Genomic DNA, 144,179 nt, shown 5'->3' on the forward strand with positions numbered 1-144,179 from the left:
AACCTACTGAGCCACCCAGGTGCCCATATGCACTGGATTTAAAGACAATATAAAAAATAGTGCCAAAGACCTTAGTAATAACTTTTGTGTGGATTACATGTTAAAATGATAGTATTATGGATATAATAGATTAAATAAAATATATTTTAAAATGTAATCTACTTATTTTTAATTTTTTTAATAATAGCTACAAGAAAATTTATTTATTTTTAAAGGTTTTATTTATTTATTTGACAGAGAGATAGTGAGCACAAGTAGGGGGAGCTAGCAGGCAGTGGGAGAGGGAGAAGCAGGCTCCCTGGCGAGCGGGGAGCCCGACACAGAAGGCAGACGCTTAGTGACTAAGCCACTCAGGTGCCCCGCTACAAGAAAATTTAAATTATATATGTAACTTGCATTCTATTTCTATTTAATAGCACTTCTGTACATATACAAATACTTTTACATATATATATTCACATGTGTTTTTTAGAAAACATACTCTTTTATAAATTATTTCCTTGACTTAGTGATATTGTACAAACATCTTTTGAGGTCAATAAATACAGATTATATTTAGTCTTTTTTTTTTTGTTTTTTTGTTTTTTTTTTTTAAGATTTTATTTATTTATTTGAGACAGAGAGAATGAGAGAGAGAGAGCACATGAGAGGGGGGAGGGTCAGAGGGAGAAGCAGGCTCCCTGCCGAGCAGGGAGCCCGATGCGGGACTCGATCCAGGGACTCCAGGATCATGACCTGAGCCGAAGGCAGTCGCTTAACCAACTGAGCCACCCAGGCGCCCATATTTAGTCTTTTTGAATGATTGTTTAGTATTTCACTGTGTGGAATACTAGATACATACTTTTTTACTGACCATGTAGATGGTTTATAAATTTTCACTTTTATATACAAGCTAGGAGAAACACATTAAGGGATATTTTTATTTGTGAGGGATGCTTACAAGAGCCAAGTACCTTTTATAAGTTTTTTAAAAGAATTGGAGAAGGCCAGGAGAAATCTTTAGAAGATGATTAAGGCAATGAGAATAATGGAAAGCAAAAGCAATAGTGGATTAATAGTGATCTCTCTAAAAGTCAATTTCGCCATAAAGGGAAAGAATGGGATGCAGAACTGGTCACAATGGGTTCCAGGAGGAGCACAAGTGGTGGCAAGAAGAGTTTTCAATGGCAGAGGGAGCAGTAACAGGGGACAGAGGTGGCAGAAATCAGCAACAGTAGGGTTGTCTGAAGACATTTGGTTTTAGAGCCTACGTGGACTGGTCCCCTGGTCCTGCCCTCCTGAGAAGTGTGTCTTCTCAGCCACATCTATTCTGATGTTTCCCACCTATCTAGGCCAGACCCAGGGGTTCCTGGATGGATGTGGGTGGAATTGTTCTCAGCCCAGTTCAGGTATCTGTGTTCCATCCTATTAGATCTACTTCAGGCACCCAGAGTCTGTAACAATGTTACCTCCAGAGAATTCAGAATGCACTCCACATTAGAGAGATAAACAGAGTAGGACTTTCTTGATTTTCCAAGTATTCTTAGCATACTCTGTGCTTAGTGTTTCTGTATTGTGTGAATTACATACTCCCAGTGTTCCAAGGCCATTGCTTGGTTCTTAGACAGCAAACGATTCAGGTTTAATGCAGAGAAAATTATAGGTGCAGAAGAGGAAATATTTTATGGTATTACATAGAAATAAAATATAAATACTCTATTTCACATTGCTAGAAAAAAGCCTTTTCAAATTTGAACCCATTATGCTACTTATCCTATAAATAAAATCATGTGACTTTCTTAGAAAAGAGCAGTAGAGTCTTTTTCATTCGTTTGTCTCATTAATAAGGGGTTTGCCTCCTATGTCCTACACTGGAATTTTACTACAATTTCCTGCAGTGTAATGTGTAATGAGTGGGGTTTAAGAATTGTTAAGTTTCCAACAGTTAAACCTTTTATATCAATATACTGGAAATTCAGTTAAAAGCCACTCCTCTTTACATCATCTCGGGAGTGTCATAGAAGCACATGGAAGCTCTGTTCTCTCTTTCTGGCTCTGCTAGTTACTGACTATTTCACCCAGGGTAAGTCATTTGATCTCTCTAAAAGTCAATTTCCTCATTTATAAAATGGGACAATAAATCTGCTGCTGCCTACATTGCAGGTTGTCATGAGAATCAAATGAGGTAAAACATATAAATACATTTACAAGCCAAAAGAGATATTATTCCTGGAAGCTTAGAAAAATGTTAATAGTAATATCAAGTTCTCATTTTGTAAATATTTATTAGGAATCTTACGATTGCAAACAATAGAAATCAAGTCAAACTTGCTTAAGGGGGAAGCAAAAGGTAGACAGAGGGTAGTATTATAGGGATACAAAACCATCTCCTGGTATCTGAAACCAGGAGCACATCAAAGTCATCAAGAACTAGAACCAGTTTCCCCTCCTTCTCTCTTCTGTTCTGTTTCTCTGAAGCATTTTTTGAAAAATACCTAAAGATAGGTTTCTTCTTCTCCTTGAATGAAAATGTGGCTACCCACAAAGCCAGAACATATATTTTACAGATCCCGCCACCTAAAGATGTTGACCTCTCATTTCCAACTACAAATTCACAGGGAATCTCATTATGTTTGGCTTACGTGCCCACCCATAGTCCTATATTGTGATGAACAACGAGGACAAGTTAAAATGGCTGGTAAGAACTGCTCTCTATTTTGTTCTCCAATAGAATGGAAAGAGAGACACTTCTTCCCTCCCAAGAAAAGGGATTGTCAAATGTAAAATCCCTAAAGTATCCATTACTATCCTAAATTTTCCAAAGCACTTTTTCATGTGAATGAAATGAAAACAATGTCTTATCTTAACAGATAGAAACAGAATTTCTCTGTGGGATAGAACTATTTTTGTTAAGGGGGAAAATACCTTGGCAAGCTATTTGAAAGAGAAGTGAGATCCTGAGGGTGTGGGTGCTAGCTGAGTCCCAAGAACAAAAGAGTGATGAAGGGTCCTCCTAAGGGGATTGAAGAGGACAAAAGAGGAGGTTGGGGCGGGGGGGGCACAAAGGAACCAAGAGATGCTGGGCAACAAAGCTCCATGGAATAAAGAACTTGTAAAAAATCTCATTGGTTGTGGGATAACCCCAGCACTCCCTCCCTGCCCCCAAAAAAACCTTTAAGAAGAGAAATAACCCATATGTGATTTTTAGGTGTTTCTGAGTAATCTGGATTATATGTCTGCTCTGTGACCATCACATGAATGAGGGGTGTGTGCGTGCATGCATGTGCGTGTGCCTGTGTGTGTAAGTAAATTAAGCATGTCTGGACCAGATCAGTAAGAAACAGAGGAAATGTAGAAAAGCAGAATCAGAGGCACTCAAGGGCAGGGAAACAGCAGCTGACTCAGGGTTATGAATGTATTATTTCCTATGGTCTGCCCAACAACTTGTCAAGTGATTAAAACAGATATGATTACCATGGGACAGATGAGAAAACTGAAGATAATCATTTACCCAATGGCTTACAGCAAATTAGTTTCAGAACAGAACTAAAGCCTAGGTGTCTCCTCACTCCTGGGCTCAGGTTACTGCATTGGATTTACTTTGCTTCCTTCAAATGTTATGACAACACCAGAATGGTGGTAGGATACTTTATTGTCAAGAAAAGAAGACATTTCTTTTAATGAAATGCTTTTCATGCTTTTTAGTGCTTTTAATGAAACCACTAAGATTACCTCTTGTCCATTCATCCATTCATCTAATAGGTGTTTGTTGAATTCCTACTCTGTGACCAGTGCCATGATATGTGATAATTCTTTATTCTGAGTAAAAATAGCTTGACCAAAGTGAATCTTAAAACTGAGAAATAAAATGACCAAATAGTAACAGAGGACCATGCAATTCACAATGTTCTTGATTTTTTTTTTTTTTGGATTCTTTGAAATTGCAGTGTCACACAAAGTCTGATCTGGTTTCAGTAGCAGAACGGAGTAGTTAAAAATCCCAAACTAACCACATCAACACTCATATGCTGCTGCTGGGAATACGATGTTACAGCCACACTTTGGAAAACAGCTTGGCAGTTTCTCAAAAAGTTAACTATATAGTTACCATATGACCCAGCAATCCTACTCCTAGGTATATGCCCAAGAGAAAGAAAAACCAGGTATTTAAACAAATACCTGCACATGAATGCACATTTTGCAATAGTTCCTCAAAGTGGAACTAACCTAAATATCCACCAACAGATGAATGGTAAAATAAAATGTGGCATATCTATAAAATGGGATAATATTATTGAGCAATAAAAGGAAATGAAGTATGGTACAGCATGGATGAGACTTGAAAACATTATGCTACGTGAAAGAGGCCAGATACAAAATACACATTGTATGATTCCATTTACATGAAATGTCTAGAATAGGCAAATCCAGAGAGACAGAATGCAGATTAGTGGTTGCCAAGGGCTGGGGTGAGTAGGGAATTGGGAATGACTGCTAAAGGGTACAGGGTTTCTTTCTGGGAGTGATGAAAATGTCCTGAAATTAGGGGTAATGATGCACAATCCTTGTGAATATGTTAAATCCATGTGAATTCTATACATGGATTATATCTCAATTGCAAAACTAATCACATCATAGTTCTACATGTGTACAAAGTCAGGACAAATAAAATTATCAACACGAACACTGACCACACTGTAGTCACAGTACTTTTGTTACATTTTCTTTTCAGTGTTTTCCTGTGCTATCCAAAACGCCCTTCAGTGAGTCACTTTCTGTTAGAAGTCTCAATAATTTTATGGAAACCAAACTTCTAAAAAGGAGCCAATGCCCTACTTTACCTTTCTCAATATTCTGGCTCTATCTCTGAATAAGCTTTTTGTTGTTGAAAAAGCAGTTGTTAATGGCTCAACACAGAATAGGTCAGTTGTCCATCTCTGCTTTGAGAATTGCTAGAGATTAGGGTAGAGCTTTGAAATTATTTTAAATTTTACTTTCTAGGACCCAGAAATGCTTGAAAGTGCCCTGGCAATATAAACACTCTTACTCATCTAGAAGTTCCGAAAGAGCTGTTTCGAAAAGGAATAGGAACGCTTCATGAATCAAAGCCCCACACTGTCAGTAGCTCTGTGGCCCTGATATCCCAAGTAGAGCTTTGTAAAAGCATTAGGTTGAATAGGGGCTGAAGCTTGAGGACTAGCAGCACCTCCCACTCAACACACATTAAAAATTCATGGGGGGGGGGCCTGCATGCCTCAGTGGGTTAAGCATATGACTCTTGATCTCAGCTCAGCCGACGGGCTTGCATCCCTGGGCTGCAAGGTTGGACACTGCTGTAATTGGGTGTAATTGGGTGCATGGAAAATCTGGAGAGTTTCGTGTCTTAAAGTCCCTCGTGTGATTTCTTCCCCCATTCAGTGACCCTGAACTCTTACAAAGAGCTCATTTCTTAATAACGTAATATTAAGCTTATTTTGTCCCATTTAGTCCCTAATCCATACATAACCTAATAAGGTAGTGATACTTAACAAATGCTTGCAAAACTCCTTACTACCATTATTTGGAGTAATATTGCCATTAACTGTAATTAGGACAAAAAGGCACTCAGTGCTTTCCTGAATCCCTTTGGCCTGGCTCCTACTCCCAGTCCTGGTCAATCCTTCTGTTGCATTTCCTACTGAGTGGAACAAGACACACATGTCAGTTTCACAGCTGAAACAGAGAGCCAGAATGAAAGAAAAAACAGCTGAGCCAGCAGGAAGCATAAACTGAGGGGGAAGTGTCAATAGAGATCTTTTTCAATCCAACATAGTAAATAAACATATCGCCTTTACTAAAGCCAGGTAGCTCTTTCCTTGAGATGCTGGCCTTTGCTTCAAGCTTGGCCCAAGGTTCAGTTGATCCTTTATCAGGACAGCATTTTAGGAATTTTGGCAAAGTCAAACAAATATGGGAGAAAGAAAAAGGTCCCCATTCTTAAGCTTATTCTCAAAAAGAAAAGTGGGAAGCTTGAGACCCATGAAAAGACAAGGCAGATAGGAATCACAAAAATATATTCAAAAATTTAGGATTGGCCATCAAAAAAAAAAAAAGGATTGGCCATCAAAATACACGTGGATACTGCATCACAAATTTGACTGGAACCTAATCTCTCCTCTTTCGATTTTATGCAAATCCCTTGTCTTGGCTCTCAAAGCCCTCAATTGTCTTCTCTACCTTAATGTCTTCTCTTTCCCAGTCTGGTAAAGAGTGAAATACTTAAACTCTTGGATCTGACAAAGCAAAAAGAAAAGTACTGTAACACTGAGCACATGGTGTGCCAGGAATTAGGTTATACGTTATGTTATTTAATCATCCCAGCACTTCTGCTTATGTGTTCAGTTTTGAAGAAAAAGTTGAGGCTTAAAAATGCTAATTTAGAATAAAGTTAAAATAAATTCTGCCCATCTTTGAATGGTCTACTCAATGCTATCTGGCCTACCTTGCAGCCCTCATCTGTCTTGTCTCCTACTCCTCATCTTCAGTTTTATACTTCAAACCGCCCTTTGAGTTCCTTGAGTGGGCCAACCTTAGTTCTACCCTGGGGACTTTGCACTTGCACTTTGCCAGTGAGGGAGATTAGAATCCTCTTCTTAAATCTGGTTCCTTCTTATCTTCCACTTCTTAGCTCAAAGTGTCACCTCCTTGGAATGATCTCTCTAAATAGTTGGCTAAAAGTACCTAATTCTTCTCTCAGAGTAATTTCCTGTTGTGGCCATGGAAGTGTATCATTCAGATAACCCTTTGGGGAATGTAGTTGACTGACTGCCTCCAACTGCCCATCTTTAGATCCACTGCAGTGTTCAGTGTAGGTCTGAGACTTTACCCTTAAGAGGCTGCCCAGAGTGGGTGAGCAAGGTGAGGGTACAAGACCCCAGGCTGTTTCTGCCCAAGGCAGGACTCTTCCAATGAGCAATATTTACTAGGGTGTGAGAGGGTCAAGATTTTCTCCGAGGGAGGGGGCGGAGCAAGATGGCAGAGGAGTAGGAGACCTGGATTTCGTCTGGTCTCAGGAATTCAGCTGGATAGGGATCAAACCATTCTGAATACCTACAAACTCAACAGGAGATCGAAGAAAAGAATAGCAACAACTCTCTGAACAGAAAAGCGACCACTTTCTGGAAGGTAGGACGTGCGGAGAAGTGAATCCGAGGCGATATTCAGGAGGATAGACGGTGGGGGAGGGGCCTCCGTCGGCTGCTTCTGGCAAGTGATAGAGCCGCGGAACACAGAATCTGAAATTTTAGAAGTCCGCTCCACTGAGGGACGTCACTCCGGTGGCTAAGTGGGGGGTGGAACCCTCGTGGGACACTGTGGTCTCAGGACCCTTGGGTCACAGAAAGACCGGGCGTGCCTGAATGTGGCAGAGCTCCCAGGGATCGGAGCGGGGAAGCTGGCTGCAGAGACGGAGCCGAGGCTCGGGCTCTCAGCTCAGGGTTGCCATAAACCGTGATCCGCGGCACAGTCGGGCCACTGCTCCTCCAGCAGGGACCCAACAAGCGGCAGATCCGGGGAGACTCCCCTTCCTCCCCGGGGAGGAGCGGCGCGGGAGCACACTGCAGGGATCTGCTGGGTTTGGAGACTCCACCCGGGGTCGGGTGCCAGAGATAGAAATGCGCGGTCACAGGCTGGGTGAGCACGGAGTGCGGCCGGAGACCAGGGAGACGGGAGTGACTGACTGCTTTTCTCTGGGGGCTCACTGAGGAGCGGGGCCCCGAGTTTTCGTCTCCTCCGGCGCGGAGATTGGGAGGCCACCATTTTCACTCTCATCCTCCAAAGCCGAATGGAAAGCTTGCAGGGAACAAAAGCTCCCAAGAGCAAACCTGAGCAGATTACTTAGCCCGGACTGGGCAAGGGCAGGGCAATTCTGCCTCCAGCAAAAACATTTGGGAGCCACGGCAACAGGCCCCTCCCGCAGAAGACCAGCAAGAACAACCAGCCAAGACCAAGTTTACCGATCAATGAGAATGACAGAACTCCAGCGCTAGGGGAATACTGCACATAGAATTCATGGCTTTTTTACCATGATTCTGTAGTCTTTCAAAGTTAAATTTTTTTAACTGTCTTTTTTTTTTTAATTTTTCTTTTTCCCTTCTTCAACCAACATCTTATCAATCCCTTTTTAAAAAAACTTGTATTTTTCATTTTTAGAGTCATATTCTATCCCTTCATAGTAGTTACCCGTATTTTTGGCATATATATATAAGTTGTTCTCTCTTTAAAATTTTGAGATAGTTTCTTCTAACAGATCAAAATATACCCTAAATCTCTAGTGTATGGTTTTGTTCTACTCTCCTGCCTGATCATATTCTCTCCCCCTTTTTTTTTTAAATCCTCTTCTTTCTTTTTTTCAAACAAATTCTTATCAATTCCTTTTATAAAATTTTTTATAATTTTCATGTTTACAGTCATATTCCATCCCTTCATCATATCAACCCTTATTTTTCTACATATATAAGTTTTTCTTTCTTTAAAATTTTGGGAGGCGCTTTCTTCTAACAGACCAAAATACACCCAAAATCTAGTGTGTGGCACTCATCTATGCACCAGCCTGATCATATTTGATCATATTCTGATTTTTTGTTGTTGTGTTCTTTTTGTTGTTTTTATCTTTTTTTTTATCTTATTTTTTTTTCTTTTTCTTTTTTCTTTCTTTCCCTTTGTTTCCCCCCGGCTTCAGGTCTTTTCTGATTTGTTTAGAGTATATTTTCTGGGGATGTTGTTACTCTGTAGGCATTTTGTTCTCTCATTAATCTATTCTCATCTGGACAAAATGACAAGATGGAAAAAAATCACCTCAACAAAAAGAACAAGAGGTAGTATCGACTGCCAGGGACCTACTCAATACGGACATTAGTACGATGTCAGATCTAGAGTTCAGATTCATGACTTTAAAGATACTAGCTGGGCTTGAAAAAAGCATGGAAGTTACTAGAGAAACCCTTTCTGGAGAAATAAAAGAACTAAAATCTAACCAAGTAGAAATCAAAAAGGCTATTCATGAGGTGCAATCAAAAATGGGGGCGCTAACTGCTAGGATAAATGAGGCAGAAGAGAGAATCAGTGATATAGAAGACCAAATGATGGAAAATAAAGAAGCTGAGAAAAAGATAAACAACTACTGGATCATGAGGGCAGAATTCGAGAGATAAGCGATACCATAAGACGAAACAACATTAAAATAATTGGGATCCCAGAAGAAGAAGAAAGTGAGAAGGGGGCAGAAGATATATTGGAGCAAATTAGAGCAGAGAACTTCCCTAATTGGGGGAAGGAAACAGGCATCAAAATCCAGGAAGCACAGAGAAACCCTCTCAAAATCAATAAAAATAGGTCAACACCCAGACATCTAATAGTAAAACTTACGAGTCTCAGAGACAAAGAGAAAATCCTGAAAGCAGCTCGGGAGAAGAGATATGTAACCTACAAGGGTAAAAACATTAGATTGGCAACAGACCTATCCACAGAGACCTGGCAGGCCAGAAAGGACTGGCAGGATATATTCAGAGCACTAAATGAGAAAAATATGCAGCCAAGAATACTTTATCCAGCTAGGCTGTCATTGAAAATAGAAGGAGAGATAAAAAGCTTCCAGGACAAACAAAAACTAAAGGAATTTGCAAACACGAAACCAGCCCCACAAGAAGTATTGAAAGGGGTCCTCTAAGCAAAGAGAGAGCCTAAAAGCAACAGAGACCAGAAAGGAACACAGACAATATACAGTAACAGTCACCTTACAGGCAATACAATGGCACTAAATTCCTATCTTTCAATAGTTACCCTGAATGTAAATGGGCTAAATGCCCCAATCAAAAGACACAGGCTATCGACTGGATAAAAAAACAAGACCCATCGATATGCTGTCTGCAAGAGACTCATTTTAGAACCAAAGACACCCCCAGATTGAAAGTGAGGGGGTGGAAAACCATTTACCATGCTAATGGACACCAAAAGAAAGCTGGGGTGGCAATCCTTATGTCAGACAAATTAGATTTTCAACCAAAGACTGTAATAAGAGATGAGGAAGGACATTATATCCTACTTAAAGGGTCTATCCAACAAGAAGATCTAACAATTGTAAATATCTATGCCCCTGACATGGGAGCAGCCAATTATATAAGGCAGTTAATAACAAAAGCAAAGAAACACATCGACAACAATACAATAATAGTGGGGACTTTAACATTCCCCTCACTGAAATGGACAGATCATCTAAGCAAAAGATCAACAAGGAAATAAAGACTTTAAATGACACACTGCACCAAATGGACTCACAGACATACTCAGAACATTCCATCCCAAAGCAACGGAATACACATTCTTCTCTAGTGCCCATGGAACATTCTCCAGAATAGATCACATCCTAGGTCATAAATCAGGTCTCAACCGGTACCAAAAGATTGGGATCATTCCCTGCCTATTTTCAGACCACAATGCTTTGAAACTAGAATTCAATCATAATAGGAAAGTTGGAAAGAACTCAAATACATGGAGGCTAAAGAGCATTGTACTAAAGAATGAGTGGGTCAACCAGGAAGTTAAAGAAGAATTAAAAAAATTCATAGAAACCAATGCAAATGAAAACACAACTGTTTAAAATCTTTGGGATGTGGCAAAAGCAGTCCTAAGAGGCAAGTATATAGCAATACAAGTCTTTCTCAAGGAACAAGAAAGGTCTCAAGTACACAACCTAACCCTACACCTAAAGGAGCTGGAGAAAGAACAGCAAACAAAGCCTAAACCCAGCAGGAGAAGAGAAATAATAAAGATCAGAGCAAAAATCAATGAAATAGAAACTAAAAGAACAGTAGAACAGATCAATGAAACTAGGAGCTGGTTCTTTGAAAGAATTAACAAGATTGATAAACCCCTGGCCAGACTTATCAAAAAGAAAAGAGAAATGAACCAAATCAACAAAATCATGACTGAAAGAGGAGCGATCACAACCAACAGCAAAGAAATACAAAAAATTATAAGAACATATTATGAGCAACGCTATGCCAGCAAATTCGATAACCTGGAAGAAATGGATGCATTCCTAGAGATGTATCAACTACCAAAACTGAACTAGGAAGAAATAGAAAACCTGAACAGACGTATAACCACTAAGGAAATTGAAGCAGTCATCAAAAATCTCCCAACAAACAAAAGCCCAGGGCCAGATGGCTTCCCAGGGGAATTCTGCCAAACATTCCAAGAAGAATTAATACCTATTCTTCTGAAACTCTTCCAAAAAATAGAAATGGAAGGAAAACTTCCAAACTTATTTTATGAGGCCACCATTACCTTGATCCCCAAACCAGAGACCCCATCAAAAAGGAGAATTACAGACCAATATCCTTGATGAACATGGATGTAAAAATTGTCACCCAAATACTAGCCAATAGGATCCAACAGTACATTAAAAGGATTATTCACCACGACCAAGTGGGATTTATCCCTGGGCTGCAAGGTTGGTTCAACATCCGCAAATCAATCAACGTGATACAATACATTAACAAAAGAAAGATCAAGAATCCTATGATCCTCTCAATAGATGCAGAAAAAGCATTTGACAAAGTACAGCATCCTTTCTTGATCAAAACTCCTCAGAGTATAGGCATAGAGGGTACATACCTCAATATCATAAAAGCCATCTATGAAAAACCTACAGCAAATATCATTCTCAATGGGGAAGAACTGAGAGCTTTCGCCCTAAGGTCAGGAATGTAGCAGGGATGTCCACTATCACCACTGCTATTCAACATAGTATTGGAAGTCCTAGCCACAGCAATCAGACAACAAAAAGAAATAAAGGCATCCAAATTGGCAAAGAAGAAGTCAAACTCACTGTTTGTAGATGATATGATACTTTATGTGGAAAACCCTAAAGACTCCACCCCAAAACTGCTAGAACTCATACAGGAATTCAGTAAAGTGGCAGATATAAAATCAATGCATAGAAATCAGTGGCATTCCTATACAGCAACAAGACAGAAGAAAGAGAAATTAAGGAGTCATTCCCATTTACAATTGCACCCAAAACCATAAGATACCTAGGAATAAATCTAACCGAAGAGGCAAAGGATCTGTACTCAGAAAACTATAAAATACTCATGAAAGAAATTGAGGAAGACACAAAGAAATGGAAAAATGTTCCATGCTCATGGATTAGAAGAACAAATATTGTGAAGATGTCAATGCTACCTAGAGCAATCTACACATTCAATGCAATCCCCATCAAAATACCATCCACTTTTTTCAAAGAAATGGAACAAATAATCCTAAAATTTGTATGGAAGCAGAAAAGTCCCCGCATAGCCAGAGAAATGTTGAAAAAGAAAAGCAAAGCTGGCAACATCACAATTCCGGACTTCCAGCTCTATTACAAAGCTGTCATCATCAAGACAGTATGGTCCTGGCACAAAACCAGACACATAGATCAATGGAACAGAATAGAGAGCCCAGAAAGGGATCCGCAACTCTATGGTCAACTAATCTTTGACGAAGCAGGAATGAATGTCCAATGGAAAAAAGACAGTCTCTTCAACAATGGTGTTGGGAAAATTGGATAGCCACATGCAGAAGAATGAAACTGGACCATTTCCTTACACCACACACAAAAATAGACTCCAAATGGTTGAAAGACCTCAATGTGAGACAGGAATCTATCAAAATCCTAAAGGAGAACACAGGCAGCAACCTCTTCGACCTCAGCCACAGCAACTTCTTACTAGAAACCTCGCCAAAGGCAAGGGAAGCAAGGGCAAAATGAACTATTGGGACTTCATCAAGATAAAAAGCTTTTGCATAGCAAAAGAAACAGTCAACAAAACCAAAAGACAACCGACAGAATGGGAGAAGATATTTGCAAATGACATATCAGATAAAGGACTAGTATCCAAAATCTATAAAGAACTTCTCAAACTCAACACCCAAAGAACAAAGAATCCAATCAAGAAATGGGCAGAAGACATGAACAGACATTTTTCCAAAGAAGACATCCAAATGGCCAACAGAAACATGAAAAAGTGCTCAGCATCGCTTGGCATCAGGGAAATCCAAATCAAAACCTCAATGAGATATCACCTCACACCAGTCAGAATGGCTAAAATTAAGAAGTCAGGAAACGACAGATGTTGGCGGGGATGCGGAGAAAGGGGAACCCTCCTACTGTTGGTGGGAATGCAAGCTGGTGCAGCCACTCTGGAAAACAGTATGGAGGTTCCTCAAAAAGTTGAAAATAGAGCTCCCATATGATCCAGCAATTGCACTACTGGGTATTTACCCCAAAGATACAAAAGTAGGGATCCGAAGGGGTACGTGCACCCCGATGTTTATAGGAGCAATGTCCACAATAGCCAAACTGTGGTAAGAGCCAAGATGTCCATCGACAGATGAATGGATAAAGAAGAAGTGGTATATATATACAATGGAATATTATGCAGCCCTCAAAAGGAATGAGATCTTGCCATTTGGAACGACGTGAATGGAACTGGAGGGTGTTATGCTGAGCGAAATAAGTCAATCAGAGAAAGACATGTATCATATGACCTCACTGATATGAGGAATTCTTTTTTTTTTTTTTTAAGATTTATTTATTTATTTGAGAGAGCGAGAATGAGAGAGAGTACATGAGAAGGGGGAGGGTCAGAGGGAGAAGCAGGCTCCTCGCTGAGCAGGGAGCCCGATGCGGGACTCGATCCTGGGACTCCAGGATCATGACCTGAGCCGAAGGCAGTTGCTTAACCAACTGAGCCACCCAGGCGCCCTGATATGAGGAATTCTTAATGTCAGGAAACAAACTGAGGGTTGCTGGAGTGGGGGGTGGCGTGGGAGGGATGGAGTGGCTGGGTGATAGACACTGGGGAGGGTATGTGCTATGGTGAGCGCTGTGAATTGTGCAAGACTGTTGAATCACAGATGTGTACCTCTGAAACAAATAATGCAATATATGTTAAGAAAAAAAAAAAGAAGAAGAAGATAGCAGGAGGGGAAGAATGAAGGGGGGGAAATCGGAGGGGGAGATGAACCATGAGAGATGATGGAGTCTAAAAAACAAACTGAGGGATCTAGAGGGGAAGGGGGTGGGAGGATGGGTTAGCCTGGTGATGGGTATTAAAGAGGGCACGTTCTGCATGGAGCACTGGGTGTTATACACAAAAAATGAATCATGGAACACTACATTAAAAACTAATGATGTAATGTATGGTGATTAACATAAGAATAAAACAGAAAAGATTTTCTCGGAGTTGCACCCTAGTCTGAGGCTATTCCTACCCAGTCTTTCTTCTTTCCTTCTCTCCTTCTGCAGCTGTCAGAGCTGCATCCCATTTGAAGGCGCTCTTCTGGTTCCCCTCTCTTCCCCTAATAAACCTCTTTCACACTCATTCTGTTTTGGTATCTCCTTCTCAAAAGACCTGAACTGGTGTGCTGTCTTGTAAAACACTCTGTTTTGTAATCTTCATAGCACTTAGAACTACTTTTGAATGTGTCCGGTTTAATTGATCAGCTTACCTATTTATTTAACATCTCTCTCCAACCACTGCCCCCATTCACACCCTGAGGTAATACATCTTACTCATTTATTCCCAGTGCTAAGAACATTGCCTGGCTCATGACGGGCCTTCAATTAATTTTGTTGAATGAATTAATGAATGGTTTAGAAGACTAGATTTATGCTCTAAATCCAGCTTCTTCCATTTATCCATTTCCAGGGGGTATTTACTGTTCTAGCTGTTGGAGATAAAACAGTAAACAAAAGAAACAAAGTCTCTGCTTTTCTGAATTCATATTCAAGTGAGGGAAGACAGGCAATAAACAATCACAAAAATATGTGGGTTATGTGCTAAGAGTTACAAAGAAGTGGAAGTGCATAGTGAGGGAATGAAGAGTGACAGGTGGATAGTTTAGGGAGTATATTTCCCTGATAAGGTGACATTTGAACAGAGATTTGAATGAAATAAGGGAGTGAGCCAAGCAGATATCTGGCAGAAGAGTGTTTCAGTCAGGGAGAACAGAAGCACAAAGGCGCAATGATGGAGCGTGTTTGGCAAGTTCAAGGAATATCCTGGAGGTAGTGACGCTGAACCACAGAGAGCAAGAAGGAACGTGGCAGGAAATAATATTAGGGGTGAAAGAGGTAAACTTGATAAGTCAGGTGAGTCCTTGTATGTCATCATAAGAACTTTAGATGGGATTTTTCTCTAAGTAAGATGGAAAATGAATGGATGGTTCTGAGTAGAGGAGTGAAGATATCTGACTGACATTTTTAAAGGATGGTTCCAGTTGCTAGCTAGACAATAGTAGGAGACAGTGGTAAAAGCAGAGCAAATAGGAACAGGCTATTGCAATATTCCATAGACAGTTTGAACCAGGGTGTATCAGTGGGCGTTGATATCAGGCCATGTTCTGGCTTTATTTGAAGGCTGAGTTAGCAGGAGTTCCTGACAGACTGGATATATAGGGGGTGGGGGGGGGGGCGGGAGGAATCAATGTTGACTTCCGATTTTTGGCCGGAACAAATGGAAGGGTAGAGTTGCTGACTACTGCGTTTCCTCCAGTCGAGCTCAGCTGTGCAGGTGCAGACACGTACAGGCAAAGACTTTAACCAAGTTGGAGGTTTTCCCTGTTGAATACAATGATGGCGGTGTTTTGAAGGTATGTGGCAAAAGTATGATTATCCTTGTGGAAGATGGGACATAAGTTGCATAATGAGAGAAATTAGCACATGACAGGTCATGAGGGACAGGGGAAAGGACTGTGCTCAGGAAGGACTCGATGGCACTGAAGAATTGGTGGCTAGAAGGTATCACCGGGAGTGAGGTGGAAAATGAGAGGCTGAGGTCCAAAAGTGGGGCAGCTGTGTTCTTTCCTTTGTACCATAAGGACTTCCTTTCTTACCCCTGCATAACACTTGAGAAGACTTATGGCTAAAATGAAACAATAAATCTCAAATCTACTTCTCCATCTACCATCCCATGTGTCTACCACTCTTTGTGATTAAAATTCTTAAACGTTTCCTCATTAAGCTTTGCATTCAGAGCACTTACTTAACCTGGAATTTTACATCGTATGGATTCCATTCGCAACAGTACATCAAAGTACTTTTGTATCTTTGCCAACCACTTCTTGTTGAAATGATAGATTCATAGGAACTCAGAATTATTGGGACCTGGCAGGTGATCTAATTCAATAAAACCACTTTGACAGATTGGGATACTGTAGTTTACAGAGGTGAAGGGACTTTCAAAGACAACGCAGTTGAAAACAGAGCTTTGAACTGCTCTAAGTTTATCTGATTACCTGCCTAAGCTTCTTCTACCATATACTACTGTCAATTCTTTTTCTTTATACTTGTCCCTGGGGATATTTTTTGATGTATTGGAAATCATATATTACCCTTTTCCCCTAAACCTCTCCCTCCTTCACTATGTCCTACTGTATTCTTCAATTTCCCCTGGCCTCATCAACAGTGACTTCAAGACTTACCTGCATTAGCAGGAACTGTAGCCTCCTAAAAGCATTCCCCAAATAATTCTGAGAGTCCACCAAGGTGACCTCATCTTCTCATGTGCTCCCAGACAAGTTTGTTGGTTCAAGTCATTTTTTTAAATATTCTGCATGTTTTTTCTCTTCTTTTCCAGTTCCTTTTGTCATGGCCACTGTCTGTGAAGCTACTGGAGGGAAACGGAGGATTGCCACTGGTGCAATGCCCATCAGGAGAAGGTGAATGTCCATACCCAAAGCCCTGCATCTAGAAATTTTAGTCCATGAGTGCACAGGTGCCTGAGAGGTGGTATGTTCCATTCAGAGATGATAGCTTCTGCCTTATCTCTGCCCCACAATGTAACTTGCACACCCAAAGAGTGCAACTTGTCCTATAAAGTCTCTCAGTAATAATTCAACAGGCTTTTCTTTTTCAACCTTTGCCTAGAATCCCACTTCTCTAATAGAAATGGTTTTGATTTGGGCTTTTCTAGCTCTAGCTAAAGAGAGGTATAGATGCCATGCTAGCCCTTCTGTTTTTCTAATTTTTTTTAGTCTCTCCCCAAACCGAACTCTTTCCTTCTCACTTAGAAAGCAAAAACCTCAATGTAGGCGATGGAAAAGTGTCCACATGCCATGTCTGTTCTCACCTGTGTGAGCCAAAGATACGCCCTGCCCTTCTGATTTCTTTCTCCCTCCCTTTGTGTGTGTGTATATGTCAGGTCGTCCTGACTCTGTCTTCTCTGGTTCCTCCTTATCCCTACACTAATCCATCAACACACCAAGCCAACACATCTTGGATACACTCCCTTTTCCCACTTTTACTTGTTTGTCATATGGCAAGATAAGTAGGGACAAGGTTGGAAGCCAGAAGGAGTTTCTGAATTTTAATCTCAGTTCTGATACTGATCCCATCTGACTTCTGAATGATATAGAATCTCAAGGGTGGAAGGGATCTTTAAGGTTTATCTATTTCTAGATCTTTCCCAAAATGCAATCATCCAGTCTAGATGTTTATATCTTAATCAAGAATGAGCAAGCTTCTAAGGCTGCCTATTCCCTTTGGGGGAATTGTACACCATTTTTCTTCACATCAAAGTAAAATTTGTTTGGTGTACCTTTCTTCCAATACTTCTAAATATATCACCTTAAAGTCCGACAGTTTTGAGTTATGACACAGTTTTGAGATACTTTAAGACCTAGATGCCCTCAGATGAATGTGTCGCAATTGGTCTTAACATGTCCTAACTTTTTTTAGAACTTAATTCTAGTATAGTTAGCATACAGTGTTATATTAGTTTTGGGTGTACAATTAACTCTCTCAACATATGATGCTTATTAGTACTCAGCAGTAAAAAGAAATGAAGTCCGGATCCATGCTACAACATGGATGAAACTTGAAAACCATACGTGAAGTGAAAAGAAGCCAGTCCTAAGAGACCACATGCTATATGGTTTCTTTTATATAAAATGTCCAGAATGGGCCAATCTACAGAGACAGAAAATACATTAGTGGTTGCTTAGGACGTGGGGTCAGGGATTGAAAAATTAGGGATAATGGCTATGGGTGATGGGGTTTCTTTTTGGGGTGGTGAAAATAATCTATAATTGATTGCCATAATGTTTGTACAACTCTGTGAATATGCTAAAAGCCATTGAATTGTGCACTTTCAATGGATAACTTATATGGTGTGTGAATTATATCTCAATATAGTTGTTCAAAAAATATGATGTCCAGAAGGGAAAACAATACTCTGAAGTAGATTGCCTTAACCTCTGTATTTCAGTTTCACTCTATAAAATAGGTGAGTTAATAATATCTGCTCCACCTCCTTGACAAGGTTGTTGAATCACACTTTGCAACATCATAATTATGTAAGTTATTAGTTTGAGTGACTCTCACTGCCTCATATGTGGATTACTAACACAATCCATTTACTGGTAACTCATTTGTTTTGTGGGGTAAGAGACTATTTCTTTACAACACTTATTACCCAACTCAGGAGAATATAAGGAACACTTAGCACCCATTGCATAAAGTCTTACACTTCACCTTAATATTTAAAGCTTTCTCCAACTTTTTCCCACACTTCCTATCATTCTTCATAGCCAAACTACATTCCAATTATAAAACAACTGCTTTCTCCAACACGTATTTTACGTATTAACCCTTTTAGCTGGTTATTCCTCTCAAACAAAATATACTGTGTTACAGACTTTCTTTCCCCCTCACCCCCAAATCCGTATGTTGAAGCCCTAACTCCAATATGATGGTATTTGGAGGTGGGTCTTTGGGAGGTAATTAGGTTTAGATGAGGTTATAAGTCTGGGACTCTATGATGAGAAATTAGTCCTTATAAGAAGAGAAAGAGACAAGAGCTCTACATGCCAGGGCACAGCAAGGAGGAGACCACCTATAAGTCAGGAAGAGAGTCCTCATGGGAGACCTGAATTGCTGGTGCTTTGTTCCTGGACTTCCCAGCCTCCACAACTGTGAGAAATAAATTCCCATGGTTTAAGTCACCCATCTGTCCTAGTTTGTTATGGCAGCCCCAGCTGACCAATATATGCCCCTTGAAATCCTTCACTAATCCTGGTTATGGCTTCCTTCTAAAATTGGGTTTTTTTTTTTTTTTTTTTTTGGTAACTTTCTTCTCTTGGACTCCGCCCCCTTACTGATTACTCCATTACTCTGTATCCTCTAAGAAGGTTAGCTTCATATAAAGCTAATTTTCAGTTCTTATTCACCTATGTACTATATTTTAACTCCTCACCTACTTGACAAGTTTGTCAAATGAGGGAGGTAATGTGGATAGTTTTGTTGTATCTTCTTTTCTCCAAAATATGAATTTTATGGTCACTTCATCCAGTATTAAGTCATGGTTGCTTCCTCTTTTCCTGTGGTTGTTGGCCCTACACTCAATATGGATATTGAGAAAGGCCTCATAGTCAATAATCCAAAATGGCTAATACACAAACACTATGTTGAAAGTTCACGCTGTCAAGTTTAACCTCAGAGTTTCTGATGAGCATCAACATTTAAAGCACCAAGAAATACAAACTGGGTAGAAGGTGATTAAGTATAGTTTAGAGCTTGCTCCTTTTTGTTGTTATGTTACAAAAGGTCATAGGAAAAGTTGAGGCAGTTCTTGAAATTGCATCTCTTAAGCCCAGCAGGTTTGACTATTGCAGGAGGACACGAAAGGGCATGTCCAATAAGAAGGAAACTGCAATCTCTGCTAGCCCACAGGCCTGGCTTCAGTGACCCACTTCTGCCTATAGCATCAGCTCAGCCTTACCTTCATGGAAAACTCAAGCCAGTTTTTTTTTTTTTTTAAAAAACACTTTTTAGAAAGTAAGACTTCCCGGTGGAAACCAAAGAGCAATTTCCTAATTTTTAATACATTAAAGAGGATGTTTTTCTCTTTGCTACCAGCCCGTCTTCTAATCAATCAACATCCTGCAATGTCAGGAAGGGAAAAGTGTAGTGTAACTGACAGAAGAGACCAGACCTTAAACCTGCGCTCATTCATTCCATTCTGGGTGAAATGCCTCCCAGGGCCCTACGAGCTTATCTCCCCGAGACCAGTTGGCACTAGAAGGATGGAACCATAATATGAATAAACTCCAACTCATTTTACGGGCAAGGAGGCTAACTAAGGCCTGTAAAAGGGAATGTCATGCCTAGTGGCTTATGGTTTACTACCGTGGTCATAAACAGGGTTCCAAAATTTGGAAGTTTCTGCACTGCTGCTCTGATATATTCTTTCAGTGAATTTTAGTGTGACTCTAGTTTGAGCCAGCCATCCACCATGTTTAAAGCAATTGAAAAATGCTTTAATTAGATGTCTGTTGGAGAGAGATGGACTAGGATGAAGGTCAGAGGAGTTCGTTTTTGCTTATATTCAGAAGAAATCAGTGTTTCTCAACCTTAGCGCTATTGGCATTTTAGGCAGGGTAATTCTTTGTTGTGCAGGCTGTCTTGTACGTTGTGGGATGTTTAGCATTGTAGGATGTTCTTTGGCCTCTACCCATTAGATTAGAAGCTTACATGCTGCTCCAGAGGAGGTAGGTTTGGGTGCGGAGCAGATTTATTTGTGTAGGTGTGTTTTATTGCTCTTGTCATTATAAAATAGACTGAATATTTGTCTCACATTTTCTCAAGTTATGAGAAAATCTATCAAAATGTTCTCTGCTTGTGAAAAGAAACGTGAGAATGGATAGAAGGAGGGAAAAGGACAGAAAGAAAAACCTGAAGGAAGTTAACCTCCTAGCCTCCTCCCAGACTTTCCTGTTCCCCACTGTCCCCATCTCTGCTTTCGCCATGGCTCCATTCCCTTCCCAGCTCCCTCTATTTCCCACAACCCTGAAGGCCAGCCGACAGAGGTTTACATTTCGAAAACCCTTGCGTGGCTGCCAGAGCTGGGCATGCTCAAACGCCCAGCACTGGCTTTTTTCAGCTTCCAACTTTGGCAGCTCTCCCACCTGCACCCCGAAGGGGCAAGTCCGCACAGATCCCGCGGTGTGAGTAAGCGGGAAGAAATTAACCCACTCCCACGGAGGAGGCGAGGTAGGGGAGCGAGCCGGGCAGTTAGGCGTTCCGGGGGCGCTTCCAAGGGGCGCGCGCGGTGGTGCCGGGCCCTCGGGGGCTGCGCGGCGCCGGGGTCGGTGGCAGCGCGGGCGCACGCGCCCGTCCGAGGCGGTGCTGTCCGAGGGCACGTGCGCGGGAGCGCGCCCGGGGAGGGGTCGTGGAGTGGCGGGCGGGGCGGGCAGGGGCGGGGCCGCGGCGGCGCGCGGACGCCGAGCTCCACCGGGCTTCTTGAGGCTGCGGCGCGGCCACCAGCGGGAGGGCGGCAGCCGGCGTATCCAGAGCCTGAAAACCTGGGACTTCGGGGGCGCTGAGGGACGCAGGAGCGGAACCCGGCCGCGGGGAAGAGCCGCGCGGTGCAGCTCGCTCCTTTGCAGACAGCGCTTTCCTCGCTCCGTTTAGGAAGTGGGTGGGGGTGTTTTGTGGCCAGCGTCGGGAGGTGTTCGAACGCCCGCGCCCGGAAAGAAAGAATTCACCTGTGTTTGAAGGCAGCGCGTCGGACGTGGAGGGAGCGGCGGCGAGCTCTCGCTCCTGGCACAATGGGCTGTACGCTGAGCGCCGAGGATAAGGCGGCGGTGGAACGGAGTAAGATGATCGACCGGAACCTCCGTGAGGATGGCGAGAAAGCGGCGCGCGAGGTCAAGCTGCTGCTGCTCGGTAAGGGCGGCTAGGCGCGTCCCGAGGAGGGGGGGCCCTGGGGTCGGGCAGCGGCTTGCTGGGCGCGGCGCCCCGCGGTGGCCGCTACGGGCCCCTCGCGTTTGGAAACCCAGAGCGGACGTGTCAGAGCCGCCGAGAGCGCGGCTTGTAGCGCCGGGGGATGGTTTCCGGGCGAGAGCGGGGCCGGTGCGGTGCAGAGCCGGGGCGGGTGCTCCTCTCCCTGGTCCCCTGCCTCTCTCCTCCCTGGCCGGTGAGAACTCGCCCGCGGTGGGGGGGGGGGGGGCGCGGGAGCTTCACTTCACTCACAGGCGTTGGTGTGGACCCCGCGAGGAGCCGAGGAGCGGGTCGCGAGTAAGCCCGGTTTCTCTGAAGTTAGCTCAGCCTTCTGAAGATGAAGGGGGCATTCGCGGCAAGGAAAAAAAAACAAAAAAACAAAACCACACCACCCCTCCCCCCTTGAAAACCCTTCGTACGCGGTGTCGTGTCGCGGTGGTGGTTTTCCCCTGTCAAGAGTGCCTCGCTTTGTGAAATTAGTGCACCTTTTGTGAGGTTCCGTGGGATCGAAATGTGTCCTTCCTGTTAACTTCCTGTGGCGACTTAGTAAGTGTAAAAGGAGCACTGATTATATTTACCTTGCCCAAGGAAGTAGGCTCTGCTGGATGCTTGATTTTTATTACTGTGGAGACGTGGAAACCATCAAAGTTGGGTAACGTTTGCTCCAGTAGTAGGTAAGGCAGATACTCGAGGGGAGAAACCTATGTGAAAGGTGCGAAAGAGTCACGCGGAAAACAGAATTCTCTCCCAGCTGCCACGGTTTCTGATGAATGAGATTGGCCAGGTACACGGCAGGCTTTTATTTGTTCTTAGTATTGTTCTTTTGGTGGAACGCTATGTGGAGGTCTTTTCCAGCTTTTTGAAAGGAGAGACCAAAAAAAAAAAAAAAAAAGAGTAAGCCAGGATTCTGACTGAAGGATACGTTAGGAAAATATTTACAGCATAAGATTTGTAGATCTGTGAGTTAGGGTTTTCTTTTGTTTGCCCCCCACCCCCAACATACACACTCCGTAGCTATTTAGGTAGGTGAAAGATTTCTTAGAATCTTCATTTGCACTTCCAGCGATTGCTTTTGTTTTAGAACAGTTATAATAAAAGATCTTGCACAAACCTGTTTTCAGTAAGCTTCTGTTTCATTGGTTTAATGACTGCAGGAAAAATGGTGGGTTTTTTTTCTCCATTACTAGTAGGCTTAGAAGCAGCAAACTTGGCATGACTAAAAGTAATAATGATCTGAGTCATTTTGCTAGCAAACTGTGAAATAACTTTGCATTTTAAAGACCCGGGTGGCTTTCTTCACCCTTGCCCCCAACATAAATCTTTCTCAGTAATACTGTTTACCTAAGTTTTTATGTTAATAATATATTTTGCCTGGGTCAGTGTATTTTTAGTGTATTGAGCATAGAAGAGACACACCTTGATATGGAAACATGTAAATGTTTCTCTTCTGATGTGGATGTGCTTGAGATAAAAATGAAACAAAAGGAAGCTTACAAACTTCTTTTCTTGCAGTTTCTGCACTCCTGCTCTGATATATTCTTTCAGTGAATTTTAGTGTGACTCTAGTTTGAGCCAGCCATCCACCATGTTTAAAGCAATTGAAAAATGCTTTAATTAGATGTCTGTTGGAGAGAGATGGACTAGGATGAGGGTCAGAGGAGTTCGTTTTTGCTTATATTCAGAAGAAATCAGTGTTTCTCAACCTTAGCGCTATTGGCATTTTAGGCAGGGTAATTCTTTGTTGTGCAGGCTGTCTTGTACGTTGTGGGATGTTTAGCATTGTAGGATGTTCTTTGGCCTCTACCCATTAGATGCCAAGAGCAGCCCCCTTAACCTTTGATCCTCGAAAATGTCTCCAGATAGTCCCCAAAATCCCCTGGGGGTAAAAATTAATCTCTGGTGAGAGCCTAGATTAACAAGTAAGTATAGTTGAATGTATAATGTAGAAAAGTAAAAGTTGCACGTCTACAACCAGCTATAGTGAGAGTTATGAGGAAGGTGTAGCAGAGTCATGATTTTCAGAAGAAATTTTGAGATTTTGTTTTTCTATACCACTAATGATAGAAAGATTTCAGAATGATTTTTAAAATTTTTTAGGTAACTGAATTCCTTCAGTTGTCCTTTCTAGCTTTGGTGTTTTGCTTTTCCCCGCATCTCCTCTCTCTGTAGAAATCCCTTTGTAACCCTGTCTTGTTGGCCCAGCTCTCCCTCCTCTTCCTCCTGATCTTACTCCTACACTACCCTTTTGCCCAGGGTCCCAGCACTCTAGTTCCTATAAACAAAATGTTGGCTTATTTCATAAATCTTATTCTTGGAATGTTTCAAAACATTTTTTTTTTCCTAATTTGTCTTTAGCAGTGAAGTTTTGACCTTTGGTTCTTTTTTGGATGTTTGAAGTCGTATGTGTAACTAGCTCAATGAAATCATTCCATATAAAACACAACTGAGGGGCGCCTGGGTGGCTCAGTCGGTTAAGCCATCTGCCTTCGGCTCAGGTCATGATCTCAGGGTCCTGGGATCGAGCCCCGCATCAGGCTCCTTGCTCAGTGGGGAGTCTGCTTCTCCCTCTCGCTTTGCTGTTTCCCCCCACTTGTCTCTCTGGCACGCCATCTCTCTCTCTCTCACTGTCAAATAAATAAATAAAATCTTAAAAAAAAAAACCCACAACTGAATCAACTGGAAATACAAAATGGTTTTCTAGGTAATCTATAACCACTGTCACTTCCATTTATATCAGGTCGTCTTCCTCTTCAGTTATTTTTTTTCATCAAATGAATTTTTTCCATTTAAGGAAAACATCCAAAGTATAGTTAATATATTAAATAGTTTATCGTATTGCATTTTTTTCTTGAGGCGTGTATGTATTGGCTTTTAGACATCTGGGTTGAGAGATTCAGATATGAGATGCACATTATTAGAAAAAAATTTGGTACTGGGTGTCTATTATAATTTAAATTTTTTTAAAAATCAGAGATATTTGACTATCCATATTAGGAACAGTGAGTTAGGCCTTAAAAAAGAGAGGACCTAGTCTAATCATTGACCTAAGGGAAATTAGGTCAGGGTTAGAGTGGTTCAAGTCTTTAGGTTTAATTTCCAGGCATTGGTATGAGAATAAAATCCTAAATAGAAAAACTTATTTTTATAACGAAAGTTTTCTTTCCATTATAAATGGCTAATTGCCTGAGGAGAAAACATTTTTTATTGTCATACCATTGAGGATGTTATGGTTTATCATTTTTTAAGGGCTGTATCATTAGGTTTTGGCTGTTTTTTTCAGTGAGACTATATTATGCATATGGGCGCTTCTTAAATATTGTTATAATTTTCAAAGATGTAAAGGGTTAATTATACAAAAGTAAAACTTTCATCCATTCTTCATTATTCATCTCACTCTGAAGCTGAGTTTTGAATCTCCTTTACTCCACCTCATTATCCTCTCCACTCATCCTCACAGACAAACAAAAATCCACACCCTTTCTCTTTCTGTAGTTTGTTTTAAATATTATAGGTGGAGTGAAAATGAGGTGAGGGATAAGCTCTCTTCTGCTTGGTGAACATTTTTCCATTGCGACCAGCAACCATCTCTTTGAGAAGCTACATCATTAATCTTTTTGTTCCCTTTAAACTTGTCCTGTGACTTCCTTTGTTGGGCAATTCTGGCATTGCAGGACTTTGGATTTTGCCTGGCTTTAGCTATTTCCTTAGCATTGGCTCAGGATCTTAGATGTCAGGAGTCCCATTTCCTTGAATAAATGGACCTGGTATTTCAACATGGGTTCTGTGCTTCTCCGTCACTTACTTACCTGAGGTTAACAGTTACTTTGATAGACACTACAGGTGGTATTAAAGTGTGTTTTGAAAGGGCTGATTTTTCTGTATCTTCTGATTCTCATTCTTAAAATTTGTAGTTTCAAGTTCTCCCATGCCTCTGGCGGCCTAATTCCAGAAGGCTTTCCAGCTTCTGGTCTTTTGCCTCTAGCCTACTCTTCCTATCATGCTAATTCCTTGCTCAGAAACCTTTGTTGACTTCTCCATTGCCTGCGCAATAAAAACTTTCTTCTAGACCTCCCTTCCTCCATCCTTATACTCTTCTCCTCAGGTCACCCTCCTCCTCCAGATAGGGACAGTTGGCATATGGCGAAGCATATTGCACTCTTGTTTCTAGTGTTGTTTAGCTGTGGGCCCTGCCTGTTTCTCTGACTAGTGTGGACACTTTAGGGGCAGAATCATTGTAAGTTGTACTTGTATCCATCCCTAACAACCATTTACTTTGTCATGTGCTTAAGTAGTTCCTAATTAGGTTAATATCTAGTGTAGAATTAGGACTTAACCTAGAATATAAACCATATACTTTGCCATTTTCAGTATTGATGGGAATAATTATCCAGCTAAACAAAGTAAACCAGAAAGGAGTATTAATAGCATGTGATGACCAAAATAAGCACATGGTATCTAAAAGCAAATTGGTTTAAGAATTCTTTTTGATTTTTATGAGAACCTTTCACAGTCCTTTATATTATTTGAGAAGTTAGAGAAAAATGACAGCGGATATTCATTGGAGGAAAGTCTGCTATGTTGCAGTTGTTATGTCATTCCTTACATTTTTTTTCTTTTGTACATCTCATTTTGTAATCTTTATTTTTGGCCTCTTTTAACCATAAATAAAGAGCATGAGTCCTGTTAAAAGAGCATGAGTCCTGTTAAATTTATCAGTGATAGGAAATCTAATGTCTGTGTTATAGGATTTAGTAGATGTTTGGAAATATAATGCTTGTCTTCTAGGATTTAGTGGGAGATGTTATTTAAACCTGAAAATGATTACTATGATTTTTTAAACAAAAAGTGAGCATCCAACCACAATCTTACTGTTTTTCTTACATGTGCCTCAGCCTCGGAAAGTTCAAGCTACCATAGATTCCCATGGGAGGACCTGAATGTATTTGTTGCACTTCTGGGTCACGTATTTTCTGGTCACCTGTTCTGGCCTGCAGCTACCCAATGTGTGACTTCCCACAGTGTGACATTGGGGAAGCTCAGATCCCAGATGGCATTTGAGCTGTATGAACTAAGGTCAGCAGCACCTTAGTTCTGCTTAGCCTTCTGTCATAACTTGTTACATACTAATTAAAAATCTTAGCAGAAATAAGGCAAATATCATTTTAAGGTGGATGTTCATTCCATAAATGTAGTGGCTTTTAAACAATGTAAAATATAATTAACTTTACGTTCCTGGAGGTCGGAAGTCCAAAATGGGGTTCACAAGGCTAGAATCAGGATGTCAGCAGGGCTAATTTTCTTCTAAAGGTCCCAGAGGAGAATCTATTTCTTTGCCTTTTCCAGCCTCTATCTAGAGGCTACCTGCTTTCATTGGCACGTGGGATCTTTCTCCATCTTCAGAACCAGCAGTGGCTGGTAGAGTCTTTCTCTTGTAGCATTGCTCTTGTGCTGGTCCTTTCACTTACAAGGACCCTGTGATTACATTGGACCTGGATAATGCAGGATAACTACCTCACCTCAGGAGACTTGTCTTAATCACATCTACACAGTTCTTTTGTCATGTAGGGTGACATGTTCTCAGGTTCCAGGGATTGGGACGTGGGCATCTTTGGAAGCTATTACTCTGCCTCCCACAGTCTGCCCTCTGGCTGCTAAAGATTTATGTAAAATGCATTTACCGAATTCCAGCATCTCCCAGAGTCTCAGCCCATGAAAGCATCAGCACAGTGTCCAAAATCTCATCCAGATCTCATGATCTAACTCACTTTGGGTGAGATTCTGGATATAATCCATCCTGTGACAAAGTTCCTCTCTACCTGTGAAACTTGAGAACATGTCATCTGCTCGTATAATATAATGGTGGGACAAGCACAGAGTATCCAGTTATAGGTCTTCCTGTTCAGAAAGAAAGTGGAACAAAAAAAAGGAGTCATCCAGTCCCCTGCACTGTCCAAACTACATGAGGTTTCAAGACCTGGGAATAATCCTCTGATCCTGCGCCACCTTCCAGGTGCTGGACTCTGCCCTTCCTTTTTAATGAAAGGTAGCACATGTTTGCCGCTGAGTAATTTTATCACCTGGTTTCTTGCCTGTAGAATTCTTGTGACTTGACAGCATTCTTTCATTTTGGACTCTCTTAATTTATCTTTTTTCCTTTCCTGTTTTACTATAACCAGCAAGCAAGAAAACAGCATGTACCTTCCAGCAGTTTGCTTGGAAATCTTCTCATCTAAATACCCAAGTATATAGCTTCTACGTTTTGTTTTCACATAACCGTAGGACATAATTCACTTAAGCTTTCTGCCAGTAGGTAGCAAGGATCCCCTTTCTGCCAGTTTATAATAACATGTTCCCCCTTTACATCCAAGCCCTCGCCAGCAGCACAGTTAAAATCTGTATGTCTGTCAGCAGCATGTTCATGGCAATGAAAATATTTTCTGATATCTCAGGTTTTCTCTAATATATGTTCATATAGGTGTTAACATCTGTATTTCTGATAGCGCGTTGGGAGCAATCCAGGCTTTTTGTACCTTGTTCCTCAAAATTTCAGCCTCTGCCCATTGCCTAATTCCAAACCCATTTCCACATTTTTAGTGTTTATTTTGTGGCAGAATCATTGATATCTCATGTATAACTTTAGAGCATGCAGAATGATTTTAACTTCATTTTCTTCAGTCCTTTGCAACTTATGTGACTATCATGGTAACAGCAAAATCACCAGTTTCTAGTGCTTCATATTGAACCCATGGTATTTCATTCCAGACATAGTGTTAAAGAGTAAGACTTTTATTTCTGTTTGCGTCTGCTTCAGTGAAGTTCTTCCTGACCACCTAAATTTGTCTTCCTTCCTCTCTCTTCCTAATTATACCATTTTGAAATCATCTTGTGCATTTACTTTTTTATTGTCTGTTGTACTTCTTGTTGGGGTTGGTTTCCTCAGAGCATAAATCCAGTCCGACTTGTTTATCATCTAATGGCACAGAGTAGTCCTTCCGTAAATGTTGATTAAATGATTGACTAGTTAAATAATTGAACATTAATTTTGACTAATAATCTTTTAAAGTGAAAAAGTTGATACATTTTTCTTGTTCCTTGGATAATTTTAATGAGTTTTGGCCCAGTGTATTCTCATTTATTTCTTTTGTATCTTGCTGGTTAGCGTAACTAAAACCTACTACATTATTATTCACACTCTTCTAAAAACTGGAGTTAATTTAGGATACCTAAATCTGTTGCATGATCAGAAAGATATTATGACTCTTGGGAAATTAGGCATAGAGTGAAATGTATTTTTATATTTGCGTATTCTGGACAGTTTTTTTTTTTGTGGACACTTTTTCAACAGGATTGTTGCATTGGTATTTCACATGTTATTTGAGTGCTTTCTTAAAATGCATGCGGTCATATGATGTGGCATCAAATGTATTCTCACAATAATATCTTTCACAGCAGGACAATGAGATTGTAACTTTGGCTTTCTGGAGCCAGTAGGGTGCTCAGAAACTGACCAAAGTCTGTTCTTTATGTCTTGCCTGTCCTTATGTGGCAAGAATTATCATTGGTGGCATTTGCAAAGTGCGTTGTATATTTTTGGTTTTGAGTTATGCCTTAGGTTTACCAAATCCTTATGAGAATTTACGATTTACTTAGGGAAATATATACATAAAAGTAATTCCTCATAATAGCAAATAGGGAAGAAATGGTATAATAATTGATACTAGGGGAGGTGAGCTTTAACATTGGGGGTCTTCATTATTGATCACAGTTGAGGGTGGAGGTCATGTACCTCTCAGAAATTACTGTGGTTATAAATCTGTCCATTTCCATGCATTTCTGAGCTTATTTTTTGATCCTGCCTGGCTGTAAGCTCTGTATTATATAGAAACCTGCAATCTAGAAGAGACTTTGCTATCTATAACTTTGTTTTCTTACAGTCTCCACATAGAAGGAATTTTAGCCCTCCAAAGTTTATTTAGCTTTATCCAGAGACTCTTTACACAGGGAAAGGCGATTGACCTACAACTCTGGCAGTAAAATGTTTTCCTTGAGATCTTGGACAAGTTATCCTAATTCTTTAAGCTTTAATTTTCTTTTCCATAAATTCTGGATAATAAATGTACCTACCTCATAGGGCTGGGGGACAGAGTAAGCTAATACATCCAGAGTACTTAGAATAATACATGGCACAGAAGTTCTTAATAAATATAAGCTGTTATGATAAATACTTCAGAGACTCTTTGGAGTCAGCCCTCCCTCTCTGTCTCTTTCCAGTTTGATCCATTTATGGTCATAGATATTAAATCCTTTTATTGGCTCTTGTTAGCAAAGGGTATATACATAGCAAAGATATCAAGAAGTATAAAATCAGTCTTAATTACTAATTTCTGATCCAACCATGGCTTCCTTGTGGGATTTGGCATTCTGTTAACAGTATCCCCATTGGAAAAAGACCAGGTAAATATCTGTGCTGTTAGGAATTCTAGAGAGAGTAGATTTTAAGTAATTGGAAAACTTTACAAATGATTTAAATGTAATTTTCTCTCCCTTTTATTACTCATTTTTAGAATAAATGTAATAATTTCCTGCAAACTTTCCTTTTATCTTTCTTGAAAATAAAACAAGGCTGTTAGTGTAAGTTATGAAACATTATTTGAGTTGACTCAGATGAATGTGCCATTTCTCTGGGGAATTTATGATTACTTCCTACAAATTTTAAAAACCTTTTATGAAACTTTCTGTACTGATGACTCAGATTCCTAATAAAACTCCAAAATGACCATGAATTTACTTTTAAGAGAGAAGTAGCATCTCTTGAGAAGTGGTAGTAACCTTGATGTAGAAACAATGAAACATTGAATCTGTGATAGTATTTGTCTCTTTTAATAGTATTTCAGAAGAGTCTCTTAAAGATTTAGCCTTGAATTACCTGGACTTTCTTCTGTTTACTTTGCCTTTCTAAGGCACAGTCTAAATTTTTTTCTAGTAATTTACTTATCTAATCTATATTATAATATTTATTGTTTGTTTGGGCACATGTCTTTGACAGCCTTTCATGATATTTAAGAAGCATGGGAACTGTAAGTAAATGGCCCCTAAGATCAATATAATATAATAGGAATTAGAAAAAAACTGCCTTCTTATTGGTAGTTCTGAAGTTAATCTAATTTCAAGAGTTAAATTTATTTCAGTGCAATTTAAAATTGATCTGAGTTTTCACAAACTGAGCAGTCAGTGTAATTGGCAAGCGATGTGCTCTGACTGTAACCAGTCATCAGTCTGATCAGTTAAGTTGCTGGAACTGATGAGCTGGTGCTCATCAAGGCCAGTGCTGTGCACTCCCACTCATCCTCTCTTGCCTCCCAGAACCTTCTGTCCACCCTGGTTCTCTCTGCCATCTTCACACTTCTCTAAAGACTCCTGTGTCCTGGTCCATAAACATTCTCAAGTCATGCCCAGCATTAAAAATAATAAAATCCAAGCAAAACTGTCCATGCTCTCCTTAAATCATTTTAAATCTTTCATTTTCCATCTAACCTTTTCAAAATATGATGCTGCATTCCCATTTTTACATTTTCACTTTCCATTCGCTCTTTAAATTGCTTTTTATTTAAAAAGTTATTTTTCAATTATATAGGAATATTGAGAAATACAACAGGCACTCATGTAATCCATACAAATATATTTTTTTAGAGAGAGATTATTTTATGGTTAGTCTCTGTCCTCTGGATTTTCTTTATAATTAGGTCAGGCTTCTCATTCTAACTTCCTGTCTCTTAACTTTTCTCCAGGTTTTTTCTTTTTTTAGTCTCCTTATCTTTTTATGTTACTTATATATTTTTTAGTTCACCTTATCTATTTAGCAATAAACTAATCTGCCTTTTAACATATTGAGTTTTTAATTTTATTAGTAGTATTTGTATTTCTAGAAACTAACCTTTTGTAAATAGTTTATTCTATTCTTATATTTTCTAGCTTTTTAAAATCACTTTCATCATACCATACTTAATTCATAGTCTCTTGTGAAAAATTTATTATATAAAGTTCTTAGGGTTCACATATTTGTAGGGTCTTGACTGTATTTCACTGTAGGTAGATCGTGTCCTCTAGTAATTTTCTATTGTGAGCACATATTTTTTTTTTTTTAAGATTTTTTATTTTATTTATTTGACAGACAGAGAGGGAACACAAGCAGGGGGAGGAGGAGAGGGAGAAGCAGGGTTCCCGCGGAGCAGCGAGCCAGATGCGGGCGGGGCTCGATCCCAGGACCCGGGGATCATGACCTGAGCTGAAGGCAGATGCCCAACGACTGAGCCACCCAGGCGCCCCTATTTTGAACACATATTAACCAGCACATTGTCTTTGTGAATCCTGTGCACCCCAGGTTGGCTGTAGCTTTCCTCTTAGTCTCGTGGGTTGAGGGTAGAGGGCAGGTTTACTTTACTTACCTTATTAACACAATATTCCAAACGGAAGGCGCCATCTCTCATCCACTTACCCAACCACTTCTTCCTTCTCCCCGTTGCCTCTGTTTTGGTTGGTGGCACCACGATCCTTGATTTCTTATTTGCTTTCACACTCAGTCAAAAGTTCCATCGACTTTGTTTTCTAAAGTTTTTGCTTATTTTCCTTTCTCGCGTTTTATCATCCAGCAGTGCTGAACTTAAGGTTTCCCTTCATTTTTTTTTTTGCCTCTCGCCACCCTTTGCTCGTGTGGTCTCTGCTTAGTATGAGGGGTCTGTGCGTATGCGCGTGCGCGTGTGTGTACGTGTGTGCGCGTGTATGTGCGTGAGCGTGTGTGGTGGGTTGGCTCTCCCAGTACTGTTCTGGACTTCCTCATTAATTCCCATGGTGCCCCTGTGCCTGGCAGCCAGTTTTTTTTCCTTGCCTGCCAGCATGCACTGCTTATTGGTCTGTTGTGGCTCATTTTGTTCACAGCCAGGATGGTTTCTCTTACGGTCTTGTCCCTCCTTTGTATCTCATGGATGCTATGGATCTCCTGATCTGTTTTTCCCCCGGCAGCCTTTTGCTGCAGAACCAGTGCTGGTAGCCAGGCTCTTTCTTGGCTGCGGTGAGTGCTCTGTCGTCTCTGGTCACATCAAGCATGTGGAAGATGATCTGTCCTATACATTTCGCAGTGGTGCTGATATGCCATGGCGAGATGACCTCAGATGTTCCTTCTGCACAGCCACACTTCTCCACCAGGCAGTGTGGATGTGTTGCTGCCTCGGTGGCTTTCTTCTCCCAGGATCTCCCATAGACCCTCTGCCTTGAGCAATCTCTTCATCTTCTCTGAAATACTGGTCACCTCTGAAACCGTGGCTCAGAGAGGCATATCAAGATAGAGGTGACTCCCGGCCTCTCTCATCCCTAGCTCCCTTCTGCCTTTGCTACTAGGCCACTGATGACCCTCTGGCTGCCAGGCTGACGGTCTCTGCCATGCGATGCCTGGAAAGTAAACCACTTGTGCTCATCCATTTTCATCTGATGGCACTAAGGCACCCCATCTGCCTCTTCTCCCATTATGCATGTAAATGCGAAGGAGAAAAAAAAAAACGCATCAGTAATTTTCAAAATATTTCCAGCATTACATCCGCTTTTGTTCTTTATATTCCTGCTCTGAAGTTAGGTCTTTTCATACTTGTCCTTTTTGTATGCTTTTGCTGGTCCAGGTCTGCTCACCTTATTTTCCTAAAGCAGCTCTTCTTAAATTTAAACTTTAATATGCATAGAAATAAGTTGTCATCTTTTAAAATGTAGATTTTCATTCTAAGTCTGGGATGGAGCCTGAGATTCTGCATTTCTCATGGGCTCTCAGGGGCTGCCTTTGCCGCTGATCCCCAGGCCAGTCCATACTTTGGGAAGCAGAATCCTAGAGTAGGTGATCCTCCTGAATCTTTTCCATTTTTCCATCGGATAAGCATTTTTCAAGACTTACCCCATCTTTGCCACATTTGTGAAATCTCCCATAACCTCATCTATAAGGTATTTGAAACAGTGCTTTGCACAAAGTAAGAGCTCACTGTAATTTATACATACACATATGTGTACATGTGCATATGTAAAGCCTACCACGCTTATATAGTTAAGCTCTTAATGTTAACCTGAAATGGTTTTTTAGTAGCGCATTTTGAGAAAAAACTATTTGATACTATCTTGCATGGAAACATGCACTTCCTGGAGATTGATCAAAAACTATAATTAGTCATAATTGAATCTTCTGTGTATTTAGCAAGAATTTTTTTTTTTAAAGATTTTATTTATTTATTTGACAGAGAGAGAGATAGCGAGAGCAGGAACACAAGCAGGGGGAGTGGGAGGGGGAGAAGCAGGCTTCCCGCCGAGCAGGGAGCCCGATGTGGGACTCGATCCCAGGACGCTGGGATCATGACCTGAGCCGAAGGCAGACGCTTAACGACTGAGCCACCCAGGCGCCCTTAGCAAGAATTTTTAAAGTGGATTTCATCTTTTGATGATATGATTATTCAGGTCAGGTTGAATGTGACCTTATAAATGTTTTTATGAACATTTTCATCTGGTAATGTTCATGATGACATTCCTTTCTCAGAAGTAAATAAAGGATGGTTGCAAACTCTGAGAAAGTTTATAGTCATGGGTCTTGAAATAATTGATTGTACTATTTTTATGTAACCTCATCTCTCCTAATCTGGCCTCACATACAACATGATTTCCATTGCCTTTAAAAGGCAATTCTGATCTTAGAAAACTATCCTTTACATTAATATTTACTGGCAAGTACTACAAAATATGAAACATTTTGTGATTAAATATAGCATAAATGATCTATCACTTCTGCTTTCATTTGCTGGTTAGGCTTAGCTTTAAGTTAGTTATGACACCTGGTTCTTATGAAATGTGTAAATTCATTCAATAAATATTTATAGATGCCAACTCTATAGCCTGCATTATCTAGGTATCTGGAAATGGAACAATCTTTGGGAAGCTGATATTAATTAAAATACAGGAAATATTCTTTAAGTGTTTTAGCATGGGATAAAAGCAATATGGTTATTTTGGCTTGTTTACTAATAAGTTTAAGGATAAAGAAAACGGGTTTTGGGTTTCTTCTCTCTTTTGTCTTACTATGCCTATGTAGTAGATCATTTTAACTTTGTTTTGGATGATTGCATTTTATACATCAGGTTGAATTTTATTGCTTTTTGCCAAAAGCTATTCAAAAGCTTTCAGATCAAGGAGTTAGTAAGGAACTCCAGAATAATTTATACTGTGCACATGGCAAAGCTTAGAATTTTAGCACTGATTTCTTGAAAAGTTATCAACCAACGGCGTAGCCCATGGGAGTTTTAGCAGTCACTTTTGAGATGACTTAAACTCCGATATAAAATGTAACCAGTATAAAAAGAGTAGTTCTCTGAAGAATAGAAAACTCTTAACAGACTCTTACTAGTGGCTATATTTGGAGAGCCAGTCAGCAGAACTTTATAATTCATAGACTTGTGTAGATTTTGAATTATATTTGGGTATGTGTGTGTTTTTGTTCATCAGTGAGCAAATGTTATTTAAAAAAAAAAAAACAGAACAAAAAATGTTAGAAGATTCAAGCATCAGAACGAGTCTTTCAGATAAACAGCTCATTTTTATTTTTTTTGCTGAATAGAAGTAGAAAATGCTGTAAAGTTCTTGTAGAATGAACCCATGTACATGGGGGACTAAGTTGAGAACTCAACTTTAATAGTTTCAGAATTGTGTGGTATTCTAGAAATCACTTGGCATAACGGTTTCTCTGGATTTCTGAAAGTTAAGATTGGTTGTTTAGATTTATGATAGTTTTAGTCATTAAATATTATATGGATAAGTTTGCAACCAAGATATTCAGTGCATTTGATAGGACATTTTGAGTAAGAATATAGAGATGTCACTTACTTGTCATTTATTTCCCATGTATGTCGTCTGTGATTTAAGAAAGGTTTTTAATAACGTATCTATCATTTACCTTTGCAGCATTTTCGAGGTTTAGTTTACTGTTATTAAGATTCTAAAACTGGGGGCGCCTGGGTGGCTCGGTTGGTTAAGCGACTGCCTTCGGCTCAGGTCATGATCCTGGAGTCCTGGGATCGAGTCCCGCATCGGGCTCCCAGCTCAGCGGGGAGCCTGCTTCTCCCTCTGACCCTATCCCCTCTCATGCTGTTTCTCTCTCTCTCTCTCTCTCAAATAAATAATAAAATCTTTAAAAAAAAATTCTAAAACTGGATATGTGTGTGCCTTAAATTGAAGCATTCAGCTGGAACATTTCTGTTATGATATAGTGATTCTGTTATTTGAGTATGTTTCTTCTAATAATGGATTGTATGGTGTAGATCCAAGATAGTTTCATACTTTAATGCAACAGTGGTGTGATAATTTCAGTATAGAGACTTCATAAAAGATAGAGTCTGCAACTTTCTTGGGCATAAAATATTCACAAAGTTTTTCTAACTATCATCTGTTCTTCTAATTTTATCTTTAATATTTATTATTCTCTTATAAAAATGGCATCTGTGCTGGTAGACACGGTAAACATTTGGCATGGTGTGTGAAGAGTATCCCCGTTTATAGGTAAGGCTTTTTCTGTGTTAGGAGGAGATACTTTTCAAGCTAGCTCCGGCGCAGAGTGTGTTATGAGGCAGACATCTCAGAGGAAACCCAACACTGAAAACTTCAAAGCTGGTGGGTGGGGAACAAAACTGTGCCTTTGGCTTTGGAGCTGGTGGCCTTGCCATGGTGGTTTCCTTCCAGCCTTCTGATTCCTCCATAAGTTTTATGCTCAGTTTATACTACTCACTGCTTCAAACTCTTAATTAGTTTTCCAAAATCAGACAACTCTGATCTGCCCGTCGCACCTTTTGTCCTCAGCTGTGGAGTCTTCAGCCTTTGGCAGGTGGAGATTGGGCTACCTTTTGGTCAAACACTTGATCCTCTTAGGTCCAGGGAGCTGTGGTGGGAGGGCGGTACAGGGCCATGGCATGGCGCCCGCTCCTCGGCCAAGGAAGGAAAGGGCTGTGAGACTCTGTTAAACAAAAAAGTTTGGTGCTGTTTCCAAAACCTTTGTACATCTAGTATCAAAAAATAGTTTACTTATTACCTCTTAACAAAGAAGTGGCCTTTTTTTTTTTAATCAGACTGTTCCATCAGCCACGGCATATATGTTCATTGTCTTACATGCTTTGTGTCGTTTAGTCTTGAGCTTTACATGAGATGTTACTAATATCTCAATGTAACTTGAATATCCTTAGTTATGTACAGCATTATTGTGTTACAGGAAGAAAATACAGGCATTGCTTTCTTTTGTTCTAGTATCTAATTATTTTCAAAGGCTGATTGCCTAATTATTGAGTATTGCATGTGTTCTTTGAATATTTGGGAAAATAAGCCTTTGAGTAAGTTTCTTTCCTCTTTGCATTTTGAATAGTTTACATGATACTGTATATGTATATAACGATGTACTTTTGTGGCTTATGTATCTACCTACCATTAAATATTTTAAATATATCTCGTTTAGTGCCTACATAGTAATCCATCTTCTAGATCTTCATAATTTATTGAATCACACTAATGTTGAAAATTGAGGTCTTTCAGTTTTATAACCAGATATTCTGCCATGAGGACTGCATTTTATGCGTCTGTCATTGCCTGTATTCCTGATTATTTCCTTAAATTATTGGGTTACAAGGTTTGAACTGTTTTAAGACTGATGATGTGTACAACTAGATTGCTTTCCCCGCATATTCTGGTTCCCACCCCTGCAGGTGGCATGTGAGACTGCTGTTTCACCTCACCTTCATTAGCATTGAGGGTTCTTGTAATTATCTGTACTAAACTGATGAGTAAAAACGGCTTCACATTTTTACTTTAATCTGCAGTCTAATTTGCGAAGGGGTGGTGGAAGGACAGTCTGTTCTAAAGAAGTGAGTCTCGTCCATTTTGAGATTCATCAGAACCTGCCCTTTAATACTTTGCATACTTGTTGCAAATGATTTCCCCTGTTGTGTGCTTCTTGATTTCGTTGCTTTTGGACGTACATTGCTTGTTTTACCTCAAGTTCAGTAAGAAGGTTTAGAGTTGCTTAAGGTGTTGGGTCAATAACTGTGCCTTGAGTGATTTTTGACAAATGGTTTTTTGGTATTTAATTATATATGCCTTCAGAATATACAACCCGAGAACTTTCTCATCAGCAGTAGAGAAGACTTTCTTAAACAACAAGGAACAAGTGCAAATCGTAGTAGACAAAATGGATTAATTCATTCATGTTAACACTGATGACATGTGCACCACGAACAAAGTGGGGCAAAAAGCATACTATGTACCACCTATTATGATGGAAATGCAAATTAAAATGAGATACCATTTCATGCCTCTCAGAATCAGACAACACCAAATGCTGAGCTGGACAACTTTAATATCCTTTTGGGTGGAACATCAGTTGCTAGAAGCATGTTGGGTAAAGATACACATCCCTTGGAGGCAGTAATCCCACTCCCAGGTACAGACTCCAGAGAAAGTGTAGTAGCTGTAGTGAGAAAAATGTTCCCTGCGATATTGCTAGTAATAGCAAAATTTGAAATACCTAAATTATTCATCATCAGGTGTGAATAAATGCGAAAGAATGAATAGAGTATATCTTAAAAATGAAATAGTCTATACAATTATGCAAATGAAATACTATACAGAGAAAGGAAACAGTGATAAATCTCAGTGGCAATGTTAAATATGCAGTTTGCAAAATGATAGGCTCTATGACACATTCATAAAATTAAAAAATCTTAAAAACTGTCTCATATGTTTATAGGTAGACTATATAAGGAAGTATAAGAAAGTGCCTGGTGAGGCTAACCATCAAAATCAGAGTGCTGGTTATTTTAAGGAAGGGAGAAAGGGAAGTAGATGAGGGAGAGGTGTCCAGGGTGCTGTAATGTTTTCATCTTCTGAGTGCCCAGATGTTTGTTCTCTTATTTTCTGGATACTTTTGTATGACTGAAATATTTCATAAGTAAACAGAAGTTTTGTTATTATAGGCTAATTCATAGCAATTTTGGCATCTTTGTTTTCTGTGCTCCCACATCTGGTTATTTTCCAAGCCTTGTTTGCTCTCATTTCCATTGCCTTGTCCATCCTCCTCCTCCTTCCATTTTCACATGAATTACTCTGCTGTAATACCCTCCTACCTGGTCTTCCTACCTACACACTTTCTGCCCTCCATTCTAAATTAATCCTCATAAATGACAGCTTTGATCTTATCAGTAATTTCTTAGAAGTCTTTAATAGCTCCGGTTATTTACAGAATATCACCCTGTTTATAAGTATGGTATTCAAGAGCTTCTGTGGTTTGGCTTCCACCCTGCCTTTCCATGTTTCCCATGACTATCCCTTGGCAATCTCTGAGGACCTCCCGTACTTTCTTATCTTTGATACCCTTGCTCATGCTGTTCTTCTTTCTAGGAATACCTTTCCATCCTTACCAGTTTCCAGTCCTGCCCGTGTGTGTTTATGAGCTGAGTTTGGGACAATGTTTGTCAAAATTGAATAATATCTATGTCTTTAATAAGGAGGAAACAATTCTTACAGGTTCCTAATATTGGTTTACATACATTGTGACATCACTTTATACAATTATGCAACACATAACTAGGTGTAAAAATCATATGTTTCTAACTTCTAAGCAGTCATAAAGCCAAAAAAATTACAAGTTTACAAATTAAACTTCTTATGAACATTACTTGTTCTGTGCTGGATTGTGATATGAATCCAGTAGAGACTGCTTTTTGCATTTGGCATGCCTGTACTACCAAATGCCACAAGATGTCTCAGTTCTCTCCTCCACTTTCTGTAATTGAGCTATTGTAAAACCCTCATTCCTGTGATGCTCCCACCTTCATTGGAATAAATGCCTCATTGAGGAATCATCTTTGAGTATCATGAATCATAAGGCTCAGTGGTGTTCCTACCATGTAGCCTGATTTTATACATGAGGATAATGAGGACCTTATGCAGATATCATTCAATAAATCTTTAATTAGCTACTGTCAGATGTGGGCTCTGTCAAGTGTGTGGATCCAAACATGCATCAAACATGGGTCCTGCCCTCAAGGAGTTTAGTGGCAAAATAAAGCAAAAGGAAACCTTAGTTATGGGAGGAATAAATGCTGGGGGTGGGCTTTGAACTTACAAGGAGAGGCACTTGAATTTTAAGTTCAGAGTTGTTTACTATTCAGTCCTTCAGCTATTAAAGTGCACAAACAAGAATATTAGGTTGATATGTTTATATTGAGTTGATTTCTCTACTTTTATATTTATGTTCTTCATTCTCCTTTCTTTGCCTCTCATTTCTTTTTCATGGACCCTGTTTCTTCAATTTTTTAAAACTGGGGTAGGTAATACTAATCTCATGTCGCAAAGTAGGAATCGAAATTGAGGCTTAGATAGATAGTAATTTGCCCAAAGTTATACAACTAGTAAGTGGCCAGGCTAGGTCTTGTCTGTCTCCTTATCAAATTCCAGGTTCTTAACCCTCTTGGTATATTGCTTGTCAAGTACTTTCTTAGATCTAAAGTAAACTTCTGTGCTCGTCTTACATTAAGTGAACTTTTGCATTTGAGAAATTAAAGGGTATTTTCCCTCCACTAGGGGGATAGAGCCTGGTAAAGAGTGGACATTCAGTAAATGTTGGTTGAATAAATTACAGTTATATCTTATGTTGAGAGAATTAATAACTATAACTTAAAACACCAGTATTAACTGATATACTTAATCAGGTGTTTTAACTGGATTTTTTAAAGGGGAGAATAACTCCTACCTGTACATTAAAATAGTGTCAGTGTTTTGTTTTTTAAAAATGTGAGAAGCCAAGTTTAGGATATAGTCTGAGATTAGTACAGATTCAGTCTCATCTCTTACATCTTTTCATCTAGGGCTGAAATATTTCAAATGAAAAATGAAATATATGTATATATTTTAGAAATACAGGTACAATTAAATATCCTGAATCTTTGAAGAGTTAATTATACTTAAAAACTATATTTAGCAAAGAATGAATGTGGATTATTATATTTTAGAAATACTTTCTTCTATGTCAATGACTTCCCCATTAACCAAAGTAGCTAAAATGTTAATTTTTTTCAGACTATGCCACAGTGTAAAAATATCCCTATCATTCACAAGCTGGCCACAGCATGATGATAACAGAGACTCTAAGGGGGCCGATTAAATTAATCAAGCTTGTCATGTCTGATGTACTCTTCAAAAAGAATCCCAAGTATTCATTTTAATTTGGCATCCTTTTTTTTTTTTCTTTGATAAAGGCATAATACACAGTTTTACATCCCTGGTTTAAGGTTTTGATTATAATATATGTATCTTAAAAAATGGGAAGCTGTGGTTAATGCTTGTTCAGTATCTTTCTAATAACTTTGGAAGTATATTTGAACACTGATAGGTCTGATTGTCAAATTGAAGTTAAGACCATTTCCCTTCCTACAGGTTAACCAGGGATATGTTGGAGGTATTTTTGCTCTGATACAATTGAAGAAAAATTGGGGTTGATTGAGGTGCTTGGGATAGACAGCTTGTTCCATCTAAAATACTAAAATATTATAAATATACAAAGGAGTGCTTCTGCTCAGCTTATTTTGAGGGGTCGTATTAGTTAATGGCCTTACCATCCTTAAACAGGGCCCTGGGTGCTTCAGAAAATCAAAAAACAGATCTGTCTCTTGTGCCTTGAGCAAGAAGGAGAGGAAAAAAAAAATAGTGAACTGAAAATAATACTTTTTTTTCCTTGCATTTAGAAAATTGTCCTAGTTTTCTTAATCTTTTGTGACATCTACTCTGTTTCCTATACTGCAGTTCCTAGAAATATTTCATGCAGCCAACTTACATAAGCTTTATGGAAATCAGGTTTATATACTCACTAAACTGATTTTTTTAAAGAGCAATAAAGAGGCACACCTTTATTTTGCTATTTTTATGATTATAATGTCTTATGTTTGTGTTCTAGATTGTAAATGTTTTGTTAAGTGTGTGTTTTTAAGCCCCTGTGGAAATACGGCAAATTTTGTGTTTAGTACAGTTATGGTAAGGTAGGATTGAACTCACTGCACATGGACTTTTAGAAATAAAGCTTTAATCTTTTCCAAAGTCTTGGGCATTTGCCCTGGAAAGAGTGGCAGGGATGGGGTGATAGAACCTGATTCTGTGAACTCGAGTGTGTATGTTAACTTCTATACTGAGATTATCTGGGGCTTTCATTTTTTATTTGGGTACTTTTTAGATAAAGAAATTTCTACCATAATTTATATTATTTACTAGAGTAACTTTATTTAGGTTTATGGTTGACAAGTAACAAAGTTCAATTGTTACATAATTGTTTAGGGTGGTTTTCTTTATACTAAAGCAAATGATGGGTATATTTTACATTTGAGAGAAAACTATAAAAATATCTTTTGAAATTGGTATTTTCTCTCAGTTGCAAGAACTTAGAAAGATTTCAGTTATTGTAACTAGAGCTTTGACCTCAGAATAGCTTTCTGGGCTGTGTTCCAGAATTATTTGTGGGGTCTAATTGTGAAAGACTTGGATTTACAGTTTATTAAGCTACAAATACAATATTTTTTAAAGTAGGTTATTTTTGTAAGATATAGGTTCATCTTTAGTGAGAAATATTACTACAGCAAAAATACCTATTACATATTATAAAAAATAAATAGGTCAGTTATTTTTTATTCCCTTTTAGTCTGCTTTTGAGAATTCATTTTTATATGGATAAATGTTGTATTTCTAACCAAAGTACAGAGATTTTTCAAAATTATTGACTCAATAAGTAGGCTTATGAAACTTTTGAATTATTGAGCTTTCCTTGGTAAAAAGAAAATTTAATGCTTTGAGTCTCCTTCCATGAATAAGAACAAACCATTCAGAGCTCCTGTTAATCAAACACACAAATTATTTTGCTTTTTGGATATTTTCATCATTACTGAATTGTTTTTTTCTTACATAGAAAAGGAAAAAAAAATTTTCTTAGATAGTATTGCCAATTTAAATAATTTCCAATTCTGTATTTCTTTTTCTTTTTTTTTAAGATTTTACTTATTTGACAGAGACACAACAAGAGAGGGAACACAAGCAGGGGGAGTGGGAGAGGGAGAAGCAGGCTTCCCGCAGAGCAGGGAGCCCGATGCTGGGCTCGATCCCAGGACCCTGGGATCATGACCTGAGCTGAAGGCAAATACTTAATGACTGAGCCACCCAGGCACCCCCAATTCTCTATTTCTATCAGACTTGTATAAAGTGTAAAAATGAACTTTTGGGGTGTGTATGTGCCAAGTCTACAATAAAGGTTTTAGTGATTTCAGAATTTGGTTGTTAGGAGTATTTGTTTTTATTTTGAAATCACATGATTTCATCAAGGTTAAACAAAAACTCTTATGTACTTACCTTCTTCAGATATAATTTATGTAGTCTAGTTTTTAAGACTTTGCACTCTTAGAAGCATTAAGGTGTCAAAGTCAGTGAGTAGGCTGGTGTCTTTATTATTAAAGATCAGTGATTATAATTGAGGTTTTGAAATTTTAAGTAGCAATGGCATTCCAGAAAGAATGACAACAGAGTTATGTAGTTAGATGTTTAAGAAAAAAAATTCACTGTCACTGAGTAGACTATTAGAAAGCTAATGTATGTATTAGCAGGCAAGTCTGTTGAAGCTTATCCTTAGTCATCTTTTAACAAAGAACTGTTGGAGCAGGACTTAGTTGTTGAGAATGCCATGTTCATTTGCATAATTCTCCCAAACACTTTTCCCCTGTCTTAAAAACATATGTTGTAGTCTGTAAGCACATATTGTGTGCTTATTGTGTGCCATGTATCCTGTTGTAAGAAGTGAAAGAAAACAAGAAAAGAGAAGGTTTCTTGTACCTTGGGTCTAGTGGTGAGTGAGGGATTTAAGGTATCATTTGTAAGCTGAAATAAATCCCCAAGTATACATTGTTAAGTACACTTATTCCACCTCAACATAATAAAGGCCATATATGGAACTAACATCATACACTATGGTGAAAAGCCAAAAGCTTTTTTCTAAATTCAGAAATAAGACAAAGATGCCCACCCTTCCCACTTTTATTCAACATAGTCTTAGAGGTCATAGCCAGAGCAATTAGGCAAGAAAAAGAAATAAAAGGCATCAAATTGTAAAGGAAGAAGTAAAACTCACTATTTACAGGTGACATGATTATTATATATAGAAAATTCTAGAGACTCCAGTATGTAACTGTTATAACTAATAAGCAAATTCAGTAAAGTTACAGGACAGAAAATCAACTTACAAAATCTGTTGCTTTTGTATACACTAATAATGAACTATCAGAAAGGTAGATTAATAAAATAGTCCCATTTACAATTGCATCAAAAAAAATAAAATAGCTAGGAATAACCTTAACCAAGGAAGTGAAAGACTTGTATATTGAAAACTAGCAGACATTAATGAAACAAATTGAAGAAGACACAGAGAAATATTCTTTCCTCATGGATTGTCAGAATTAAGATTGTTAAAATGTGCATACTACCCAAAGCAATCTACAGATTCAGTGCCATCCCTATCAAAACTCCAATGGCATTTTTCACAAAACTAGAAAAAATAATCCTAAAATATATATGGAAGCACAGAAGACACCAAATAGCCACAGCAGTGTTGAAAAAGAAAAACAAAGCTAGGGATATCAGGCTCTCTGATTTCCAACTATGTTACAAAGCAGTAGATATCAACCAACCAACCAACCCACCAAGCTCATAAATACAGTAGTATTGGTATAAAAACAGACACATAAATCAATGGAACAGAATAGAGCGCTCAGAAATAAACCCACACATACATGATTGATTAAATTATGATAAAAGAGCTGAAAATATACAGTGGAAAAAAGGCCAGTCTCTTCAGTAAATGGTATTGGGAATATTGGACAGCTACATGCAAAAGAATGAACCTGGACCACTGTCTTAAACTATACATAAAAATTATTTCAAAATGGGGTGCCTGGGTAGCTTAGTCCATTCAGTGTCTGGCTCTTGGCTTTGGCTCAGATCATGATCTTAGGGTCGTGAGATTGAGCCCCATGTTGGGCCGCATGCTTAAGATTCTCTCTCTTCCTCTGTACCCCCATCCCACTTGCACACGAGCACATGTGCACTCTCTCTCTCTCTGGGGGGAAAAAAAAAGGATTAAAGACTTGAACATTAGACTGGAAACCATAAAACTCCTCAAAGAAAACTTAGGTTATAATTGTTTGACTCTGACACCAAAAGCAAAAATAAACAAATGAGACTACATCAAATTAAAAAGCTTCTGCACAGCAAAGGAAAACACTGAAAAGAATGAAAAGGCAGCTTACCAAATGGGAGAAAATATATGCAAACCAAATATCTAATAAAGTGCTGGTATCCAGAATAGGTAAGGAACTCCTACAATTCAATAACAGAAAACAATCTGATTAAAAAATGGTCAAAGGGTCTGAATAGACATTTTCCCAAAGAAGACCTACAGATGGTCAACAGGTGCTTGAAAGGACACTGTGCTTACTAATCATTAGGAAAATACAAATCACAACCACAAGATATCACCTTATACTAGTTAGAATGGCTAGTAAAAAAAGAGTAGAATTAACAGCTGTTGGCAAGGGTGTGGAGAAAAGGGAACCCTTGTGCATTGTTGGTAGGGATGTAAATTGGTGCAGCCGCTACAGAAAGTAGTATGGAGGTTCCTCAAAAAATTAAAAATAGAACTACTAGGTGATCCAGCGATTCCACTTTTGGGTATTTATCCAAATAAAATGAAAACATTGACTCTGAAACATACATGTACACCCCAGTGTTAATTGCAGCATTATTTACAGTAGCCAAGATATGGAAACAACTTAAGTGTCCATCAGTGGATGAGTGGATAAAGAGTACTATGATATAAAGACACACTAGAATATTGTTAATCCATAAAAAAATTGAAATCTTGCCATTTGGACAACATGGGTGGACTTCGAGAGCATTATGCTTAAGTGAGATAAGTCAGAAAATACCATGTGTTCTCTTACATGTAGAATCTAAAAATCAGTCAACCAACCAACCAACCCACCAAGCTCATAAATACAGACAACAGATTGGTGGTTGTTGGCGTGGGGAGGGAAGAGAAATGGGTGAACTTTTTTTTTTAATTAAGTTTAAACTGAATTAAAAAAAGAATGGGTAAAAAAAATAAGCTGAGAAAGGGTAAAAAAAAAAACTGACAATAAACAAAATATATAAGTGAAATATACATTATGTTATATGGTGTTAGATTCTCTGGAGAAAAATGAAGCAGGAATTGCAGATAAGTATTGGGGCTGGGAGTTGAAATTTTAAATAGTTGTTCATGGAATCCTTCAGTGAGAAGGTAACCATTTGAGCAAATACCTTAAAAGAGATGATGGAGTAAATTACACTAATAACTGGGATAAAACTTCCAAGGATTAGAAACAGTGAGTGCAAAGGCCCTACTGTGGAAATATTCCGGGTATATTTAGGAATAGTGAGGAGACCATTGTGGTTTGAATGGATCCAACCAGAGGGAAAAAGGAAATTGGACTTCAGTGGAAGTCCACATTAGAAGAAAAAGGTTTATATTTAAATAAAGATTGAAAACTCTTTATCTAAATTACCTTTGAGGCCCTGAAAAGCATTAAAATTCTAAGGTTCCTTCTTATAATACATGATCAGTGAGCCTTCATTCAGTGCTATTATCTGCCCCCCACCCTTTTTTGCTAATTAATATCACTCCTCAGGGATTATATGTTTATCCAAGAATTGCTTAATACTTTTGTGAAAACTCAACTATCTTATTTTAGGGGGAAATTGAATGGATAACCTGTGCATAGTATCTAATTTGGCTTTCTAGAAGTCTATTAAATCCTCGGCCGTTTTAGAAAATCAAATATACATTGTTTTCATATTTCCACAGCCATGTGTGTCCATCTCAAATTCTTAAATGAAATTATCATAGATTATAAGGGTTAGTAAGTGAATGGCAAAGCAGGTAAACTTCTTGAGAATTAATCAAATTGAAATTTCTTTTGAGGTATCAAACATTTGAATAACCACACGCTGTGGCCCTTTCCCCTTACTCAAAACTGAAAGCTGTTTATTTCAGTTGAAAGTCGAAAACATAGAGAATCCCCTGAAGAGAAACTCTCAAGATGCAGGGTGAACCTCGATAGTGAAACTTTTTGAATAAATTTTATGCACCTACTGAAATCACCAAAAAAAACAAAAACAAAAAAAAAACACTTATCCTAAAGGAGAACTTTTGAAATCATTTCTTTCTAATTCTAAAACTCTTAATGAGGGGTTTGTATGGTTAATCAGTCAAATATTTAACAGTGTTTCTAGATACTAAATTTTTCTTTTTCAAAGAGTGACCTTTAAATAAAGCCGCATTGCCAGTGGTGAAGTCTGTTTTCTCAACAGGCACCAAGCTAATCTTGCCAAGCCTCAGAAATCCATCCCTTTCACATTCTTCCCAATCCATCCTGGGATTTGTCAGGGAGACTTTTTGAGCCGTGCCTTTGCTCTTGGCTTCCACATGGACTCTGTCCTTTTCTTCCGCTCTTGGCATGACTCACGGTGGGGAGGTCTTCTCGAGCTGTTGAGGTCGGAGGTGGCCGAGCTCCTGCCGCTGCTCGCTACCCACCCCACACGTGCTGGGACTCTTGGTGCCCAGGCTTGAGTGTGCTGTGTCTGTCTTGGGGCCTCACCAAGTCTCTTGGTGGGTCAAGTGAGAGTACCGTCCTGGGCCACTGCTGCTGTGCCTTGTGCTCTCACAGTCCCACAGACTCCTTTATGAAACAGTTCTTTTTAGGTTTTACTTGTTTATTTCAGTGCCCATGTGCCCTATTCTGGCGCAAATCCAGATAGGCTTGGCCAAGTGACACTGTGCTAAGAACCATAGCTCCGGGTCTGGTCTCCTTTGTTTTTGAGCCAGACTGTGAGACTTGATTCCTCCTCTCTCCTCTATTTCTTTTGAAATAGTGTCTTGTAGTGTCTAGAAAAGCCTAGATCCTAGATGACCACAGCTCAGGTTCAAGTAAAATGCTCAGTGGGTGGTTCATCACAGACACTTGAGACATTTCTATTTATTGTTTTCGTTTTCAGCGAACTGTTGGTATTTTAAAACATCTTTGTTTCCTGTTTGGATGGCCAAGAATCTTTATTTGTGGTTATATCCAGGTAGATTCTCTCCATTTCAGTTTTCTATACTAAAATATCCCAGTCTTCAAATAGGCAGAATTCAGTTTGAATCTCCACTTCAGCACTTTAACTGGTGGGGTGACCATGCACATTTCTAAATTTCTGGGGAACTCAATCTCCTCATCTGTGAAATTGGCAGAAAACATCTGTCTCGTAGGGATTGTAATGAGGATTAGACATGTGTCAAGTGCTGGGCACACGCTAGATGGTCATTACCTGCTAGTTAATGTTGACCTCCCTGAGTTGGTTGGATCACTCATTAACCATCAGTAAACAAATCCTCCGCCCCTTACTTTGTCTCATAGATCTCTGCTTGGAGACAGCTCTGTTGCATATTGGTTCCCGGCAAGCCTCTAGGGAACGGGGACAGTCTCTCTTTTAAATGATTCCACCATTACTCCGCAAGTGACTTTTACATAGTATAGGTAGCCTCTCTTTTAGGTTAGCTCACTGCAGACAGTTTTCCTTGAAAATGTGTGGGATAACATTAGACTGTTTGCACGTGATGTGAGCATATGACAGTCAGCAGAGTGTATATTAAAACACAGGAGCTCATGGAGCCCAGTTTCTCTGTAGTTCTCTGAACCTCAATTTAGTTATTAAGAGAAATGGCAGGAATGAACCAGGTGATCTTTTAAGAACTTTAATTTGTTTTAAAAACCCTGTTATTCTATAAGATCTGTGCTCAACTTTATATTCTAGGAAGGTGGTTCTCATATAAGAAGGATATATTCTGGTATTCCCATCATGGAGTAATTAAGTGTCTAGGAGAAACTCAGTAGAAGTCAGAGTTTGGAAATTGATCAGTTTGCAGCCCCTTTTGGTTGAGGCCCTCAGAGATTTTTATTTTAAAATGAATGCTGTGACATTCATTTGAAGATCAAAGGCTTCATTTCAAGTTATTTGCCAGTGTGTTATCTGGAGTAATTTTACCAGTTAATAATTTTAAGAAGAAGAGTATTACCTTGAATTGTTATGGTACATTATATTCTTGAGAGCAATGTGCAAATCTATTAAAGAGGATATTTTGGTAAAATACTTTGAGTATTTCCTAAGAAAGGCAGGAAGTACATTTTTAATAGTCTTTCCATTTAGTAATATTATTTTTCAAAAAAATGCTTTGATAGCTAACATAATAGTGGATGCCGTATGGCATAGTATCTTCCAAACACTTTTCTCCAAAACACGGAATTTCCATAAATCAGGTAAATTGGCTTCCCACATCTAAGAAGTATGGAGTTAAACTTCACAGACTTTTTACTGTAGGACACTTTTGAATCTTTAATATGCTAATGTGCATTGTGAATTCTCAAAAAGAAAGTACACACTATACTATGTAGACTGGTATTCTTGGCATTCTTCATACTACTAGTATTCCAAGGTTACAGTTTGTGAGAAGCTCATTCATATATAGTACTTTGTACTTTATAAAGTACTGTTACATTATTACCTCATTTGATTCTCTCAACCCTGTTAGGTATTGTTTTGCAGGTATAGGAGCATTGGAGAAACTGGCTGGCTACATTATGAAGGCGTGCATCAATATAGTTGGAGATTATTTTATGCTGAGAAGGAAATTAGCTCTTAAATCAGCAGCAGCATGTTGTTTTGAGAAGCATTTGAGAAGTTAATTGAGTATGGCTTTGGTGATTAAAGAGAAATCTATTGGAAGACATTGATTTAGAGAATGAGAGTTTAAGAATGTCAACTGTTGGGCGCCTGGGTGGCTCAGTTGGTTAAGCGACTGCTTTCGGCTCAGGTCATGATCCTGGAGTCCCGGGATCGAGTCCCGCATCGGGCTCCCTGCTCGGCAGGGAGTCTGCTTCTCCCTCTGCCCCTCCCCCCTCTCATGGTCTCTCTCTCTCTCATTCTCTCTCTCAAATAAATAAATAAAATCTTTAAAAAAAAAAAAAAAAGAATGTCAACTGTTTATCACTGGCATGCTAGTGAAATTTCCCACTCCTTAATTATGTTTGTGTCAACAAGAAAGAAAGTGTCATATGTTTTTAGAAATGCATTATATGGCTCTGCAATATAACCTCTCTGGATTCTTAATAAATTTAATTTAAAAATGTAAGTTAATCTGTAATGTTACTGCTTATTAAGGTGGGCTGTGTTTGTTTATAAAGTGTGAGTTGCACAATCCAAAGTACACTGAAACGGGGCGCCTGGGTGGCTCAGTCGTTAAGTGTCTGCCTTCAGCTCAGGTCATGATCCCGGGGTCCTGGGATCGAGTCCTGCATCGGGCTCCCTGCTCAGCGGGAAGCCTGCTTCTCCCTCTCCCACTCCCCCTGCTTGTGTTCCCTTTCTCGCTGTGTCTGTCTCTGTCAAATAAATAAATAAAATCTTAAAACACAAAAACAAAAACACAAAGTACACTGAATCATAGAACAATAGGAACTTTAGTCCAGAGAGATTTTGTTGTCCCTTACTTCGTCTATCCTCTTTTCCAGAAAGCTGAAGTTATTCCTGCAACATTTCTAGTAGACCATGGAATTGTATAGTATGATTGGAAGTTACTGGAAAGGTGCTCAATTGTTTTATAAACAGGTACTTGTACAGTGCTTCCTGTTTGCCAGGCAGCCTCCTAAGGAATCTGTAAAAATATCAGTGTATTTCATTAATAGGTATTGAGTGTCTGCTAATGTGCCAGGTAGTTTGCCTGCATCTTTAAGGTATTTTATTAAATCCTACAGCAACTTGCTGAGGAAGTGTGTATGAGTATCCTCATTTTATAGATCAGGAAACAGTTTTCTCCTGCTAAGATAGATCAGGAGACCAGTATTCTCAAACGAAGGGTACACACCTGCATGCCAAGGTTAATATAAACCGCAGGAAGAGAACTATGCTACGTCTTCCGGAGTTGGCTTTGTTGATGCACAAGCAAAATCATTAGAATTCTCTTCAGTTTCATGTTTTCAAAGAGGTTTTGCTCTTGGAACTGTCATTTCAGTAGTTCAGGGAAATCTGTCCACCTAGAAAGAAACTCTTCTTGGGTGAGTGAATACTTTGAATAGCTCTTTAAGGTTGATGGAGAGAAATAATAAGTGGTCATTATTCAGCCAGCCACATACTAGGATTTGGTGTGACTGGGCATGGTGGATGCTTGTTGAGACAGCAGGTGAGAAGAGAATGAAAAGGGGTTGGGGTGAGTTTCAGTGAAGAGAAGCAGGGGAAGGAAAAATGGATGTGTGGGGGTAACACTGTTAGGTTTCTGGGATGCACATTCCTTCTCTCCCCACAAAATCTTTGTTAAACTTTAAAAAATAATGTGTGAAGCTGGACTTATTTTAGGGACTGTGGCCAAGTACTGACTACAGCTTCGAGGGAGACTCGGAGCTGACTTGAGACTGACACATCTCGGTGCACTTGTCTCTGGAGTCCTTGTATTCGTTTCCCTCTGGTGGTTGTGTCCGTTCTCTTTTATAGAGCATCTGAACGGGTTTTTAGATGTTTGAAGTACAAAATGGCCCCTACCCTAGAACCCCTCAATTTTTTATTTAAGGTAAGTAATTTTAGCTTTGTAATTATCTTTATCACATAACCCCTCCCTCCAGATACCTTAGCATCCTAGTAGCCCTTCTGTGCGTGGGCCTGTCCTGTTTGTAAAACAAGGTATATTTGAACAAGAGCAGGTATTTAGACCTTGTGTGATCTCCAGATGTCTTCACAGTATGGTCTGTTTAGGGTAGATTCTTCATCATTCTGCTGTGCTTGGTAAACTCTTCACCATTGGCAGGTTAATTCTGTTCTTCTGAAATTCATGATAGAACTACTTCGCTCAAACCAGTAACACATTTTGAGAAATGAGACATTTGCCATCTAACTTCTGTGTCTTTTTTTTTTTTTTTTTTTAGATTTTATTTTTTTATTTATTCATGAGAGACAGAGAGACAGAGGCAGAGGGAGAAGCAGGCTCCCCGCAGAGCAGGGAGCCCGATGCGGGACTCGATCCCAGGGCCCTGGGATCATGACCTGAGCCGAAGGCAGACGCTTAACCGACTGAGCCACCCAGGCGTCCCTAACTTCTGTGTCTTACATCCGTTTTAACATACGTGAAAATTTTATTTCTGCATTTTAAGATATTTACAGATAGAGGTTTTCCTTGTCCACCTCGTGATTAAGGTATGGATTTTGTAGCACATGATTAACACACTGATATTCATATATAATCAATATTCTTTAAATAGATGCTAGATACAAACCCGCCTAAATGAACTGAAGTCCAGCCCTGTATTCTTGTATTGAACACGCGTATATTATGGGACATATTGTTAAAGCTTTGCTGAAATTAAGTTACGCTCAGTCTCAGGTATACTCATGCCCTTTTCTCTGTCCCATAATCTTATCAAAACAGGGCTGGCTTTTTTAGTTAACCTAGGGCACTTCCTCATGCCAGTGACTTCTCTGAGTGCTCACAATTTCCTTTTAATGAGTTGTTTTTACAATTGTCAGAAATTGATTCCAGACTCACCTCGTTTTCCCACCCCTTCTTGCTCATCTCTCCTCTGACATTCTCCATGATTTCTTAGCTTTCATTTGATGACTTTACAAAGGTACCAGCAATTGGACGAGCAAGAATGGTGGTTTAATGATAGCAGATTGACGTTTCAGAGCATTAGAGTACCACCTGCTTCTTCATTCGGCCTTTTAAAAGTAATGGAGGGACATCAGAGAAAAGGATTTATAAGAGGTTAAAAAATAAAGCCTATGAGAAAAAGCTAAGGCTGACATAACTGTCCCCCAAAAAGAGAAAGCTGAAGACGTTTATCAGTGAGGCTGTATTTTTTTTTTTTTTAAAGATTTTATTTATTTGAGAGAGAGAGAATGAGAGACAGAGAGCATGAGAGGGAGGAGGGTCAGAGGGAGAAGCAGACTCCCTGCCGAGCAGGGAGCCCGATGCGGGACTTGATCCCGGGACTCCAGGATCATGACCTGAGCCGAAGGCAGTCGCTTAACCAACTGAGCCACCCAGGCGCCCCGAGGCTGTATTGTTAACGGTCTGCTATTCTGCACATTCCACAAAGACCAAACGAAAGGAAATGGATTGAAGCTGAACTGTTCAGGGGTTTATATTGAGTGTTATTAGGAATTTTATGATTCTAAATATTGTTGATCTCTGGAGTGACTTTTTAGAGGAAGTGGATTTTTTTCTCCCTAGTCTCCAGAAATGAGAGATTTTTCATTTCTCAGGAATGGTGTAGCCTTATTGTGCTCCCAGAGACTAACAGAGATGCTAGATGACCTTTACAAGTCCTTTCTGGCTCAGTGATTTTGTCTTTTCACAATCTCTCTTCACATCTAGAGATCTTTTGCATTAGAGTCAGTTTTATTCTTTCTTTCTGTCATTTAAAGTGCTGTTAACATTCCATCATGTATCTGCTAATGGAAAAGTGACTGTGCAGTTTAGTGTGCTCTTCTCAGTATAAAAATAAAACTATGTTTATATAAAGTAGGAAGACCTCATGTAATATTTCACTAATTTAAATGGCACAGGGTACTCGTTTTTAGTGACAAACTTTATTTTTTCAGTTTATCTTCAGAGATTTGACAAGAGTATTTTTTGTGTGTGTCTGTTGTGAAATTGAATATGCCATTCATTTATTTTTATTTTCTCCTTCATATATGTCATTACTAGTTTGTTCTTTTAGCTCAATTATTCTATAACTGGAGGTATTTCTTCCTATAGTACTTTCTGAAAACTAGATTACTCTTCAGCCCTGTCATATTATCTGTCCCAAAAGAACAGATGCTATTTGGGAATATCATCCTTAAATTTTTTTTTTTGATTTAGGAATGAAATAAGGCATAGATATAATCAAAATATTAAAGTAAATATGCAAAATATTCTCATAACAGTTATTGTACCATTAGGACAGTGTCACCTCATTTGACCTTCATTACATTTTACTTCTTTGAGAATTAAAGACAGAGAAGGTAAATTAATATGAAATCTTTGGCTCCTGATCTCTTTTTACAAGTGGGGTAATCTTGGGCAATTTAATTTTTATTAAGCCTCAGTTTTACCATTTATGGTAGAACATAGTGCGTATTAAGATTGATGATAAAAATGAAAGCAAAATGCTTAGCATTAGTGCTTGTCACACAGAACTATAAAGGTAGCCATTTTTATGCATTAACAAAAACAGATACGGTTTGCTTACCACCATTTAGTAGACATTATACTAGGCACTAAGCACTTAAGAATGAGAAAGTCAGTCCTTCCTCTGGGGGAGCTCTCATACTTACATGGGAAACATAGGTAGAAACTAGTAATTGTGATAACAAGGGTGATCACAGAAATGCAGTCTTTCAGAAACTGAAGTTGGATAATATCCAACTTAACCTGTTCATTGGGAGCAACAGAAATTCCAAATTGTTTAAAAAAAAAAAAAAAAGATGCTGTTAGATTGTTTTTCTTTGTGCAGAGTAGATTGATAAATTGTTCTTGTAAACATTAATAATCATAGGATTAGCAGTAGAAATGCATTTTGCATTTGCTTGACTATAAATGACTGTGTAGAGCACTCTTGGAAGTGGAGAATATCACAGATAATACTATTGCAAATATCTGCATATTGATTTAATTTAGTATTCTAGATTGACTTTATGATTACTCATTGAGTTTTCATTCTAATATTCTTTAACTCTGCGTATTATAATTTAATTTTAGTGCTTTCAAACTATGGGAGTTCTGATAATACATATTCATAAAAATAATACATATTTATATTGTTTCATTCCTCCCATTATGCCTGATGTCATTGGTTGGTGATGATATGGATCTTCTTTTACACATAATGCTCTATAAAAATGTATACCTGTGATTCTTAAGTGATTTGCTGCAGTTCCCCAAGCAGGCTTCAGATGCTCTTGTGTTAGTCTTCAGGTTTAGAAGTTGATGTGCTCTGTAGAGGTTTTATGATAAGTTTATTTGTCACCATTGGTGTAGATCACCTGGGGCATCATTTTGGGTGTGAGAACTGATGAGGTGGGTGGAATCATTATGAATGATAACCAGTGGGAGCGAGCGGATTAATGGATTGTTGTTTTCTGGTAGTGTTGTGTAACTCCCAAATCACCTGAGAACCATTCATAGTTTCATAGAGTTGGAGCAAAACTTGGAGTTGATCTTTGTCCAGCCTTATAGTGAATGTAAGAATGACCTCTGTCATTCTGCATCTCATCCTGATTCAGAGCACTGCTGCATCTGGATAGATGGAAGACAAAAAAGTTCTTCCTTTCATTGCTTCACATTCTGTGGAATATCTGCAATAGACATCCATTTTGTAGCAAATAGATTTAATGTCACCTGTAACATCCTGAGATAAGATGTATAGGTAATTATAACCTATCTATATATACTTACTAAAAACAGTATAACATGTAACTAATGTATTAGAGAAACAAAAGAAAGGAATTTATGTTTTTCAGTATGTGGATGCTCAGCTGCAACTACAAGTCATTATAAAACTCATACTTTTTCCATATGTAGAATCATGTGTAGTTTGCTATGCATGCAAACCTCAGTAGGTGTGCCTCTGAGAATGTCATTGTCAGAAATGGTGCTCAACTGTTGTGATAAAGTCTTCTCTCCATTTGTGAAGTAGTTGCATTCTTGGAAAAATTTGGTATATATTTAAGGCATGCAAAAAAGTCCTTGTGTTTATATGCATAGTGGGGTTCTAGACTCAGATTATGACCCTGTTCTGTTTTGTTTTGTTTTGTTTTGTTTTTTAACTAACATGGGTGCCCAGAGGGTCGTTTGAAAATTGTGCGGCACAGAGGGCAATGTTTCATTGATAGGATTGTTCTGTATATTGCACACAGCCACTCTTAAAACCAAACATGTTCTCATAAATTTCCATTACACTGCCCATGGGTCAGTACTGTCCTGTTTGAGAATCACTGCCCTGTGCTGACTCCAGTAGCACATGACTCCCATCATGTAGCAACTTAAAGCCCTAGGAGCTACCTTATGTCAAAAACTTAACATAAATCTATGCATATGAAAGGTGCTCTAGAAATCTCTAGTTATCTATTTAGCCCCTTTTCACTAATTTACTAGATTTTAAGATTACTGTGAAATTATTAGAAACAAGCCCCCAAAGGCCACACCTTGAGACCTAGATACACTTGACAAATTTTTTCTATTATGATAAAAATGTACATAACATAAAATTCACCATTCTAACCATTTTTAAGTATACAGTTCAGTGACATAAAGAATAATCACACTTTTGGGGTGCCTGGGTGGCTCAGTTGGTTAAGCATCCTGACTTTTGATTTCTGCTCAGGTCATGATCCTCAGGGTTGTGAGATCCATCTAGCCCTGTGTCAGGCTCCGTTGCTGGGCGTGGAGCCTGCTTAAGATTCTCTCTTTTCAATGAAGCGGGAGAAATCAGAGGGGTAGACGAACCATGAGAGACGATGGACTCTGAAAAACAAACAGGGTTCTAGAGGGGAGGGGGGTGGGAGGATGGGTTAGCCTGGTGGTGGGTATTGAGGAGGGCACATTCTGCATGGAGCACTGGGTGTTATGCACAAACGATGAATCATGGAACACTACATCTAAAACTAATGATGTAATGTATGGGGATTAACATAAGAATAAAAAAATAAATAAAAAAGAGATTCTCTCTTTTCCTCTGCCCTTCCCCTCCCCTCTCTCCCTCTCTTAAAGAGAAAAAGAATAGTTAGACTGTTGTTCAAGCACCATCACTGTCCATCTTTGGAACTTTTACATCATCCCAAACTGAAAGCCTGTGTACCTATTAAACAATAACTCCCCCCATTTCCTCCTCCTCCCAGCCGTTGGCAACTACCATTCATTCTACCTTCTGTCTGTATGAATTTGACTGTTCTGTATCCCTCATGTAAGTGAAATCATACAGTAATTGTCCTTTTGTGTCTGGCTTATTTCACTTAGCATAATGTCTTCAGAGTTCATCCATGTTGCATGTGTCAGAATTTCCTTCCTTTTTAAGACTAATATTCCGTTGTACATATTTACCATATTTTGTTTATCCACTTGTCCATTGATAGACATTTTAATTCTTTCCACCTTTTGGCTGTGGTGATTAATGCTGCTATGAATGTGGGTGGTACAGATACAGGTATCTCTTTAAGACTGTTTTCAATTCTTGTGGGTATGTACCCAGAAGTGGAATTGCTAGATCACATAGTAATTTTTTTATTTTTATTTTTTAAAATAAAAAACTCTGTTTTTCTTATTTTAAACCGCCGGATTGTTTTCCATAGTGGAAAACATTTCACATTCCCACCAATGGAGTACAAGGGTTCTGCTTTCTCCACATCCTTGTCAACATTTGTTATTTTTCATTTTTATGATAGTAGCCATCCTTATGGGTGTGAGGTATATCCGAGTGTGGCTTTGTTTTGCCTTTCCTAATAATTAGGATGCTGAGCATCTTTTCATGTGCTTATTGGCTATTAGTATATCTTCTTTGGAGAAATGTCCAATCAGGTTCTTTATCCATTTTTTTAGTTGGGTTATTTGTCTTTTTGTTTTGAGTTGTAGGATACACACACACACAGACACACACACACACACACACACATAGGTATTCTGCATATTAATCCCTTGTTAGGTATATTGAAAACATTTTCTCCATTTTGTGGGCCGTCTTTTCATTTTCCTTTTAGTATTTTTGATGCACAAGTTTTTAATTTTTATGAAATCCTATTTAGCTGTTTTTTTCCTTTGTTGTCATTTTGATGTCATATCAAAGAAATCACTGCCAAATACAAAGTCATGAAGGCTTTCCCGTGTTTTCTTCTAAATTGTATAGTTTTATCCCTTGCATTTAGGCCTTTGATCCATTTTAAGGTGATCTTAGTATATGGTATAAGGTAATGGTCCAACTTGATGTTTTTGCATGTGGATATCTAACTTACTAGGTTTTTAACTTTTAAATTTCAGAATTGTTGTCATAGTCTTAGTGATGTTACCATTTTAATGTGTTAATCTCCTTATCACATGTTACTTTTCTCTACTTAATTTTAAAAATATTCTTATTTTTCTAATTTGTTATGAGGTCATTTTCTTAAAGATGTGCACATTTTTGTGTGTTTAAGAAATTATTTTAGCTGTGTGTGTCTCTCTTTCAGCTTTCTCCTTAACCATTATATTTCTTATCTCTTACCTTTCGTTATTGCCCACCAGATACTCAGACTTTGTTTCAATTATGTTTTCTTTTCCATTGTAAGATCATTATTTTTATTACAAGATATGTGAATATTATAAAATAATTTACAAAAAGATATGTAAATCAGAAAATGAAAAACTCTTATAATCTTAGCTTCAAAAGTTAACAATTTAGTGTATATTCTTTCAGATACTGATTGATTATATATGTACATATTCATGTATATGATCTATTCACACACTTTTGTAGCCTGCTTTTTTTTTTTTTAAAGATTTTATTTATTTATTTGACAGAGATAGCAAGAGCAGGAACACAAGCAGGGGGAGTGGGAGAGGGAGAAGCAGGCTTCCCGCCAAGCAGGGAGCCCCATGTGGGGCTTGATCCCAGGGCTCTGGGATCATGACCCGAGCCGAAGGCAGACGCTTAACGACTGAGCCACCCAGGCGCCCCTGTAGCCTGCTTTTTTTTTTTCACATGATGTAACTTATACATTTTTCTATGTTGATTCATGTAGAATCATCACATTTTTAATGCTTATATAAAAATATTCATATAGTTCTGTCATAACTTTAAACTCCTTCTTCCTGGACATTTAGGTTAACTACATTCTTCTTGTATTATTAAAATGCATAAATGTCTTAAGGACAAATATCTAGAAAAGATCATAGCATTTGGATTTAGGTTATTTTTAAAGGTTTTAAAAAATATATTGTCTATTGCCTTCTGAAAGGTTGTAACAGTTCTATTCTCAGTAATAGTATGTGAGCATACTCAAACTCCCACACCAATTGGTTTGGCTGAAAATATTTTGTCCCTTTCTTTGGATGATCATTGAGATAGGCTCTTTTTTTTGATGTTTACAGAGCTTGTGATTTCCTCTTGTCGGTGCATGTGCTTTGTTTTTTATTTCTTTATTGATACTTGTTCTCTCCTTATTCTGTGTTTATTGGTTTCATCTCATCTATTTTAAATAAGAATTTTTTCATTACCCTCTTTCTGTGCTGCTGTCCCTGATTATTATTTTTTATTTTTTATTTTTAAAGATTTTATTTTTTATTTATTTGGCAGAGAGAGACACAGCGAGAGAGGGAACACAAGCAGAGGGAGTGGGAGAGGGAGAAGCAGCCTTCCCACAGAGCTGGGATCCCAATGTGGGGCTCGATCCCAGGACCCTGGGATCATGACCTGAGCTGAAGGCAGACGCTTAACAACTGAGCCACCCAGGGGCCCCACCCTGATTATTTTTATTTTCATTATTTGTCAGAATTTTAAAAAGCATATTATTTTTTTTCTCGAATTTAAAATAGCAAGAAAAAAATAGGGAGCAAGAATTGTGAATTGAGGGATGACGGTTTTAGGAAGATTCTATGTCACACATTTGGCACACTTGGGGTGACTTTTTCCAGCCACTTGCTTCTGTAGGAACCCTCCTGGCTCTCTCTAATAAAGCTTTACAATGACTGAGTTTGAAGTGACTGTCTTAAAAGCTTTTGACTTTTGCAAGTCTGCAGACCTACAGACTAAAATTTCCTCCTGAGGGACTATTTTACTAGTACTAGAATCATACTAAAGTAGAAATATATCATTTTCTCATATCAGACACCATCTATATGCTTAGGTATAAAATCTTTGGACTTCTGCTTTAGATAAAATCACGAGTCTTTCAGCAAATTGTGCCGTCAGAAATGCTGCACAATGGAAGGTTGGGGGGGTGGAATGAAAAAAAAAAAGAATGTTCCATTTAGAAAAGGTTTGGTCTTACTGAGCAAGGAGCAAAGTGTTATTTTAAGTTTTGGGATGATTTCATGGGAAGGAAGTAAATGGAATACCTGTAATCAGGTTTTTAAAATATTCTTAAATTATCTATTATTATTTTCACCAAACTTCTTTAACTTTTAGAAACATCTTCATTGAGATATCAACCACAGTTTGCCCATTTAAAGTGTTGTGTGAGTCAATGATTTTTAGTATATTTACAATGTAGTATAGCCATTACCATTGCCAATTTTAGAACATTTCTGTTACCCAGAAGAAACCCCATATCCTTTATCAGTAACCTTCCATTTCCCCTTTAAACCCCACCCCAACTCTGAGCAACCACTAATCTACTTTTGTCTCCAGATTTGACATTTCCAAACATTTCATATAAATGGAATCATATATGTGGTCTCTGTGTTTGACCCCTTTCACTCAGAATACTGTTTATAAGGTTCATCCATGTTTTAGCATCTATCAGTACTTCATTTCTTTTTATGGCGGAGTAATATCTATTTGTGTATATGGATATGCCACATTCTGTTTACATGTTCGTCAGTTAATGGATATTTAGGTTGTTTCTGTCTTTAGGCAGTTAAGAATAATGCTGCTATGAACATTCAAGTACAGATTTTTACCTGAGCTTATGTTTCATTTCTCTTGGGTATGTATTTAGGAGTAGAAATGTTGGATCAAATGGTAATTCTTTGTTTAACATTTTGAAGAACTGTCAGAGTATTTTCCAAAGTGGCTGCCCCACTGTACATTCTCACCGCTAGTGTATGAGGGTTCCAATTTCTCCACATCCTCCCCAATGCTTGTTACTATCTCACTCTTTGATTCTAGCCATTCTAGTGGGTGAGAAGTGGCATCTTATTGTGGTTTTGATTTGCATTTCCCAGATGACTGTTGATGCTGAGTATTTTTTCATGTTTATTAACTCTTCAAACTTTAAGTATAATAAATCCCTAGTAGAAGCCCTAACCCGGTATTTAGATCCATCAGTGAGGATGAAACAAGGGGACACCTCATATCTCATTAATTCAGAGATACACAGTTTTACTTTTAACGTCGCTATTATCAGTGCATCTTTTTTTTCTTCCAAGATTTTATTTAAATTCAAGTTAGTTAACATACAGTGTAGTATTAGCTTCAGGATTAGAATTTAGTGAGTCATCACTTACATATGACACCCAGTGCTCATCACAAGTGCCTTCCTAAATCCCCGTCACCTATTTAACCCACCCCCCTGCCCACCTCCCCTCCAGCAACCCTCAGTTTGTTGTCTATAGTCAAGAGTCTCTTACGGTTTGTCTCCCTCTCTGTGTTTATCTTATTTTATTTTTCCTTCTCTTGCCCTGTGTTCATCTGTTTTGTTTCTTAAATTCCACATAGGAGTGAAATCATATGGTATTTGTCTTTCTTTGACTGACTTGTTTTGCGTAATATACCCTAGTTCCATCTACATCATTGCAAATGGCATGATTTCATTCTTTTTGATGTCTGAGTAAATAATCCATTGTACGTGTGTGTGTGTGCATACACATACATACCACATCTTCTTTATCCATTCATCAGCCGATGGACATTTGGGCTCTTTCCATACTTCGGCTGTTGTTGATAATGCTGCTGTGAACATTGGGCTGCATGTGCCCCTGTATCCTTTGGATAAATACCTAGTAGTGCAATTGCTGGGTCATGGGATGGCTCTATTTTTAACTGGTTGAGGAACCTCCATACTGTTTTCCAGAGTGGCTGCACCAGCTTGCATTCCCACCAACAGTGTAAGAGGGTTCCCCTTTCTCCACATCCTCGCCAACATCTGTTGTTTCCTGAGTTATTTTTAGCCATTCTGACGGGTGTGAGGTGGTATCTCATTGTGGTTTTGATTTGGATTTCCCTGATGCCGAGTGATGTAGAGCAACTTTTCATGTGTCTGTTGGCCATCTGTATGTTTTCTCTGGAAAATGTCTGTTCATGTCTTCTGCCCATTTCTTAAATGGATTATTTATTTTTTGGGTGTTGAGTTTGATAAGCTCTTTATAGATTTTGCCCTTTATCATATACTAGCCCTTTATCATATGTGTCACTGATATGAGTGCCTCATACACCAAGTGTAATATGGCTTTAGTAAAAATAGCTTGAAAAAAGAAAATCTTGACATTTAAGAAGTTCACTGATTATGGTTCTGTAGTCCTAGAGCAACTGGTTCAACTAGAACTTAAAGTATTCTCAAGTTAGGTTCAAATATTCCTTCTCTTATACTTCATTGGATTAAATTTCTAAATAACTCATCATGTGAAGACTTTCTGCTTTTATAAACCTTCTGATTAGTGTGCCAGTGCTTGTGAACTTATTTTATCATGTCCTAGCAGTGATTTGGTGCATTATTCTCATTTTTGGATAAAAAATAATTCCCTATTTCCTTGTAAAACATTAATTTTTTTTGGATATTTATTCAAGGACTTTTGCCTGTTTTCTTTTTTATAAACTTGAGATCTCTGTGTGTCCATGTGCATGAAGGAGTACAGGGATTTGGTTAAGGCTGCCCCATCATTATTCATTGTTAGATTCACTCTCATTTGGTGGAGACAGCTGATGAGAAAAAGCAGCGAAGCCTTGGGCACCTGGGTGGCTCAGATGGTTAAGCGTCTGCCTTCGGCTCAGGTCATGATCTCAGGGTCCTGGGTTAGAGTCCCGCATCTGGCTCCCTGCTCCTTGGGAGCCTGCTTCTCCCTCTGCCTCTCTCTCTCTCTGTCTCTCATGAATAAATAAAATTAAAAAAAAAAAAAAAGGGCAGCGAAGCCTTGTCTTTTGTGATCTATGTGGAACTTTGACCCTGTACAGAAACTGGGTATGGCCAGAAAGTGTGAACTCAACTGAGTCTTTTATTGTTGTTGTTGATATGAAATCTACATGTTAACACAACTGCATGAGTCAGGATGGTACAAATAATTTTAATGATTTTCAGCAGTGTAATCCAGAGTTCTTTTGTGCCCCATTTCCTCCCTCCCTCCCCCACTGTCTTTTTATTGTGATAGGAATACCTAACATGAGATCGATGCTCTTAACAAAATACTAAGTGGACAGTACAGTGTTGTTAACTATGGGAAATACGGAGTTGCCCCATTTCTTTTTAATTTATATCTGATGTAAAGTGACCTCTAGCAAAACTATATATATATATATATATATATATATATATATATATATACACACACACACACATATATATATTATATATATATATATATATATATATAAACAATCCCATTGACAGATGATGTTGTTTAATAGATCTGGCATCAGATTATTAATAGATTATTATTTTACTGAGCCAAATTTGCTTCTGTGTAATTTCTGTTATTGGTCTTAATTCAGCCGCCTTGAGTGTCACACAGTGTAACTTCTCTTTCTACATGAGGGCTCTTCAGCTATTAATCAAACAGCCTGTTTTCCCTGATGTTTTTCTTCTGTTAACTTCTTTAGCCTTTGAATGAAGCAGTTCATAGACCTGTATGCCACCTCTCTGGACATAATCCCACTTATCAATGTCCTTTCTAGAAGAGTGGTTAAAAGTATTTCAGATGTTAGCAGAGCAATGGAAAAGTCTAATAGGGTATAGTTCTTATATTTGGAATTATATGTACTTGTGCATATTTTGTATTAACTTTTCTGTAACTTTTTACTGTCATTTTCTTTTTATTAATTTAGTTCTTCCAGTGAATTACTAGATACGTTAATTTGTTAAGCTACATTTGTAGCAGGTGGTTGATATTTTTAAGTCAACTGTCTGCATGTATTAATCACTTCCTCTGAGTAGCCTTCCCTTACCACACAATCTGTAGTGTTACCTGCCACCTATTTCTCCCCCATCATGAGACCAGGGACCACAACTCTTATTTCCACTCACTCTGTCCTCAGTGTCTAGCATTGAGCCTGCCAAATATAGGGGGTACTTCATACAGGAAAGAAGAAACACTGTGGTCCATAGATACAATGGAATATTATTCAGCCATGAGAAAGGATGAATACCCAACTTGTACATCAACATGGATGGGACTGGAAGAGATTATGCTAAGTGAAATAAGTCAAGCAGAGAAAGTCAATTATCATATGGTTTCACTTATTTGTGGAACATAAGGAATAGCATGGAGGACATTAGGAGAAGGAAGGGAAAAATGAAGGGGGGAATCGGAAGAGGAGACGAACCATGAGAGACTATGGACTCCGAGAAACAGACTGAGGGTTTTAGAGGGGAGGGGGTAGGGGGATGGGTTAGCCCGGTGATGGGTTTTAAAGAGGGCACATACTGCATGGAGCACTGGGTGTTATACGAAAACAATGAATCGTGGATCACTACATCAAAAGCTAATGATGTATGGTGACTAACATAACATAATAAAATAAAATTAAAAAGAAAAAAAACGTTGTGATTGTTCATTTCCTTAACTGTCTACTTACATTCTGGTTACACCTTCCTAGAAACAATACCTTTGTCTTAACTTTGACTTGATTGCCTAACATAGTTGTTGACACCAAGATGCTAGAACTCTGGTTGTGTGGATTAGATAGATTCTTTTGAACATTTACATGGCTGGAAAGTGGTTGCAGGCACGTGAAAGAGGTGAGACTAAAAGGCATTTGGGTTCAAATCCTAAGATCCTTGGAATGCTGTGCCAAGAAATTTGCACTGAAGAGTTGATACAAATTTAAAAATTTGAGAAAAGCAGTTTTGGAAGGAGTATAAAAACTGGGAGATTGAGGTAATTTAGTTTTGAATATGTTGATATGCGGGGGGAAGTTTCCTCTATACTGATGGGATTTGAATTTGTCAAAAACTGCCCGTCTTGGGGCGCCTGGGTGGTTCATTCATTTAAGCGTTTGCCTTTGGCTCAGGTCATGACCCTGGTATCCAGTCCCTCCCCCTCCTTGGGCTCCCTGCTTAGCGGGGAGTCTGCTTCTCCCTCTCCCTGTACCGCACCCCTGTGTGCTCTCTCTCTCATGCACTTTCTCTCAAATAAATAAGTAAAATCTTAAAAAAAAAAAAAAATAACAACTAAAAACTACCCCTCTTAAGGGGAAATTCTAAAAAAATGCAAACATACCTTGAATGTTTTCTTTTAAAAATATGTAAGTATACTTTTATTTAGCAATCTTTTGATGTAGAATTGTATGAAAAACCCAGATAACATCATACTTAGTAGTGAAAAACTGAAGGATTATGGCCTTTTTTGAGTATGCTTCACTCATTACAGTTGTCTTTTTTGCATATCCAAATAGACCTCTTATTTCCAGTTTCTATTTCTTTCAAATGAGACTTTAAAGATACCTGCAAAGGAATCTGAATGAAAAATCCTACTAGATTTAAAAAATGTTTTCCTGTCTATTTAACAGTATCTCATACTTACTTGATTCAGTAGCCTTGATGAGCTTGCTTTATTGGATTTTTCCAAGGCATCTCATTTAGTTTTTAGAAGGAAAACCAAAACAACAACAACAATAAAAACCCAACTGTTTTATTTTGTATATGTTGATTGACATAATATTTAATTTTAAAAAGTTTCTTAAAAGATAAATCACAAAGGGAAGAAAAGAGACTTAAGGAGTATAGCAGAGACTTCTGATTATCCCCCAATATCCACTGTCCCTCAGTATTTATTTTCTAGACACAGCCACACAGCGAGGAGCCAAGTGAGGCTGGGAGGCTAGGTTCTGCTCGTGGGGATTTGAGTGGAAATGATGGTTACACTTTTTGGGTTACACACTCATAAGGAAAGAGCATTTCCTCCACTTCCCTTGCTTGGTCTCCCTCCCACTGCCTGCGAGGTTCTTGTGCAGGTGGGATCACAAACAGACAGCTACACTGAGCCAGAAGCCATGTTGTGAAGATGCCAGAGCAATAAGGTAAAAAGGCACTTGGATCCCTACTTTATCACTCTGACCGTGAGTTCCGAACTACTTACACTTGGACTGCTGTGTGAAAGAGAGGTGGCATTCTTTCTCTTGTTTAGATCACTTCCTTTGCCTGAACAAAAATTTTATGGAAAACTTTAAGCTCCATGTTTACATGCCAAAAGCGTAGTATCACATAGAAATGATTTTTTTGTTTATTTTTTCATCATGATAAATGCACGCTTTAATTCACATCTCCTATATCCCCCAACTCCCCACCCACCTCCCTGTGGTAACCATCAGTTTGTTCTCTGTGGTTAAAAGTTAATTTTTCCTTGTGTGTGTGTTTGTGTGTGTGTGACTTTGATTTCTTAAATTCCACATATGAATGAAGTCATATGGTATTTGTCTTTCTCTGACTGACTTATTTTGCTTAGCATTATACTCTCTAGGCCTATCCATGATGTTGCAAATAGCAAAATTTTATTCTTTTCTGTGGCTGAATAATATTCCAGTGACTAGTATTCCATTCCATTGCAAAATACCACCTCTTATCCATTCATCTATTAATGGACACTTGGGCTGTGTCCATAGTTTGGTTATTGTAAATAATACTGCAGTAAACATAAGGATGTATGTATCCCTTTGAATTAGGGTTTTTTCTGGGGGGTGAATTCTTAGTACTGTGATCCATGGATCATAGCGTAGTCTTATTTTTAAAAATTTGGGGGGGGGGGACCTCCACACTCTTTTCCACAGTGGCTGCACCAATTTGCATTCCCACCAACAGTGCATGAAGCTTCCTTGTTCTCCACATCCTCACCAACACTTGTTGTTTCTTGTGTTTTTGATTTTAGCCATTCTGACAGGTGTGAGATATCTCATTGTAGCGTTGATTTGCATTTCTCTGACGATGAGCGATGTTGAGCATCTTTTTACGTGTCTGTTGGCCATCTGGATGTCTTCTTTGGAGAAATGTCTGTCCATGTCTTCTGCCCTTTTTTAATTGGATTATTCGTTTTTTGGATATTGACTTGTATCAGTTCTTTGTATATTTTGGATACTAACCCTTTATCGGATATGTCATTTGCAAATATCTTCTCCCATTCAGTAAGTTGCCTTTTAGTTTTGTTGATGGTTTTCTTCACTGTGCAGAAACATTTTTTTTTTTTGATGCAGTCCCAATAGTTTATTTTTGCTTTTATTTCCCTTGCCTCAAGAGACCTATCTAGAAAAATGTTGCTACATTCTGTGGTCAGAGAATACTGCCTGTGCTCTCTTCAAGGATTTTTATGTTTTCACATCTCACACTTAGGTCTTCAACCCATTTGAGTTTATTTTTGTGTATGGTAAAAGAGAGTGGTCTAATTTCATTCTTTTGCATGTAGCTGTCCAGTTTTCCCAACACCATTTGATGAAGGGACTGTCTTTTTCCCATTGTGTAGTCATTTGTCCTTGTCAAAGGTTAATTGACCATATAACTGTGGGTTTATTTCTGGGTTTTTCTGTTCTGTCCCATTCCACCAAAAGCATGGTGTCACATAGAAATGATTTAATCTGAGTTGGTGAAAATAGAAAAATAGAATGGTATAGTATATGCATAGATTACTTGAGGGAAATGTTTAAAGTGGTAAGAGAATGACCTTAGTTCACATCAAGTGTGTAACACATGGTCATCCAAATCCCTTTTGATAATTCATCATAGCAGGCTGTGATAGTAGGTAAAATTTGGGGTGTTTGACAGGGAAAAGTATAATATCCATATCTCCTTCTAAATATGCTTAGAAACCATTATATATTAATAGTGAGAGTTACAGCAGTTAATGCACACCATTTTTTTTTAAAGATTTTATTTTTTTATTCATTCATTTGAGACACACAGATACAGTGAGAGAGAGAGAGAGCATGGGCAGAGGGAGAGGCAGAGGGAGAGAGAGGAGCCGGCTCCCTGCTGAGCCAGGAGCCCGATGTGGGCCTTGATCCCAGGACCCTGGGATCATGACCTGAGCTAAAGGCAGACGCTTAACCATCTGAGCCACCCAGGTGCCCACACCATTTTTGTTTTAATTTAGCCTAAAATCAACCTACCTCTTGCTGAACCCCTACCTGCTGCTTAGTAGGGAAAATTACAAAATGTTCAATGTTGCTTAAGCCTTAGTCCAATCTGATTATTTAAACAGCCCATTTATTTTTTAATTGAATTATTATTAACATACAGTATTATATTAGTTTCAGATGTACAACATTGAATTGGCAATTCTGCACATTACTGAATCCTCACCACAATAAGTGTGGTCACCATACAATGTTATTACAGTATTATTGACTATATTCCTTATGCTGTACTTTTCATTTCAATGACTTACTCATTTTATAACTCGAAGTTTGTACCTCTGAATCCCCTTCACGTATTTCATCCATGCCTGCCCCCCGACTTCTCCTCTGGCAACCACCAGTTTGTTCTCTGTATTCATGAATCTGTCTGTGTTTTTTTTTGTTTGTTTCTTCAGTTTTTGTGTTTTTTTTTTTTTTTTTTAGATTTCACATATAAGTGAAATCAAATGGTATTAGCCTTTCTCTGTCTGACTTATTTCACTTAGCATAACACCCTCTAGGTCCATCCATGTTGCAAATGGCAAAAATTCATTCTTTTTTATGGCTGAGTAAACAGTCCATTTATGTAGTTTTCAGATGAAAATGTTTTATCATTTGCCATCCTCCACTCCTGGCTGTTATGCCTAATTGGCATGGGGGTCAGAGTGTGAGTGGGAAGAAAGGGCAGAGTGACTTATGCAGCTCATTGTAGCAGGGCCAGAGTCTTAGATGTGCTATGCTCTGCCTCTTCTGGTCTTGGACATGATGGCTCTTACATAGGTGGTCCTGGCATCACAGTTGAAGTGTCTCGTGCTATAAATCATGGCTTGCAGAGAGCCTGCCTGCTTGAGCTGCCTCGAAGTGCAGCCTCATAATCTGTCACCCAAGTCTCTGTAGGGCTGTGGTCATCCCGTCTGCCATATTGGGCCATGTGGTAGACCCAGTGTCTGTCATCTTAGTTTCCACACTACCTGAAAATTGGAAGTACCTTGGTTGGGAAGGCTCAGCCCCAGATACTCCCCTGCCTAAACATGGTGTGGTCATTTTTAGTGTCCATTTTGATAAGGGGCTCCACTTAGGATAAAATAGGGGAAGGTAGGGATGATCATGAAAGTTTTGGTAGTAAAAGTAATTTGCTGTGATTAGAATGTGAGATTTATATGCATGAGTGAGTGATGATATGGGAATGTGGGTCTGAAGCAAATGAAATTTAAAAAGATCATTTTATTCAGATTTGATCACAAGAGAGATATGACCAAGTTTTTCTAAATAAATTGCATAATTTTGAGTCAGCGTTATGTACAACATAAAAATTTGGCAATTACAGAAATATTTGAGGAATAAAATTGCCTAAGATATAAACATTTAATGATATACATCTTTTAATGTATTTTTTATGACTATATATTTATATATAGGTTAAAAATATAGGTTTTTCCTCTATAAATTTTTCTCTTTTTTTGTCAATTAATGTTAATTCATTATGCATTAAATCTATGTTTTGATACTCATTAATTACTGATATTTTCCCCTATTCTGTACTTTGCCTTTCTGCTTCATTTATGGTGATCTGTAGGTTTGGGGATTTTTAGTTTCTTTGGTTTATATATCTCTGTGTTTATATATTTGCTTATATATTTAAACCTAGACAACTTTAAAAAAATTTGTCAGCCTGAAGTCCAAGCTCTGTACCAAAGAAACCTAATTTGACCATGGCCTAATGAAGATGGATGCTTATTTCTTCCATGTAACAAATCTAAAGTTTAAGTAGCGTTGAGGTGCTCTCCTCACATGGCATTGAACGACCCAAGTTTCTGTCTTCTTGTTGCCCCAGCATTGTCTTAATGCCCGTGGGCATTGTTTTAATCCACATACTTAGAACAAGACCACAGACACGTCTAACTTCTGGCTCATACAAAGGACCAGGAGAGAGAATCCAAGGCTGCATTTTCCTTTTGCACACATCATATGCTTTGATGGGAAATGTGGTGATGTTATACCTAGCACTGTAGCAGTGAGGATGGAAAATACAATCTTTAGCTGCCAAGTTCCCAGCCAGTAGTCCTATTACAATAGAAGAGAGCCTGTTTTAATGGGCAATGACAAGTTCCCACCACACTTTTATTTTTTCCAGTCTTCTAAGAGAATTCTCCCTTTCCACAGTTCATGAAAATATTGCTACATTTTCTCATACTTTCTTCATGGTGTATTTCCTTCCTGTCTGCCTGCCAGCAAATGTGTTTATTGCATTCCTGCCCTGTGCTCAGTATAGGAGAAAACTTTGGGGATATCATGGTGAAAAAAACCAAGGCTCTGGGGGCCCCTGGGTGGCTCAGTTGGTTAAGCATCTGACGTTGGCTCAGGTCATGATCTCAGGGTCCTGGGATTGAGCCTGTGTTGGGAGGGGCTCCCTGCTCAGTGCAGAGTCTGCTTTTCCCTCTCCCTCTACCCCTCCCTCCCTGCTCCCTGCTCATGCTCGCTCTCTCAAATAAATAAAATCTTAAAAACAAACAAAACAAAGCTCTCTTCCTTCATAGCTTATAGTCCAGTGCCTGTGAAAGACCTTAAATCAGCATTTCTAGGAGTGAACCATGGACCCTCCTCTCTCAGAGGAGACCATTTTCATAATAATACTAAGATGTTGTTTGCCTTTGTTATTGTGTGGTCGTTTGTTATGATAGTACCAAATACTAATAGTACCAAATACTAGTACCAAAATACAAATCTCTTCAAACTACTGAGTCAGGTCAATGGCACTAAATTGTACCAGTAGTCATTGTAGTCTTCACTACTATGCACTTGTGATAAAGAATGCTGAAGTTGTAAAAAATCATTATTTTTATTAAATCTTGACTGTTAGGTACATACTTCTTTAATATACTGTGTAACCAAATATGAAGTATACCCAAAGGACTCTGCCATGTTCCAAAGCTTGTTGGTTATCTTGAGGAAAAACAGTTGTGTGATTGTTTGAGTTGTGAATTGAACTAGTTGCTCTTTTCTTGGAATACCACTTATACTTGAAGAAAATTATGCTTAGTTCTACGTTGGGATTTGGCAGTTAGTTTGTCACTTCAAAGAAAACAGCTAACAGTGTTAGTTGCCAATAATAAAATTAGAGATTTTAAGCAAAAAAAAATTTTTGAACTTAAAAAAATGTATCCCTAGCACTGAGAGTCTGATATCTTCGCAAGACCTAAAGTCTTTTCTGATGAAATTATAGGTAATATTAAAAAGGTGATTAATAAATACATATACTACAGATAATATATATTCTTATTATGTTAGTATCATTTTGTATTAAAAATACATCAATATTGAGTTCTGCACAGCTTAGTGAACTAATTTCCAAATCAGACATGGGTAAAATACCCATCCAAGTACAAGATAGACCAATTAACTTTAAAGTATCAAAGTATGAAAAGTTCATAGAAATGCATTATAACCAATCTTTAAGCTACGCTTTTCAAATTTTGATATAGAATCAAAGAAGACTATCCACAGTTAACTATAAATGCTATTAAATTGCTCTTCCCTTTTCTAACTACATAATTATGTGAAAATAGATTTTCTTTATATTTTTTCATGAAAGTTTTTTTTATTATTATGTTATGTTAATCACCATACATTACATCATTAGTTTTTGATGTAGTGTTCCATAATTCATTATGTGCATATAACACCCAGTGCTCCATGCAGAACGTGCCCTCTTTAATACCCATCACCAGGCTAGCCCATCCCCCTACACCCGTCCCCTCTAGAACCCTCAGTTTGTTTCTCAGAGTCCATCATCTCTCATGGTTCATCTCCCCGTCCGATTCCCCCCACTTCATTCTTCCCCTCCTGCTATCTTCTTCTTCTTCTTTTTTTTTTTTTAACCATATAATGTATTATTTGTTTCAGAGGTACAGATCTGTGATTCAACAGTCTTGCACAATTCACAGCGCTCACCTTAGCACATACCCTCTCCAGTGTCTATCACCCAGCCACCTCATCGCTCCCACCTCCCACCACTTCAGCAACCCTCAGTTTGTTTCCTGAGATTAAGAATTCCTCGTATCAGTGAGGTCATATGATACATGTCTTTCTCTGATTGACTTACTTCGCTCAGCATACCACTCTCCAATTCTGTCCACGTCCTTGCAAATGGCAAGATTTCATTCCTTTTGATGGCTGCATAATATTCCATTGTGTGTATGTGTATATATATATATATATACCACATCTTCTTTATCCATTCATCTGTCGATGAACATCTTGGCTCTTTCCACAGTTTGGCTATTGTGGACATTGCTGCTATAAACATCGGGGCGCATGTACCCCTTCGGATCCCTACATTTGTATTTTTGGGGTAAATACCCAGTAGTGCAACTGCTGGATCGTATGGTAGCTCTATCTTCAACTTTTTGAGGAACCTCCATACTGTTTTCCAGAGTGGCTGCACCAGCTTGCATTCCCACCAACAGTGTAGGAGAGTTCCCCTTTCTCCGCATCCCCGCCAACATCTGTCGTTTCCTGACTTCTTAATTTTAGCCATTCTGACTGGTGTGAGGTGATATCTCATTGAGGTTTTGATTTGGATTTCCCTGATGCCGAGCGATGTTGAGCACTTGTTCATGTGTCGGCCATTTTGATGTCTTCTTTGGAAAAATGTCTGTTCATGTCTTCTGCCCATTTCTTGATTGGATTCTTTGTTCTTTGGGTGTTGAGTTTGAGAAGTTCTTTATAGATTTTGGATACTAGCCCTTTATCTGATATGTCATTTGCAAATATCTTCTCCCATTCTGTCGGTTGTCTTTTGGTTTTGTGGACTGTTTCTTTTGCTGTGCAAAAGCTTTTATCCTGATGAGGTCCCAATAGTTCATTTTTGCCCTTGCTTTCCTTGCCTTTGGCGAGGTTTCTAGGAAGAAGTTGCTGCGGCTGAGGTCGAAGAGGTTGCTGCCTGTGTTCTCCTTTAGGATTTTGATGGACTCCTGTCTCACATTTAGGTCTTTCAATCATTTTGGGTCTATTTTTGTGTGGGGTGTAAGGAAATGGTCCAGTTTCATTCTTCTGCATGTGGCTGTCCAATTTTCCCAACACCATTTGTTGAAGAGACTGTCTTTTTTTCCATTGGACATTCTTTCCTGCTTTGTCAAAGATGAGTTGACCATAGAGTTGAGGGTCCATTTCTGGGCTCTCTCTTCTGTTCCATTGATCTATGTGTCTGTTTTTGTGTCTGTCTTGATGATGACAGCTTTGTAATCGAGCTGGAAGTCTGGAATTGTGATGCCGCCAGCTTTGCTTTTCTTTTTCAACATTCCTCTGGCTATTCGGGTTCTTTTCTGGTTCCATACAAATTTTAGGATTATTTGTTCCATTTCTTTGAAAAAAGTGGATGGTATATAGATGGGGATTGCATTCAATGTGTAGATTGCTCTAAGTAGCATTGATATCTTCACAATATTTGTTCTTCCAATCCATGAGCATGGAACGTTTTTCCATTTCTTTGTGTCTTCCTCAATTTCTTTCATGAGTATTTTATAGTTTTCTGAGTACAGATTCTTTGCCTCTTCAGTTAGATTTATTCCTAGGTATCTTATGGTTTTGGGTGCATTTGTAAAAGGGATCGATTACTTAATTTCTCTTTCTTTTGTCTTGTTGTTGGTGTATAGGAATGCCACTGATTTCTGTGCATTGATTTTATATCCTGCCACTTTACTGAATTCCTTATGAGTTCTAGCAGTTTTGGGGTGGAGTCTTTGGGGTTTTCCACATAAATTATCATATCATCTGCAAAGAGTGAGAGTTTGACTTCTTCTTTGCCGATTTGGGTGCCTTTGATTTCTTTTTGTTGTCTGATTGCTGTGGCTAGGACTTCTAATACTATGTTGAATAGCAGTGGTGATAGTGGACATCCCTGCCACGTTCCTGACCTTAGGGAGAAAGCTCTCAATTTTTCCCCATTGAGAATGATACTCGCTGTGCTTTTTCATAGATGGCTTTTATGATATTGAGGTATGTACCCTCTATGCCTATACTCTGAAGAGTTTTGATCAAGAAAGGATGCTGAACTTTGTCAAATGCTTTTTCTGCATCTATTGAGAGGATCATAGGATTCTTGTTATTTCTTTTATTAATGTATTCTATCACATTGATTGATTTGCGGATGTTGAACCAACCTTGCAGCCCAGGGATAAATCCCACTTAGTCGTGGTGAATAATCCTTTTAATGTACTGTTGGATCCCATTGGCTAGTATTTTGGTGAGAATTTTTGCATCTGTGTTCATCAAGGATGTTGGTCTGTAATTCTCCGTTTTGATGGGGCCTTTGTCTGGTTTTGGGATCAAGGTAATGGTGGCCTCATAAATGAGTTTGGAAGTTTTCCTTCCATTACAATTTTTTGGAAAAGTTTCAGAAGGATAGGTATTAATTTTTTAAATGTTTGGTAGAAATCCCCTGGGAAGCCATCTGGCCCTGGGCTTTTGCTTGTTGGGAGATTTTTGACGACTCTTTCAGTTTCCTTAGTGGTTATAGATCTGTTCAGGTTTTCTATTTCTTCCTGGTTCAGTTTTGGTAGTTGATACCTCTCTAGGAATGCATCCATTTCTTCCAGATTATCTAATTTGCTGGCCTATAGTTGCTTATAATATGTTCTTATAATTGTTTGTATTTCTTTGGTGTTGGTTGTGATCTCTCCTCTTTCATTCATGATTTTGTTGATTTGGGTCATTTCTCTTCTCTTTTTGATAAGTCTGGCCAGGGGTTTATCAATCTTGTTAATTCTTTCAAAGAACCAGCTCCTAGTTTCATTGATCTACTGTTCTTTTGGTTTCTATTTCATTGATTTCTGTTCTTATCTTTATTATTTCTCTTCTCCTGCTGGGTTTAGGCTTTCTTTGCTGTTCTTCCTCCAGCTCCTTTAGGTGTAGGGTTAGGTTGTGTATTTGGGACCTTTCTTGTTTCTTGAGAAAGGCTTGTATTGCTATATATTTGCCTCGTAGGATTGCCTTTGCTGCATCCCAAAGATTTTGAACAGTTGTGTTTTCATTTTCATTGGTTTCCATGAATTCTTTAAATTCTTCTTTAATTTCCTTGTTGACCCATTCATTCTTTAGTAGGATGCTCTTTAGCCTCCATGTATTTGAGTTCTTTCCAACTTTCCTCTTGTGACTGAGTTCTAGTTTCAAAGCATTGTGGTCTGAAAATAGGCAGGGAATGATCCCAATCTTTTGGTACTGGTTGTGACCTAGGATGTGATCTATTCTGGAGAATATTCCATGGGCAGTAGAGAAGAATGTGCATTCTGTTGCTTTGGGATGGAATGTTCTGAATATATCTGTGAAGTCCATTTGGTCCAGTGTGTCATTTAAAGTCTTTATTTCCTTGTTGATCTTTTGCTTAGATGATCTGTCCATTTCAGTGAGGGGGTGTTAAAGTCCCCCACTATTATTGTATTGTTGTCAATGTGTTTCTTTGCTTAATTGTTAGATCTTCTTGTTGGATAGACCCTTTAAGTATGATATGGTGTCCTTCCTCATCTCTTTATTACAGTCTTTGGTTTAAAACCTAATTTGTCTGATATAAGAATTGCCACCCCAGCTTTCTTTTGGTGTCCATTAGCATGGTAAATGGTTTTACACCCCTTCACTTTAATCTGGGGGTGTCTTTGGGTCTAAAATGAGCCTTGCGGACAGCATATCGATGGGTCTTGTTTTTTTATCCAATCTGATAGCCTGTGTCTTTTGATTGGGGCATTTAGCCCATTTACATTCAGGGTAACTATTGAAAGATATGAATTTAGTGCCATTGTGTTGCCTGTAAGGTGACTGTTACCGTATATTGTCTGTGTTCCTTTCTGGTCTATGTTGCTTTTAGGCTCTCTCTTTGCTTAGAGGACCCCTTTCAAGATTTCTTGTAGGGCTGGTTTCGTGTTTGTAAATTCCTTTAGTTTTTGTTTGTCCTGGAAGCTTTTTATCTCTCCTTCTATTTTCAATGACAGCCTAGCTGGATATAGTATTCTTGGCTGCATATTTTTCTCATTTAGTGCTCTGAATATATCCTGCCAGTCCTTTCTGGCCTGCCAGGTCTCTGTGGATAGGTCTGTTGCCAATCTAATGTTTCTACTATTGTAGGTTACATATCTCTTCTCCTGAGCTGCTTTCAGGATTTTCTCTTTGTCTGTGAGACTCATAAGTTTTACTATTAGATGTTGGGGTGTTGACCTATTTTTATTGATTTTGAGAGGGGTTCTCCGTGCCTCCTGGATTTTGATGCCTGTTTCCTTCCCCAAATTAGGGAAGTTCTTTGTTATAATTTGCTCCAATATACCTTCGACCCCTCTCTCTCTTTCTTCTTCTTCTGGGATCCCAATTATTCTAATGTTTCGTCTTATGGTAATGCTTATCTCTTGAATTCTGTCCTCGTGATCCAGTAGTTGTTTATCTCTTTCTCAGCTTCTTTATTTTCCATCATTTGGTCTTCTATATTACTGATTCTCTCTTCTGCCTCATTTATCCTAGCAGTTAGAGCCTCCAGTTTTGATTGCACCTCATGAATAGCCTTTTTGATTTCAACTTGGTTAGATTTTAGTTCTTTTATTTCTCCAGAAAGAGTTTTAATACTACTAATAACTTCCATGCTTTTTTCAAGCCCAGCTAGTATCTTTAAAATCATCATTCTGAACGCTAGTTCCGACATCGTACTAATATCCGTATTGATTAGGTCCCTGGCAGTCGGTACTGCCTCTTGTTCTTTTTGTTGAGGTGATTTTTTCCATCTTCTCATTTTGTCCAGAGGAGAATAGATGAGTGAGAGAAGAAAATGCTAACAGGGTAACAGCGTCCCCAGAAAATATACACTAAACAAATCAGAAAAGACCTGAAGCCGGGGGAAAAGAAAGGGAAAGAAAGAAAAAAGAAAAAGCAAAAGATAAAAACAAACAAAAACAAAACAAAACAAAAAACAGAATATGATCAAATATGATCAGGCTGGTGCATAGATCAGTGCCATACACTAGGTTTGGGCATATTTTGGTCTCTTAGAAGAAGGTGCCTCCCAAAATTTTAAAGAAAGAAAAACATATATATGTACAAAAATAAGGGTTAATATGATGAAGGGATGGAATATGACTGTAAAGATGAAAATTATAAAAGATTTTATAAAAGGAATTGATAAGTTGGTTGAAAAAAGAAAGAAGAGGATTTAAAAAACAGAGAATGTGATCAGGCAGAAGACTAGAACAAAGCCATACACTAGAGATTTAGGGTATATTTTGATCTGTTAGAAGAAACTGTATCTCAAAATTTTAGAGAACAACTTATATACATATACCAAAAATAAGGGTAACTACTATGAAGGGATAGAATATGACTCTAAAAATGAAAAATAAAAAATACTTTTTACAAAAGGTATTGATAAGATGTTGGTTGAAAAAGGGAAAAAGAAAAATAAAAAAAAAACAAACAGAAAAGACAGTTAAAAAACAATTAACTTTGAAAGACTAAAGAATCATGGTAAAAAAGCCATGGATTCTATGTGCAGTATTCCCCGAGCGCTGGAGTTCTGCCGTTCTCATTGATCAGTAAACTTGGTCTTGGCTGGCGGGTCTTGCTGATCTTCTGCGGGAGGGACCTGTTGCCGTGGTTCCCAAATGTCTTTCCTGGAGGCGGAATTGCCCCACCCTTGCCGGTGTGGGTGAGTAATGTGCTCGGGTTTGCTCTTGGGAGCTTTTGTTCCCTGCAGGCTTTCCGTCCAGCTTTGGAGGACGAGAGTGAAAATGGTGGCCTCCCAATCTCCGCCCGGAGGAGCTGGGAACTCAGGGCCCCATTCCTCAGTGCGCCCCCAGAGAAAAGCAGTCAATCACTCCCGTCTCCCCGGTCTCCAGCCGCCCTCCTTGCTCACCCGGCCTGTGACTGAGCGTTTCTATCTCTGGCACACGACCCGGTGTGGAGTCTCCAAACCCAGCAGATCCCTGCAGTGCGCTCCTGTGCCACTATTCCGGGGGACAAAAGGGAGTCTCCCCGGATCTGCCGCTTGTTGGGTCCCTGCTGGAGGAGCAGTGGCCCGACTGTGCCACAGATCATGGTTTATGGCAACCCCGAGCTGAGAGCCCGCTCCTCGGCTCCGTCTCTGCAGCCGGCTTCCCTGCTCTGATACCTGGGAGCTCTGCCACACTCAGGCACTCCCGGTCTTTCTGTGACCCCGAGGGTCCTGAGACCACACTGTCCCACGAGGTTTCCACCCCCCACTTAGCCACTGTAGCAACATCCCTCAGCGGAGCAGACTTCTAAAAGTTCCGATTTTGTGCTCCGGGGCTCTATCACTTGCCAGAAGCGGCCGGTGGAGGCCCCCTCCCCTGCCGTCTGTCCTCCCTAATATCGCCTCGGAGTCACTTCGCACGTCCTACCTTCCAGAAAGTGGTCGCCTTTCTGTTCAGAGAGTTGTTGCTATTCTTTTCTTCGATCTCCTGTTGAATTCGTAGGTGTTCAGAATGGTTTGATCCCTATCCAGCTGAATTCCTGGGACCAGATGAAATCCAGGTCTCCTACTCCTCTGCCATCTTGCTCCGCCCCCCCTAGATTTTCTTTATGTACTTCAACCTAAGTAACAAGTAATTGCACCATATTAAATGCAGAAGTAGATATGAAAATCGAGAAGCCTGATGCCTTTTAATAAGCTATTTGCAGAAATGTAAGACAGTATTACTTAGCTCACTTTTGAGGGGAGGAGGAAAATAGAATTAGTTCATGTTGTTTATAGGTAGTCAGCAGTTAAATGACTACAATTATTCTGATCAGTAATCAAGAAAAAAAGGTGACCTTTCTTCTACCTCATTGATTCATAGTCCTTAGCTTCCAGCAGAATCACTTGGAGGGTTTGTTAAAACACAGATTGCTGGGCCTACTCCCAGAGTTTCTGATTCAGTAAGTTTTGATTGGGGCCTGGGAATGTGCATTTTTAAGTGTTACTGATACTGTAAGTGTTGCTAGTGCTTTTGGTCCTGAGATCTTAGTTTGAGAACCGCTGTTCTGTTCTGTTCGATTTATTGGACAAACCTGTTTGAGCTGCCATTTGTGGGAAGAAAAAAAAGATTAGAATTTTTCAAAGTTAAGTAGTACATTAGTTGCCAGAATTTGGGAGTTAACTGAAAATTAAACAGAATAGCTTGTCAAGAACTATTCAGTATTTGAGGCTTTACCCTACTTACAAGCTAAGAAGTCAGCTTACTGCAGTTTTATGCTAACTTCTGTCTCTAGAAGACAGGAGATTCCTGGTTCAGAGACAAAAAAGGACTTTATTACAGCAATTGTAGTTGCCAGAGAATCAATATTATGGCCATTTACCAAGCCCCAGTTCCTTAAGGGCAACATGAAGAGACCGGCTGATGACTGCACAAGTATTGGGTTATGTTATGGTAGAGGAAACATGAACTTATGTGGTCTCTTGGACTGGGCTGCCAGGAGCAAGCTTCCTGTGCTGCCCACGGTTCTCTTCTTTTGTCCCACCTTTTTAGAGCAGTGTTGCTTGTACAGTCATTCTTGCTCAGTATCATAGTATGGGACCTGTTTCAGGCACGAATGCCTTAGGGATTAGTTTTATGGAGAGTTAACAAAGAGAAAGTTGGTCATTTGGGGGATCTAGGTTTTGTGCTTACAGTCATTATCAAATTATTGTTATATCTTAGAATGTCAGATATAGCCCATTAATATGTATGTATTTACTTAAATAAGTTCAGAGCTTTTTATGGCTAAATAAAAAAGATTTTTAGGTTATGACCCCTGTCGAGGAATGAAATTAGAAACAAAATCTTCTCCCGACTTAGAAATCCTCCTTACAAATGTAGCAGAGGAAAAAACACTTATTTTTGAATAAGCATTGAACCATAGTGTGATATTAGAGGCAGCCCACTAAAAGATTGCAAGGACAGAAAGAAATCTCATCCCCTTATATAGCCAAACAGATGCAACTTACTACATAAATATTTTCATGGTAGACCTGACTAGTACTTAAGAGGCTTGACGCTTTATGCACATAGTTCATTGTGTAGACCATTCATGTTAGCTAATTGGCCTTATCCAGAGGAGAAACATATCTCATATCTTTATGACAGGAGGTAATTTTATATCTTGGAGCAAGGCACCCACCCAAGTTAGACCCCTACCCTTCCACAGAAACTGGGAGATAGGGATGCTGTTTTCTTTGATGTTCACATTTCAAAGAAATGGCTCCCATTCTCTTGAGAAAGATGTTCTGGGTTATAAAGCTGACAAAAAAACAACCACCACCACCACCCAACCTAATTGTTTTCCTAAAATACGTCACACACATATTTGAAAGAGAGAAAAAGTATTCATAACTATAATTTTTCTAAAGTAAATGTTCTAAGGATAAGAGGGTAGGGTTATCTCTCCCCTTAGGTTTAATTAAGCCTCCTATTTTAAATTTATATTTGCCCTTACACCTTCTTTATTGCTTCTGTCTTAAATATAAGGACCTTAATCTTGTTGATTGTATGGCAGCACTATGATAAACAAAAGTGACTTTATATGCACTTGTAATTTGGTTTTATTCCAATTTGTACTAAATTATTCTGTAGCTTTATTCACTGTAAAAATTTGAAATTGTTGAAATTCTACATAAAAATTAGGATTCCTTAAAAGTAGAGTTGGTGGTGTCAGGAATTCAGAATAAGATAGCAAAATTGCCATCTTAATAGCTGAATGGCCTCTGATATCATGAGCAGCTTAAATCCTGAAGCCAGGAAATAAATGTTCTAAATGTGACCCTAAGCAGAGAATTGGACAAAGGATCTTCTTGGGGGGATAAAAGTATTTGTTTTCTGAGGTCAGAGGTTCTTTGTTTTTAAACCACTTGCAGTTAAAACTTTAGATTTCCTATACTGCTCCTCAACAAAATCAGGGGCAGACACTATTTGTTTATTATTTTTAAATGGCGAATTATATAAGTCTAGTCAAAGAATTAGAATATATCTAGCCAAGGGTTACTTTACTTAGATCTTGTTTGTGTTTTGGTTCCTTCTCCCTGCTTGTCCTTACTTGATGTGTTTCCCTTTCCCGAATCCCCTTGTTAGTAGGTGGCTGTGCACATGTGACCCCAAACTGTGATGAGTTTCCTCTCAGTGTTACTGTGGCGATGCTCTTTGACCTTCCACCATCTGTGTGGTGCGTTACCATCAGATGCTGAGCTCCGCTTCATACTCCTGCTGAGCTTACTCTTTGCTCTCAGAAGTGCAATTTTCTATTAGCCACTTCCTCCTTAGAGATCTGAGGGGGGGTGCCTGGATGGTACAGTCAATTGGGCATCCCACTCTTGGTTTTGGCTGAGGTCATGATCTCATGGTCGTGAGATGGAGCCCTGTGTTGGGCTCCATGCTCAGTACAGAGTCTGCTTGAAATTCTCTGTCCCTCTCTCCCTCCTACTTATGCTCGCTCTCTCTCCCTCTCTTTCTCTGAAATAAATAAATCTTAAAAAAAAAAAAAAAGAGGCTAAGGGACCCCTTTGGTGATCCCACCTTTGACTTTATAGCCCATTGGCTTACTAGTCTACCATGACTATATTGCACACATTCTTGGCCCTTCGGAAGTTAAAATCTCCCTTCCTAGTACTCTCTCATTTCACAGTGACCAGCTTGTTGACAGTTACTTTGTAGATGACTTAGTCACCTTGACCAGCCTGGTGTTGTGACCAGAGTGGTCACACACTTTGATCTTTTCATACATGTTCCATATTCCTTGTTTCTCCATGAAAGAAGGGTGCTTCCAACCCTTTTTAATGCCGCTTCTGGATTAAGGGGAAAAACAATAGCTGTCTAGTTGAGTACTGCTAGTAAAATTTACTTTTCTTCTTTCCCGGGCTTCTCCACTAGCTCTGAGATTTTTTTTTTTTTTTTTTTGCAGTATTTCTTCTGTCAGTGTCTCAAACATGATTGTGCTTAGATTTGTAGAGAACAGCCTTTAACTCTTTTCTGTATGCTGTGTGGAAAGAATACCAGTATGTATTATGTTGGAACCCTGACCATGTAGCATTTCTGATTTTCCTCTTAGGAGTCCGTCTGCATGGAACTGAGAATTGAAAACTAATTACATAAAATTCCTAAGCTTTGAAAGACTCTTTTTTCAGCATTTCTGCCTCTGGGATATCTATGCCTCAAAGAGCACCTTGTGACTAGCAAATTAGGTAAAAATCCAATTAATAATACTCCCATCCTCAATCTTTAATGTTAAACAGATTTCAGGATATTTTGAACCACAAGCCATTGACTTAAGGTGCTCATTGCAAAGTAAGCTAAGTGTCCCATGCTATCGATTATTTTAAGAGATGTGAAATGAATTAGAACTTAATGTTAGGAAAATTTGTTTTTTTCTTAAGATTATAAAATTCTCATCTGTTATATACATAGTTCAACTGATAATCTTATTTCTTTTATTTTATTTTTACTATTCCCTGATTTTTATGCCACTTGGCTCTCAGACCTGACTGGCTTGTATCATGTGAGCTTTTCTGGGCCTTCCAGTTGTTGAGCTGTTTCACTAAATGAACGATCCTTGGGTGGCTGTTCATCAGAGGTCACTATGCCAATGGAATCACCACTTCTGTGTGTGGTTACAGGGATCTAGAAGGTCTTGTCATCACAGCATGGCTGCCGCTGACTCAGTTTGCAGTGCTGTAGAAACCCAGAGGGCCTTCTTAAAGATAGCCCCACTGGAAACTACCTAGGGTATGTTAGTTGGGTGGATCTCTCTTCAGTGAGAGAAATAAATGTGTGAGGCCATAATGGCTACAATGGTGCTTTTCACAGAGCCAAGTACACTGTTGTTGATTAATAAATAATGGGTTGTTTATCTTGGAATTGTTTTTATTGGCAGATGCCCTGAAACATTCAAAGGCTGTCTGTAAATGGAGAATGCCCTCATTGTTTATTCAGCTCCTGCTTTTCTACTTAATGTGCTGGTATCTTGGGAAAATTTCTTGAATATCAAATCACAAGTAAAATTTAAGCAGCTCCCCCCCGCCCCCTGCCCCAGGATTTTCAAATAGGCCATTTAACTATGGTCTGTTCTCAGATGCCTCTGTGATTTTGGAGTGTGTGTGCATGCGTGTGTGTGCGTGTGTGTGTGTGGCTAGAGGGGATGGGGTGAAGGGAACAAAGCCCAGAGTTTGCTATTTAATTGTAACAGGCACATGTAGTTTAAATAAATTCAAGTACATTTCTGGTTGACTGTGTGTCTAGCACAAGTTAGTTGCTGAGAATTCAAGAAATATTCATAGAAACATGTGCAAAGTGAGGCATGGCAGGGATCCCTGGGGAAGTGGATCAGGAAAAGGTAGTTGATGAAGAGGGTAAGTTTATGGTTGATGGAGGATAACCAGGGTGGCAAGAAGGAGCAGAGTAAATTAAGTTTTGGCAGGGGAAACAGTATGTTTGAAGATTTGTAGTGTGATCACAGTAGGTGTTCTTGGAACTGTAAATTATTCAGTAATGCTGGATCACACAGCGCTGTAGGAAGGGCCCTGGGAAAATGGGAATATGGGACCCAGATAACAAAAATCCTAGTTGTATCTCTGAAACCGTGATAAATACCTCTATGATATGTAGCCCTGGCCAAAGACAACATGAAGGCAAATGATAGACTTGTCATACTTTCTTTGTTTTGTGTCCTATGTTCAGATATTCTCTGTGTCTAGCAATTGGAAGGAGCCTGACAAGTAATTGATATAATGTGATGTGAAGATATCAGCTACTGTTAAATGTAAAGAATAGGAGGGCTCTACCTTTATAAAGGGCCATTTGATTAGTAATATTTTTATGTTATGATGGCATAATGCTAGGGATCTTGTGAAGGTCCTACATACTTGCATATGTAGAAAGTGAAGGAGTGTTCTGAAAATGGGTTTATGACTTGGGTGACAGGGAGGCTAGAAGAACATGGGGGAGACATTTCTGTCCTGCATACCACTGCATCCCCAGTGCTAGCAGGTTATGTCGGCTATGTGTCAGATGTGTAATGATGGTGGTTGAACATACATTGCATGAGTCACAGCTGTTGTAACATATATTCAGTTATTTGTTATATGGCTTCTTGGTACCACTGCCCTCTACTTCATTCTTAAGAAGCAGCAAAGGTGGAGCGCCTGGGTGGCTCAGTTGGTTAAGCGACTGCCTTCGGCTCAGGTCATGATCCTGGAGTCCCAGGATCGAGTCCCACATCGGGCTCCCTGCTCAGCAGGGGGTCTGCTTCTCCCTCTGCCCTCTTCCCTCTCGTGCTCTCTGTCTCTCATTCTCTCTCTCTCAAATAAATAAAGTCTTTAAAAAAAAAAAAAAAAGAAGCAGCAAAGGGTAAAATTAGGATGACTGACCAAACAGAACATCTTCCCCAAGATGGAGCAAAATTTTGAATAAAACTAATTTGTAGTGCTTTAAGTTATAGAAGATCGAATTTTTTAATGGTTTAGAGAATACAATAATTAAAAGCATTTTTTTCAGTTAAGTTTATTGAATTTAAGTATCATGAAGTAATAAACAGATGGGACTTATTTTTGACAATTTTTCTATATGTTTGGAAACCATTAAAGATTGTTTTGATATAGGGCCACCTGGGTGGCTTAGTCGGTTGGGCGTCTGGCTCTTGGTTTTGGCTCAGGTCATGATCTCATGGGTTGTGGGATCTAGCCCCCTGTCAGGCTCTGCACTCAGTGGGGATTCTGCTTGAGGATTCTGTCCTTGTGCCCCCCCCCCACACTCTATCTTTCTCTCTCTCTCAATAAATCCTTTAAAAAAGGGGGGTGCCTGGGTGGCTCAGTCGGTTAAGCATCTGCCTTGGGCTCAGGTCGTAATCTCAGGGCCCTGGGATCGAGCCCCACATCGGGCTCCCTGCTCAGTGGGGAGTCTGCTGCTCCCTCTCCCTCTGCTCCTGCTTGTGTGCGCTCTCTTTCTCACTCACTCTCTCTCAAATAAATAAATAAAATCTTTAAAAAAAATTAATCCTTTAAAAAAAGATTGTTTTGATATAAAACAAAATTTAGCTGTAAGACAAAGAAAATGTGTGTGTGTGTGCATGTGTGTGCACACACTCATGAGTGTGCCTGTGTTGGGGGTTGGATATGCATAAGTGATGAAGTTAGAATCCTTTATCTTACTTTTTTTTTTAGGTGCTGGTGAATCTGGGAAAAGTACAATTGTGAAGCAAATGAAGTAAGTAGATTGAAAACATTAAATTTGTTTCTTATATTTAACTGTATACTTCCATCAAAGGAAGTAAGTGTTTTTTGCTTTTTTTTTTTCCTTTTGTCTCATTAGAATTATACACGAAGCTGGTTATTCAGAGGAAGAATGTAAGCAGTACAAAGCAGTGGTCTACAGTAACACCATCCAGTCAATCATTGCTATCATCAGGGCCATGGGGAGGTTGAAGATCGACTTCGGTGACTCAGCTCGGGCGGTGAGTTCTTAAATTCATTAGAACAGGCCTGATGAGGAGCAAGAATGACTTACATGATAATACCATACTATGTAACCTAAGATTTATCCACTGTCTCAAGAGCATTTTATAGAAGAAGTCAAAAGGATGTCAGTGAGTGAAGTGAGTCAGAAGCTTTAGAAGTGATGACCTAAGAATGCACAGGATTGTGTCATCTTCTCTTTATACCTAGAATTTTTTCCTCATCCATCAGATGATTTGGACAACTCAGTAACCATTGCAATATTTTCTGTGTAACTGGGTACTCCTGTATCTCCATAAGGACTTCTTGTAGTTACTCCTGAGTTTCAAGCTGACTCTTCAGTATTTGTTTTCATAATTTGGAATGCTGAAATGATCTAATTATTTGTATTTATGCCCAGCCTAAAAAGCAATCTAATTTCATATAATTAAAACAGTATAAAATCTTGCCTGTCTTTCGAATAGGAAAATACTGGCTGTTAGAAAACCTGTATCAGGATTTTGGAGCTAAAGGGGTGGCGACCTTAGGAGAAAAGCTAGTTCGACCCCCCTTTATTTGATCAGTAAAAAAACTGGAACCCAGGACATGACAGAAGGATTGCCGTATGGTTAGTGGGAACGGAGCGCCAGGCTGGCACTTCGTATTTGGCCCAATAACTCATTTTGGATTTGATCACAGCTTCCTTGGTCTAGTCCATAGGACACTTTTTTCCTTCCTTTCACCCCACCCCTGTTTTGCTTGCTTAATCTGTTTAAGTTTTATTATTTGTGTGTATTTTTTTCTTCACTGATTTATTTTTAATAACTGATATAAAACTTCTTAACCCTTCCACAAACCTTTAACTGAAACTCTAGCTTAAATTTTGATTTTTTTGTACAGAGTAGGTGTGTTATTACTATTACTACCACTGCTTTTTATAGTCCCTTGGATTTTATGCATTCGGTATATATATGTGTGTGTGTGCATGTGTGCGCACACACTCGCTATCTCCCTGCTAATACTATGAGGATTTTTGTATTGAGACTGTAACTTTTCCTTTTTGTCTTCATAGTGTCTGATAGAATTTCTTTTTTTTTTTTTAACTTTGAGGCTCAATTTGTGCTTAAGAGGAAAAAAATGAATGAAAGCATTATGAGAAAAGATATTTTGGGGAAATTAAAAATAAACCTTTTTTTTTGATAAGTTACTCTAACATTTCTTTATCAGTTATTGGTCCATATTAATTCACTAAGCTTTTTCTTTTAAACAAAAAATAAAACTTAGTATAATGAATTGAAATGTTCAAGCAGATTTCAAGATTATTTTTCATAATGATTCATTACATTCTTCTGAATCATCTTCTCTGGAATAAGATTTGAACATATTCAGACATTTTTGCCTTATCTACCGTTCGTGTAATTTTTTTTATCTTTAATTGATTCATTTATCATTGATTCATTCAACAAATGCTTTCTGAGCTTTTAATCTTACAGTGGACTACCACCCTTAAGGAGAAGGAATTGATACAGATTGTACTTTATGCCAGTTCCAGTTACGGTGATTTAAATCGTTCATCCCATCACATATATGCCATTCTGCATTTAGATGTTATATGTGATTATTAGATTGGTTTTGTAGCCTCCCATTTTCCGAGGCAATTGAAGGGTCAGTGCAAGCAGTATTTTGTGGAGTCTTTTTATTTCCTGTTTTTCTCTCAAGGACCAAATGACAGAATTGACGGGGAATAATTGCTCTGTCGCCATAGACTTCTTAAAAATTTTTACTTATTTTTACTGGTTTTCTGATGCTTTGAAATCTACATGTGGGACTTCTTTTCTCCTCCTTGTTTCACTTAGTGCTAGTTTGAGTCACTCTTAGACTATCTAGCTGTAGCCTAGTAACTGTTGCCTCCTACCTTCAGACTCTTCCTTCTGTTTGCTTTAGCCATTGTTACTAACTCCTTCTCACAGATGTCTCCGTGCTCTCACATTGCTTTCAGTTGGTCTGCCCCATGTCTTCTTGTGTTGCCTTGCCTCTGCTGAAGCCTTAAAATACTTGGAGGCTTTTGGAATTGTGCTAAGAAATAACAAAGGTGAACTACACAGGACCTGGACATGAGGAAGGGACATGGGAGCTGGATATTGAAACGTGTAAGAATTTTCTAGACAAAAACAAGGAAAAAGCATTCCATAAATAAGAAACAGTATATTCAAAGGCAGTGAATATATTTCTATTTCTAAAGTACCAAGTCTTGGAAATATTATCCCTGAATCGGAGGATAACCAGATATTTAATTTTGATAGGAACCGCAGATGTGCTTTCAGAAAGAAAGCGACATGAATAATCTTTTCTAACAACCGTGCATCAGTGTTTACCAGAGTCTCGCCAACTTAGATATTATCAGCACTTTAATTTTTAATATCTCATGCCTGAAAAATATTGTTTTCCTTTTTTTCGTTTTTTATTTTCCTGATTATTAGTGAGATGGGAAATCTTTGTCTTTCTGTATTTCTTCTGTGAATTCCTCTTAGTGTTTTTCACTCAATTCTGTTAAATTACTTGTTCTTTTCACATTGATTCTCTTTAAATATAAAGCATATTAACCCTTCTTTAAATTTTGCAAATATTTTTGCTCAATATATTTCTTTTACTTTTTTGAAATAGTAGTTATGTTGTTTTAGAACTCTTTTTTTTTGCAGTCAATTCTGACTTCTGTGTATCTTAGATTTTCTTCGACTTACAATTATTTTTAAAACCACTCTTTTCTAGAATGTCTATAGTTTTATTCTTTAGATTTATCACTTCACCCACCTGGAAATGTTATTTGTGTCTCTTGGTAGGTGGGACCTAAGTATTTTAACTGATCATCCCTTGCCTTACAGCCATTTATTAAATACTCCATTCCTCAGTGACTTGAAAATGCTGCCTTTAGCATCAAATTGGATGTGTTTCTGAACTCCCATTTTTTCCCCCCATTGATGTATTTTTTTCCCAAGTCAGTCACTTATTAATAACTTAACCTTTATAAGTTTCTTTCATTATAATAATATGGAAATGGACACCTGGGTGGCTCAGTCGGTTAAGCATCTGTCTTCGGCTCAGGTCATGATCCTGGGGGTCCTGGGATCGAGTCCTGCATCGGACTCCCTGCTGCAGGGAGTCTGCTTCTCCCTCTACCCCTCCCCCCTGCTCGTGATCTCTCTCCCTCTCTCTCTAATAAATAAATAAAAAATCTTTTAAAAAATAATAATATGGAAATAACAACATTTACCTGGGAGGGTTGTGAGGAATAAGGACATAATAAACATCGAGCATTTATCACATGCCTTGGTCATAATAGATGCTCAGTAAATGTTTGTTGCTACTGTTGTTGCCATTTATAATTATTATATTACTGTTATTCTTGTCAGAATCAATTTATTTTAGTTCCTATTGCCTCATAGGGTTAATTGGTATTTGGTAGTGTAAGAGCACTTATCCCCTTGTTCTTTTACCAAAGTGTGAAGGCGATTATGCATTTCTCTTCCAGGTGAACTTGAGAATCAACTTAATGCCCCACATCCCAGATGAAACAAAACAAACAAAAAAAATCTGTTGATATCTTGACTGGAATTACACCTTAGTATGTAGGTTAATTTGATAAGAATTGACTAAAAAGATGTAAAATTTTTAGAGATGGTAACTAATTTGCTGTGGAGTACTTCATATTTGGCAGTTTCCAGATTTGCAAAGCAGATTATACATTAATTATTTAAAATCAGAGGAAACAAAGTTGTTTTCAAGGATGGCATAGAGCAATCAAATTTCATGCTGAATATCCTTTCCAACTCTCAGAATGAGTGTACTCAGTCTGGATGATAAATTATTGTTTTTAATAATGTGAAGTTAGGGGAGCATTATGGAGGGGCCTGTTAGCATTTCTTGGTCACTGCATCATTTAAAACAGCACTGCTCAAAGTGTGCTTCATGGATCTGTGTCCACAAGCATGCGCACAAGATGAATTTTGCAGTTACGGTAAGCACTTAGATTTGTAGCAATTGGCAGAGTCATTTATATGTTAACTTTGATAGTTTAAGAAAATGGGTTTATATTTTATGTGGCATAAATTTTATTTTTCTAATAGTAATAGTTCTGAAATAGTTTGGAAATAAAAGAAAATAAAACACAGGACTGGTCCTTTGTCACATATAATTTAAGAAGCACTTACTTGGAATAATTTAAGATATAAGGAGCAGAAAACCTTGCCTTGAATTGACTGGAATGAGCACCCTTTCTCCCCCAAGCCTCAGCGTGCTCCTACATAATGGCCGCTTTTCTGTTTCTCTAATTTTGTAGTTTATTTCATTAGTTAGCTCTGTCTCTCTGTGCCTGCATTGCCAGATTGCCTTTGAGAAAAGTTGTATCAGTTTACCTTCCTGTCCCGTTTACTAGAGTGCCTTTTTTTTAAATTTTATTTTATTATGTTACGTTCATCACCATACATTACATCATTAGTTTTTGATGTAGTGTTCCATGATTCATTGTTTGCGTATAACACCCAGTGCTCCATGCAGAACATGCCCTCTTTAATACCCATCACCAGGCGAACCCATCCCCCCACCCCCCTCCCCTCTAGAACCCTCAGTTTGTTCCTCAGAGTCCATAGTTAGAGCGCCTTTTCTTAGCACTCTGAGTAACCAAAATTTAGAAGTCTTTGTGTTAAAAAATATTGCCTAATTTATTAGTAAATCTTATCTCAATTTGCATTTTCAATTTTTGGTAAATTGCACAGTTTTCTATCTCTATTAACTATACTTTTCTTTCTCTGTGTCAATGGCCTATTTTCTGCCTTATTCATTTACCTCTTGGAGTCTTAGTGTTTTGATGATCTATTTGCTTGTTTGTACATAATGTCCAATAGAAATGTTCTCTCACATTTTGCTTATTGCCTTTAATCTTACGGTTTTGGTTTTTTAAATCTTGTTCTGTTATTTCTTACGTTATGTTTAAATTTAGATAATCAAAGATTTATTAAATACTCATTTTAAATGTTTTTTAGGAGAGTGAATTTTAACATTATTCTTTAATCACTGCAAAACTTTGTTTTATGCATGGGGTTGAGACCTACATTATTTCTTTTTTTGTCTTCAGATGGCTATCTAATTATCTATTAGAGTTTTTTTTTAAGTAATCATATCCTTTCCTATTAATTTACCTTGCCACTTTTATCATATAATAAGTTCAGATTTGGGTTTTTTCCCCTGTTGATCTGCTTTAATACCAGAATGTCCTACATACTTAGGCTTTGAATATCTGAGAATTTTAGCTCTCCTTCCCCAATATCCTTGTCAAAATGTTCCTGGTTTATTTCTACCTGTTATTTTTTCAGATGCATTTTTGAATTGGTTTTGTATTCTGGCTTATGTTTGAGAACTAAGAGGTTGTTACAGGATTATATTATTTTTGATTCTAAGGAATATTGATTTATGTATGTGGCAAAGTGGAATTGACCTTCATTTGCAATGTAATATGTGTCTCTCCACAGTATTTTTCTATTTCCCTCAATTCATATATTAGGTAGCACATATTTTTATATCTCTTTTGACAACAAAGTTGTATTGTCCATCCAAAAAAACACTAAAACATTTTTTATTTTATTAACTTGAAAATAAAAAATAGATGTAAGATTCATAAATATATGTATAAAAGTTATATTTGTCCAACATTTATTGTAATCTCCTTTCTTGATATAGAGAAGCTCATGCTCACTGCAATTTAGTGAAATTTTGCTCTCTGCAATTTAGTTAAAATTAACTTAGATTATTTTATTTTTAGGCTCCCCCCCCACCCTGTTAAGCAGTGCTATGGGGAAAAAAAAATGACTTCCTGTTTCTTTGCCTCAGTCATTCTAAGTTTGATTACATTTGTGTTTCGAGAGGGAAAAATGTTTTACATTTGTGTATTTCTTAAAGCAGTTTTTTTTTTTTTTAAGATCTTTATTTTTTGAGAGCATGAGTGAGAGTAGGGGGAGGGGCAAGGGGAGAGGGAGCTCTCAGGTAGACTCCCCACTGAGCGTGGAGACCCATGCAGGGCTTGATCTCACCACCCTGAGATCATGACCTGAGCCGAAACCAAGAGTCGGCCCCTTAACCGATTGAGTCACCCAGGTGCCCCCAAAGCAGTTCTTGAAATGTCTGGGATTGGCACCATGAGCCATGGAGTGGTGTGGTGACTCCATTATTCTCAGGATTTCCTTAAAGATATACTAACTTTGATAAAAGTGGTATAGTTGTCTTAAATTTTGGGGGTGATTATATCCTATAGAAATGTGGTAGATTAAATATATGAGTAGTTCTCATATGCGGTATTCACTATTGTTGACTAATGTTATTAATGAAAAAAATCCGCTAAGTCACTGGAACAAAAGATTCCTATATATGTATCAATCATGACCTCAGTATATCATCCTTGTGGCCAAAAATTTAGAGTTGCACTATTTTTAAGACTCCTGTATCATATTATTTAGTCTCTGTTTTAGAGCACTTCCTGATGTTTTCTGTTTAAGCCCCTAATCTCATTCATGAATTCTGTCTGCTGTATTACCATAAATAATCATCTAATCTTTGCTTAAAAATTTCAGTCTCTCACTCCCCCTCACCCCCTCCCCCATTTTCTTTGGATGGCTTTGACTGTTAAAAAGTGTTCTTACAGAATTGAAATCTGCTGTCTTTTGCCTTAAGAATTCATAAAGGCTTTATGCCTAATAATGAAACCTACTCTTTCCTTTAATGGTCCTTAATATGTCAGAAGACAGCTGTCAGGGTCCCTCCATCTTCCCTTCCCCAGCCCAGGAGGACTCTTCCTAATTCTCATGAAGTGGCTTCGAATAAGATGTGCTGTCGCTACATACAGCATGCCAAGTGGTCCCTGACCATCAGTGGGAAAAGAGGCCCTGTGACGTGTCTCTTGACACACAAGCATTTCATAACTCCTTTCTGAGTTCCCAGAGCACACAGTTATGTGACCTGGAGCTTACATTCTCTCCACTATCTGATTTTCTTTTCATTCTTAGTAGCTTGTAAACATACTAACGTGGCTACATCCAGGGATTTTTCCTTGCCACTCAGAAATTGCCTGGCAAACAGCATTTCTCTCAACAACACAAAAGACTGCCTATCTACCCATGCCGCTTTACTAACCTGTGTCCCTTCTGATTAAACTTCAGTCTTTTCTCTAGTAATCCCAATTTTTTTTTTTTCCTACCCTATGTCACGCTGTTTTGGTACACTCATGTTCAGCTTTCTAAATGTTCTTTTTTTTTTTTTTTAAGATTTTATTTATTTAATGGAACAGAGAAAGACAGCGAGAGAGGGAACACAAGCGGGGGGAGCGGGAGAGGGAAAAGCAGGCCTCCCATGGAGCAGGGAGCCCGATGCGGGGCTTGATCCCAGGACCCTGGGATCATGACCTGAGCTGAAGGTAGTCGCTTAACCAACTGAGCCACCCAGGTGCCCCTAAATGTTCTTAAGTAACATTATTTTATATAAATTTTGAAAAGACCTCATTCCATGGCTCGGTGGGATCATTGCTATCATTCTGCAATTTTAACATTTGTCTTGGGCAATGGCTGCTTGCTAATTGCTTGCTGGTATGTGTGATTGGGTGACCAGTTCACTGTGAAATTTTAAATGAGTTGCTTAACTTTTCTGTGCCCCAGGGTCTTTTTATACAAAACACAAATTTAGGTAGAATAATTACTAAGGTACTTTGCTGCTTTAATTTATTACCTTAAAGCTCATCTGCAGACATCTGAATGTCCTGCTAATGACATGGAAGTGAATATTCTAATTAGCTTTTCAAGGAAAAGAGACTATTTTTACATTTTGTGAAGAAGATAAATTTTTGCAGCAAAATGTTCTACCACTGAGCTATACCCCCTAGAAGATAAATTTTTGAATGCGACAGAGAGCGTATAGTTTATAAATATACTTCCAAAGTTTCTCATGTCTTTTCTTCAGGCTGCTTCCTAGAAAGATTGAAGAGAGTGTGCTCTTATGACCCATACTAAAGGACATTAGTGTTTTCTATCAAGAAATTGTATTGAAATTTAATAAATATATCATAAGGAAGGCTCATGAAAACTAAGTGAAAAGTACTTTTCTGAAGTGGACAGAGAAAATTATGTTTGATGTTTAATTAATAAAAATGACCAAATTTAGAAATTTCTCATATAAGGTAATTATTTGAAAAAGCAAATTTTTACTGTAATTAGGTAAGTGGTGCTAAGAATGACTTGAAACTATGTTATGTTGGTTTTTTTATTGAGGCTGTTGTACATGTGTCACTTGCTTGCATGTATTTATCTTGTGATTTACTAAAAAGGGAAACATATGCTTGAATAATATGTTCCCATGCTGAGTTACTTAATTATTTTTCAGTATGGGTTCTATCTGGGGAAAAAAAAAAAAAGTTTCACAAATTGGCAGCAGAATGAATTTATACTGTCAGCTAGTACTCTTTGCTCTCCTCTGTCACCACATGCTTCTCTACTGTGTACCTTATCATCATATGTGCCATCACTTTATAAACATTTACTATAATACTTCAGGAAAATGCCCCTTGAGAAAAATTAGGGATTGTCCACCCAGTTAACATAAAGCTACAAGTCTCAGGGTACAGAAAATCTCTGTGAAGTTAGCAACTTCACATCTCCCCTATTTTTGGATTAACTGTTTTTACCTGGAAATTTAGTTGCGTAATCCAGCACTGTAGCTACTCCCCACATACAGTTATTGAGTATTGAAAATGTGTCTAACCTGAATTGAGATGTGCTATCTGTATAAAATAAACGCCAGGTTTTGAAGACTAAATATGAATAAAAATAACTATCTCAATAATTTTATCTTGGTTACATGTTGAAATATTTTATGTATAGGTTAAAATATCTTGTTATATTAATTTTACCTTTTTTTTTTTTAAAGATTTTATTTATTTATTTGAGACAGAGAGAATGAGAGACAGAGAGCATGAGGGGAGGAGGGTCAGAGGGAGAAGCAGACTCCCTGCCGAGCAGGGAGCCCGATGCAGGACTCGATCCCGGGACTCCAGGATCATGACCTGAGCCGAAGGCAGTCGCTTAACCAACTGAGCCACCCAGGCGCCCCTAATTTTACCTTTTTTAAAAAAATATGGTTATTAGAAAATTTAGAATTGTATCAGTGTCTCATGTTATATTTCCTTTGGACAGCCCTAACCTAATGTGGTTGATTACCTCTGGATCAGAATGACTATTTGTAGTCTCAAAACTTAAGGATAATTTAATTAACTGTATTCCTTCATTTAAAATATTTTTCATGCTGTCTTCAATATGCATCGTGAGTATCTCTCCTTCATAGCTGTGTTTTGTTTCCTATGCCTGCATTAACAAACACCTGCCCCCACCTCCTGGCCCGTTGATTTTAATGTATACACACTTCAAGGTCTCCTGAAAATTTCAGATCATTCTGTGAAACTGTTTTTTCTTATTTCCACGTTGATTTCTCCCTTTTCTGAATTTCTTTTTTTCTATAGAGAATATCAGAAAGCCAACATTTAATGAGATTCTTTTTTTTTTTTTTTAAAGATTTTATTTATTTATTTGACAGAGAGACACAGCGAGAGAGGGAACACAAGCAGGGGGAGTGGGAGAGGGAGAAGCAGGCTTCCCGCCGAGCAGGGAGCCCGATGTGGGGCTCGATCCCAGGACCCTGGGATCATGACCTGAGCCGAAGGCAGACGCTTAACGACTGAGCCACCCAGGCGCCCCTAATGAGATTCTATCTTAAAATAATCTCTAATGGTGTTAGTGTGCCTCTCAGAAACATTTTGGGTAGGAGGGGTAAGGCACACACTCTTTTTCTGTTTCCAAAACTGATCATTATCAGTGCACAACAAACTGTCAGTGATAGTGAATAGTTGGTTAATGTGTCCCCTCATGAACTGTAGGTGTAAGTCATTCTTCCAGTTTCCTAGTGCCTTGACAGCTATTACTAATATTGCAAAACATAGACTCATGATGTAAGATTATGCTCTTTGGATCAAGCCAGTTTTTGTAAGTGGTGCTTTAGAGAAATAAAAGTCATGACCCCAATGAAAAACAAAGGAAATTCACCACTGCACTTTTTGTAATCTGTAATGCCTCCCTTTGTACTTTTCATCTGTAATGTCTCCCTTTTTACTTACAACAAAACAACAACAACAACAAAAAAACGGTCTTTGAATGTTCAGGATGATGCCCGCCAACTCTTTGTGCTTGCTGGAGCTGCTGAAGAAGGTTTTATGACTGCGGAACTTGCTGGAGTTATAAAGAGATTGTGGAAAGATAGTGGTGTACAAGCCTGTTTCAACAGATCCCGAGAGTACCAGCTTAATGATTCTGCAGCATAGTAAGTAATCATAACTTCAGAACTAAACTATCATGAATAATTACATGTAAGTCAAATATACCTCCAAGGCAGTGTTATTGCAGAATTGGCTGACACATTCTTGTAAAACTCAGGATATTCAGGTGACAGTATTTGAAAACTTTTCTGTTTCTTATGAATTTGTAGATAACATTACTGCTATTTCCTTTGTGTCCAGAAGTGTCTCAAGAGACTCATGCTTATGTAACTGAAACATGCAGAATGGACTGTTGGCAGCTATTTCCAAGAAATTGGAACTTTGCAAAGTTCACTCTGAATTTGGGTGTATCTCTAGTTTGCCTGGGACTAGCCCAAGGGGAGGGTAACTGATGTGATTCTTTTCATTATGCTAATTAAGGGCCTGAGAAGAGTTACTTGTCCAGTGACAGGCGCCTTGCATGAGCTGTACCCCTTTTGAAGGGGTGTGTGGTGATCCCAAGATGTTTTCTCACTGAGTAAAATAGCTCTAAGCTTGAAAATTGTCAATTTTATGTGCCCTGTTGCATCAGACCTTGTTTACAGATAGCTAAGAACAGTATTTTGTAAGAAAAATCTGCCCTGATTTTCGAGGTGGTGGCCACCGAAAGCTCATAAATCAAGTTGTGATAAAACCTGGTCAGGGAGCTTTCTGCTTAGTGATCTAGCTACAGTTAAAAGAAATCAAGTATTTGTTTCCATAATTTGGCACACATACTCAAAAGTGCCAGATAGAAGTGGCATTAATTGGTCTTAAAATATGTGCTCTGCACGCATTTTACTTTCCACGTTATTCATTTTCTTGACCGAGCTATTGGCGTTCAGGGACACAAGTGAGGGTAAGATAGAATTATTAATAAGATCTAGGTAAATACACACACTTCACCACAGTGAACAATAGACAGATGGGGGATGGCTCTTCCTGATTATCACGCAGCATGTCATGGGTTACACAGCAGAGTACCCAGTACGTGTCATGTGAGTGATTTCACGTGCGGGAGGAAGTAATACACCTTACTCTGTAACCCATACCAATTTTTATTTTGCTCTGTTTATTTCCTAATCTGTATTTTTAATGCTTTACAACTATATAAACCCTATATATTATTTCATTTGTATTTTATGTATGTGTATGTAACATGTTCCTGAGTTTATAGCTCCCCTCTCCAACTGGTATCATCCTTTCTTAGGATATTTCTTCTTGACTCACAGATTATGTCTTTAACCTCCCTGTTTTATATACTTAAAATACAAAATATTTCAGAGCGCTCACAGATGTACATTTTGAGGTGATTCGGTTTATATTTACGTTGAAATGATTGTTTTCCGTCTGTGCCACTACACTGTAAATTCAGTCAGGCCTGTTCTCACCCTGTGTTCTTTCTCCATTGCCTGACACACAGTTGTCATTTGCTATGCCCTCACTTAATAATGAGTGAATGAATAAACCATACTTTACAGAAAATTATTTACAGCAAGAACACAACTCTTAATGAAGCGGGGGAAATCGGAGGGGTAGACGAACCATGAGAGACGATGGACTCTGAAAAACAAACAGGGTTCTAGAGGGGAGGGGGGTGGGAGGATGGGTTAGCCTGGTGGTGGGTATTGAGGAGGGCACATTCTGCATGGAGCACTGGGTGTTATGCACAAACAATGAATCATGGAACACTTCATCTAAAACTAATGATGTAATGTATGGGGATTAACATAACATAATAAAATTAAAAAAAAAAAAATGGAGGATCACAGGGGAAGAGAGGAAAAAATAAAACAAGACCAAACCAGAAAGGGAGACAAACCATAAGAGACTCTTAATCATAGGAAACAAGCTGAGAGTTGCTGGAGGGGAGGGGGGTGGGGGGATGGGTTAGCCCGGTGATGGGTATTAAGGAGGGCACGTTCTTCATGGAGCACTGGGTGTTATGCACAAACAATGAATCATGGAACACTTCATCTAAAACTAATGATGTAATGTATGGGGATTAACATAAGAATTTAAAAAAAAAAAAGAACACAACTCTTAGACCATATTATATGCTTTGGCACCACCAGCACCTGCAGAAAGATCTAAATGGGAATCACTGTTATGTTGAGAAGATTGCTCTGAGCTGAGCCCAGCAAGGGGAGCTTTTTCAGTAAATAAGGGGTGCTGCTCAGGAATAATCGGTTGAAGTCAGTTTTCTCATATGGTGGGACCTCCCGGACCACTGCAGTCTAATGACCAGGGCTTGTTTCCTGTGCTCACGTGTTTGGGTATGCACTGAGAAAAGTCCGTCATTTGGGCTCCCCAGTATTTCATTACTAGCAGTTCTGACCTTAAGATGGCGATAGTGGAGCCATTTTTCAAGAATGAAGGAAGTCCTAGAAATCTGTTTCTCCATAGTGGTCACGTCACAGTGCATCTTGATTTCTGAGTTTTTTGACTGGAGATGGGGGGATGCTGCCAAGCTGCCTGTTAGGACTATCTAACCACCTATTTACTTTAAATTTGTGATCATTTAAAACAATTGGAGTTTTTCACAATGCCTGTTTTTCTTGTCTTGTTGAAATATAAATGTGCATTAATTTTAGAGACTATTAGAACTGTAGCAGTTTTAAGCAAAGAAATGCATCTGAGTAATCAAAGCACATTTTAAATATTTTTCTTTTAAAGATTTTATTTATTTGGCAGAGAGGCACAGCGAGCGAGAGAGAACACAAGCAGGGGGGAGTGGGAGAGGGAGAAGCAGGCCTCCAGCTGAGCAGGGACCCAATGCGGGGCTCGATCCCAGGACCCTGGGACCATGACCTGAGCCGGAGGCAGACGCTTAACGACTGAGCCACCCAGGCGCCCTCAAAGCACATTTTAAATAAGAGTAACACACTACTTCAGAGGAACAGTTAGTAAAATCTTGCCATGACCTGTTTATTTATTAAATCAGATTTTCTTACAATAATGTATAACATTATATATGTGGAATTAAAACACCGATTAAAGTACTGGGGGATTATCACCAGTGCAATAATAAGATAATATTTTTAAGTTCAATAAATACAATACGGATAACTCAAGCTATCCTCTATGTATTCTAGTATCAGTATCACATACATATACTTAACTATCTAAAAACACTTTTGATTCCTAATTCAGTGTTTGGATAGCTTTTCAGCTCCATCTCCACAAATCAAATATTTATTGAGCTCCTTTTGTTTGCAAGACCTGTTCTAAACGGCTAAGGAAGAGTTTCAGAGGATAATACCAAAGTTGTAGTAGTTGGTGCCTCTCTGTAATAAACATAGATGTATATCTTCTAAATTATCTTTGACCACTCCCCTCTAGTATCAGAAAACACCGTAGGGATGCTCCCCACGCTCAGCTGACCTTAGGATCAATTCCAGACTGCTCACTTGAATGTATGCACCACCTCCTGGGGGCCTTGCTTTCTGAGAAACAAGGTGTGACTCTTCCTGCCTCCATACTATTTGACTACTTCCCCTGATGTGGAGGGCACTGTTTTTTCTGTCCCATCGTTCAGGTTTCTATTTATACTCCTCACCATCCATGAATGCTTCTTTAACCACTCAAGTTCACATTCATCTCTCCATACCTGGACTTTCTGTAACATCATTTACTATATAAAATGACACCACTACATTTTAATAGCACAACGTATTTGGCATCATTGGCAGGGAGTATTGAATGGGTGGGTAACTAAAATCAGTGAGAAGTAAAACGTGAATATTGATTTAGGGAGCTAGGAAGAGGCCGTAAAAGAGCATGTGTAGTGTTTCCCCTGTGTGTGACTTAAATCTGATTAAAAAGGAACAGCATTGAATTCGGCCTTTGGCTAGAGGTTTACTCATTGCTTTCTCAAAAACTTAAGACTTTCTAAATCCTCAGCAAGAGTAATGTCTGGAAAATAAACACAGTGCTACCTTAAAAAAGTATGATAAAGAATTTCAAGAAACAAACTCCTAGTGTACAGTTGGTTGTGTGTGGTTTTTAAGAAGTTATTCTGTTTCCAACAAGGGGAATTACTAATTTGTGTCCTGAGGAAGCAAAGTACACAATACCTAGAAAATGTTAAAAGAGCTTTGTGGCTGGAGAAGTATAAACATTTTCATTTCAGTGGAAATTGTATAACATACAAACTTAAATTGGTTGTATTATTACATCATTACAGAGAAATGTAAAAATTTCCAATAATTTGGAATATTGCATGCATCAGAATGTTTTAATCCTTGATGTAGATGATCGTTAATGGCTATATTAACTATTAGCATATTGTTTTGTTTATTTCCTCAGCTATTTGAATGACTTGGACAGAATAGCACAACCAAATTATATCCCAACTCAACAGGATGTTCTCAGAACCAGAGTGAAAACGACAGGAATTGTTGAAACCCATTTTACTTTCAAAGATCTTCATTTTAAGTGAGTAGCTTCAAAGCATATCACTTAACAAATTTAGGTATAAAACACCTTGTTTAGTAAAGAAAGGTAGAATTAATAAAAGTTTTTAAAAACTGAGCTAGAAATTACAAAACACTTTTCTTAGGTGATCGGACAAAGAATATTTTGGAAGAGGACAAGAAACATTCTTAGGAATATTTATATATTTATTAAGAAAAAATGGCCATGCAAATCTCTTGTCTATATTTTTTAAAGTGATTTAAATAAAAATAGTTTTTGGCTTTTATTTCTAAATGGAAAATATTGCTCTGATATTGTATATTTGGAGAAAGTGTTGCTATATATTTTTAGGTAAAAAAAAGAATTTTACTGATTATGCTTATTTTATGGAAATATTAAAAATGAAGGGTACCTTTTTAAAAATTTTCCTGAAAATTTTTATTCATGCAAACATGTTTGCACTTTTTCATGATGAAAAATGTCATTTAATTTAGAGTGTGTACTAAATATTAAATTACTGAGGTTTGAGCAGAGAAGCACTGAATTGTATATAGGCTTTAGAAATGCAGGGGATCTTGGAGCTCGTTTTGTCCAATACACTCATTTCATAATGCACTAGACTCATAACTGTAATTATGAGGAGGTAATAATCACTATAGTGAAAAATAAAGCAAGGTAGGGGGGATATATTCATTTCCTAGGGCTGCTATAACAAATTTCCACAAGCTAGGTGGCATGACACTGGACAAAGAAGTTCAGTGAAACATTAATTTACAGACCTATGTTCCTCTTTTTTGTTTTAAAGTATGAGAAAAACTTTTGGACTTTGCTTCAATTTAATGCTCTGAAACAGTAATAATAAAGCAGAATTCCTGAAAGCATCTAAAGATTCCTAGTCAAAGATTAAAAATATTCATAAAGAAGCTAACTGTTATAAGTTGTGGGAAGTACAGTTACATACATGCAACTGTACTTATGATTCCTTCCATAAGTATTTTATTTTTTTAGAGAGAGCACACGCAAGTGAGCATGGGTGCATGTGACGGGGTGGGAGAGGGAGAGAGAAAATCGTTATAGGGCTTGATCTCACGACCCTGAAATCATAACCTGAGCTGAAATCAAGGCTCGGAAGCTTAACTGACTGAGCTACCCAGGCGCCCCCCTTCCATAAGTATTTTTTTTTTTTTTAAAGATTTTATTTATTTATTTGACAGAGAGAGACACAGCGAGAGAGAGAGCACAAGCAGGGGGAGTGGGAGAGGGAGAAGCAGGCTCTCCGCTGAGCAGGGAGCCCGATGCGGGGCTCGATCCCAGGACCCTGGGATCATGACCTGAGCCGAAGGCAGACGCTTAACGACCGAGCCACCCAGGCGCCCCTTCCATAAGTATTTTAAATACATTTGTTACTATCATTTTGTCCCATATTCAGTGGTTCATGTAATTGAATTTTCCAGAAAACTGCAATTGAATTTTAATTTTCCATGGCAGCTTCCCTCCAAAAACGCCCCCAAACATGGCCCTGCTTTTTAAAAACAGAATTATAGATCATAATTACTTTATCTGACCATGTAACTTTGTACTTTAATACATGGTCGTGTTTTTCATCTGCTTTTAATTCTTTTCTGTTTTCACCAGTTTTTAATCTGTCAGTGGACGTTTTTGGCTTCTGGCAATAGCTCTTAACCAAAATCATTTACTTTCTTTTAATCTGTTTATTATTTTTAGGGTATTAAATGACCAAAGTCGGGAATAGTAAAACATTAATATTTAAATAGTCTGGTATGTCTGATCTGGGAACTATTGTCCTATTTATCTAAGGAAACTCACTCTCAAAATGAGGGTTCCAAGTTTTTTTTTTTTAACTTAGATTCTGATTTTTTTTTTGTTTTGCTTTTTTACTGTTTTAAATGCCTTATTTTTAAAAAGCAAACTTAAATTGTTCAAATAATGGCTTTGTTCTGTAGTCTGAGGAGAAAATGCATGGAGTTGAGGGTTAACAAGTGCAAATTCTTGAGTTAGGTTCCCTAGTAGGTAAAGGGGCCATTTGGTTAAAGTTCTTAGCAGAGAGCACTACAGTCTTGCCCATTGTCAGAAGTGTAAACATAAATGAGGTTATTGCCTCTAAGGGAAATGAAGAGGGCAGAGCTCTGTCAGCGGGGGGCGGTGGGGGGGCGGGAGTGTACATTCAGTCATTCGGCACTTTAAGCAATCTGTACAAAATTCACTTTCAGTCTTGGTTAGATTCACCTCAAACATTCACTTTCCAGAGCATACTCTTCACTTCTAGCCTCGGTTTCTCAGAATGGTCATTTCATCATCACACAAGTGCTGGGATTCAGTAAAGCTGGCTCTCAGCATGATGTTCCCAGGAAGTCCATTTATCTTTAGTCTCCTTGGGTGAGGTAGAATTTCACAGGATGTGTTTAGTTACTGTTTTCACTTGCTGCCTTAAACATAGGTTTGTCAGGAACTTGAGATAAACTTTATCTTATTTTGGATTTGAGTTCTGTTAAATTACTATCATTGCTAGCATATGGTTCTGACTTTGCTTTTTATATGTTAAATGAGCCTCAGAAGAATGAGGGCAGAAATATGCTTAGAATAATTCTACTGGGAACTCTCGAATGTGTTTATCATTTTGCGTGTTTTGTATTGTAATTCATTGTTTCATTTTAACAGCTGATGTAAAATTTCAGTTTCGCTTAGTTTTGGTATAATTGGAATTAAATTCGAAATGAGGCAATAAAGCATTATAATTTAAGAATGTATATTATTACTTCTGTGACTAGGCATTTGTGGAAAGTGTCTACGTGGATTATTTTGCTTTAAGGAATCAACAATTTTACTCTAATATTTTTGCCAAATATAGAATTAAAGCATCCCTTCTATTATAAATTATAAGACAAATGTGTCTTCCTTTTCTATAGTACTATAAATATGAAATGGGTTTTGGAGTATATTTATAAGGTTGATAGGCCTATATGGTCAGCTAGCTTTGTACCAGTCTTGGTCCCGGAAGTGTTAGATGACAGCCTGAGAATGTCAGAACATCTCAGAATCTTCAGTACTTTCCCCTCTCCCCCTAAAAAAAGAAATCTAAGAAAACTCAAATTCATTCCCCTATTTGATGCTAGAAAAAAGTCTCATCTGTTCATATGAAAGAGAACGTATTATAATTTTGTTCTTTTTGGTTAATTTAAAACAAAATAGTTCAGGATTTGAAGATAATTCTAATGTATGTGTGAAAAAGGAATAATGCCTTATTCACAGTCATTTGTAACATCAGATTTTAGTCATTTTTTCTCCTTGGCTAATGAATTAGACCACTGATGCTAAAGTGTGGTCCCCAGATCAGCAGCATCACCTTTATCCACCTGGTGATTCTGGTTTATACTAACATTTGAGAAGTACTGGTTTAGATGAAAGGTTCTTTGCTTATGACAAATATATGAATGACCTTCATTCATTTCTAAATTAGAGATTTCTTCTGTAAATTACTTGATTATCAAGTTAAAGCTCTCTTATATGCAACATTCCTACAGCATAACTAGAAGACCTAGATCTTGAACTTAGGAAAGCTCGTCTATTATTCCTTGAAGGTGTTTTAAAATACTCTGTAGACATAGTTCATTCATTCAACGAATATTTATGAAGTACGACAAAGTCTTTGTCTCTACATTGTTGGGAAGGAGGGAGGAGTGATGAAATAACTGTAATTATGAGGAGGTAATAATCACTATAGTGAAAAATAAAGCAAGGTAGGGGGGATATATTCATTTCCTAGGGCTGCTATAACAAATTTCCACAAGCTAGGTGGCATGAAACAACAGAAATTTGGAGACTAGAAATTTGAAATCAGCATGTCAACAGGACTGTGCTCCTTCTGAAGGCTCTAGGGAAGAATCCTCTCTTGCTTCTTTCTGCTTCCGGTAGTGGTTGGAAATCCTCGGTGTTCCTTGGCCTTTGTCACTTGGCCTTCTTCCCTGGTTCCTCTTGGCCTAATGGCTCCTTCCTCAGTTTCTCCTTCCTTCCTCTTCTATTTTACTATAGCAACAAGGAGAAACAAAACCATACCCTGCACACTTTGCTTGGAAATTTCCTCAACTAATATTCAAGTTCATCTCTTAACACCCAGTCTTAGAGCATAGTCTAGCAAAGATTTTGTGACTTTACAACAGGAATTGCCTTTTCTCCAGTGTCCAGGAACATGTTTTCTCAATTCCTTCTGAGAACTCATCAAAAACATCTTTAACATTCATGTATCTCCCAACATCGCGTTCATGATGATACATATATCCTCTAAGATAGGAGAGGATCCCACCATCCTTTTCACTCCTAAGTATCTCCAAAATTATTACCTTCTATATCTGTATTTCTTTAAAAAAATTTTTTTTTGAAGATTTTATTTGACAGAGATGGAACACAAGCAGGGGGAGTGGGAGAGGGAGAAGGAGGCTTCCTGCTGAGCAGGGAGCCCGACACGGGGCTCGATCCCAGGAGCCCGAGATTATGACCCGAGCCAAAGGCAGACGCTCAACACCTGAGCCACCCAGGCGCCCCTATGTCTGTATTTCTAATCAACCATCTTTTCAAAGCAATCTGGGCTATTTCTGTTGAGTAACTCAAGATTCTTCCAGCCTCCACCTCTTACCCAATTCTACAGCTGTTTCACCTTTTTAGGTATTTGTGACAGTAGCACCCCACTGGGGGTGCTAAAATTTCCTATCAGTCACGCTTATCCGTTCCAAGGACTTGACTTCTATGACCATGGGGGCTGGTGAGTGCAGGCTTGTAGGGCAGGACTGCAGGCTCGGACAGGAACTGATGCTGCATTCTTGAGGTAGAATTCTTTTCCCTCTGGGAGACCTGTTCTGTTCTTAAGGCCTTCCAACTGATTGGATGGGTGAAGTCTGCCCACATCAGGGATAAGCTTCTTCACTGAAAGACGACTGATGAGAGATGCTAACTACAGCAGTAAAATACCTTCACAGCAGCACCTGCGTTAGTGTTTGACTAAATAACTGCTTAGCCAAATTGGCACATAAAACTCACCATCACAGAAGGAAATTGTGGGTTGGAATGGGTTTGGTTGTTACTTTATATTGAGTGGTTGGGATATATGTGCCATTTGATCAGAGAAGTTATCTAAAGTAAAGTCATTTTGGTAAGCTTATTTTCCAGTTGTGTTCCTTGGCAGTTTAACAGATCGGTAATCATTTTAAGTTTTTATTTTGTTCTTATTTGATCTTTATCACAAGCTCCCTTTTTTGTGTCCTACCCATTTTAATTTATTGTGTGGTAGAATCCTTTTGTGATATAGCATACTTAACAATTCATTAACTAACCCAATGGAATGAAGGGCACTTAAATGATGATAAAAGTAACAATATTAGTTGATGAACTCAGATTTGTTTTATAGGCCAGTACTACTCTGCAGGGAAATTCTTTTTGCCTGAGAATTAAATAGGGACTATTTTAATTAGTGTGCCATCGAGATAAATGGAGCCTTTTAGATTGTACCAGTTTGCATCGTGTTTCCATTATATAAGTGGTTATTTCTAGGTTGCATAACAATCTATGTGGATTTCAACTTTTGCTTAACTTAATAAACTCTTATAAGGAAAAGATGAAAAGGTCATTGTCTTTATACTGTTTGTGTTACTACCCTGCACTAAGCTACAGTGGTCTACTATGGTATATGGTAGAACGGTTTTTTTTTTTTTTCCCACTCTAAATTTTAAGACTATTCAGTAGTCTTAACCCTTTGATCTCCTATTTCATCTCTTTCTTTTGTTTCTATACCGTGGTTTTACTTTTTAATTTACACAACCTATGTTCCCCATGTAAATACCACTTCTTGCTCAGCTTTTTCTTACCTGGAATAAGGTTTCTTCTCTATGTCAGAGTCCTACTTGTTGCCTCTGAGGGACAGGAAACATTTTGTAGTGGGAAGAGGGGACCATGTCCTCTGGCTCTAATGTTCTGTGACTTTGGCAAATTGAATATACTCTATTATCTCCGCATTGCCTGGCTGCTTCCTGTGACTTCTCAGTGTTTACTCAGAGTGCAGTCCACTCATTTGTATCTGATCTAACTGTTCTCATATGTTAATGAATGTGTTGTTTTTTTGAGGGTATTTTGGGCTTTGTTTTCAATCAAAAATTTTTAAAAACCAAACTTATTTCCCCTTTGCGAAAACCAATTTGTGACATCATTTTCCTCCTATAATGTTCTCCTTTCTTCCCATCCCACATCCCCCTGCAATTTGGAGCTTTTTTGATGATAGTATAGAACCCCTCAGAGCTTTTGAACATTTAATGTGATGTCAAACACTATTTCTCTTACAGAATGTTTGATGTGGGAGGACAGAGATCTGAGCGGAAGAAATGGATTCATTGCTTCGAAGGAGTGACCGCCATCATCTTCTGTGTGGCGCTGAGTGACTATGACCTGGTTCTAGCTGAAGATGAAGAGATGGCAAGTAGAACCACTGTTGAAAATTATGCGTGAAATATGAAGGGCTGGAGATGTTGCCAAGAATTTTTAATTCTTGAGTAATTCTTGCTAATGCGTGAATTATTTAAAAGTTCAGGCTCTTTCTTTTTCTCTAGCTCTTCTGTTTATATAATAAAAGGGAAGTTACGCTCACTCAAGCAGCAGGGATGGACCCCCAAAATAAGAAAAGACTGAGAGTTAATCTCATTTCAATCCTATATGCTTAACTATGCATTTCCGGTATCTGGTTATCTACATAGTGACTGAAAGTAAAGTTAGTTCCCATAATAGTCTAATGCTTATTTTTCTTAAATGTTACTTCTGTCAGCTCTGTAATCTTTGATCCAGGTTATATTTTGCTATTGACATGTAATTTTCAGATGTGTTCCAATGTACCATTAATCTAGAGGAAATATTTTTAAATAGAAATCTAAAATTCTGTCATTTTAAATTAACATTAGTACAGGTTAGGGAAAAAAAAGAGTTTAAAAAAGAAATACAGAAGTGACATTTCAAAGATTTATTTGAGAGAGAGAGAGCATGAGAGCGGGGTGAGGAGCAGAGAGAGAAGCAGGCTCCCTTCTGAGCGGGATGTCCAATGCGGGGCTCAATCCCAGGACTCGAGGACCATGACCCGAACCGAAGGCAGACAGACACCCAACTGACTGAACCACCCCGGCACCCCAAAATGGCACTTCTGTATTTTTAAAATCAGGCACATACAATTACAGTGCAGAAGGTACACTATACCATCACACATCCATTTTTGTCATTTTGGCGCTATAAAATGTATCCATGTCCTCTTAGAAACCACAGACACTAGAAGGGCAGGAAACAGGATTGGAGGTTTCCTTCCCTAATTCACCATTATCTTTAGAGTGTTGAGCTAATTGTGTTTCAGCTTGTTCAGTTTAATTTATTAATCTTTAAAAACCTCTCCTTGTTAGTATCCAAAATCTATAAAGAACTCATCAAACTCAACACCCAAAGAACAAAGAATCCAATCAAGAAATGGGCAGAAGACATGAACAGACATTTTTCCAAAGAAGACATCCAAATGGCCAACAGACACATGAAAAAGTGCTCAATATCGCTCGGCATCAGGGAAATCCAAATCAAAACCTCAATGAGATATCACCTCACACCAGTCAGAATGGCTAAAATTAACAAGTCAGGAAATGACAGATGTTGGCGGGGATGCGGAGAAAGGGGAACCCTCCTACACTGTTGGTGGGAATGCAAGCTGGTGCAGCCACTCTGGAAAACTGTATGGAGGTTCCTCAAAAAGTTGAAAATAGAGCTACCATATGATCCAGCAATTGCACTACTGGGTATTTACCCCAAAGATACAAAAGTAGGGATCCGAAAGGGTACGTGCACCCCGATGTTTATAGCAGCAATGTCCACAATAGCCAAACTGTGGAAAGAGCCAAGATGTCCATCAACAGATGAATGGATAAAGAAGAAGTGGTATATATATACAATGGAATATTATGCAGCCATCAAAAGGCATGAGATCTTGCCATTTGCAACGACGTGGATGGAACTGGAGGGTATTATGTTGAGTGAAATAAGTCAAACAGAGAAAGACATGTATCATATGATCTCACTGATAGGAGGAATTCTTAATCTCAGGAAACAAACTGAGAGTTGCTGGAGTGGGGTTGGGGTGGGAAGGATGGGGTGACTGGGTGATAGACACTGGGGAGTGTATGTGCTCTGGTAAGTGCTGTGAATTGTGCAAGACTGTTGAATCTCAGATCTGTACCTCTGAAACAAATAATGCAATATATGTTAAGAAAAAAAAAAAAGAAGAAGGTAGCAGGAGGGGAAGAATGAAGCGGGGGAAATTGGAGGGGTAGACGAACCATGAGAGACGATGGACTCTGAAAAACAAACAGGGTTCTAGAGGGGAGGGGGGTGGGAGGATGGGTTAGCCTGGTGGTGGGTATTGAGGAGGGCACATTCTGCATGGAGCACTGGGTGTTATGCACAAACAATGAATCATGGAACACTACATCTAAAACTAATGATGTAATGTATGGGGATTAACATAAGAATAAAAAAAAAAAAAAACCTCTCCTTGTCTTTTAATGGAAACTTCGATTCCAGATGTTTGCACTTGGCATCTCTGGATTGCAGGGTCCTGCAAGCAGGGTGTCCCCGGGCAGAGTGACACATAGTGGACACTCTGAGCACTGGTTGAATGCAAAAAAGTGATGAGTGGTGTATACATTCATCTCACCTGTAACCAAGCATACTTGTCCCTGAATGGCAGAAATGTGTTTTTGTGGTATGCTGGTTTTTAGCTGACTAAGCTCTATTTTATTATAATGTTTTTAAAAGTAATGCTTCTCAAAATCCTTGCCCTTGTGACAAATTGATTGTATTCTTTTCTGTTACAGAATCGAATGCATGAAAGCATGAAGTTGTTCGACAGCATATGTAACAACAAATGGTTTACAGATACGTCTATTATACTTTTTCTAAACAAGAAGGATCTCTTCGAAGAAAAAATCAAAAAGAGCCCTCTCACTATATGCTATCCAGAATATGCAGGTATTCTGCTCTCTGTGGATAACTTATCAAGTCATGTATTTCTAGGGAAAGTCACCCTAATGCAAAATTTCAATTATAGATTTGAATCTTTGCCTTAATAATTCTTACCTTTAAGGGAAATTATTAAACTGCATTCAAGGACAAGTAGTTCCTTGAGGTGTAGCTAAGATGATTGAAAATAGCATAGTCATATGGGAAAGCTGTTAGACAATTTTCTATGTTGACTCATTTAAAATACTGATTTGTTCGTCCATTGACCAGATCTCGTGTCAGGTATGTGTGATGCACGGTAAGATAGGTGTGTGCACACATTCTAACCTCAAAGACAGATGTACTCATAAAAAAAGCAGTGCAACATGTTACTACAAAGGAACACGAATGGTAATTGTAGGGGATAAATGAAGAAGGAATCCGTGAGTTAACTTTTCGGGGGAGTCAGGCAAAGGTTCACAAGAAATCCCAGCCCTGGTAATGAGACTGTTAATCTCCCTGCTGCGGGAGATGGTTTGCACTTTGAGGTACAGCCGTGGCCTTTCCGTTAATTTACCTGGGTCTCAGTACCCCATTCGTGAAATCAGAAGTTGAGTTCCCTGCAATCTCCTGGGCTGCTGTTGAAAAGTGGGTGCCAGGAACGGAGACGCTTCTCTCTGCCGCCCAGACACGCACACAACATCTCTCTTATTAAAGCAGAGGGACTTCGTTTTCAATCTGGTTTACATATTGAGTTTCTGAATAAGAAACTATTCCCCCTCTTCTACTTAAATATCCATGTGTTGGCATTTCACCACATTCAGTGCACTCTCCTTTCATAGTCTTGTTTATTCTCAACATTTAAATTCCATGGTCGATTCTCATTTCTCTCTAGAGCCTCAAGCTTACGTTTCCAGCTGCTTGTTGAACATGTACGTGTTTTTTAGCACCTGAAACTCAAACTGAACCCATGTGTTTTGTTTTCTCAAATCTCCTCGATCTCCCTTTCAATTCTATTACCAACCCCCTCGCAGGTCTCCATTTGTAAACCAGGTTATATCACCTGTACCTGCCTTTATACATGATGGTTCTAGCGCGTGAAGAAAAGATAGCACCTTCCCACCACATCCTTGCCAATCTTAATTAAAATCAGATTGAGAAATGTGCTCATGAGTTTATTCATGTATCTTGTAGTTAGACTGCTAAGTGCCAAGAGCTAACTACCCATAATAGATACAGCAAGTTGAGCTATGCACTCAGTGCAAGCTGTTTTCCCAAAACATTTTTAATTGATAGGTTGCATTAACTTCTTTCATTAAGACACAGTTTATTGCTTTAGGATTTCAGAATACCAACCTTATTGTGATTTGATAAACTAAATTTTGATTTGTAAAGCATATGGTGGTCTGCTATTAAAACGTAAACTTATTTTGACAAGCTAGAAAAAGTAGAAAAATTCCTAGAAATATACAACCTTCCAAGACTGAATCATGAAAAAATAGAAAATCTGAACAGACCAATTACTTCGTAATCATAACCTCCCATAAGTAAGTCCATGACCAAATGGCTTTACTGATGAATCCTACCAACATTTACTGAAGAATTAATACCAGTCCTTCTAAAACTCTTGCAAAAACAATGGAAGAGGAGGGAATACTTCCAGACTCATTTTATGAGGACAGCATTACCATGATACCAAAACCAGACAAGGATGACATAAAAAACTTCTAGGCCAATATCCCTGATGAACTTTATAAATGCAGAAATCCTCAATGAAATATTAGTGAACAGCATTCAGCATCTATTAAAAGGATCATACACCATGATGTAGTGGGATTTATTCCAGGGACACAAGAGTAGTTTAACATTTCAAATCAACATGATATACCCCCTTAACAAAATTAAAGATAAAAGCCTTGATTATCTCACATGCAGAAAAACCCTTTGACAAAATTCAGCATTCATTTATGATAAAAACTCAGCAAAGTGGGTACAGAGGGAATATATGTACCTCAGCATATAAAGGCCATACTTTATAAGCCCATAGTTAACATCATACTTTAACAATGAAAAATTGCAAGCATTTCCACTAAGATCAGGAACAAAACAAGGAATCCCTGTCTTGCCACTTTTATTCAACATAGTATTAGAAGTCCTAGCCAGAGCAGTTAGACAATAAAAGAAAAGGCATCCAAAATGGAAAGGAAGAAGGAATACTGTCACTATGTGCACATATTTATATATATATATATAAATCTCTGAAGTCTAAAGACTCTACCAAACTATTAAACTAATCAATGAATTCAGTCAAGTTGCAGGATACACAGTATATACAGAAACATTTTGCATTTCCATACACTAGTAATGAAGTATCAGAAAGAAATTAAGAAAACAGTACTATTTACAATTGCATTAAAAAGAAAAAAATACCTAAGAATAAATTTGAGGGGAAAAAATCTCTACACTGAAAACCACAAGACCTTGGTGAAAAAAGCAGAAAAAGACCTAAATAAGTGGAAAGATGTTCCATGTTCATGGATTGGAAAAATATTGTTAAAATGCCCATACTCCCCAGAGCAATCTGCAGATACAGTGCAATCCCTATCAAAATTCCAGTGGCATTTTTTTCCCCACAGATATAGTATAAACAATCCTAAAATTTGTGTGGAACCACAAAAGAACCCAAATAGCCAAAGCAGTCCTGAGAAAGAACAGAGCTAGAGTCCGCATGTTCCCTGATTTTCAACTATATTATAAAGCTATAGTAATCAAAACAGTATGGCATTGGCATAAAAATAGACACATATATATAAGGAACAGAATAGAGAGCCCAAAAGAAAACCCACACATATATGATCAAAAAATTTACAGCCAAGGACATACAATGAGGAAAATTCTCTTCAATAAATTGTGCTGGGAAAACTGGAACACCATATTATACCATACACAAAAAATGAGCTTAAAATGGATCAAAAACTTAAAATGAAGACTCCAAACCATAAAACTCCTGGAAGAAAACAAGCAGTAGCTCCTTGACATTGGTCTTAGTGATGATTTTTTGGATCTGACATCAAAATTAAAGACAACAAAAGCAAAAAATACCTAAGTAGTAGGACCACATCAAACTGTAAAGCTTTTACGCAGCAAAGGAAACCATCAACAAAATGGGAGAAGATATTTGCAAATTATGTATCTGATAAGGGATCAATATTGAAAACCTATAAAGAACTCTAACTCAATAGCAAAAAACACAATCCACTAAAAAATGGGTAGAGGATCTGAATAGACATTTTTCCAAAGAAGACCTACAGATGGCCAGCAGGTCCATGAAGAGGTGCTCACCATCACTAGTCATCAGGGAAATGCAAATCAAAACCACAGTGAGTTATCACCTCACCTGTTAGAATAGGTATTATCAAAAAGGTAACAGGTGCTGGCGAGGATGTAGAGCAAAGGCAACCCTCTTGCACTGTTGATGAGAATATAAATTGGTGCAGCCACTGTGGTATAGAGCCCCACAAAAAATAAAAATTGAAATATCCAGCAATTCCCTTCTGGGAATCTTTCCAAAAAGGATGAAAACACTTAAAAAGATATGCACACCCCCATATCAGTTGCAGCAGCATTTACAAAAGCCAAGATATGGAAACTGGTGAAGTCCAGTGGAGGGGAAGCATGCTGGAGTATCACAGGTGGGAGCTGGTGTACAGGGTCCGGCCTGACATGGAATGAACCACAGCTGTGGAGGAGAGGATGTCAGAATAGCTTTACCAAGCGGGCTGGGTAGCAGGACCTTGAAAGCCAAGCAAATAATTTTGTGTTATTACTGCAAAAGAGTTCACCTTTTTTTTTCCCAAATGGAACATCTTTGAGGTATTCTATATGTACACATATAAAATAGATATACATGCACACTTAGCATAAATGTGAAGCTCACTGAATTTTAAAAAGTGAAAATACAGATCTATTCACCATTCAGATCAAGAATCTGAATATTACCAGGTTCCCAGAAACCCCATCATGCCTCAGTCTTAAGTGATCACAATCCTCCCCCCCCCCACACACAGTGATTATGACTTTCATCTTCATTGATTAATTTTGATTGTTTTCCATCTTTTTCCAAACAAACATCAGTTGAATCGTACAGTTTTATACTCTTTGTGTGTCTGGCTTCATTTGTTCCACAGTATGGTTCTGGAAGTCATTCATGTTGTTGTGCATAGCAATAGTACTCTGATTCTCATTTCTCATTACTGTATGGCAGCTCATTGTACAGATATACAAGATTTGCCAGTCTATAATCAGTGAACTTTGGGGTTGTTTCCTAACGTAGACATTGGTTCTGCTATGACTAGTCTTTATAGGTCTTCTGGTGAACATATGTATGTGGTTCTGTCCAGGGCACACCGAGACAGTATTGCTGCATCACAGAATATGCATGTGATTGTCTTTAGATACGGACCACTTCTGGAGTGTTTGTACTCAGAAGTCTTTAACCTCATGGCCGTAAGCCACACTGGAGACTCATGTCCAGGTTTTGAATAAAGAAAAATGGGAAAAGCTGATTAATGTGTATAGAGAAAAGGGAATAAAAAGTACTGATCAGCATTCAGCCAATATTTCTTGACCAACCACTAGACTAGAAGGGAAATGGCATGCCACCATCAGGGAAGGGAGTTGGCTCGGTGTTGGGATGGAGCATATAAGGGAGAAGAAAAAAGGGAGATCTGGTATTTGAATCTGGCAGGGACAAAGACCCTGGGGAGCATGGAATACCATACTTTTGATTGTGGGTTTTTGTTTTTTTTTTTAAAAGGCTGACTGACAGTCATGAAAAGGTAATTAACATTGGGTACTTTTCATTTAGAAGAAATCATTTCTCTCATCCCAGAAGGAAAAACACAGTGACAGAATCCACATATTTTGTATGTATGAAACGGACTTCAGTATTTGCAGGTCCATTTTGCTTAGCCATGTACTCATTTTAACTTTTCGCCTTATGTTTTTCTTGCCTTTTCCCATCTCAGGCTCAAACACATATGAAGAGGCAGCTGCATACATTCAGTGTCAGTTTGAAGACCTCAATAAAAGAAAGGACACAAAGGAAATATACACCCACTTCACATGTGCCACAGATACTAAGAATGTGCAGTTTGTTTTTGATGCTGTAACAGATGTCATCATAAAAAATAATCTAAAAGATTGTGGTCTCTTCTGAGTCTTGCAGTTAATGGGAAAAAATGCATTTTCAAACCAAATGAGTGCTTATATGTGGATCTCTCTAAACTAGAGTCTTGCAGCAACACAAGAATGTAGTATACGGCAATGCATCTGGGACCTGACCAAAGTTGTTCTGTTGTGTCTTTTTTTTTTAACTGAAAGGAACAGAAGGATCTTTCTTAAATGTGAGAGGTGGTCTTGCAGTGTGAAACTAAGGGCAGTGTTAACGCTCGGCTCTAGTGTATTGATGATTTCTGCGTAAGTGTAAATATGCAAATGTATGTATACATGTATTTATAACTTTAGTTTTCCACACTACTTTTAGGCTTTAAGAGTGGCAACTTAAGATTCTAGCGTGATGGCTTTGGTCATTTCAGAAATATTAAGTACTTTGTACCGAATGACAGACTATTACTGTGTTTGCCAGTTTTAAACAGCTTTATTTATGTTCATGTCCTGTAAAGTTTTAAGTATAGTAATTAAAAATAGGAAACATTGCAGTCCTTATCTTGATTATATGTATACTTATAATCCTATTGAAGTTATTTGTATAAACATTGCACAGACTATTTTAATAACATGATTTGTTCTTTAAATTCAGTGTGTTTTATTGAAATGTTCTTGAGAGGATGAATATACCTGCCTTTGGTTCAGTTATGTAAACATTGTATGCATTTTAATTTTTCTTTTAAGAGTGCATGCTGATCTGATTCTACATTGGATTTGGTTTGAAAAACTAAAATTTCAGATTTCTGAGGATATACTCCCTTAGACTTACTATAAACAATTTTTATTCAGTTGGTTTGTTTTCACTTTGAATTTTAATATTTGGATGGTATTCATGCATTTCCTTAAAGGTGATGCCAGATTAATTTTTATACATTTTAAATAACTACATTTTTATTTATAACTAAGTTTAGGTGGATTATCTGAGAGCATTTTGTGGGTAAAAAATATGTCTGCATAATGAATTTTGAGACATTCATTTGTGTATTTCCTTTGGGAAATCCCTTGTACCTAGTATACATGATAGTTCCTTATTTGGAAGATAACAAGAAAGACCTTTCATTTTTCTGCTGCTGATATAATGCAAGCTTTAAGTTCATATATGTAGCTAGTTTCAAATTTAATTATCACACTATATTAAAATTACTTTCTTCCTTTAGACTATTCAAATTTCCTCCACTTGCTTGAGTTAATATCTTTTTAAATTGTGCTATTATTTCTGAGAATGAAACAGGCAATTACACTTAGAAAATGAGTAGTAGTATTTATAAAGTCAGTGATTGTATGTGTCCTGAAATAAGTCTTACATGTCAGCTCGATATTGAATTTTGATAGTCTTTTCTTTTGATTCCTCACAACGTGTCTCTGTGACCTCATTTCAACAACATGAACAGCATTCCCTACCCTCCTTCTGTTTTGTTTCCTCATCTTGAAGAAGTCCTTCAGTAAGCTTCGTGGATAAGTAGTTTCTAAGTTGAGTTATGTGCTGTCATTTTGTTGACGTGTATTTCTTGAAGTGTATGTGTATGTGTGTGTGTGGGGGGGGCGGGTAACCACAGACTACATTTTCACCTGTTCTATTTTGGGGATTTGTTTTTCTTCTTTGTAAAGAAATTCAAAATTGTCACACTTTCTTAAATTTGTTAGTTTAGATTCTTTATGTGCCTTTCATGAAAGATATGTTTTCATTAATTTTACCGATGGAAGACCTGTAACATCCATATTGTGAAGCTATGTATGAAATTCACCTATACTATGAATAAATTTGAATCATGAGAAATACTGTTTAAAAAGCCACAAAGAAGCACATCTTGGTGACCATCATTGGTGAATTCCTGAACTTTATTCTGTGTAATTGTGTTACTAATAAATCCTAATAAATTCAAATTTTTAAAATTTTACAAACCTGTTGACTGAACACATTTTGCCTGAAGATTTAAGTATCTGTCTAGAATGTCCATTTCTCCTGTATCTTTGCTATCTTTTTGCAATTTCATCTACTGCGGAAGCTTGAGTAAATTTTCCGGCCCCAAGTTTTCCTCATGAGCTATGGTGTCACATTTAGGACTGCCTGCTTGATAACCCACTTCTGAGAAGGTGCCTCCGGCTCTGGGTCCACATGCGCCAAGCCGTATTCCTCATCATTCTACCACTAAACTAGTTCTCACCTCCTGGTGTGGCCACTCAGTACCATCATTGATTCAGCCCTTTAGTGGGGAACTTTTTAGCCACTTAGAACTCTTTTTAGCCCTCATCTCCATCTTGCTCACAATTCTACTTTTCCAGTGCCTCATTGGTTTTTTATTTTTCTTTCCATTCCTACGACCACCTACTGAAAGCAGGTTTTTGCTTAACTTGCACAGGAAATAGTTTATTAATTAAATTCTCCACCTCCCATTTCTCCCTTCTCTAATCCAGGCCAGTGATCCTAACAGAATTGCGGTTGTGTTACCTGTGCATTGACCTGCATTGGCTCTCACCTGTCAATAAAATCAAATTTAACTTAGCCTCCTATACAGGGCTCTTCCATCATCTGAGCCCAGTTCCTTTCATTTCCACTCCTCTCCCACACTACATCTTAATAGTATTTTGTGCATAGCCTGGGTTTTCCTTCAAGCATCTCTCTACATACTATGTGAGATATGTTTAGAACAATGTCCGGGACATGGGAAGTGTTCACTCCTATCTGCTAATGTTTTTATTTATTAGGACTTTTGTTTGTGATATCTTTTTCAGACTCAACTGGCATCTTCTTTAGTCTGCCCTCTTGAAAACTCCATGGTTCTAAGAGAGCTGCCAGTCCTAGTCCTCCCTGGCATAGACTTGAGCCTGACCAGTCCTAGTCTCCTGTCACTAGGCATGTGACCCAAAGTGAACCAGTTGTAGTCCCAGTTTTCATCCCTAAGTTTCTAAAAGCTGTTCTGGTTTCTAAAATTCCCTTCATTTCAGTACCCTTCTAAAAGGCTCCTTATATGCTTAATCTAACTCATTCAAATTCACTTACTGAAAAAGTCCTGAATAAAATGCGTATGTTCTTACTTGAATACCAAAGTAACTGTAAGACCAGAAAAGGCTCAGAGAAGTTAATTAACTTGAGCAAGATAAAATCAACAAGGTTTTCAATCTGTGACTTCTGACTTCATGTCTGTTAGAGAATTCTTTTTTTTAAGATTTTATTTATTTATTTGACAGAGACACAGTGAAAGAGGGAACATGAGCAGAGGGAGTGGGAGAGGGAGAAGCAGGCTTCCCGTGGAGCAGGGAGCCCGATGCTGAGCTCGATCCCAGGATCCCGGGATCATGACCTGAGCTGAAGGCAGATGCTTAACCAACCGAGCCACCCAGGCGCCCCCTGTTAACAGAACGCTTAAGAACGCTACCTAATTTCCAGAAAATGTATAAGTAGCTTATCCCCACTCTTAACCTTCTGAGTTTATCTGAGCCACAACACTTTTTTTTAGATTAAAAATACATAAGATACAGCAAACCTGGAGGCATTATGCTGCCTGATCCCAAACTATATTACAAAGTTAGAGTAATCTAAATAGTATGGTATTGACATAAAAATACACAGATTTCAGGAACAGACTAGAGAGCTCAGAAACCCAAAGCATTTATGGTCAATTTGTTTACAACAAAGGGGCCAATAATATACAATGAGGAAAGGACATTCCTCAATAAATGGTGTTGGGAAAACTGGACAGCCATATGCAAAAGAATGAAATGGCCACTATCTTAAAACATACACAAAAATTGAATGGATTGAAGACTTGGATCTAAGACATGAAACCCTAAAACTCCTAAAGAAACATAGTACCTCCTTAACATCAGTCTTGGCAATCAATTTTTGGATCTGATACCCAAATTAAAGGCAACAAAAGCAAAAATACACAAGTAGGAGTGCAAACTGAAAAGATACTGCGCCGCAAAGGAAATCATCAACAAAACGAAAAGGCAACCTATGGAATGGGAGAATAGATTCACAAATCCTATCTGATAAGGGTTTAATACTGAAAAGATATAAAAAACTCCTATAACTCAATAGTGAAAATCACACAATCCGATTTTTAGAAGGGTAGAGGATATAAATAGGTATTTTCCTAAAGAAGACGTACAGATGGCCAACAAGGCCACGAATGTGCTCAGCATCACCAATGATCAGAAAAAAATGCAAATAAAATCACAATGAGCTATTGCCTCATACCTGTTGAATGGCCATTACTAAAAAGACAAAAAATAAGAGTTGGTGAGAATGTGGAGAAAAGAGAATGCTTGTGCATTCGCGGTGAGAATGTAAATTGATGCAGCCACTATTGAAAATAGTATGGAAGTTCCTCAAAAAAATTAAAAAATAGAGCTATCATCCAGCAATTTCACTTCTGAAGAAAACAAAGACAGTAATTAAAAAGATTATATGTGTGTGTGTGTGTGTGTTTATTGCAGCATTATTTATAGTAGCCAAGATATGGAAACAATCTAAGTGTCTAGCAACAGATGAATGGATCAATTCCATACACACAATGGAATATTTTTCAGCCATAAAAAGAACGAAATCTTGCCATTTGCAACAACATGGATGGACCTTGAGGGCACTATGCTAAGCAAAATAAGTAGGGGTGAAGGACCGAATACTATATGGTCTCACTTATATGTGGATTAAAAAAAAAAAAAAAAAGAAAAGAAAGAAAGAAGCTGGGGCCCCCTGGCTGGCTCATTCGGTAAGCACCCGCCTCCTGGTTTCAGCTCAGGTCATGATCTCATGGGTTATAGGATCCAGCCCTGAAGCGGGCTCCGCCCTCAGCAGGGAGTTTGCTTGAGATTCTCTCCCTATGCCCGCCCCCCTGCTCATGCTCTCTCCCCCTTTCTCTCTCTCCCTCTCAAATAAATAAGTAAATCTTAAAAAAAAAAAAAAAAAAAAAAGTTAAAAAAGAAAGAAGCTCATTGATACAGAGATTGGTGATTGCCAGAACAGGGTGGTGGGCAAAATGAGCAAAAGAAGTTAACGGGTACAAACTTCCAGCTACAAAATACGTCATGGATGGGGCGCCTGGGTGGCTCAGTTGGTTAAGCAACTGCCTTCGGCTCAGGTCATGATCCTGGAGTCCCTGGATCGAGTCCTGCATCGGGCTCCCTGCTCGGCAGGGAGTCTGCTTCTCCCTCTGACCCTCCCCCCTCTCATGTGCTCTCTCTCATTCTCTCTCAAATAAATAAATAAAATCTTTAAAAAAAAATACGTCATGGAGATATAATGCACAGCACGACAATGATAGTTAATACGGTATTGCATATTTGAAAGTCTGAGAGAGTAAATCTTTACAAGAAAAAATTTTGTAACTGTGAGGTGACAGATGTCAACTAACTTGGTGATCATTTCACAATATATACAAATATCAAGTTATCATGTTGTACACCTGAAACTAATATGTTATATGTCAAATATATCTCAATAAAAACAAATATGATACCTATTATGTCTTATACCCAAGCTATTTATGTTTTAACATCCATTAGATTTGAAGCTATTTAAGAGTATGAACAGTTTTAGATGTTTTACATCATGTATTGTCTGCCAAACCAACCATGGTGCCTTGTGTAAATGAATTTAATTAATAACATCATCAATGTTACAGATGTTACTATTGTCATTGCTCAGTGTCCTGTCGAGCAAGTAGAGAGTGGTGGTGGGGCCTAGTCTGGGATCCAGTCTGGGTTCAAATCCTGGCTCTATTTCTTATTACTTGGGTAACCTTGGGCAATTTATTTAATTTTTATGTTTCCTTTTTATCACCTGAAAAAAATAGGGATTAACTAATCAGACCACTAATCATAATGGTTGTCAGTATTTAGTAAGTTCACAATGCCTATTAAGCACTGAGAAGTGAGCCTGGCGTGTGACAAACAATAAATGTCCCTGTTATTTGATTATAAAGACTATTTAATTTGGCGGTGCCTTTAAAATCATCATCAGTGCTTGACCAGTGGTTGTTGCTATGAGCCTTGGATGAAACGCCTCAGAAACAAAATAACCCCCGGGATTCATCTTTATAGTTAAAACTTCTGAGTGTCTCACACTGATACTGATAGAATGGAACACGTGAAGGAGGACCAAAAATGCATTTAATTCAACTTCAGGATTCGTCTCTTGTTTTCATATAAACAAAAATGTGAGAGATTTAGGTTAAAGTTGATTTGGGAAGTTTTTTTTCTTGTTAGTTGCTTTCAAAACCCTATCTTAATAGTTAAAATGCCCTTCTATATCACGAGTTTTATATTTCACAACTCCATTGGCCTGTTTCCCAGGCATTTTTCCCTTAATCAATAGGACTTGCTTTGGTGTCTGTTGTGATTTCTGTTATTTACTTGGATTTTTTTAGTTACATTAAAAGTTGTGAAACACATTTCGTCAAGTACAGGCAGGAGATTGCTGGCAGCATGCAGACTGGGGCTGAAGAGGCCATGACACGTGTGCCATGGGATAAATCTTCTCGAGCACTGTACAGAAGGACAGATGTTTCCAGCTTCCCTGACTTATGGGCTATCTTCCTGAGCTCCGTACCAGCAAACTGCCATTACCAAGACACAGTTGCTCGAATTAAGAATGCATTGATTTACTGACGAAAATTGAGACAGTAGTGTTGAGCAAAGCATGTATAGAAGATCAAGGCCGATTGAACGACCATTTTAGCAGGTGGTAAGTGCCACTTTTAATAAGAGAAGGTGCTGTTTCCTCCTGAATTGCATAGTGCCTCATCTAAAAGAAAGCAGAGGAGGATAGAGAGCAGGACTGTTGATAACCTAAGATTCAAGGCCAAAGAAATTACTCTTCTGGTTGCAGTGGCTTAAAATTAATTTTATTCCTGCATATGCTATATATGTATTCTCTATCTTACCAGGATTTTCTTTTTTTAATTAGATCTGTAATTTTGGAGTTCATTTTTACTAAATTGAGAGATGTTTGTACAATTTCAGTATAAAGCTAGTCTTAAAAGTAAGCCATTTGGAAGATTACATATTACCTAGAATTTTATGTTAGACACTCTTGAATTTTAATTATTTTCTGTGCAACTTCACAGTACAGCTTCAATCCTTTCCTTACTTCTGAAATCAAAAAGGAGTGAAGTCAAAGCTATTTCCGGACAACTCTGTCCTTAATTTTTATTACATTAAATAGTACTGGTTTCTGGTTCAAGATGTAGGAAGACCTTGAGCTCATCTCCTTTCACAGACACACTGAATTTATAGTTACATATGGAACAATTTCCTCTGGAAAAAAAAAAAAAACCCACAAAAACAGAACAAAACAACTAAAATCCCAAAAACTAGCTGAGCAACTCCTAAACATTGAGTGAATGAGGGGGAAAAAACCCCCATACTGAAGTGGATAGGAGAGACGAAGTCACAATCTCACTGTAAAACCCATTCCTAACATGGCTACCCACGACTGGGGAAAATCTCAAAACCCCATGCTTCTTTGTGAACAGCTAAGGGTTTGAACCTGGCATTTAGCACCACAAATTTTAACACCTGCACCTGAGAGATGAACCCCCAAAACGTCCAGCTCTGAAAGCCACAGGGGCTTGCATCCATGAAACCCACAAGACTATAGTGAACTGAGAACTATGGTGAGACTCATCCACCCCAGTGCCCAGTGCAGAGGCCGCTGACTGAAAAGTGCCCAGTGCAGAGGCCGCTGACTGAAAAGTGCCCAGACTTTTATGAAAGAGGCTTATTTGCTTATCTTAAAGTATCAGCCTAAGGGCAGGCATCTAATTCCACACACATCTAGAGGTCTACTGAAATCCTCTGGAGATGGAGGCCAGCAGGTGCCATCTTGGCGCTCTCCTTCTGCCTCACTCCAGCTTGCTGTTATCTCCTGCAAAGGAGTTTGTGCCCTCCTCTGGTGCCCTGACTTCTACGGCTGCTGCCCAGAGAACACCTCCAGAACACCTCGCTCTGGTGGCCAGTGGGGCTTATGCTCATGGTTCACGCATGAGAGAAACAGAAACAGAGTTCTTAACTGGCTACTGCCCCTAGGGCACAGCATGAGGCCACAGACTGAGGCGTCCAGGATTTCTGTGGAAGAAGCCTACTGGTTCTTCATACCTGCAGCCTGAGAGGCTAATGGAACACACATCTAAGGGCCGACTATAATCCTCTCCAGAGACCTCAGAGGGCTGGCACGGGCTTTGTGCTCTCCCTCTGCTGTGCTCCTGAGTGACAGAGTCTTCCGGAGGGGAGCCTGTACATGTGTCTGGTGTCCTAGTTTCTGTGACTGTCACCCGGGGATGCCCCTTGATTACTTGTCTCTGGTAGCCCAGCAGAGCTTGCTTTCATGGGTTTCGTGGGACTGTAACACATGGAGAAACAGTTCTTGACTAGTTACCACCCTCAGGGCACGGCACCAACAACAGACTGAAACATAGTCTTTCTGGAAGTGGCCTATTTACTTTTCCTGGAGCTTCAACCTACGAGACAGGCTCCTAATGTGGCACACATCTAGGTGTCTCCTGAACTGCTCTCTAGGGAGAGAGGTCAGTGGACCGACCATCTTTGCATTCTCCTTCTGTCTCACTCCAGGTCATCAGTATCTCCTGGAAAGGAGCTTATACACTCATTTGGCACCCTAACTTTTGCCACTGCCACCCAGAGGACACCTCTAGGACACCTGGCTGTGGTGGCCAATGAGACTTCAGACTTGAAGCCCCACAGAACTGTATATATTTTCATACTTTAGTACCAGGCACTTATGGTGCGTTACTAATGCTTTCATTTAGTCCTAGAATAGTCCTGTAAAGTCACTGATCAAAGTTCCATTTTTCAGATAAGGAGACAAATGAAGAAAGGTTAGGTATCTGGTAGAATGTTGACTACTAGTAAGGTGGCAGAGGCAAGATAAAATTCAGGGCTACAGGTCATTTGTTACCATGTTTTCAAAATCCGGGGGCATAAGGACATTTTTCCTGATTGCCACAAGGTATAGAGCAGCATATCCCAAATGCTGTTGCCTAAGTAGATGTTGATAACTGTGCATGGTGCACACTAGCATGCCAATGGCTATGAGAAGTCCTGCAGGAAAGAAGCCTAGTGTGTTAACACACTGTTTTACAAACATTGGAGCTGTGCCAACCCAGCAGCTATGATCCATATGTGACTATGGAGCACTTGAAATGTAGCTGTTCCAAATTGAGATGGGCAGCAAGAGTAACACACACAGGTGTTCAAAGACTTATACAAAAAAGAATGCACATGGTAAACTAATATTTTGGATATAATGGGTTAAATTAAGTGTATCTTTAAAATTCGACCTCTTCTTACATTGTTAATGTGGCTACTGGAATATATAAAATAGTCAAGCATCTAGAATTATATTTCTACTTGAAAAGTAAAACACTTTTTTTTCTTCCACAACTTGATTTGCATTCCATGGAAAAGTTCCCAAGTTTTTAGAGGAGCATATACCGTAGATAAAAAGCTTAGATGTGAAGACTATTCCAGTCCTGAAATGCTATGGTTTGATGTAATATGGCCTTTTACTGTGGGCGGAAGGGGGGACTAGCTCATTCTCACTTCAAATATGTCAGCTGTAATAAAAGAGAGCAATACACACTTTAAAATCCATACTCTAAAACTGAATTTTTAAATTAGCTGTGTTGTTATTTTTAGTTCCAATACATGGAGTAGGAGTAGACCCATCAGGGTACCGGAAAATTACTAAGCCCTGGTTTACAAACCCATCTCTTCAGTGTTCTTTAGCCAAATCACAAGATTAGGTTTTTTTTTTTTTTTAATGTTGTTGTTGTGTTTTGTTTTTTTAATATGTTTCAGTTCCCTTAGCCAAATTCCTGTCCTCCTCCACAGCTCTAGGGAGCTACTCTTTCCGAAAAAAGTTCAGAAGCTTTTTTAATGCATGACTGTCCTCGGCGCAGTCCTGTGGGAGGTGTGGAGGAAGAAAGGAATTTCATATTCTGCAGGACTTAAATCATGATAGCATATCAAATATTCCAATGCCTTCAATGCATATTTTGTTTTTTGATAAAGACAGAAGACAGTAATAAAATCACATCTGTTCTCAAAGTTTCAATAAAATCACATCTGTTTATCTATACAATTGAAGCTTTCTAGTTTGTCAAAACTTCCCTCAGGATTTGAGCTCATTAGTTCAATAGTATCAATCTGGGAAAGGTTATTATACATATGTGCATATTTTAGCTATACTCCTCTTTAGAATATACATGTACAAGTTACTCCATGAGAAATATCACAATTTTCTATGTGGCACAATATGCACCAAATAAAAGTTAGCTATATCAGAATAGGTGAATAAGTTCATTTGTAATTATTGAAATCATCAAGACACTAGGCATTTCAGAACTATGTTTAGGTATATTTTTTTTGGTTTGGAAGAGCCCAAATGATTAAAGCTTATTTCAGTTGCTCTAACAATTATGGAGAAAAAAACAACCCTATTTTTATATCAACTTAATTGTAATTTGATTAAATCATATATCTGATAAAGGCATTAAGATTCAAGTAAATTTATATCCCTATTTTTATATCAAACAATATAATGTTTGAAAGAATAAATTTTTTTTAATCAAATCATCATGCAAACATGAATACACGTTTTATCTGCATTCTGGTAATTCCATGTGTTTCTATCCTTTATATCACTGAATCAGTAGAGTGAACTTACTTTACCTAAATACACCATGGTTCAGATTGGAAGCAGTATTTTTCCATAGAGAAACAGCTGTATCAATCCTAAGGCCTAATATCTCAGAGTCTGACTTCATCTTTTAGGCCTATTTTTTGTTGCTGTTAACTGTTTGTTCGTTTTTGTTTTTTTCTTAAGTGTGTGGATAATCAAAATCACAGTTACTCTGTTTACTAAGTGGCAGCAGACTTCACTCATCTGGCTGGCAATCCCAGCCCAGGGTTGTATCTCAACATGATTTTCTCAAATTTGACAAAAGAGTTTATCTAATAAGCCATATAAATGTTCCTTATTTTCTAAAGAAATGTTATTTTTCTTGAACCTTGGGCAAAAAATGCCTTTTGTTTCGTTATTGTCAAGGGCAATTGGAAAGCATTTACCTGTTAAGGAAAATATAGCTGCCAGTTCCACTCACAGATACTATGGTTAAGCAACTTAAAAATTCAGGAGAGATGATGACATAGGTCATTCCTGACTTGTTCCTCCTCACAAGAAGACCTAAAATCTATTTACATATAAGACAACTTTGAGAGAATCCTAGAACACAGGGCTGAGACTGAAGCACCCTGCTCTATAACAGAGACCAACAGACAACACAATAGAAGGATAAGAGGAATGACTACACACTGATCACATTGCCCCTCTCCCACGCTGGCTAAAAACCATGCAGAGAGGTCTACCCTGTGCCTATGGTCCTTCCAGTGGGGAAAGAGAGTCCAGGGTAGACATCCAGCTCCCCCAGCCTTGGGGGTAACTTCCTGGGAGCTCCCACTCCAGTCCTGTCCCCCAGAGACTGTGGCAGAATCCTTGGGGCTTGGCCACTGGGAATCTGATTGGGATGGAGAATGGAGGGAGAGACTTGCAATAACCAATGTTTGGATCTTGAGAGACTAAGTTCATACATGTGGGGCCTGAGTTGTAGTCCCAACCAGCAGCTTTGCTAATCTGCTGAGCCAAGGCAGTGGTGTAATCTGACCAGGGAACCTGAAAGGTCTGCCTGATTTTGGTCTTCAAATAAAGACCTTGCTGGCCCTAGAGCTGAGTCATAGCCCAGCCCACAGCTGAGTGTAGCTCCTGGAACTGTTTTAGCAGAAAGCCTGGCCAAAAACATCTCGAATGTTATATAGCCTGACAATACTTGAGCAGAGTCCAGCAGGTAGACCTGATTGTCCACAGAGCAAATCCAGTGGCTCTGGTCAGCCAGAGAACTTGGGGCATGGGTCAACTTGAGTAGACCACAAAGAGCCTTTCTGACCTTGGAACCAGTTTTCCCACTCTGCCCAGGCAGGAAAAGTAATCTGTAGCCTCACTCATAGCCAATACAGCCTTCAGCCCACTCAACCACTGAATGTCAGTATTGCACACAGAAGCTGCACAGTCCACCCAACATCCATGCTTAACTGGTACTTGAACAGAAAGCACAGACCAGGGCTTTCCCCCATCTGCAGAACAAAACCAGTGGCCCCAATACCAGGGAATTTAGTACATAGTCTTGCCTGATTCAGGTTCCCAAACAATGAGCCATGCAGGCCCTTGGGAACTTGTTCTGCTGCCCCACCAGGGCAGGGAAGCTAATTTGTATCCCCACCTATTATTCAGTATAGTTCCCAATCCTGACCATCTAGTAAACCTGACTGGAGAACCCAAGAAATTGTGGAGACTGTCCTGCAGCCTTGCTTGGGCAGGGAACAAAGCCAGGGGTTTTATTCAACTCTTCTCAGCCAGCAGTAGCCCTGCCTCCCCGACCTCAGAGTGTGGGCAGTGGCCTCACTTATAAATAGACACTGATAGCAAGCTCCACCTCCCCAAGGACTTTATAAGTGGACACATCCAGATGAACTGAGCCAACTGGTGAAGAATTGTCTCTGCCATAATGAATCTGTAAAGTCTGGACGAAGAGATGGCTTACTCAAATGTACTGATACCAACATAAGGAATCAAGGATCATGAAAAATCACATAAACATGAAAATACCAAAGAAACTAATAAAGCTTTAATAACTAACCCTAAAGAAATAGATATCTGTGAACTATCAGACAAGGAATTCAAAATAATCTCAAAGAAGTTTCATGAACTACAAGAACACACAGACAACTAAATGAAATTAGGAAAACAATGGATGAACAAAAGGAGAAATTCAACAAAATAGAAACCATCAAAGAAGAAAAAAGAAGCCAAACAGAAATCCCAGAGCTAAAAAGTACCATGACTTAACTGAAGAACTGAACAGAGAACATCAAAAGGAGACTTGACCATGAAGGAAGAAAGAACTGGTGACCTCAAAGACAGAACATTTGAAATCTTCCAGTTAGAAGGTCAAAAAGAAAACAGAATGAAACAGAGCAAAGAAAGCCTACAGGACTTATAGGACACAATCAAAAGAAACAATATCTGCATTATGGGAATTCTGGAAGGAAAGAGCATGAGAAAGAGACAAAAAGTGTATTTAAAGCAATAATGGCTGAAACCTATTTGAACCTGGGAAGAGAAATGGACATCCAGATTCATGAGGCCCAAAGGACCCCCAATAGGTTGAACCTTAATAGGGCTACACCAAGACACAGTATAACTGAATTGTCAAAAGACAAAGACAAAGAAAGGATTTTGAAAGCAGCAAGAAAGAGACAAGTTACCTATAAAGGAACCCCCATAAGAGTATTGATGTATTTCTCAACAGAAACTGTTAGGTCAGGAGAGAATGAGATGATATATTTAAAATTTTAAAGGGGAAAAAAAAAAACAAAAATCTGTCAACCAAGAATTCTATAGCTGGTGAAGATGTTCTTCAGAAATGAAGGAGAGATAGACTCTGAGGGAGTTCATCACCACTAAATCTGCCTTATAAGAAATGCTAAAGGGAGTTCTTTGAGTAGAAGTAGAAGGATACTGACTAACATCATAAAAATAGAAGAAAGTAGTATAAACTCACGGTATTTATAAGTATATAGTCATAATTAGATTGTGCATTATGGTAATGGTGGTGCATAATTCACTTACAACTCCAGTTTAAAAATTGAAAAAGATAAAAATAGTCATAGCTACAATAACCTGTTACTGGATTCACAACATAAAAATATGAATATAGTAATGTCAATAATAACTTAATTGTAAGGGGGAAGAGAAGTAAAAGTGTAAAGTTTAGGAATGCTATCAAAATCAAATTATCAGTTTAAAATAGAGTGTTATAATTTTAAGATATTTTATATAAGCCTCATGATAGCCACAAGGCAAAAACCTGTAGCAATTACACAAAAGAACCTGATAAAGTAATTAAAGCATACTGATACCCAAGAGACCTGAAAACACAAAAAAAGACAGCAGGACAAGAAATAAGAAACAACAAATCTACAACAGATCCAGAAAAGCCAGAAAACTATTAACAAAATGGCAATTCTAGGAATTCCTTAACCTATTTACTTCAAACACAAATGGATTAAATTCTCTAATCAAAAGACACAGAATGTTTGAATGGATAAAAAGCAAGATCCAATTATATGCTGCCTACAAGAGAGCACTTTAGCCTGAAAGACACATACTTAGAGTGAAGGATCCTGATACTAAAGCCAGAAAATGACATCACTAGGAAGAAAAAACAAACTACAGTCCACTATCACTGATGAATACAGATGCAAAAATTATCAATAAAATACTAGCAAACCCAATTCAGTAGCACATTTAAAGAATTACTCATCACAATCAAGTGGAATTTATCCCTGGGATACAAGGATTGTTCAACACACACACATCAATCAATGTGATACATCCCATTAATAGAATAAAAGAAAAGAGTCATATGATTATTTCAGATGCAGAAAAGGCATTTGATAAAAATTTAACATCCATTCATGATAAAAACTTTTAACAAATTAGGTGTAAAATAAATGTGTCTCAACATAATAAAAGCTATATATTACAAGCCCACAGCTAACATTATACTTAATGGTGAAAGGCTAAAAGCTTTTCTCTAAGATTAGGAACAAGACAAGTATACCCACTCTCCATTCCCAACCAACATAGTACGAGAAATCCTAGCCAGAGCAACTAGGCAAGAAAAAGAAATAAGAGGCATCAGAATTGGAAAAGAAGTAGTAAAACTGTCTCTATTTGTAGATGACATGATTTTATATATAGAAAATCCTAAAAGACTGCACCAAAAAACTGTTAGATTTAATCGACAAGTTCCATAAAGTTGCAGAATACAAAATTAACATGCAAAAAGTAGTAGCATTTTTATATACTAGCAAATTATTTGAAAAATAAGAAAATAATCCCATTTATACTAGCATCAGAAGCAATAAAATACTTAGGAATAAATTTAACCACAGACATAAAAGATCACTCCACTGAAAACTATCAGACATTGATGAAAGAAATCAAAGAAGACACAAATAAATGGAAAGGAATCCTGTGTTCATAGATCAAACAGTATTAATTCTGTTAAAATGACCATATTGCCCAAAGCCATCTATAGATTTAATGCAATCCCTCTCAAGATTACAGTGGTATTTTTTACAGAAGTAGAAAAAAAAAAAAAAAATTTTCTGGAATCCCAAAGACCCCAAAGAGCCAAAGCAATCCTGACAAAGAACAAAACAGGAGGCATCACACTTCCTGATTTCAAGCTATATTATGTAGCTACAGTAATCAAAATGACATGTACTGGCATAAAAACAGACATAGATCTGAGGAACAGAATAGGGAGCCCAGAAATAAACACATGCATATAAAGACAACTAATACCTGACATGAGAGCCAAGAATACTCCATAAAAATATAGTCTTGTCAATCAATTATTCATATGTAAAAGAATGAAACTAGACTATCTTATACTACTCATAAAAATTAACTCATGATGGATTGAAGACTTAAATATAAGATCTGAAACCATAAAACTTTCAGAAGAAAACATTGACAGTAAGCTCCTTGACATCAGTTAGTAATGATTTTTTTTAATATGACACCTAATGCACAAGCAACAAAATAAAAAAAATTAAGTGGAACTACAACAAACTAAAAGTTTTCTGCAAAGCAAAAATATCCATCAACAAAATGAAAATACAACCTACATAATAGGAAAACATATTTGCAAACCATAAACTGATAAAGGGATGATAACCAAAATATATCAAGAACTCATAAAACTCATTAACAACCCCCCCAAATAATCCTATTAATGGGCAAAGGACCGGAATAGACTTTTTTTTCAAAGAAGACATATAAATGATCAACAGGTACATGAAAAGGGGCTCAACATTACTAATCACGAGGGAAAGACAAATTAAAACCACTATGAGATCTTACACCAGTTAGAACGGCTATCTTCAAGAAGAAGACATAAATGCTGGCAAGAGGTTTTGCCTTTCACCAAAGGCAAAAAGGTAACCTTTGTGCACTGTTGGTGGGACTGTAAATTTTTACAAACACTATGAAAAACAATATAGAGTTTTCTCAACAATTAAATATTGAACTACCATATGATCTGGCAATTCTACTTCTGGAAATATATCTGAAGGAAATGAAAACACTATGTGAAAGAAATGTCTGGACCCCCATGTTCATAGCAGTATTATTTACAATACCCAAGACATGGAATCAACCTAAGCGTCCACCAATGGATGCATGGATAAAGACAACACCGTGGGCAAGCTCACGTGCGTGCGTGCACACACACACACACACACACAATGCAGTGGCGTATTATTCAACCATAGAAAAGAAAGAAGTCTTGCCATTTGTGACATAACCTTGAGGTTATGATTAGTGAAATAAGTCAGAGGGAAAAAAAAGTTAGAGAAAGGCAAATACCATGTGATCTCACTTAGATGTAGAATCTTAAAAAAGAAAAAAAGAAAAACATCCAACCAAACTCTTTGAAAAACAGATCAGCCTTGTTACTAGAGATAAGCAGGAAGGAAAGGGGAATTAGATGTAGGTGGTCAAAAGGTAGAAACTTCCAGTTATAAGATAAATAATTACTGGGGATTTAATGTGCAACATAATGACTATAGTCAACACTGCTGTATGCTATATTTGATAGTTGTTAAGAGAGTAGATCCTAAGACTTCTCACCACCAAGAAAAAAAAAGTTTTAATTTAAAAAAATATGAAATGATGGATATTACTGTGTTAATCATTTCACAATATAGGTAAGTTGAATCATGATGTATGCTTTAACAGTGCTGTATGTTACTTATATCTTAATCAACTGGAAAATAAAATAAAAATGTGTATGTTCTTTCTAGTGACTTCTATTTCCCCAAGTTAATTCTAATAATTTCAGTTGACATCTTAAAATAACAAGGGCAACATTTTGGATGGATAGCTATTTTAATTTGCCATAGAGGTTTATTTAAAAAAAATTTTTTTAAGATTTTATTTATTTGAGAGAGAGAGAGAGTGAGAGTGAGAGTGAGAGTGAGAGTGAGTGTGAGAGTGAGAGAGAGAGAGCATGAGCAGGGTGAGGGGCAGAGGGAAAAGCAGACTCCCTGCTGAGCAGGGAGCCCGACGTGGGGCTTGATCCTGGGACTCCAGGATCATGACCTGAGCCGAAGGCAGACGCTTAACCAACTGAGCCACCCAGGCGCCCCATGTCATAGAGGTTTAGATAGAACACAAACTATTATATTGCAATTGTTTGTTTCCTAAACCTTTTTTCCATTAACAATTAGAATTAGGGGTGTAATTGTGCTGAATTCTATGTCCTTTACTTTTCAAATGACTACATATACTGTGTCGGTGAAAAGTCCTACTTGGGGAGGCAAGAGTGATAGAGAAGCCGGCTTGTCTAAAACTGCATCCTGGTTCTGCCACCTCCCACTGTATGACCTTGAGCATATTACTCAGCCTCTCTCTGCCTCAATAGTGGGTCTATAAACTGAGGATAACATTAGTGCCATCCTCCATAGTTGTTGCAAGGGCTGAGTTACTACATGTGATGCACACAATGTGTACAACACATAGCAAGTACGATGGGACTTTTAGCTATTATAATGATCGTGATACTGATGGTCATGAGGATGCTAATGGTAATGATGATGACAAATATATCATGCCGAATAGAGAAAGAGGAAAACCTCCCTTATCTCTGGCAGAAGGAGAAAGGAAATGGGGCGGGGCGGTGGCGGGGAGCAGCGGGACAGACAAGTATTTAACTCGAATTCAAAAGCAAGCTGCGATGAGCACTGTGGTGGAAATATAAGTAGGGTGACCACCTGTCCCAGGACAGTTCCAGTTTATCCCTGTCTTCCCAGCATAGTTATTAATGTCACCCATTGCACCTTCAGAACTGACCTATGGTCACTTTAAATAAAAGCATCCTGGTAGAAGAGGCCAGGGGATGGACTTAAGGCCTTGTGGAGGAAAGACATTTGAACTGATCCATAAAGAACGGTTAGAAAATGAAAGCCATTTTTCTGTTGCTTGCCAGGTTTCTCCTAAAAGGGACCTGAGGTAAGGGAAAGCTAAGTTTTCCTTGCATTTTCAGCAGAGCAGAAAACAGGAAAAAGAAAAAAATCGAAACAAGACTGTATTGGTTTCCTCCTGCTGCAGCAAATTACCACCAGATTAGTGGCTTTACGCAATACAAACTGTTCTCCTACAATTTTGGACTCAGAAGTCCAACATGGGTCCACGGGACTGCATGTCACCTGGAGGCTCTAGGGGAGAATCTATTTGCTTGCCTTTGAAGCTTCTGAAAGTTGCCTGTTTTTCTTGCCTCACAGGCCCTTGCTCCCTGCAGCCCAACCTCTCCTCTCTGACCTTGGCTTCCATCTAAATATTTTGACCCTCCTGCCTCCTTAAGGACCCTTGTGATTACATTGGGCCCACCTGGGTAAGCTAGGCTACTCTCTCCCATGCTAAGATCCTTAACATAATCACATCTGCAAAGTTCCCTACACTGTATAATGTATCCACTGATTCCAGGGATTGCATCATAGACATCTGTGGGGAGCCATTATTCTGCCTACAACAGGGACTTGTTTTCATTGCTTTGGTGTCAAGAGCATAGTACTTGGAGCCAAATGCCATCCTATTAAAAATGAAAGTTTCAATATTTTAGCAACCTCAGGCACACGGCTAAGTCAGCTAACTACAATTTCCCAAAGTAGAATTAGGAACTCATTTACTGAGAAAATAGGGCTCTAAACTTCAGTGTGACTTTTAGATTTATGTTTAAACTAGGAGAATACCAGGGTAGGAAATCATTGTATGAGAATAATAGACAATGAAAAATGCCTTTGACGTGAATCCTTTTAAAATAGGAAGAAAAATAAGTAATAAATAATGATAAAGTTGACTGGATGTGTTCCTGAGAGATGAAATGTAAGATACTGAAAAAAAATACATAGCTTATATTTAACAAAATTTAGATTACATTTCAATTGTGGTCTCATTTGTTGAACAAAGAGTAAAGCAATATATACTTTTGGTATAGTATTTTTCCAAATAAATAAATGAATGTGATAGAATCTGACTACCTTCATATTTGGCTTTTACAGAATGAGGGGTATTTTGAAAAATATTAGAGGGATTACCATATTTCTCAAGCATCTCTCTTACTTCACCTTTGAATAATTCATTTTATCATTCTTATAATTATTTTTCTTTATTTGTTAACACTTCTTATTCTGCCGGACTATCCTCTCTATATCAGATTTGATTATAGTATTTTTCCATCATTATTTTCATCAATTGTGTTAATTCTCAGATTCTCAATGGCATTGGTAATTGGACTTCACAGTTGATTTGAGTACATTTGCTAGAACTTCAGGTAATAAAAGGCAAAAACAATAATTAAAAGCCTGGATGGATGAAGGTGTTGCTGTCCTATGATGCACTGTGCTCCTATTAACAGAAGAGGGATGTTTGAGCAGGGACCAGCTAAATCAAAAGTTCTAAGTCAGGGGCGCCTGGGTGGCTCAGTTGGTTGGGCGACTGCCTTCAGCTCAGGTCATGATCCTGGAGACCCGGGATCGAGTCCCACATCGGGCTCCCTGCTCGGCAGGGAGTCTGCTTCTCCCTCTGACCCTCCCCCCTCTCATGCTCTCTCTCGCAAATAAATAAATAAAATCTTAAAAAAAAAAGTTCTAAGTCAATTTTTTTAATGACAGGACTTTTCCTTCCTTATACAGTATTTTTTACTTTTAATAGTTTTCAAATAATAAAACCCAGGTAACTAATCCAGGCCTTTACCTGAATAGAGCCATAACAATTTGAAAAATATTTGGGGGGCTAAAAGAATCACATTAAATTTGCCTTAAAATTGTATTCCTTATGTTACTGTTAAGTGCATTTAGAAGAGAGGGATTTCTAATAATGTATTTTTCTAACATATAAGCTCCATGAGGACAGTAATTAGGTCTATATTTTTCAGTTATGTTCCCAGCACTAAGATAGTACCTAATATACAGCAGACACTCATTCAGTACTGGGGGGATGGGGAAGCATGATGTTAGTTTTAAAGGTGATTACGTTGGGAAAATATTCACTAAACTGCAGTATTTACCATAGAGAATTTGCTATCTACCTGTCAACAAAGAATCCACTGTAGAAAGTAGGAGAATTCAATTAAAATATTTTATTATATTTCATGTAGAAAAAGTATAATGTTTAACTTTTCCTTTTACTATGAAAACAGTATTGGTCATAATTCAAACTCGGTATTTCCCATAATTTCTCCACAGAACATAGTATTATTCAAGAAAGACAGGTAGAAAAAAAGGAATTTTTTTGGTCACATTTGGAAATGAATAGCATCCTAGATCCTCCCCTTAGAGTTTTAAAGACACTGGTAAGTCCTGACACAAAACAAAACTTCTTTATGTTCGCTATACTTAGCGAGGAAGGACGGCTCTGTCCCTCTCAAACACTGACAGGGACAAAATGAGTATATTCAGAGCAGTATTTGGGGAAGTATTTCTGTCTTTTTCTCACCCCATTTCTTCTCTATTAACTATATGCTTTAAGAATCTGGCAAGTAGAGAACGAAGGTAAAAAGAAAAAAAGAAAAAAGGAACGGGAAAGGAGGTGAAGAAAGAGAGGAGGAAAGCAGGGAAGGAGCAAATGTTGAACAAACGTAGAGCAGATGGCTACACGGGAGGCTACAGGCCTGAGTCATGGTCTCCTGGAGGGGAGAGACCTTGAGGTTAAGTTCCAGGAGAAGACGTGAGTGGTCATCGTTCACAGGAAGGCTCTTGTGTAAGGAGGCTCTCCCAGGGTCTCATGATATGGTCACAAGTATCCGTGGTTGTTTGCAGAGCACAGCTAGGGAGGAGTTGGTATTTGGGCTTTCCTGGCTCAGAAAGCCCCGGAGGTTCTTGTGCAAATGATTCTTCACCTCTGTAGAATTTTGCAAGCCAGGGAGTCAAGAGGGAGCCGAGAAGATGTTCTGACTGGACTTGCTCTTCTAGAGCTACAGAGCCCACTTAATTGATCCTTCAAGAATTCTTTTAAATTATGAAATTCTATCTGTGTTTGTATGTAGATAGGTGTGCACAAAACAGAGAATAGATGTATGGTTTAAAGAAGAATAAAACAGATACTTGGGTTGTATTACATAAAGTTAGTATCTTTGGAGCCCCCATAGGGCTCTAAAGACCACAGCTCTCTCCATCCTCTCCAGAGCTAACCGGGATCCTGAAGTTGATATTTAGCAATCTTTGTGTTACTTTATTAACTTAGCACACATGTACATAGTCTTTATATATTGCTCAGTTTTTCATATTTTTGAAATGGTATAGGATATATGGCCTCAAATTGCATGTGTTCTTTTAGGACTTGCCTTTGTTGTTGGTGCTCAACCTTGTTTGTGAGCTTTATGCATGTTGACATGTGTAGCTCTTATTCATTTTCATTGAATTTTAACCATTGTATGATCATGTCAATTTATGTAGTCATTCTTCACTGCTAAACTTTTTTTAAAAAAATATTTTATTTGTCAGAGAGAGAGAGAGAGACAGAGAGCACGAGCAGGGGGAGTGGGAGAGGGAGAAGCAGGCTTCCTGCGGAGCAGGGAGCCCGATGCAGGGCTCGATCCCAGGACCCCGGGATCACGACCTGAGCCGAAGGCAGCCGCTTAACCGACGGAGCCACCCAGGCGTCCCTCATTGCTAAACGTTTTGATCATTTTCCCTTCTTTCATCAATACTGCCATGAGCATGCTCATCTTGAGCTGAGACTTAGGAAGTAGAAGTAGAGAGTACAAGCATATTCACATCCCGAAGCAGAATTATCTAGTATAAGCAGTCACATCTTGAACTCTGCTAAATGTGAAATTGTTTTTCAAGGTGGGTGTAGCAATTTGTACTCCTACCGGCATTTTATAAAACTTGCAGTTTATTCACATCCCCAGGAACACTTGGTATTGTTCGACTTGTAGCTAATTTGCAGCAAGGCAGCAAAATGTACTCCATGATCAGCTGCTGGGAGGCAGAGCTTGTGGAATTTTGAGTTTACCCTCAAAGAACATCCCCGTGGCTCCAGCTTCCTTGTGAGGCGGGGTGAGTTCAGACCCAGCCACTCTGGTATATGGTGACCTGTTTTGGAAACAGTGTCTGTGAAAATATTTACTTCAGATCTATATCCTTGAAGCTGAAAACTGGTCACCACTCCATCCTGGGCAGGAATCTGGAGCTGCAAGGGCACTTCTGAAGGAGGTGGCAAGCAGCATCTCACAGGGTGAGATGCCCGCGACCAAACCAGTGGTGACTGTGGGCCAGTCTGACCCTACAGGCCTCTCTCCCTGTGTGGTATATGGAAGCAGAACTAATTTCCTTTGTATGGAGTAAGCCCTTTGGTTCTTCAACAATTCAATGTGGGGTTGGGGTGGGAGCGTAGCAGGACATGTCAAAAAGGGAAAGAAAGGAACTTATGCTATAGAAGGAAACTTGAAAACTCAAACTAACTGGAAAGTAAGAAGTGTGATTGTATTTATATTGCAAGCAAGTGAAACAGGTGAGGCTAAATTCATACCACTTGGTGATACAAAACGCTAATCTCTTCTCCCCTATTTTATACTAAGTCTGATTTAAACTTCTCTGTCAAGGTGCACATTAATCCATCCTTCTTATAATTAGCCAGGCTTATTTCTTGAAATTGATCTTATACTTATCATACTGTATGCTGTATACACTTAATGCATACTTTTAAGAAACCTTGATAACATATAAATTGGTCACTATTTTTATATATAGATTTTTGTTTTGAGCTCACATAGTTCAGAAAATAATTGATCAATTAGTTTCCTGAGGGATGGAGGGAATCTCTCTGCAACACCCCCTCTTTTTTCTCTCAAATTTCTAGTAGTGAAAAATTTACTGATATTTTTAAGCTGATGTTTCTCAAATTGTTTCAATCTATCAACAATTATTTTTGCAAGCTAGCTCTCAAAAAAAATCTTTTGAGATTTACAAAGTAGGTTAGCATAATAAACATTCTGAATGTGCCTGCACTAAAGAAAACTGCTTAATTTAACCTACTACCTCCCAAACGTTTCTGGCCAGAGAACAGTTTTATAGGACAGATTTGTTAAAATCTTTTAAGTCTATTGCTTGAGGAACAAAGTATGGGAAATACTAATGAAGAGATGTGGACTTCCTTTAAAAGACAATGGCATCTCTGAAATGTTTTGCCAAAAGACAGTATTTTCATGGAAGATGGAGAGAAAAGGGTTCGAGTGTCAGGCTGATATAGGAACAAGACCATTTACCTGGGAGCTCAGCCGTCTGGACCCTAGGTCAATCACCACAGTTAATGCACAACTTTCACTCTGACTCTATATTACCTTTTTGTTTTTTCTTTGGTGTATTTCTTGTTTATTTTTAATTTGCTACTTGGTTGTGCTGCCTGTCTTTAGGTTGTTTTAAATTCATTTTTTCATTTACTTAATAAAAGTTTCTTGAAAACATTATGTGTAGGCTCTGTGTTAGATGGAGGAATAAAAATTTAATGATAAATATATGAATACCTTTTTTAATTTTCCAGTTCCCTGGGAATTTGAGGTAAGTAAGCAAGCTATATACCAAAGTACCATAAAGCAGATTCTAAGGAACCTCAGAGTGTTATCCCAAGCTTCAGTGATCAGTTAAGTTTTCTTGGAAGACATCATATCAAAGACTTGGATAAATGGGTGATGGTGAGGTGACCACCTGTCAGGGAGCATTGTTCCAAGTAGAGAGAATAGCATGTCATCTGCTGATAGGAGGAGAGAGAAAATATGCTGGGTTCAAACTAACAGACTAAACATTTAGTATGGCTGTCGCATAGGAGGAATTTGCGGAGGAGAATAGTGGATAGAGGAAGCAAGAACTTAGACACAGCCAGGCAAGCCATTTTTAAGAGTTTGGACATGATCTACTCATGGAATGGAAGAATAAATATTGTTAAAATGTCTATACTACCCAAAGCGGTCTACATATTTAATGAAATCCCTATCAAAATACTGACAGCATTTTTCACAGAATTAGAACAAACAATCCTAAAGTTAATATGCAACCACAAAAGACCCAGAATAGGCAAAGTAATCTTGAAAAAAGAAAGACAAAATTGGAGGTATCACAATTCCAGACTTCAAGTGATATTACGAAGCTGTAGTAATCAAAACAATATGGCACTGGCATTAAAAATAGACACATCAGTCAATAGAACAGAAGAGAAAACCCAAAAATAAACCCAAAATTTTATAGTCAATTAATCTTCAACAAAGGAGAAAAGAATATACACTGGGAAAAAGACAGTCTCTTCAACAAATGGTGTTGGGAAAACTGGACAGCCACTTGCAAAAGAATCAAACTAGACCACTTTCTTACACCATACACAAAAATAAACTCAAAATGGCTTAAAGACCTAAATGCTAGATATGAAACCATAAATATCCTTAGAGAGAGCACAGGTATAAGTTTCTCTAACATCAGCCCTAGCAACATTTTTCTAGACAGATCTCCTGAGGCAAGAGAAATAAAAGCAAAAATGAAGAATCGGGATTACATCAAAATAAAAAGCTTCTACACAGTGAAGTAAACAATCAACAGAACTAAAAGGCAACCTACAAAATGGGATAAAATATTTTCAGATGACATATCTAATAAAGGGCTAGTATCCAAAATATATAAAGAACTTCTACAACTCAACACTCAAAAAAAATAATCCAATTAAAATGGGCAGAAAACATGAACAGACATTTCTCCAAAGAAGACATCCATGGCCAACAGGCACATGAAAACATGCTTAACATCACTCATCATCAGGGAAATGCAAATCAAAACTACAACTAGAGATCACCTCACATCTGTCAGAATGGCTAAAATAAAAAACACAAGAAATAAGTGTTGGTGAGGATGTGGAGAAAGAGGAACACTTTTGCTCTATTTGTGGGAATGCAAACTGGGTACAGCCAAATTATGAAGGAGCCCAAGTGTCCGCTGATAGATGAATGGATAAAGAATATATATATACACATATATATGTGTGTGTATATATGTATATAGATGTATTCTATATATAACATTTTTCTTATTATATATTATATATAAAGTATATAGTCATATATATGGTATTATATATGGTATATATGTATATATATACACAATGGGATATTATGCAGCCATAAAAAAGAGTGAAATCTTACCATTTGCAACAACATGGATAGAGCTGGAGAATATAATGCTAAGCAAAATAAGTCCGAGAAAGACAAATACCATATTATTTCACTTATATGTGGAATTTAAGAAATAAAACAAAGGGGAGAAAAAGAGAGAGAGAGGGAGAGATAAACCAAGAAACAGACTCTTAACTGACTGATGGTTACCAGAGGGAAGGGGGTAGGGGTCCGGGGAAAATAGGTGAAGGGGATTAAGAGAGTACATTTATCATGATGAGCACTGAGTAATGTATAGAGCTGTTGAATCACTATATTGTACACCTGAAACTAATATAACACTGTATGTTAACTATACTGGAATTAAAATAAAAAACAATATGAAAAAGAGTTTGGACATGATCAGATTTGTTTTAGAAAGATAATGTTGACTATACCGTAGAGAATGGATTGAAAAGGGTTAAGACGAAAAGCAAGGACAGCTGGCTAGTTTTTAAGTCAAACATAAAAGTTCCCCCAAATAGGAGCAACTCATGTAAGCTACTCTGGCAGCTGATCCATGCTCTCCTCAGCTTGCTGTACCTTCAGCTAATGGGGTCCTGAGGAAAAGCAAGGAAGTAGGGTCAACAGAAAAGGGCAGCAGGAATAACCCCGCATTAATCTATGCTGCAGATAGAGCCCGTGCTTGACCCGAGAGCGAGAAGGCATAACTCATAACAGCGTCTCTCAGTCTTGCTCCTCATTAGAACCACCAGAGAACTTTTGAAAATGCTGACGCTAAGGCTGAGATTCTGATTCAATTGCTCTGGATTGGGGTCTTGGAAACATTCTCGAGTGGGATCAGTAGGTAGGACTGAGATTCAGTGAGAACCAATGAGTCTACCCAGAAATTCAGACCTATCTTAGTTTTGTTAACTTATGTTCCATAGTCTAAGATAGTTGTTCTCAAACTGTAATAGGCACCAGAATTTCATGGGGGAGCTTATCAAAACTCAGACAGATGGGATCTACTCTCAGTTTCTGATTCAGTAGGTGGGGAGAACCTGGATTTGTAACAAGTATGAAAGTGTTGCCGGTCCAGAGACCAGACTTTGAGAACCACTTTTCTTAGGCAATCATTTTGGAAAGGAGATTTTTAAAAAGGGTTTTTGTTTGTTTGTTTGTTTTTGTTTTTTGTGGAGGAACTAAGTTTTATTATTTTGTTCTTTTATTAATTTATATGTATGTGGAATCTTTTAGAATAAAGTCTTACACATAGTAAAGAATTTTCAGAGTAATTTATAAAAAATACAAATTTTAAAATAAGTTTGGCATGTTTTGTACAAACTATATATTTTCTTGCATCAGTATTATTTTTAACAGTAACAATGAAATCTACTCAAAGGCCAAAAACATAATCATCATTATAGACTTTTATTTCTAAAAATGTACTGATACTAAACATTACAGGAACTATACATATAAAAGTAAAGCCATCAAAATAAAGTGAAATGATGCAATTTGGAAACTAAGGAACTGACTTCTCAATTAGGAAAAAAATCTGGCTACACAGATGGATCCTGAACTGAGCCATGAAGGAAAATACACTTGGCTTTATTGGACCATGACCATTGGCCATGGCTTTGCCCTTACCTTGTCATTAACTCTTAACACTTTACCAGACTGGGATATTCCAGAAATAAGGTGACTCAAATTAGCTTTGGGAAACATCTTAACTGACACAAAAAGCCCCCAAAACAACACCTTTTTTTTTTTTCTTAAAATTTTAATTTAAATTCTAGTTAGTTAATATAGAGTATAATATTGGTTTCAGGAGAATTGTGATTCATCACTTACATACAACACCCAGTGCTCATCACAAGTGCCCTCCTTATACCCATCACCCTTTTAGTGCATCCCTCCACCCACCTCCCCTGCAGCAACCCTCAGTGTGTTCTCTATCTTTAAGAGTCTCTTATGGTTTGCCTCCCTCTCTTTTGTTTTTTTCCCTTCCCCTATGTTCATCTCAAACCAACACTTTTTACTTATCATTTCAGATTAAGTCACCAAACATGAGAATTTTTTTTTTTAAAGATTTTGTTTATTTGTTGAGAGAGAGAGCACACACGCAAGTGGGGAAGGGGCAGAGGGAGAGTGAATCTCAAACAGACTCCCCGCTGAATACAAAGCCCTACTGAGGGCTCAATCTCACCACCTTGAGATCATGACCTGAGCAAAAATCAAGAGTCAGATGCTTAACTGACTGAGCCACCCAAGCACCCCTAAACAACATTAGAATTGTTAATCAATTTTGGATGGTTGCTTGATTTTACCTTTACCCAAATTTTTACTGATAAACCTTCCTTTAATAAGATGGTCCCTGCACACACAAAAATTCCATTACAAAAGAAATAATGTGGTTTCTCAATCTCACAGTTGTCACTCCCATGCCTTTAAGAACTCTTAATTTATCTAGAGCAATTTCTGCATTTCAGGGCAATAGAAAATTATGTTAAGATACGTTAAAATTATAGGCCAAGAAAACTGAAGCCTCTGTAAGCCCACAGAAAGACTTTCATTTTTTCAAATCATGCAAAAGATGTTTTCAGTAACCATTTGTGTCAGAAGTAATTTGTGGGGTACCTACTCACCACTGAAGAAACATTTGCTAAATACCAGTGCAAGACATGGTGCTAGATACTTAACATAGGTTTAGTTTCACTATAAGCATATAGATTGTTCATCATTACTTAGGCACAGGCTACAAAGACACGTTTTCACTCAAAACAATAAAAAGCCTACATGGTTAAACATTTATTCATGTCAGTCATTAATAGAATATTAGTATAGAATATATATATATTTTTTTTTATTTTTTTTAAGGTTTTATTTATTTGACAGAGAGAGAGAGAGCACAAGTAGGCAGAGTGGCAGGGGCAGATGGAGAGGGAGAAGCAGGCTCTCCGCTGGGCAGGGAGCCGGATGTGGGGCTCGACCCCAAGACCCCAGGATCATGACCTGAGCCGAAGGCAGGCACTTAACGGACTGAGCCACCCAGGCGCCCCTAGAATATATATATTTTTAAATATTTGAGAGACCGATCATGTGCATGAGTATGCACAAGTGTGTAGGGGAGGGGCATAGAATCCTCCAGCAGACACGCCACTGAGTGTGGAGTCCTACACGGGGCTCAATCCCTTGACCCTGATATCATGACCTGAGCTGAAATCAAGAGCTGAATGCTTAACTGACTGAGCCACTCAGGCACCCCAGTATGGGTTATATTTTTAGAACAAAAAAATATTTACTATTAAAATTATACAAGAAATAAAACAATGTTTTGGATATTACTGATTTTTTTTGATGTTTAAAGTATACAATATTTTCATTTCAAAGTATAATCTAATTCAGTAATTTCATAAGATTGTCCAAGAATGTGATCATTATCTTAAATATTTTGAGAAAAAAAGAAAAACAAGTTTGTGAGAAATGGATCAAAGTATGAACAAATATTTAGAACATTCTTCTCTTTCCCCTTTGTTTTGTGCCAACAAGGGCAATAAAACTAAAATATTTTCCTCTAGCTAATGCAATAAATGATGCGGTCAAGCAGGACACCCAAGGGAAACCATATCACATTATTTATGGTTCTTTGAAGTGGCTGTGTGGATAGGTTGATAAGACAAAATTTAATCATATCACTTTAGAGTAGGAGAAATTAGAGACAATCTCTTTCTACACCCTCATTGACCCATGAAGAAACGGAAGCCTAGAGCTAACACCAGGACTCCGAAGATGGCCCTCTGTCATATTTGCCCTTGGAGCACAGAGAGCGCAGCCGGTGGTAAAAGCTCTGGTGTGGTGTCTATGTAAACCATGGAAAAACTGGTTGGTGGCTCTCCAACGTTTGTGTGCTGCTGTATTTGCTAACCTGCCCCAGGCCCAGAGATGCAATTCACTAGGTCTGAATGGAGCCCAGTATCTGCAATTTCAACAGGGATAGTGAGATCACTGTGCTGAGGCAGGTCAGTCTTGGTTGGTACTGAGAAAGGCAGAACTATAGAATGGAAAGTTTCAAAAAGGGGTTTTATGCTGAATGAGCACACTTTTTTCCAAGCAAGTGACAGCTTTTTCATCAAAACTTAATGGCTTCTCCCTTCCTTTGCAACTATAAGGAAAAAGGGAATGTTGTTTAAACGAGACACTGGGAAGGCCACAGAGCAATACCTTATCAACTTCTCACACCTGACAGAATCACCTGGGGATACCTGGAAACATACACATGCATAGCCCCTTTTTCTGGAGAGTCTTATTTATGGGGAAGTATGTGGTAGTACTCAGGAATCCATAATTTTCATAATCACTCCTGATAATTCTGATAACCAACCCCCCCTTTTTTTTAATTTTTAAAATTTATTCATGAGAGAGCGAGCGAGCGAGCGCGTGCACGAGTGCACAA

General features: G+C 38.3%; 1 protein-coding gene across 2 annotated transcripts; it reads left to right on the forward strand.

Annotated features, from left to right (window-relative positions):
- The first annotated feature begins 21,304 nt into the window (after window positions 1–21,304).
- On the forward strand, window positions 21,305–116,339 carry GNAI1 (G protein subunit alpha i1). Of its 2 annotated transcripts, none has more exons than XM_044919933.1 (8): window positions 21,305–21,730; window positions 85,121–85,163; window positions 85,269–85,410; window positions 95,637–95,794; window positions 100,077–100,205; window positions 106,532–106,676; window positions 109,085–109,238; window positions 114,236–116,339. In XM_044919933.1, exons 1-8 carry the CDS (start codon window positions 21,613–21,615, stop codon window positions 114,424–114,426), a joined length of 1,080 nt encoding a protein of 359 aa, XP_044775868.1. In that variant the 5' UTR covers window positions 21,305–21,612; the 3' UTR covers window positions 114,427–116,339. The 2 variants fall into 2 exon arrangements, with proteins under 2 accessions (XP_044775868.1, XP_021545252.1); XM_021689577.2 differs by having other exon boundaries at window positions 106,532–106,661.
- Window positions 116,340–144,179: the final 27,840 nt, after the last annotated feature.

Source organism: Neomonachus schauinslandi, chromosome 12 (assembly GCF_002201575.2).
Source record: "Neomonachus schauinslandi chromosome 12, ASM220157v2, whole genome shotgun sequence".
Lineage (NCBI taxonomy): Eukaryota > Metazoa > Chordata > Mammalia > Carnivora > Phocidae > Neomonachus > Neomonachus schauinslandi.

Excerpts from the sequence above, each read along its gene's own strand:
- GNAI1 (XM_044919933.1), top strand. The coding sequence starts at position 21,613 with ATGGGCTGTACGCTGAGCGCCGAGGATAAGGCGGCGGTGGAACGGAGT. Across the intron at positions 85,411-95,636 it reads TCGGTGACTCAGCTCGGGCG|GATGATGCCCGCCAACTCTT; the intron begins GTGAGTTCTTAA and ends TTGAATGTTCAG. Across the intron at positions 106,677-109,084 it reads AGATGGCAAGTAGAACCACT|AATCGAATGCATGAAAGCAT; the intron begins GTTGAAAATTAT and ends TTTCTGTTACAG.